Source organism: Jaculus jaculus, chromosome 15, assembly GCF_020740685.1.
Source record: "Jaculus jaculus isolate mJacJac1 chromosome 15, mJacJac1.mat.Y.cur, whole genome shotgun sequence".
NCBI classification, from domain to species: Eukaryota; Metazoa; Chordata; class Mammalia; order Rodentia; family Dipodidae; genus Jaculus; species Jaculus jaculus.
In genome coordinates this window covers 8,493,375-8,637,553 of record NC_059116.1, presented here as the reverse complement: position 1 = coordinate 8,637,553, position 144,179 = coordinate 8,493,375, and the positions used below count along the sequence as shown (strand labels likewise).

The 144,179-nt window shown below is 42.7% G+C and overlaps 2 protein-coding genes across 2 annotated transcripts; both read right to left on the bottom strand.

Annotated features, from left to right (window-relative positions):
- Positions 1-32,895: 32,895 nt before the first annotated feature.
- Positions 32,896-93,727, bottom strand: Serpinb7 (serpin family B member 7). Its single transcript, XM_004654800.2, has 8 exons — positions 93,649-93,727; positions 50,651-50,839; positions 45,281-45,331; positions 44,449-44,565; positions 40,778-40,895; positions 38,710-38,852; positions 35,929-36,075; positions 32,896-33,593 (listed from the first exon to the last, which is right to left on the bottom strand). Exons 2-8 carry the CDS (start codon positions 50,819-50,821, stop codon positions 33,195-33,197), a joined length of 1,146 nt encoding a protein of 381 aa, XP_004654857.2. The 5' UTR covers positions 50,822-50,839; positions 93,649-93,727; the 3' UTR covers positions 32,896-33,194.
- Positions 93,728-103,223: 9,496 nt separating this feature from the next.
- Serpinb11 (serpin family B member 11) lies at positions 103,224-122,569 on the bottom strand. The gene is made up of 8 exons (XM_004654799.2): positions 122,447-122,569; positions 113,233-113,418; positions 111,883-111,942; positions 109,616-109,744; positions 108,868-108,985; positions 107,824-107,966; positions 106,578-106,733; positions 103,224-104,049 (listed from the first exon to the last, which is right to left on the bottom strand). The coding sequence occupies exons 2-8, from the start codon at positions 113,404-113,406 to the stop codon at positions 103,645-103,647; spliced, it is 1,185 nt and encodes a 394-aa protein (XP_004654856.2). The 5' UTR covers positions 113,407-113,418; positions 122,447-122,569; the 3' UTR covers positions 103,224-103,644.
- Positions 122,570-144,179: the final 21,610 nt, after the last annotated feature.

Sequence of the window (144,179 nt, the reverse complement as noted above, 5' to 3'; positions counted from 1 at the left end):
TCAGTTCTGACATGGAATACGGACTCTGAGTCCGCCTCCCCCTGGAGCTCTCCGAAGGTTAGCTCATGTCTGAAACCTTGATCGAAGCCTGTTTTCTCATGCTTCTTCTCTTGAAGGCATTTCCTTTATAAAACACACAAATTGGGGTAGGCTTAGGGTCTGCTTTTTGAGAAAACTCAACCTAAAATAGATGCTCTCCTCCAAAGCGATTCTTAATTTCAAAGGGTGCATGCATTTCTTTCCACTCCCCTCCCCCCATGGTCGGGTCTCACTCTAGCCCAGGCTGACCTGGAATTCACTGTGTAGTCTCAGGGAGGCCTTGAACTCTCAGCAATCCCCCTACCTCTGCCTACCGAGTGCTGCGATAAAAGGCGTGCACCACCAGGCCCAGCTTAATTTCCTAGGGAATGGAAGAAAAGAGGTGTTAGAGCAGAAAACTTCCCATCAAGAGACTGCATGTTTCTGCTTCCCAGACCCAGACCAGCTCCTGGCCTTCAGCAGTTTTGACTGAGGCACTGCTTGGATAATGGAATCCAGTTTCTGCATGCAGTTGACTTAAAGCCTTGCTTGATTTCCTGGTCTTACACAGATTCTGCTTCAGCAATGCAGGTCCTCTTGCTGCTACCCTGCTAAGCCACTCCAGAAATCATTGAGAGGTTGCCCAGTGGCACAAAAATGTCCAACCATCAAACGTCCTTATGTCCTCCTGCTCTTTGTCCGTAAGATCTGTGCCGTCAGCCTTAGCTGCAGGACCCCCAGACCTCTCCTGCTTGCCCTGCCCTCCTGGTCCGGGAAGGAACAGCAGAGCATCTGGCCATTGCCACACCCGCGCAGGGTTCCTGACCCAACGCTCTTCCCTGACACTGTGCTTTCTCATCTCGAGGAAAGACAGGAAGACCCTCCACACGCACAGCCCGCTGCCTGCCTCTGTGCCTGGCCGAACACCACGCAGGGCCGCGCTGTGTGGCGTCAGCCCTGCACACATTCTTTCGCCACAGTTTGGAATGCAGGCCCATCACGCGGGAGTGTGGCATGAAGTGTCATCATTCTAAAGGCAAGGAGTTGACCCAGAGTATTTTGAAGGAAGTGTTCACAGAATCTTACTTATCTTCATTTCCTTAAAATTGTCGCATGGACTAGCAGGGAATGGAAGGGACATTAAATACGTGCATGATCATACTCACATGCACAGAATCCGAAATGACAGAATTATATATGCAGGGCTGGACAGATGGATTCGTGGTTAGGGCATTTGCCTGTGAAGCCGAAGGACCCAGGTTCGATATCCCAGTACCCACATTACACAGGTAGACGCACAAGGTGAACATCTGTCTGGAGTTTGTTTACAGTGGCTGGAGGCCCTGGCATGCCTGTCATCTCTCTCTCTCTTTCTCGCAAATAAATAAATTAAATTAAAGAATTATATATTCAATTGGCAAGGGAACCACACAAATGTAGACTATGAAAAGCTAACTTTTGTTCACGGGACGGTGTTCATGTCTGAAGAGAGGTCTGACAACATCTCATTTTGGCCTTCAAAGGGTGAAATTAGTCACAAAAAGGTGGTTATCTGACACTACTCTCCTATGCACATGTACGGCAAGTTGGTCTCCAGTTTATCTCTGCCTATTATCTCATACTTTTACAACAGATCACGAATCTCCATCAGTGTAAAGATGGAAAGTGATGCTTTCCCATTGCTTATAAGATTCATGTTATGAATGGGGAGGAAAACAACCGCACCATGATTAATTAACAGCATGCTCATCCGCTCTGGTAAGGCTCCTTAGATAATACAAAGTTGAATCAACCTGCAACCTCCAAAGAGAACAATTATAGTTTGATTGCCTTAGCAACACCTGATGCTGCACCTTGACCTTTGTGAGTCTGACACTGGTGTGTGAAATGTTTGTTTTTTTGTTCCACTATGAAGGGATGAATGAGAATTTGGAAGCTTTTGGTAATTTTGCACATTTATTTTCTTCTGAAGACGGAGATTCAGACTTGTTCTGTTCTTTTCTAGATGTTTATGTCCCTGGGTCTCTTTGATACCTGTTCTTCAAGTTTCCATCAAGTAAATCCACTTGAGTTCTACTACAAAGTTCAGTGGAAATGTGTGGCCTGCACTGTACGCTGTCTGGAGAGTTCTGCCAACTAGAAGTAATCAAAAAGAAATTCCAAATTCACTTCCACCTCCTGGAAGAAAATTCCCATGGAAGTAATCTCTGCTTCTCTCCCTTGGGCATTTTATCTTGTGTTTTCATACTCTTTCTCAGATAGATGAATCCTTTTCTCTGTGATTCCTCCTGCCTCTCTCCTTCCTTCTTCATCAGCTTTTCATTATATACCTGTAGTTTTCCTCTGGATTCTTCTAGTTTCCTTTTTGCCATATGAATTTTCCAGCTAATCAATGAAGCAAGAGAACCCCCCTCCACCCCCAGGGGACAGAAAAGAATAAAAGAGCGAGACAGAGGCATGAGGGAGATTATGAACAACCACTCATTAATTATCAATTCATTTGATTTACTCAATTAACTCATAAAAGTCATTAATAATTTTAACTCAATTTAAAGAGGACATTTACATTGCATTAAGATGTCTTATGTTATTGCCATTATTGCCATGAAACCCACCCAGAAGTACAATTAGCTATGCAAAATATTTGCCTTGATCTTTTCTTTGCCCCACCCAATTACTGTCAGTGAGTTTCAACACATTTCTGTTTACTGACTCTTAGTTGCTGGTTCTAAAAACCCTAAGATTTTTAAAAATTCATTTTTCAAAGAAAATTTGTTTGCCTTTTTTTGTGTACACTGAACATTTTCCTTTTATCATACACAATTTAAAGCTATTTATTCATAAGTGCTCATTTGAAATAAAGGGTATGAAATTTTTAGCTGCCGTTTTTGATGGTAAGTATACTCTCAGCTTTTGATTTTCCTTTTTTAAAATCTGAACTTTCTCACTGATTTTGGCACTTTTGAGATTTTTATCCACTTGCATAGGAATTTCTATTCCATACAGATATTAAGTGTATACTGAATAAAATTTCTTTCAGTATTATTCATTAACCTCTTTTTTAAACAATAGTTTATTTTTATTCATTTATTTGTTGGGGGGAGAGAAAGAGAGAGAGGAAGAGGGAGAGGGAGAATGGGCACACCAGAGCCTCCAGCCACTGCAAATGACCTCCAGATGCATATGCCACCACATGCATCTGGCTTATGGGTACTGGGGCATCAGACCTAGGTCCTTAGCCAATTATTAAATTGAAAGCAAATGGTGGCTTACTGGAAGAGAGAATTTCAGGCAAGCATAAATAATGTTCTACTTGCTCAGCTCTCTTTATTAGCTTCTAAATATTCAGGATATTTGACCCAGCTGACCTGGCCATGTCTCACAGCACCTGATAAATATAAAGGAAATGAGAGAGAGGGAGTCAAAGAGAAAATAGAGAGACTGAAGTGAAACATTTAACGATTAACAATGGACTGTCTAAGCATGGTAACACTGTGGATTTTTTTTTAATATTTGTTTTTGTAAAATTCTAAATTTTCCAAATTTTGTAAAATTAATACCTATTTATTTCTATAATGAGAAAGGAAGATGATGTTGTTAATTTGCTATGACTTCCAACACCGGTCCTCACTCAGTAGTGTTGCTCACAATGGGATATATCCTCTTGCCTAATTCTTGTCCGTCCTTACACTCAGCTCCGTGCTGTTCCCCTAAGCCTCTGACCTCAATGCCTGTCCACACTTCCTGGTGCAGACATAGGCTTCTCTCTATGAGCTGCACCCACCTCTAACTATTTATTTGCAATGAGTACTGACCTAGCGTTTCTCTGACAGAAACTGACCTGAGGTGGGGGTGAATCAACTGTGTTAGACTGAATGATATTTAAAACCCTGCCACCCAGCGTGGCCACTGTCTTCCTTTCTCCTAATCCATGTGTACCTCTGTGGTGTGACTGCAGGTTTAGGCCATGGATTAAGGCGGTGTCTCTTATGGGAAGAGAGGAAGCGTGTGGGTCATTGGATGGGGACAGAGCGGGACATGAAGTTCAGAGAGAGTTTATGGGTAAACAGCAGAGAGAATGGCATATCTATCTAGACCCAGAGTTAAAGACATTGAGATGCCTGGATTTGTAATCATGGGCGATAGGTATTAAAAGATCATGGAGGGATGGAGAGATTGCCTAGTAGTTAAGGCACTTGCCTGCAAAGCCTAAGGACCCAGGTTCAATTCCCCAGAACCCATGTAAGACAGATGCTCAAAGCAGTGCATGCACCTGGAGTTCATTTGCAGTGGCCAGTGGCCCTGGCACACCCATTTTTCCCTCCCTCCGTCTGTCCCTCATAAATAAATATTTTAAAATATTTTAAAAATTCGTGGAGAAGGGCCCTAGATGAGCTTTTAAACCCAAGAGATCAACCATATTTTTGTAAGACTTCAACTTTTTGCATGTTTCTTTCAAAGTACATTAATTTTCATTAACCAAGTTCTCATTTGTTCTGCTGTGCCTCAGAGGAAATGGGTAAAAAAAAAAAGACGGTTTGTCAGGAGCAGATACATGATATGAAACCAGAAGGGAGACTAACTGGTGGAAGGCAGGGAGCAGGCAAGAGAGAGGGAAGTGGTGGCAAATGTGAACAGAGGGCAATGATATATGCATAAAAATATCTTAAGGAAACCCATTATTTTGTATGAAAACTATTTTTTTTTAAAGAAAAATAACTACACTTTACTTCCCACCTTGAAGAAGGTTTTGTTTTTGTTAAGGAAGGAAAATTTTCATACTTGGGAAGGTATGATGTATTCCTCTTATTTGAGACCTTAAAATTCTATTATTGAGAGGGAAAGATGGCTCAGCAGCAAAAGCTGCAAAGTCTGATGGCCCAGGTTCGATTCCCCAGTACCCACGTAGAGCCAGATGCACAGGGTGGCGTGTGCATTTGTTTGCAGTGGGAGGAGGCCCTGGCCTGCCCACGCTGGTGCCTGCCCTCTCTCTCCCTGCCTCTTTCTATCTGTCTCTCTCAAATAAATAAATAATAAAATATTTTTAAAATTCCATTGCAATGTTAATTACAATAATAGTCTTATTTTTTTTTAAATTTTCTCTCCTTCTCACACCAGATTGGAAACTGGGGAACAGAGACCACAAATTCCCCTTCTTTCATATCCTCCATGCTTTCTGTACTCTCAGATGACAGTAATAAATGATTCTTCACGTTTTCATGCAGTAGGGTTCTCCACCCCAACACAGCCGACAGGCTGGCTACCTCCTGCTGGGTGGTGGGCAGTGCTTCTGCCTTCCACTCTCCAGACAGAAACCTCCCTACCCAACATCCGAGCATCAAGTGTCTCCACACATCGCCAAATGCTGCCTGAGGTCAAGCTCACGCTTGGTCAAGAAGTGTGATGAAGAACGCTGTGACATTCACTTTGGGCTTTTACATCAAAGATGGTCATTAAAAGTTGAATGAAAGGTGTTCATGTTAACTTTACATCAAAAGAAAAGCACTTCATAATTGCCAGCACATCAACACTGAAGCCTAAACTGACTTCAGAGACACGGAAGTATTCATTAAGGGGCAGGAGAGATAGCTCAGCCATTAAGGCATTTGCCTACAGAGCCTAATGACCTGGGTTTGTCCCCCTGTGCCCACGTAAAGCCACATGCACAAAGTGGCTCATGAATCTGGAGTTCCTCTGCAGCAGCTGGAGACCCTGGCACAACCACTGTCTCTCTCTCCTTCTGTCTCTTGCTCTCTCTGTCTCTGTCTCTCTCTCTCTCTCTCTCTCTGCTTGAAATTAATAAAATATTTTTTTAAAAAAAATCAGTAAGTGGGCTGGAGAGATGGCTTAGCGGTTAAGCACTTGCCTGTGAAGCCTAAGGACCCCGGTTCGAGGCTCGGTTCCCCAGGTCCCACGTTAGCCAGATGCACAAGGGGGCACATGCATCTGGAGTTCGTTTGCAGAGGCTGGAAGCCCTGGCACGCCCATTCTCTCTCTCTCCCTCTATCTGTCTTTCTCTCTGTGTCTGTCGCTCTCAAATAAATAAAAATTTTGAGAAGAAAAAAAAAATCAGTAAGTGTTGTTCTGAGTTATGGTTTTGACATCTTCATAGAGCATACTGGCCATTACACACATATGTATCATGTGTGTGTGTGGTTGTGTGTGTGTGTGTTCGTGTACATGTAGATTATTACATATGCATGCTTGTATTTTTCACTGTGGATTTATTGCTTCTCTGAACATAAAGACTGCTAGGTAAGATGTGTGTACAAATACTTTCTCCCAATTTTTGATTTGCACTTGTGATCAAATTGTTGACAATGTGCATAGTTTATTATGCTTATGTGGTACATTCATTAAGTTGTAAAACAGCCATTTGTAATAAAGGAGATATTGAATGTTTCCCTAGCCCATGTTTTTAGAATTAAGCTCCCACTCTCACCTCAGGCCAGTCTTGGGGTCTTCCTAACTCCAGTGTTCCACAACCTAGTTAGCACTGGCTTTTGCTGGGGGAGGTCTATGCAAATCTCCACCACAAGGGGTCAGGCTTGTTCAAGAAAACAGTACAGTAGGTGAAAAACACCTTCATTCACTCTGAAAAGAAGCGGGAGAGAGGGTAGGATCAATCTAACCTAAACCTTCTACATCTTCCCTCCCTCCCTCCCTCCCTCCCTCCCTCCCTCCCTCCCTCCCTCCCTCCCTCCCTCTCTCTCTCTCTCTCTCTCTCTCTCTCTCCTCTCTAACTCTTGTATATTATATTCTTCTTCATTTTATTAGTGGGCACTGACCTGTGACTCCCAGTACCAGCATGGGGCTATCATCCACAATGAGCTTTCGATCAGAGAAACCTACAAGGTTTCCTAAAAGAATGACAGACTTCTGTCAGAGTACTTGATGACCCACCAAAGGCCAGTGGTAAGACCCTACTGCTGAAGACAGCATATGCAGCTGACATGTAAAATGGAACGGCATGGCTGGAAGCCAGGAGAGAGTCAGTCCCCAGTCACTCAGCGTGTCTAGTGCCAGAAGGTGCTACATGGGCCACTGGAGGAAATAACCAATATCTGACCAAGCAACTCATGGTCTAACCTACTTAGCAACAAATAACCAGTTGTGATGCCCACACAAGTGCAGTAGTGGCACACGGCCATGGTGAGGAACCAACTGCTCTTGATTTGGCTAACTGATCCCCTCAGTGGTATGGAACCCATAGCTGGAGCTGGGAAACAAGTCAGAATCATATCCAAACATAAACCCTCTCTCCAATATCAAGCTACCATTAATCATGGGCTACAAGAAGACCTACACCTATTAAACTCTCTATTAAAAAAAAAGCAAGGGTTATTTCATTTGTCCTGGAACTAACTTACTCTCCATTGGAGAATCTGCTTCTCTTTTTCAGATAGATGCAGATCCTAAGGAGAGAGCCACCCCATCATACCTCAAAAGAGTCCCGGCTGAAACTAAGGAAAATTAGTGAAACAAGCAATGGTGCTCTTTTCCTGATGAACCGGATACCAGCACAAGGGGGAAGGAGACCAACACAGAGAAAAATCACCTCCTACCAAATCAGAGAGCCAGAGCCTCAGAGGCCCCCAACACCCCATCACTGAAGCAGACCAAAAATGAACCCAACATGGCTCAGAAATATTTTGCGAAGAGGGGACAGAAAGAATGTCAGAGCCACATGTTGGGTCATGATATGCAGAGACATTTATCGCACCAATACCCATATACCTCAACAAGGAGGGGCCAGTGGGGAGGGGGTAGGTCATGGATGAGCCTAACAATGCTACCAAACTGCCTGTATTTACTGAATAGAAAACTAATTTTTTTAAAAAAGAAGAAGCCTTGCAGGGCACACACGTGTGCGTGGGAATCTGCATCCAGACCTGACGTGGCTTAGTGATTCTTTTCTATTTCCTCCAAAAGATAAAATAGCTGTTCCCTACCATGAAGATGGTGACTGAACACTTGATAACAGGAAAACCTGGGGCTGGAGAGATGGCTCAGTAGCTAAGGCGCTCGCCTATAAAGCTTGATGACCCTAGTTTGAGTCTCCAGTACCCAAGTAAAGCCACATGCACAAATTGGTGCATGAATCTGGACTTTGCTTTTGGTGGCTACAGGCCTTGGTGTGCCCATTGCCATTCTCTCTCTCTCTTCCTGCCTGCATATATGTATCTAACTACACACATATATATACATACATACACACACACACACACACACACACACACACACACACATATATATATATATGTATATGTATATACTCAAGGTGCATACACCACTTTGTGGATTTGGCTTTATGTGGGTGCTGGTTATTATTATTAACACAAGTTATTAGGCTTTGAGACCAAATGCTATAACTGCTAAACCATCTTTTCAACCTCCAGTTGCTTTTTTTTTTTTTTTTTTTTTTTTTGGTACTTTTATTATTTGAGAGCGACAGAGAGAGAGAGAGAGAGAATGGCCACACCAGGGTTTCCAGCCACAGCAAACAAACTCCAGACGCGTGCGCCCCCTCGTGCATCTGGCTAATGTGGGTCCTGGGGAACTGAGCCAAGTCGGGTCCTCCTGCTCATCCGTACCTCTCAGCCATGGAGCCATGTCCTCAAATTCTCATTACCCACTCTTTGTTGGTTTTTGTGTTTTTAGTTTTTCGAGGTAGGGTCTCACTCTAGCACAGGCTAACCTGGAATTCACTATGTAGTCTTGGGGTGGCCTCGAACTCACAGTGATCCTCCTACCTCTGCCTCCCGAGTGTTGGGATTAAAGGCATGCGCCACCATGCCCGGCTTCCTCATCCACTCTTGATGGAGTTGCATTGGATTGCCTGCTGCAAGATTAACTGTTACATCTCTGTGTGCATTGCACAGGATCGGGCTTGATGAACTCTCAGTGGTCAAATTGGAGACATTTTATACATGAAAAAGAACAGAAGTTAATGGACTTAATACCCTGACCGCATAAGAATGTATGCACGGATGAGAGACAGAAGAACTATTATTTGCTGATGAATGTTTGTTGACTAAACATAGAAAGAATTCAGCAATATGGTTTTATTATTTTTTATCCAAAATCGAGTTGTCTTTCCTTATAGGGATCATCAAGAGATAACACTTCGAGATTGTGGGTAGAGGAACTGTACTGTCTCCAAGCACCCCTGGGAAGACTTACTAACCTGTCTAAACTGCCTGCAGCTTGCAGTTCCTTACCACGGAACTAGGCGCCCACCATACCTGGTTATATTTACTGCACGTGGTTATGATCATGCTGATGCTCTGAGAAGAGACTACACTTCAAGAAACCTAAGTGTGCTGTGATGTAAAGGGAAAATTGCAGAGGAACTCCCAAAGGTGTCTGTCCTTTTTATCTCCAGAACTGAATTCCACCACCTCTCAGAAAGACACAGGCCATTAACCAGGGCTGTAGGTACAGGTGCCTAGGGCTTGTGATATCTCCAAGCAGCACACAGAAACACTAAGAACAAACTATCCGAGCAGCACTCGAAGACATTTACGTGAAAGTCCCCGTGAGAAGCACCAGGGGTATGTCAAATCAAGTGAAGATCAGCCTTGTTTGTGAAGTCTGTTTGGACAGAATGGTGGTGGAATATGCTGTCAAATGAAATGACAGGGCGTGAGTGAAGGAGAGATTAGATCTAAGTGAGGGACATGAAAGAATGATGGCTTCATGTAGATTCAGCTCAACTTTGATGAACATTTGCACAGGCAGATGGCTGCTAAGCACAGCCAAGCACTGACGAGACTCCATGGGCCAAAACCTAAAGATATGAATGTGTAGGGCATGCACAAGACCCGGGTCAAACATGACTGTGTCTGGAAATATATGTGGAAGGCAATGGGGCAGGATGCTGGCTAGCTCCGCTTGTGGGGTTCTTATATCCAATGGTAGTGAAGAGACATTTGATGCAGGAGAGACTCATGCATACTCAAAAATTATTTTAACCTTTCATTGCTGGAAAAAGCAATGTAAGAGGGTTGAAAAGATGGCTCAATAGTTAAGGTGCTTGCCTGTGAAGCATAAGGTCCCAGGTTCCATTCTCCAGGTCCCACTGAAGCCAGATGTACATGGTGGCACATGAATCTGGAGTTTGTTTGTAGTGGTTAGAGGCCCTGGTATGCCCATTCTTCTCTCTGTGTCTCTTTCTCTCTCTGTCTGTTATTCAAATAAATAAATAAAAATAAACCAAACAAAAATTAAAAAGAAAGAAAAAATCTGACCCAGATGATACTCAAAAAATGCAGCTTCTATTATGGAAGCATGTCCCTAAGTCTCATCCCTGCCGTATCAGCTACACCCTGCTTGCACGTTATCTGGTTATTGCAGCCATGGGCAAACTACCTTAAATTCTATCATTTTCTGCTTGTAGTCCCTAAGCTTGTAGCCCAGAAATTTAACCTGCCAATAGTGTAACTAATTCAGGATGATGTCAAATCGCCTATAATACTGTATAAAAGTACTCTGGGACACCAGAACTAGACTATCAGTCTTTCCAAGCTATTCCCCCTGAGTCCATGTCAATATGAATAAATTTTCTGGTTCTCCATCCTTTCTCTGGTCCAGGTTCTGTGTGACTCAGTTTCCAGTAACAATAACATCGCAGTGAAAGGGCATGGCAGAGGAAAACTGTTCACCCATGCCAACAGAAAGCAGAGAGAAAAAGAGTAAGGGGCTAGGTACCGGTTACACTCTTCAAAATTATTCGCCAGTGATCCACTGGAATTACACCCCACCTTCTAGTTTCCATCTTCCCGCAATTGTCATCAAATTGTTAGTATATCAATAAAGTAATCTACTGATGAGGTTCGAGCCCTCATGCCCCAGCCATCGCTGAACAGTGCTGGATGCAGGTCCAAATCTTCAACCCAGAGCCTTTGGGGAGGATGACGCTTCATATCTAAGCCATAACAAGCATGGCCTTGGAAGACTTTGGAAGAGAGAGACCGTGTGGTAATGCCGTGTCTCAGGTCAGCAGCTCTCAGCCCTGGACTCCTGCATGGTGGTGGCTCTCATCTCTGTAGAAAAGGAGAAAGGACAGCAGTGTAACCATTTCTGATGAGCAGGTGACAATGCCCCACAGTCCATTTGGCCTATGGCCGGTCCCTGGCTGTATGCTGAACATACGAACTATCCTGCAAATGGCAGCAGCGAAATGGTTAGATCCCCAGTGCAGTCGGCTTGCCGCACCTCGTTGATCAGAATGACAGAATGAACAAACGAAGAACTGGTCCTTAAAGAGCTTCAAGTAAGCAATGCAACGAAACCAGAAAAAGGTGCACGGCTATGATTGAAATTATTCAAATAAATTTTCAAAAAATTTTTTTTTCCAGTCAACCCATAGGGATGGCTTCAGGTGCAGTGTTGAAATAGCCCATGAAGCTCCTCACTGTGACCCAACAATGTTCTTGGGTCACAACGTGATCAGGAACCCTTAAGGAAGGGGCAGGTAAGTAGGAGCAGGGTGGAGGTGTTCGAAAATTAGTACATCTGCGTGGTTCTGAAGGAAGTATTGTAAGACGAGTGCTTCCCAACTGCTGTCACGGGTAGACTAGCTAAATGTAGGCTCTGAGTAGTATCATCTTGTCACCAAGTTCCTCACTTTAGTCTCACTGGAGCAAGAGATCAGCTCCAGAGGTGCTGGATGGTTGAAGGTTTACCTGAGCTCGCTGGGGAGCGGCCTTAGTGACTAAGGCACTTGCCTGGGAAGGTTAAGGACCCAGGGTTGATGGTGAACTTGGGTATCCATGTCAGCCAGATGCACTAGGGGGCGCATGTGTCTGGAGTTCTTGTCTGGAGGCCTTGGTGTGCCCATTCTTTCTCTCTTTCTCTCTCTCTCTCCCCCTCGTCTCTTAAATAAATAAAATAAAAGAGTTACATGAACAATTTATTTTTACTTGACATATAAATTGCTCAATTTGAATTTTTGTCACTTAGGTAGTCATGTCTTAGATTTTTTTTCCTTACTGGAGTAATATGGAATCTTATGGTTGTTTTAATTTGCATTTCCCTGAGGGTTAGGAATGCTAAAGATTTTCTTTTTTTTTTTTATTTTATTGTTTTTTATTTGAGAGCAACAGACAGAGAGAGAGAGAGAGAGAGACAGAGAGAGAATGGGTGCACCAGGGCCTCCAGCCACTGCAAATGAACTCCAGATGCATGCGTCCCCTTGTGCTTCGGGTTTATGTGGGTCCTGGGGAATCGAGCCTCAAACCGGGGTTCTTAGGCTTCACAGGCAAGCGCTTAACCACTAAGCCATCTCTCCAGCCCTAAAGATTTTCTTAAGTGTGTTATCCATTTGTATTTCTTCCTCTGAGAAGTCCCTATTCAGTTCCCTACCCCATTTTTGGAGTGGGTTGTTTATTGTTTAGTGTTTTTGAGTTCTTTGTAAATTCTAGATATTAAGCCTCTGTCAGTGATATAGCAGGTAAAAATGTTCTCCCATTCTGTGGGTAATTTACTGGCTCTGCTTATGGTATGTTTGTCTATGCCAAAGCTTTTGAGCTTCATGAAATCCCATTGGTTGAGAGATTGTTTGATTTCCTGGGCTACTGGGGAATTGGTCAAGAATTCCTTTCCCATTCCTATATCATAGCCAACGGTGTGAGCAAGCAAATTTCTGACTACTCAGAAGTAACCAGCCTGATGAGGTGTGCAGTGAAGTGGTGGCCCACAGCCTTGGGGGATAACCAATGGCTTCTTTACTGGCTGAGAGACCCACTGAGTGGGAAAGAACCCATATCTGGAACTGGGAAACAGATCAGAATCCTGTGGACAGAGATTATGCTCTCCAGGGCCAAGCTCCCATTCCTCTTTGGCTAAAAGAGGGGTTAAACCATCAAACTCTCCCTAAATGAATAACATCTATCCAATTTAACCTATGCTGACTTTATGCTCCATTGGAGAATCTGTTTTGTTTTGTTTTTTTTTTCAGATGTTAGCAAGACCTGAGGAGATAAACCACCCCTCCCATCTCAGTCAAGACACAGACAAAAAAAAAAAAAAAAAAAAAACCCACAGAGGAAGTGGGGAGACAGCAAGAGCGCTGCTTCCATGGTGAGCCTGACAATCAGCACCAGGGTGAAGGAGACGGACCCTGAGGACACTCAACACCCACCAAAGCAGAGGTCCAGAGGCTCCTAAGAGCTCATCACTGAAGTAGACTTAAAACACACCCACCAATGGCTCAGGGAATTTTGCAGAGGGGCTGAAGGATTGTAAAAGCCACATGTTGGGATGTGGTGCCCAGAGGCACTGCCTCCCATCAGTGACTGACTGCTGCTTCCACAACACATAACCCACACCCCCATGGGGAATACCAGCAACTGCACTGAGGAGGGACCTTCAGAATGAGGGTAGGGGTAAGGGAAAAGATGGTACCAACACATGATGTAGTCATACAAAGTATGTTCTTAATAAAAAAAAAATCGTACTTCATATAGAAACATGTGACTTTCCTGCTCTGATGAATTACTCGTATAAAATGTTCTATATTGGTTTGCCCTTGATCCTTTGGCTGCTGAGGACTTTTCCTATTTGACAGCACCAGGTGGAGTTTGTTTTAAAGGTTCAGTTTAGAGATTGATTTATTATTCTGGCATATTTTATGCCCTTGCTCCTTTTTTTCTGTCAGATTTTAATGTCAAGATCAGAGAGATTAATTCATATTTCATGTCAAATTTTAGTTTTCATCTCATGCCAACGTTTTCTTAAAACAGAGAAACAATGATTCAGCATGCATCTGCTAGCTCAGGGTTTCACAGAGCACAGCCCTAGGGCAGCCTCTCCACATTCCTCCCAGATCGCAGCTCTGCGAGCATTCCAGCCTCCTGAGCAGCGAAGCCCTTTCATTACCACCACTATTGTCTACTCTTTTCATGTGTTTGTTTGTTTTTTGTTTTTTTTTTTTTTTGAGTATTTTTGTTTGGTTTGGTTTTTACTGTTTGGTCTGATTTGGGACAGTCTCCACTGTGTAGCCAAAGCTGGCTTGGAATTCTCCGACCTCCCCACTCAGCCTACCTAGCGCTGGAATGACGGGTGTGCCCACCACACCAGGCTTCTCTTGAGTATTCTATATAGGGTACCTGGTACGTCCAAGGACAAGGAAGCCAGTATGCAGGGTGAGAGGTACAAAGATTTTCTTGTTGTTGTTGCTTTGAGGTAGGGTCTCGCTCTACCCCAGGCTGACCTGGATTCATTTTGTTGTCACAGGCTGGCCTCAAACTCACAGCACTCCCCTCCAAAGTTTTATTTTATTGCTAGCATTTACTTATTGGAGAGAAAAGGCAGCTAGAGAATGGGCATGACAGGTCCTCCGGGCACTGCCCAAGAACTCCAGATGCATACGTCACTTTGTGCATCTGGCTTACGAGGGGACTAGGGAATTGAACCTGGGTCCCTAGGCTTTTTAGTAAAGCACTTTCACTGCTAAGCCACCTCTAAGTTTTATTTATTTATTTAGTTAGTTAGTTAGTTTATCAAGGTAGGGTCTCACTGTAGCCCAGGCTGACCTGGAATTCACCATGTAGTCTCAGGGTAGCCTCTTACTTACAGCAGTCCTCCTACCTCTGCCTCTTGAGTGCTAGGATTAGAGGCATGTGTCACCATGCCTGGCTACGTTTATTTATTTATTTATTTTTTTAATTTTTTTTTTTTAAATTTATTTGAGAGAGACAGACACAGAGAGAAAGACAGATAGAGGGAGAGAGAGAGAATGGGCGCGCCAGGGCTTCCAGCCTCTGCAAACGAACTCCAGACGCGTGCGCCCCCTTGTGCATCTGGCTAACGTGGGTCCTGGGGAACCGAGCCTTGAACCGGGGTCCTTAGGCTTCACAGGCGAGTGCTTAACCGCTAAGCCATCTCTCCAGCCCTAAGTTTATTTTTTTTTATCAAGTATCAAGTAAGATATTTTTAACCAAATATACTAACTGAATGCATTGGGAGTTACATAACTCCGTGGTCACTTGACTGGGTGGCATGTGCTCCACACACATTTAAATTGTTTTCAAATTAATTGATTAATTATTTTTTAATTAAACATGTACATACTTAGTATGTAAACTACATATGTTGGTACCATCCTTTCCCTCATCCTGCCCCTTTTCTGAAGAGGCTTTCCTCACTGGGGATGCAGCTCAACCCCATGGGGATTCTGGGTCATGCACTATGAGGGTGGGAAGGCAATGTCACTGTGCAAAATATTCCAACTTGTGTCTCTAACAATCTTTCTGCGCCTTCTTCCACAAAATTCCCTGAGCCCTGCTGGGAACATTTTAAGTCTACTTCAGTCATGGGTGCTTAGGAACCTCTGGATCTCTGCTTTGGGAGGTGTGGAGGGTCCTCAGTGTTTTGTCTCCTTCTCCCTTGTGCTGATATCAGGTTCACTGAGAAAGCAGCACTCTTGCTCACTTCCCCAACTCCTCTGAGATTTCAGCTGGTGCCAGGATGGAGTGCGCTCAAGTCCTGCTCCTATCTGAAAAAGAGAAGCAGATTCTCCAATGGAGAATGGAGTCAGCACCAGTTAAATGGAATAACCTTTATTAATTTAGAGAGAATTTAAAGGGTGTAGACTCTCTTATAGCCCAAGTGAAATACATATTTTCATTTGAAATAAAGGAAATTTTATTTAATCTATTCTATCTACTAAGTTCATTAATAGTTTAAGCATTTTTAAATCAATATTTTTAGGGTAAATGCGATTATATTTAACTTTCTAATTTCCTTTATTAATTTGCCAGTGGTTGATTTAGGGGTGTATTCCATTGCTTTTTAACAATTATTCTCTCTGTGCATCTCTCTGTGTCCCTCTCTCCTCCTTCTCTTCTTTTTTTAAAAAAAAATATCCATTATTTATTTCTTTATGAGACAGAGCGAGCCTGACCACACCAGGGTTGCTTGTCTCTCTATGCAAACAAAATCAAGATATGCACCCCACTTTGTGCATCTGGCTTTACAGGGGTACTAGTGAATTGAATCAGGCCAAAAGGCTTTGTAAGCAACTGTCTTTATAGCCACCAAGTGATCTCCCCCACCTCCTTTTGATAGCTATGTTGATATATTTGTTCTGTTGGATTTTTCCTTATCTTCATTAGGCAAGTGTAATTCACAAAATTGTGTTGAGGATGGCATCCTTTGGATGCTAAGAAGTGCTGTATTTTTCTGGGTGGTGATTAGGGTATGTGACTGCATGTTCTCAATTCATCATTCTTATCAAGCACAGACTTCAGTCCCTGCCACAGTGCAGGAGACAGGAAACCTTAGGTGGAGGTAACATTTTCTCTTGCACAGTGCCACTGAGTAGTCTTTCTGTGTGAGGGATCTCAGCAAGTGGGCGTTAGAGGAAGCGCATGGGTGTAGATGCGGCTGGGGGAGGTGTGATGGAAGTTCAGAGAGACACAGCAGAGAAATGAAGGCATAAAGTAATGAATTCAAGGACTTAATTAAAGTTTGACCCTAGTCAATCAACATTCAAAACCACATTAGGGGATGGGGTTGGGGAAATAAGGCAAAAGGTTTTTTTTTTTTTGGTTTTTTTTTTTTTTTTTTTTGGTTTTTTGAGGTGGAGTCTTACTCTAGCCCAGGCTGACCTGAAATTCACTACGGAGTCTCAGGGTGGCCTCGAACTCACGGCGATCCTCCTACCTCTGCCTCCCAAGTGCTGGGATTAAAGGCGTGTGCCACCACGCCCAGCTATGACTTGAGTTTTAAAACCAAGGAAAATGCTAAAGCAATGAGGAAACTGACCAGATACCTAGAACATCATCCATCATAGAATTTAGAAAGAAGAAAATGGGTGAATTTACTCAGGGACAAATCTTGGTAAATTTAATTACAAAAGGAATTCACTATCTTTCCAAATACCTCTTCCGTGACTGGATTCAAAAGCACCCCATAAAAAGGTATGGGCTAATTAAGCTTCGTGATTCTACTTGCTGGGAATGGCCAGGGCCAGCGGCTTCATGACCAGCAATCTTCCCTCCATGGGAGGTGGCTGCCACACCCTCCGCAAACATGCACCTGGCAACAGAGCCACCGCGGGAGGGGGAATTGTCGCGCTTCCAGCAAGAGCAGTAGCTCCTGGGAATGTCTGCTGCTTCGTGGGATCCGCCTGAACTAGAGAGGGATGGGTGTCCCAGGTAAAAGGACCGTAATACCCTCGAAATCTTACTTTTGTGGAACATAATTCTCCTAACTACATAAGTCCCTCTTCTCTTAATCACATTTTTCTTTTTTTCCTTTTTTTTTCCTCTCTCTCTCTTTCTTTCCTTTCTTTTTCCTTCTTTTTCCTTTTAATCGTGCTCACCAAATGAGGCACGAGTGAAAAAAAAAAAAATTAAAAGACAAAGGAAAAATAAATCCATCCTTAAACTGAGTAAGTCAACAATCTGAACTACTTTAATATATTACATGCACTATGTAATTATTTCTCTTTACCTCTCCGGCTGGACCAGCATTAATTGTCTTCTCGGGCTTCTTGGGCTACTGCTGGAAGTACTTAATTTGGAAACTGCTGTGAGTCAGACGTTAGCTAAGGCAGTGGAAGGCATTTACAACAAATTCTGGGAATGTGTGAGCAGGGTGCACCTTGTACAACGGGGGCGTGAAGCACTACTGCATGAAAAGCCCTCCAAGCTGCGAGCAAAGGTTATTCACAATATCGCCAATATTTCCTTAGTTATATAGACTACTGATTTCTCTTCAGCTCTGTCAAGATGGGAGTACTGTACCCACTTAAAGCTATTATGAATAAATATAAGGTTTTTTTTTGTTTGTTTGTTTGTTTTTTAAATTTTTATTTATTTACTTATATGAGAGCGACAGACACAGAGAGATTGAATGGGCGCGCCAGGGCTTCCAGCCTCTGCAAACGAACTCCAGATGCGTGCGCCCCCTTGTGCATCTGGCTAACGTGGGACCTGGGGAACCGGGCCTCGAACCGGGGTCCTTAGGCTTCACAGGCAAGCGCTTAACCGCTACGCCATCTCTCCAGCCCTAAATATAAGTTTTAAAATCATGAAGATTAAGAAATAATATCATCACATAGAACAAATATACTTAGGAATGATTTTCGCAGAAAAAGAGACCAATCCCACAAAGTAAAGAAAGTGATTAATATTAAATTTATTGTTCTGGGATATTAAAAGTTGGGTAGGAAAAATGGTTTAATAGATCTGGCCTAAACAGAAGTTGAACTTAAGAAGCTAGATAGTGTCCTTGACTCACTTAAAGTAGGGATACAACTAAAATCTAACATATGTGAACTCAGAACTATTTATTCTGGAATATGCTTTCCAAATAAAACCAGAAATGCAGAATGGCACTAAGATTATATCACAAGCATAAGTAAGAAACTTGCATTAGGGTCTGGAGAGGTGGCTTAGTGGTTAAGCACTTGCCTATGAAGCCTGAGGATCCCAGTTCGAGCTCAATTCCCCAGGACCCACCTTAGCCAGATGCACAAGGGGGTGCACATGTCTAGAGTTCATTTGCTGTGGCTGGGGGCCCTGGCACACCCATTCTCTCCCTCTCTCTCTATCTGCCTCTTTCTCTGTCTGTCGCTCTCAAATAAATAAATTTTTTAAAAAACTGGCATTAAATAATCATATCTACACACAAAGCCATCATAAATTTTTGCTTCCCACAGAGGCAGAGAGCAGAGAGGGGGGAAGGGAGAAACTGACCAAAGGCATCAAAGAAAATTCTTGGGCTCCTTGTTCAATGCTCTACAGGTCTACATCTCGGGAGCATGTCAGTATAAAGTTACCTACCATGCATTATCTTCCTGCTAACTTCTGCTTCTTCCAGCGGCCTTCTAAATAAAGCCAGGGTGTCATTTCCATTTTAGAGATGTCTATACCTTGCCCAAGAGTGTTGACAACTGCATGCGGAGAGTCGGGGTATCAGTTTAGGATAGAACAGCCAGTCAGGTGCTTCCCACCATGCTCCCAGGGGTCCTCTGAAGAGGGACTTCAGTTCGCTTAGAGGCCAGGAGAAAAAGAGAGCTTGAAAATAAAAATGGAGAAAACAATAACTTTTTTATTTATGTCAATTAAACTAAGACAGTGCTCGTAAGTACTCTACACCCACTGGTTCCTTTTTCTAGTGTCAGCACTTTGGCTTCAGATGAGGCCAACAGTTCTTATTTTCATAAGCTTTGTGACCTCACCACGCTAAAAATAATGGGATTTCTCTGGAAAGCAACAATCTCAGTAGTGGCAACATAAGTAAAGTTCTGAATAAACACAAGAAATAAGTGACGTAATTTTTAACCAAATACAGTTAATAGCATGTTATAACTTAAACCAATGAAATTGAGCTAAAGAAAAATGAGGTCATTATTCTACAGGAGATAAGTGAAAAAAAGACAAACATTGCTAACAAGCTTGACCATATCACATTTTTGTTGTGCCTCTACTGAGTGAGTTCTACAAAGTCATTCAATCCAAAAATTCTGAGGAATCAGAAAAACGTCCGAATATAAACTCAAGGGTAGAACATTGACCTTGAGCCCTCTGGCCCATCCCCAAACACCTCCAGCACCAACCTCCTTGTGGATGTCCTTGGAGACCACAGTGCGCCCTCTAGTGGTGACGCTTGGCAAGTTAGTTACCGAGGAGTCAAAAGAAGGGTCATTCCCAAGGCCGATATGCAAGCTAGATCATCTTGGTCCTCATCAAAGCCGATTTGGGGCAGGTTCAGACCCACCAATGTGTCTCTCAAGTGGGATGAACTTAATGCAGTTTTTAAAACACTTTTAAAAAGAGACTCCTTCAGTAATTTATGGATAAGAATGCAAGAACCAACATGGGGATTGTTTTTATTTAGAAAAGAAAATGTAGGGCTGGAGAGATGGCTTAGTGGTTAAGGCGCTGGCCTGCAAAGCCAAAGGACCCAGGTTCAACTCCCTAGGACCCACATAAGCCATATGCACAAGGGGGCACACACATCTGGAGCTCATTTGCAGTGGCTGGAGACCCTGACGCACCCATTCTCTCTCTCTCTCTCTCAAATAAATAAATAAATAATAAAATATTTAAAAAGAAATTGTAGAAGAATGTGAAAAGCCTCAAGGACTGAATATGAGATTATGAACATGATCTACTTCTTTCATTGTAACTTTGGAAACAACCATGGGGAGGAATACTATAATAGGAATAATATTGAACGTTGATAATGATTAACAAATTTTATAGTTTAAATAGATAAGCTCATATATAAACTTATAAGCTCAGCTGCACTTTTTCAAAGAGATAATTTTTTTACATTTTAAAAAAATATTCATTTATTTATTTATATATTGGAGGGAGAGATTAAAAGAGGAAGAGAGAAGAAAGAAAATGGGTGTGCCAGGGCCTCGAGCCACTGCAAATGAACAGACTCATGAACCACTTGTGTATCTAGAATATGTAGGTACTGGGGAATCAAACCTGGGTCCTTAGGCTTCACAGACAAGGGCCTTGACCACTGAGCCATCTCTCCAGTCCCCAAAGAGGTGATGTCAGATTATTTTATGTAAAGTAGATGCTTCTCAATTCTGCCCAACCCATTTCCATCTTTTGTTTCTCTTCAAGCATTTGTCAATCATATTATTTCTGTCTCTGATTATCTGCTGAAAATGTGAGCATGCCAGTCACTATGTGAGTAAATGTTTTCACTTTTCCTTTGTGGTTCTGGTGAGTACAAGCATAGTTTTGAACACCAAACCAGAAACAGGTGGAGAAGCCAGGAAACATCTGTAAGATGTCACTAATACTTAATTGCTGTAAAAAAAAAAAAAAAAAACATAAGAAAAGCATACAGCATCCTACTCTGCATGATTTGTCTTCTATTAAATGGGCTTCTAGTGGCTGCCTAGCCTGGCCCACATGATGAACAAGGATCCTTAACACCAAAGGATGAGGAAAAGCAGGAGAAAGATGAGGCATCCATGGCACGAGGGAAGTGGAGTGAATAGTGCAGAGCTGAAGAGAAGCCTGAGAGGGAACAAGGCAATGAAGACAGGAACTTAAAGAAAACCAGGGAGGACCTGTGATTCTAAATCCAAGAATGCTGACATGGAGGTGAGCCACCACAGGTCCTATACTCACAAGGCAAATTATCAAATCAGGTGGAGCATAAGTATGATTCCTCAAGGCCTACGTCCAGAAATAGCTAAAATAAAACACAGCGGCTCTCTTCATATAATTAAAGGCATTTTTACTTATTCTGCATAGTTATAAAGAGCGAAAAAAGATAACAGATAGTAGAGATGGAGTACCGTCGCTCTGTTACAATAACCACGGTCCCTGGGGAGATGGCTTAGCAGTAAAGAGTGCTTGTCACTTAAGGATGAGGACCCAGAGGGGCCTGAGACTACTTTTGAGTTCAACTCCCTAGAACCCGCATAAAAGCTGGGTGTGGCCATGCACAGCTGAAACCCCAGTCCTGGGGGGTGGGAGGAGATACTGGAGAATCACTAGGACTTGCTGATAGTAAACAGCAATTCTGGGCTTGGAGAGAGAGTGCAAGATCGATGAAGGAGCCACAGAAAAGGGCACCTGAAGTTCTCCTCTGGAGTCCGCACATGTACCCACAGAACGTCTTTGCATACACGTGCAGCCATCACACCTAATTCACCACACCACATACACTTTACACACACACACTTGTGCTACAAGAAATAAATGAATAAATAAATTTATTGTGTTGGAGGTGTTACGGATAGGATAATTACAAAATTACATTGGAACAAAAGTCTGGAAAGTAGATAGAGGGGTCACAGTGCCTCTCCCTTCTCTGCTGTTGATGCGCATGAGTGCCTCAGTCTACAAAAGTCAGGAAGTCTGAATTAAATGGCCCGGTCCTCCTTCCTGTTCTGAAAGGAGAGAGTCATACAAAAACCTCCAGAAGCAAACGTGTGCTTTGATGGTTGGGAGTGAGGATATTAGTAGGAAATTCATAATCCTTGTTTCCAGAAGGTTTATTTTATATTATGTGTTGCCAATACTGAAAGGCCCCACAGTAATTTTCCTAGTCCAAGGGTGTGGTTCCCAGGCTGCAACAAAACAGCTTTAGAAATCCTGACACAGACATGAACCACCTGACAATTTTGCTCGCTGGCTAGTTGACATCTGGAAGGAGGCAGCATGGGGATGACTTGCTTGAAAAAATTTTTACTCTTTTCAGAGGAGCAAAAGCTCCTAAGAGACGATGTTTTCCATTGCCCAACTGTCAAGTGACTAGGATGTCATGGACCTTTGAAGGACTCAAAAGAAAGAGAAAAGCAGAAGTCCAGTGTGTTCCCATTATAAGAAAGAAGGAGTGAATATAAGGACGTCTTCATATTCAGAGAGTTTGTGAGGCAAGGACCCATAGGCCATTACACCAACTCATCTGTTTGGGAAGTTGGTCCCCTATAACTCCACAGTCATTCCGCAATTAAAGTCCATTCTCTGATCACACTGGGTCTTTCCAATTACATCTATAGGCTCCAAACAGTACATTACTTTGACAAAAAATAAAATCCATTGAAATGTTTGACCATGAGTCTTTATAACATCACTTTCATATCAGATAGACTTGAGTTCTAGTTTAAACGTTAGCTTCTTCTATGCAGGCAGTCACTTGTCTTACTTCTCTTAATCTGTATATATGAAGTGGAAACAATAACAGATTCCTTACAATATGATTTTGAGTGATAAACATTCCTCAGCAGAAAGGTTTCTCAGTCATTGAGTCTCAGGGTAGCCTTGAACTCATGGTTCGTGACCCTCCTGGGCTAGAGTGTGGCCCTACCTCAAAAAAGAAAAGAATAAAAGTTTCTCAGCCATGCTTCCCTTCTTCCTCCTGAGAAACATAGACTTAACTCAGTGAAGAGTCACGTATTTGCGAAGGAAGCTATCCATCCCTGAGTTCAATTTGAAGATATCCATCCCTGAGTTCAATTTCATTCTACAAATGAGAAGTTAGCACAGTTACATGATTCACTCAAGTCTGTATTGCTAGAGAACTCCCAACTCAGATTAAAACCCATTTCCCTTATTCACTATCCAGCATCCTGCTTCCTAACTTGCCATATAGGGACCTAAGCTAGAAAAGAAGGTACTCAGATCAGCACAAGTTCTCCGTACTTGTCAGGTGTTTGTAGGCACTCACACACTCATTGTTTAGTTGGCCTTAGTTCTGCCATCTACAAAACATTTACCTTAACCTAGAAGTAAAGACTGGTGATTAAACTCCTCTGTGCAACAGGAGAAACTGTGGCACCAATAAAAGCTCACCCAGCAATCTTAGCGAGAGAGAGAACCAACTGTCTTCTTGTGAGTTTACGCCTCTCGCCCCTGATTCCCACCCCCAGTGCTCCTGGGCCCTTCATCATATTCTCCTTTGGTTGCATCTAAATATTTATTCCTACACATATTGTTGGTTTGAAGGCAAGGTATTACTCTAGCCCAGGCTGGCTTCAAACTCATAGGGACCTTCCTACTTCAGTCACTCGAATAATGAGATTAAAAGCCAAAGCTACAGTGACTGGCTTCTCTCCTAGTCTTTCTGAGGGGTACAACACCATTCGCTCACAAAGCCACGTGAACAAGGTACAACTTAACGTGTGCACGTTCACTTCAGTGCCCTGGCCAGCCTTTTGCTTGGTGAGCCCAGAGCTGTGACCACAGTTCTCGACACAGAAGCACTCAGAACCTGCCTCTTCCAGAAGGTTTATTTTATGTTATGTGTTGCCAATACTGAAAGGCCCCACAGTAATTTTCCTAGTCCAAGGGTGTGGTTCTGTCTGCCAAGAATTGGGATTCGTAAGTTATTTTTTCATAAATTGTGAAGTGATTTAAAAATAGCCATACAAAAAGGTCGTGGCTGAGCTACCTGGCAAGTGAATTACAAGGCACACTTCCCTCAGTCAAACCCAGAGATGTAGAAGAAAAACAAGTGAGTATCAATTGACATGTATTTGTGTAGTTACTTGAATGCTATTTCCATTTTTCCATAGATCTTAAGTAATTTAGTAAATATATCTCCTACATATACAAAATAATTTAGAATTGATTGGTGTTTAGTCACCTTACAGAAAACCTAATCCATGCATAGATTCCTTAAGAACTCTTGAATTTTCATTTTAGTTCTGTAAGTTTAGACTGCTATGTCTTAAACATACTTGCCCTAACAAAAAAGACACAAAAATTTGCATTTACATAAATAATCCCTCTCAAATTATTAGCCAACACTGAGTACAATTAAAATCATACTTAGCCGTGCATGGAGGCACACGCCTTTAATCTCAACACTCAGGAAGCAGAGGGAGGAGGATCACCATGAATTGGAGGCCACCCTGAGACTACATAGTGAATTCCAGGTCAACCTGGACTAGAGTGAGACCCTACCTCAAAAAAAATCATACCTAGGATGTTTTATTAGCTCCTTTTATTAAGTCATGCAGAAGCTAAAGTATATAGTTTGTTTAAAAATGGTGATCAAACTATTCATTTTCAGAGGTAAAAATGTTAACTAGAGGTCAAGGAAAGGAGGAGAACCTTTGTATTTTTATAACTGACTCATGATTTATATTAGTAACAAAGGATAGTCATCAAGAATACTTAAAGAGAGAATTAATTCAATACTATGAGGAAACGAGGGTTGATGTTATATCATCATGCACACCAGAGTGAATGTTCATTTTATGATTTTTCACATGGTACAACTGTGGAAAATGTCCACCCTCTAAGCCAATAAGACAGTATCTGATTTCCTCCTAAGGAGTCAGAAGAAAACAACCTGACGTGATGCTCACACAAGTGTAACAGTGGCACACAGCCATGGTGAGTAACCAACTGCTCTTGGATTGGCTAACAGATATGTTCAGTGGAAAATAAACCATATCTAGAACTGGGAAACAAGTCAGAATCACATCCAGATAATGAGTTTGCTTTCCAATATCAAGATCCCACTAATCTTGGGCTACAAGAGGGTCTATGCCCATTAAATTCTCTCTAAACTCATAACGGTTATCCCATTTAACCTGTGCTGACTTCACTCTCTGTTGGAGAATCTGCTTCTCTCTTCAGATGGAAGCAGGACCTGAGGAGAGAAATGACCCATCACACTTCACCAGGGTCCCAGCTGAAACCACAGAGGAACTGGGGAAATGAGCAAGAGTGCTGCTTTTTTGGTGAACTTGATGTCAGCACAAGAGTGAAGGAGACAGACGCTGAGGACACTCAACATCTACCAAAGCAGACATCCATCCTAAGAGACCATCACTGAAGTAGACTTAAAACACACCCAACAAGGCTCAGGAAATTTTACAGAAGAGAGAAGGAAAGATTGTTAGAACCACAAGTTGAGACATTATGCCCAGAGACTTTGCCTCTCCCCCATAACTGCCTGCTGCCCACACAATGCATGAGCCACAATCCCCATGGGGTTGACCTGCATCCCTAACAAGGAGGGGCTCTTCTGAAGAGGAGCAGGGAGGAGGAAAAGGATGGTTGTAACATGTGCTGTTTACATATTATGTTCATAACTAATAATAAGAATAATAAAAAGAAATGGCACTGAAGGCAGAATCCCATGGACAGGAAGCTCAGACTTCAGAAAGCAGCCCCCATTGCTCTCTGGAGAAGAGTGGGCTTGCAACACCCCCCCCCAAAAAAAAACTCTCAAATAACTTTGCATACCCACTTTAACCTGAGCTGCTATCAGTCTGGAGTTTCTGTTTTATTTTATAGATGGCAGAGAAAACAGAGGAAAGCCAAGGTCCATCAATAAAACAAGAAGATAAGTGACAGTCCACCATGAGATTTGCCACCTCCGCCACATCTGCCAGGCTCCGGAAGACATTCCAGGGGAAGAGGCAACATGAACACTGCTCGTACTGCTAGTCTGCTCCAGGGTTATGGTGACTGACATAGTGATCAATCAAAACCTATCAAAGCAGAAACTCAGAGGCCACAGAGATCCTACCATGAAATCAGACTGCCAACAGGCCTTCCATGGCTCAAGGAACATTGCGGAAGATGAGGAGGAAAGACTGTAAGAGCCACAGAGTTGGTAGGAGTGCCCTTAGACATGGTTCCCCATCACCCCTCGGGCACTGACTGAGGCCTTCATGCCCCACAGTGGATACCGTAATACCACTGAGGAGGGCCCCCAGGGTGGTGGGAGCTAGGGTGAGGGGGGATAAAAGAGTAAACCTGTTATTATGTATAAAATAAAATTTTATAATAGGAAAGATGTCTGATGAGTCTACTGGGCTCTCATATTTTCAGAAACACAGAAACCTTGTCACTTATGATGTTACAGAGGCACCCAGTCTCAACAGCAACACCTCCTTCTAGCTAAAGAACCACCCAAACTAGGGGCAGGAGGCAGGAGTTACCACTGAGGACTTACGTAAGACGATCTCAACCAGAGGGAGGGGTCAACTTCGTCCTGCTCTGGATAAGATTAATTAATAAGTGACTTGAACCCTTCTCCAGACTCTCATAAACACGCAACTTGTATAAAGTCCACCAATTGGGAAAATTCACTTGTCTTATACAATCTTAGGAATGATTGGAGTTCAAGTAAGACGAGGGAAAAGGAATTCTATACTGCAAAAGAGAGCCTCCTAACTTCAAAGAGACTTTGACTCATCAAGAGAAGTGGTTCTTTGGAGCTAGGGAGATGATTCAATCATTAAAGAATTTACCTTGAAAACTTGTAGATTAGAGTTTGATCCCCAGCGCCTGTTTAAAAAGCTAGGCATGGGGCTGGAGAAATGGCTTCATGGTATAGTCGCTTGCCTGTGAAGCCTAAGGACCCATGTTTGACTCTCCAGGTCTCACGTAAGCTAGTTGCGCAAGGTGACCAAAGCCCTCAAGTTCCAACGTGTGCTTAAGGCGGCACATGTCTCCGGAGTTTGAGCACACTGGCTGGAGGTCCTGGCATGCCATTCCCCACCCTCTCTCTTATAAAAGAAAAAAGTACAAAACAAAGCTGGACATGGTGGGCACATTCTTATAATCCCCACAGTGGAAAGGCAGAGATGGGGGAAATCCCTTGGGGCTCCATGGCCAACCAGTCTAGCCTCCTTGGGGAACTCCAGGCTACTGAAAAACAACAACAACAAAACCGTGTATGCCGCCGACCGTGTATGCCGCCGAGAGAAGTCATACTTTCACACACCATTCACATTCACACATGAAAAAGGAGAAGATGAGCTGCCCCCCCCAACACCCCCACAAGCAAGAAACTAGTTTTTCAGAAGTTAAGCACCTATCAGATAGCTGCTCACAGAAACAAGAAATTGTCCGTGAAGACGTGGCTGGGTGTGGTCAATCACGTGCAATTATTACAGGACAACTGTTTTCACAGAGAACATTTTACCAGTTTCTCTTATCTATAGTCTCTATTGCCTGTAAAGGCTGGTTAATAACTAAGAGTGAGGGTATGTATCCTTATCTACCGTCTGGAAGGTTTGAAGACACAGAGCATTGCATACTCTCAACCCATGGCCCTCGTTCCGTAGCAATCACAGCTACCACCGCTGTTTAACTTGCTTCTCCTTGTCCTCTGATGGGGAGCATCCACCAGAATGCCCTCATTTATACACCAACGGATTTTTAGCCTAGGAGATTGTTGCAGTCAGGTTCACATTGCTGGTAGAAATCACCCAACCAAGAGCAGCTTATGGGAAAACAAAAAGGTTTATTTTGGCTTACAGGCTCAAAGGGAAGCTCCACGATGGCAGGGGAAAATGATGGCATGAGCAGAGGGTGAACATCACCCCCTGGCCAACATAAGGTGTACCACAGGAACAGGAGAGGGTGCCAAACACTAGCAAGGGGGAGCTGGCTATGACACCCATAAACCTGCCCCCCAACAATACACTACCTTCAGGAGGGGTTAATTCCCAAATCTCCATCAGCTGGAAACCTAGCATGGAGAATTCCTAAGTTTATGGAGGACACCTGAATCAAACCACCACAGGGATCTATGGGTGGAATTAATAAGATTTTTGAATTTCTTACAAGGATATGAAGAATTCTTATCCTTGTACATCTTTGATACTCTGAAATATGATTCTCAAAGGTGTTGTTTATTTCAAAAATAAAGAATCATTGCAATAAAATCTTCCAGTGGCCTTACATAGATGGCTCTGTGGTCCCATTCTTCCATGTCTCCCAAGTCCACTCCCTCTGCTCTGGCTGATGCTGTCATTGAAAGATCTCTAGCTTGAACCAGGAAAACTATTTCCACTATATCCTCACTGTCAGTCAGCTGCAAACTCCTGACTAGTTGCGCCACTTCCTAAACCTGTCAGCATCATTGTGACCATCTCCCAGACGTGCATTCAAGTCCAGGTCACTGATACTGTCTATCTGGCCTATGTTTATTCTCATAACACTCTATCCCAGCAGTACATACTAGTGATCATAACTTCAAAAAATGCAGAGCTAGAGAGATGGTTTAGCAATTAAGGCACTTGCCTGAGAAGCCTAAGGATCCAGGTTCAACTCTCCAGAATCCATGGAAGCCAGACACACAAGGTGACATATGAGAACAAGGCAGCACGTGCATCTGGAGTTTAACTGCGGCAGCTAGGGACCCTGGCACACCAATCCTCTCTCTCTCCCTCTCTCCCTCTCATAACATAAAAATAAATAAATAAATAAATGCAAACTTGAGAGTGTTACTCCCAGATTAGGGGCCTTCAATGATTTTCCATTAACCTCATGTACTGGTTTGAATCAGATTCCCCCAACTAACCCCGGCACCCATAAACCTACCTGTTCTGAAAACTTGGTCTCCCGATGAGGGCAGTTTAGGAGGTGAAGTCTTGCTACAGGAGGTGTGTTTCAGGAAGCAGGCTTTGAAGTGTTATAGCCCACTACTACAGCTTGCAAGAGCTCAGCTCACTCTCTCGCTGCGATTGTCCACCTGCTGTGGCCCATGGAAAGTCATGCAATGCTCCCTCCTGCCGTCACAAAGCTTCCCCTCAAGACTGTCACCAAAGTAAATCTTTACCTCCCACCAGCTTTTTTCGGTCAGGTGTTTTTCCCTAGCAATGCTAAGGTAACTGCAACACTCAGGACAGAGACAAGCACTAAGGGTGCATAAGGCCCTCCATTTCCAGCTGCCTCCTTCTCCACAGCCCACCTTTTTCTACTCTTCCTTGTTTTGTATTCCACAGACCAACTGAGAGAGAAACTTTCAAGCTCTAACTACTGTCCATTGGGACATTCTATTGCCTCTCCTAGGTTTCCATTCCCCTCTCCTCCTCCCTGTGTCTGCTCACAGCTCCGGGCATAGCCCAACACCTCTCCCTACTGGCTGTCTTCCCAGCCCCTCGGAGTGGGATATGAATGGCTGTTCCACACTTCTATCATTCCTTCACCTTCTTTCATAAAACTAATCACACTGCACAGTGACTGAAGAACTAGAGCCCAAGAACCAGGAGGAAGCAATGACCAGTCTTGTCTGAAGACTTACTTCAGTAATAACTTATACTTTAAAATATGCTTCCAATATGTTTTAAAATATGTATAACGGGGCTGGAGGGATGGCGTAGTGGTTAAGGAGTTTGCCTGAAAACCTAAAGGATCCTGGTTCAACTCTCCAGTACCCACGTTAGCCATAGGCATAAGGGGGCACAAATGTCTGGAGTTTGTTTGCAGTGGCTCAAGGCTCTGGCATGCCCATTCTCTCTCTCTCTCTCTCTCTCTCTCTCCCTTCCTCCCTCTTTCTCTGTCAAATAAATGAATAAAAATAAAATATAAAATATGTATAAGGTGAAGCCTGGGAAAATGGCTCAGACATTAATGACACTTGCTTGCAAAGCCTGTGAGCCCAGCGCTCAATTCTCCAGCACCCATGTAAAGCCAAATATAAATGTGGTGTAAGCATATAGTGACTGAAAGACAAGAAACCCTGGTGAGCATACACAAACACACACACACAACCTTAGGGCTGGAGAGATGGCTCAGTGGTGCTCACCCATGAAACCCAAGCACTGAGGTTTGATTCCCCAGCACCCACACGGTCACACATGCATCTGGAGTTCATTTGCAGTGGCTAGCAATAGGGAATCCAATCCAGGCTGCCAGGCTTTGCAAGTTAGAACCTTTAACCAGCAAGCCATCTTCCAAGCCCCCTTACCAAATTATTCTTGCATTTCAAGTACAATAACTTTTTTTGTTTGGGCTCACAATACTACAGCCAAGGAAAGAGAGTTTTAAAGAAATTGCTCATGACACAATTAATGTAGCCCGTCTGTCACCTGATTTTTGGATTAAGTCTTTATGACATTTTTTTTTTCTTATAAGTGTTGTTGTTATCTAAAGGAAAATGAAGATTTATGCATGCTATTTTAGTCACGGAGTGTTATTTATTCTCTGTTTGATTGTGGGAAGAGAAATGAAATGCCAGTGTCAACAGGTACCTAGTTAATGAAAGACATTCTCCTTGTCTTCCTCTGTTGATGCGTAGAATCTGTCCATTTGTGAAGTAGTATGGAATGTGCTGGAGAAAAATGACAAAGTGAGCAGAAGATAACTGTCCTTCTGTCAGAGGCCTAATACTTAGAAAAGATGATTATTGGAAATTATTATATATAATCTTTCAGAAAGTTCATTATAGTAAGCAATGACTAGTCAAATGAAATCACCAGGCATAAGAACACATAGCCATGTAATTGAGGACTTCTAGAAATTTAGAAGTGCTGGTGCTCCAGGGAAGTGGACACCTGGTCACTCAGTGGGCAGGCCACAGAAGGAATGAAACATGTGGCCCAAGAAAGGGCTCTGGATCAAGCAGAAACACAAGTGAAACTCAGCATGAAGTTAAGACAGAGTTCTGAGAGGAAAGGCACAAGTGTAATGGGAAATAGCCAATCTCTGGTCCGGAGTTGGCTTTTACAATTCAGTGGACAATGGCAACCAAACTACCTTGGGCGACTTTAGCGACACTTGGGGTGCCATCTGCGGAAACACAGAACAAGCGATAACAAGGGGTGACGAGGACAATGAGCAGCGATAAGCGCTTCCCCTGACCCCATCAAGGCCTGCTCACTCCCGATGTGGACAACAGGCTTCTATCATGCAGCCGTGAGAACGCAGAACCGTCTCAAAGAGTGACTGGTGGGGGTGCCTAGGTCACGAGAGCACGAGGGCTCCACCCTCACAAATGGAGTGTTAGTGCCATAATGAAAAAGGGAAAGGGTGTTCTTGTTCCACCCTCTGCCTCTGTCCCGTGAGGACACAGCAGAAAGTTCTGTGTGAGGCAAAGGCCAACTACCAGACCCTGAAGCCAGTGGGGTCTTAACTTTAGACTTCCACACCATCAGAACTATGAGACAGAACTGTGAGAAATAAATCTTCATGGTTGATAAATTTCTCAGACTTGGCTATTATTTATTTATTTATTTGCAAATAGAGAGAGAGAGAGACAGACAGAAAGAGAGAATGTGCAAACCAGGGCCTCTAGCCACAGCAAACTAATTCCAGATGCATGTGCCAGGTTGTTATTTATTGCTTATATACTTAAGTATTGAGCATGATCTACTGATTCTCTATGTTAATTAACTAATTTATTATTTATTTACTAATTTTGGTGTTCAGTCTCTTACATCCATGTCAATATCCTCACTGTACATTGTATGATTATTTTGAAAGATGTTTTCATTAGTAGAAAATGGGTAAAAAGAAGTCATCATTTAGGACTGTTTCTTATATAATTAAATATTGATTTATAATTATCTCCAAAAAGAAATTATACGTATGGTTTACAATTCTAAAAATATTCTGTTTATTTATTTATTTGAGAGGGAGAGAGACAGAGAGAGGAGAGAGGGAGAGAGGGAGTATGCACACCAGGACCACTAGCCATTGCAAATAAAACTCCAGACACATGCACCACCTTGTGCATCAGCTTACACAGGTACTGGGAATCAAACCTGTGTCTTTAGACTTCACAGGCAAGTAAGTGCCTTAACTTCTAAGCCATCTCCCCAGCCCTGGCTTACAATTTTAGCCCATACTACATTATCAGTTAAAACTGTTAAAAATTAATTGTATAGCAAGGCATCTATATGTCATCATTACCTGTATCAGTATTTTCAATTATGGAACAATCTGTTTTCAAATGTATTTAATTTATTTGTAAAATTACTTATGAATTATTATAAATACTAATGCCTATGAATCATTTCCGTTATTACTTTAAGTCCCAATACTTACAATTAGCTCATATACCTATATATCTATGAAAGTAACTTTATGTGTAATAAATAACAATAAAGAAACAAATACATATTATATTACAAAAGCATTCGTTCCCATCTTGGGATAGAAGAAAAGAATTGGCAGTCTTAAGTGACCAGCGTAGAGCAATACCACTACGTAGATGTTATATTTCTTTCCTGTGATAGATATGGAACAGTTTTAAACTTTAATGCATATGAAATAATATGCTGTGAATAACAGTTGCCAAGAGTTGAAAAGTATTTAATATGTGAAAAACTATGTACATAGTAAGTGTTATCAAGGAAAACCCAAAGGAAATTAATTGGAACTTAATTATAATTGATACATTTTGGTTGCTCACTGATCTCAGTCATAATTTTTAGCATATAGATTACACACAGATTTGAAAATCCAATGTATTAGGTAAAGTTTAATGTCTTCTTGGGCAGTAAGAACAAGTTATCCTTCAAACTTGTTTCTAAGAAACACATAGACTTCCTCCCTAGACCTCTTTACAATAGAGCTAGAACATCTGATAACTGAAGAGTTTCAAAAAGGGTCACCAGGGTTTCTTGTATACTTTCATCACCAATAGAGCACATTCCATATTTCCCATAGGCCATGAGAGAGAATAGATAGAAAGAGAAAATGGTAAATTGTTTGGGGCATAACCTCTCTCTAAAACCATTTGTGCACCCAAACTATTTGCAGTGTGGACAGAAAGCCAATGACTTTGGGCGAAATGAAACAAACGGGAGGGGAAATGCTAAGAGTGGGAATCAAGCCTGTCAACCAAGCATCTGTGAAGGTTCAAGTCACCAACATCATCCTTTGAGAAATTTTAGGAGGAAAGGGCGTTCATTCTACGAGATAATTCTATTCACTTGTGGTGTTTCTTTGATGAGGCAGGGCCTACTGAATTAGGGACCCATTGAACTTTCAAGGGCAAGAGACTTTGCCAATAAAGAGGATGACGTCATCCTTCCTGATGACAAACATGAAGGGGTGATCAGCTTTGAACACCGTGGAGTTGGGGAGCTGCTTCTCTACAATGTTGCTCCCCGTGGCAGCGGTCGCCTCAGTGCCGTCCTCTGTGACCTCGATGGAGGATTTGTGCATCAGCTTTGATATGTAGAGACGGCCTCCGGAAGCGATTCCTGACAGATCAGCTCTGGACTCTTCAAAGATATCTTTTGTCCCCAGGGCTTTCAAGTGGTGCTTCATTTCATAATTCTTCTCTATCTTGAATTTTGGAAGGAACACCTCCACATACTGAGATTTCATCCTCCTTGGATTGGTCCAGTCCATTATATTCTTAAAGCTCAGCCTGTCCTTAATCTGTAGGAATAATGAAATGGTAACATACAGACATGTGGTTAAGCAAAAGATGAAACAGGAAAATACAATCAGACATGGTTTTGCACAATGGCCGTCTACCAGACTTTTGTATTTAAATATGTACTTGGGCTGTGGAGGAGTCTGAGAGGGAAGATGACTGAAGTGAATAGCCCAAGGGTGTCTGAAAAAGTAGCACGTTTCCTTTGCTCTGCTGTGACAAGCCAGAACTTGTGGGCACTTTGGGGCATGTCTGAGCTCTGCCCACCTTGGAGTAGCTAAAGATGGTGTGGCTCAGTGGGTAGGATATGGAAAACAGGGGTCATTAGAGGAAAAGTTCAGCATTCATTTACATCAGTATATTCTGATCGTGTTGCAACATGGAAGATTCAGGAAGTTGTCATGTTTGGATAGCTCACAGGAGTGAACCAACGGAAACCTGGGTGACTTCAAACAAAATACCTCAGAGCTCCATTTCCCAGAGTTCAGGTGATAAACCCCCCCAAAAAAAAAAATTCACACACATTCAGATTCACATCAACTCTCCTACTCAGCACTTGAGACAACAGATACTCAACGGACGTAGGGAGATCAACCTGGAGTACAGCAAGCAAACGTCGGTACAGCTAGCCAGACCCAACTCTATCACACCATTGATGCACCCAAATAATTCACAAATTGAATTCGCCAAATTTCAAATAGGAAGAATTTTTTTATGAACAATAGAAATCTTGTATATAGATATTTCTCAATTTCAGGCCCACTGGAATTCTAACACATTTCATATATATATATACATATATATAAAGCTTGATCAGGAACTAAATTTCTTAAATTACTTGAATTTTCCATGCATAAGTTATCCAGTTTACGGGCAATCTATAAAACATCTTTATTCCAAATTAGACTTTTTCCCTCCTTTAGCCTGTCATGGCATTGACACATCTTTATCATTATCTGTTTATGTATGAATAATAAACATTTCAGCTTATGTGTTATGCAAGCTTGTGCTAATCTGCCTCACACATTATTGGGTAGTCTATGATAGAAAACTCAGATGTTTCTGGCAGGAACAAATCTGTCCTTGAGCTAGCTACAGTTTATTTGAACTGGGCTACTTTTACTATTAGTACAGATTATTTTAAGTTAAAATAATTGATGTGTGCTAAAATCTAATTGTTGTGGTGATTATGCAGGGAATTATTCAATTTATGAGCAACAATATTTTACATAGCCATGCTCTGAGTTTCACAATGACAATTTTATAGTATGTCTCTCACTGTTCCTGTCAAAACATCCTATTATATGAAAACCTAATAAAGGAACTTCACTACAATAACTTAGTGTTCTATGTGCAATCTGAATTTCCAAAGTGTCAAAGTTAAAATTTTCAATCATAGGGGAAATATGGTAGAAATGATGACTTTGGATACTGACATTAGTCTTTAATATTACTAATAATTATAATTCTACACTAAAATCCTTATTTTCCAAATCAAAACATAACAAAAAATTGTATTTGTAATATTTTAGTGTAACTGAGATACATGTGGTAATATATATACATTTCAAACAAGTTAAGTTTCATGATAATGTATGTGAAATACAGAACATATGGATAGATGGCATGTCCTGTGTCAGCGCTTAATAAATGGTCGTCACTCTTTCTTTGGGGGAGTGGGGAGACAAGGGAAGGGAGACGAGATCAACCAAAACCTCTGAGATGATAGCTCACAAAATTAAGAGGCCACGTTCAGGAGAACACAGAGGGAGAGAAGTAGAAGCAGACCAGGAGCTGAGATGCAGAAATGAATATAGAGATGATGCCCGGCTGGCACGGGTACCACTGTCTGCCCCGTGCACTGTGCTGGTCTGTTTCTCCAGTGACCTTAGTCACAGTGTAACCTCTAACCACCACTTCACACAGGGGACACAGCACTACAGGCTTTTAGGTCTTGACTCTCAAGAGCTCAAGATTACACATGTCATGCTTACCTGAAGATCCTTAATCCAAATTCTGAAAGCAAAGAGACTATTTTTATGCCAAGCATGAAGAAGATATAAAATCATTCATTTTGGACATCATAACCGAGATTTGAAATGGTCCCAATTTTGTAGCTATACAGCTAGCTACATTTATGCTACCCTGAGATAATTTCCAGTTTCATATGTCTGGCATATTAGTAGATACTCCTTAAATAATTGTTAATAAATAAATTGATGGGTAAATATCTAGTACGTTAATGATGTGAAATCTTAAAGCTGATGGACAAAATAACAGGCAAGAGTATCCTACAGGTCTGATTCCCTAGCACTGGAAAGGACAACAGTAACTTACCTGGGATACGTCATTCTCAGGCAGCAAGATGTACATGCTTATGCCACCATTATATCTGAGTTCAAGGACCTGCATGGGCGGGTCCTGAATTGTAGACAAATTGAACCTCTGTTCTTGATGCATCATGGCCACTCCTTTCCCAGGACACTGGAAGAAAAACCACAAAAATCATTTATAGTCCCACTTCATCTTACTTATTGACCAAGAACTATAAATTATTGGACTTAGTCCATGGATCCTGAAGACCTTTTCTGACATGTTGCCATGGCTAGTTTCATTGATACACATCTTAGTGGTCAAAATACATATAGACTGAGTCATTCCCTGAGTTAAGTGACGGGTTACTTCACATCTCTGTGTCTCACCTATATAAGGGAGATGGCAGTAGCCCCTGACTTTATGGAACTGTGAGAACCATGTGTCAGAATATCTCAGAGTTGAACATTGCCTTCTACTTAGTGTTTCAACTCAAAGTGTGCACATGATAAGTAAACAGAAATCCCTAAATAAATGGCAGCACAGGAAAAATTAATGTGATAGATTTTTCTCTTCCTATGAGAAACAAATTACAGACTAGAACTATCAAAATGAAGTACTTAAAGAATGAGATCTTGGAAAAATTAAAAATTTCTACAAGATATTTGATAATATCGCTTAAATTAACTTGAGGAGGGCGTAGTAATTCATATCTTTAAGGAACCACTTTACATTTAGCAATAGGGTAGAGGTGCAATAAACTGTCTTTTTCTCCCATAAGATGTGAAAAAATTAAATATATCTATAATATCCCATGTTAGGACAAGAGATTTTACATGGGAAGACAGGTAATTCTTGAAACCACAGGTCCAACTCCTTCTGAAAAAGGTGCCCTTTTGTAGAGATAGTATCAGAAAGAACCTATGAGTAACCCCATCTGCCCAGCAAGCGGGAAGAGAGCAGAGCTTTCTGCATTGGGAGCTGGGGTGTCTCATGCACACATGGTGATTTCTGTACCAGGACAGGGAAAGAGTCACATGAGCTAAATGATGTTTGAGCAAGTTTTAGAGAGACGGCACCTACTCGGCATGACATCAGTAATAGAGATTCTAGAGTCTGTCCTAAAACAAAACTGTACTATGGTTCTTTCACACACAAGAGGAATGGGCCAGCAGGAAGGGTGCTTAAATCAGGATATCCTGTGGTAAGACTTTGGAGAGTCAAACTTTCTCCAGAATTTTGAAAAGACACACTCCGGGTGACAGCGCGGTTTCTTGCTGCGTCTCTACCGTAGGTGTTGACGCGACCAGTGGAATCCACCAGGCAGAGAAGTGAAGGGAGAAGACACAGTAACTCGGTCCCCACCTCTGTCCCGGCCACTGAAGGGCTAAGAAGTAAGTCCTATGTAACATCCTTTGTGCTGTGGCTAAAGTATACAACAGACTTAGGTTTCATTAAAATTTATCATATTTTTATTATTCTTCTTTTTTCCATGTATGTATGTGTATGTATGCCCTTATGTATGTATATACACATGCATGCATGTGTTTGGGGGCATAACAGGGTCTCTTCCTGCTACAGTCAAATGACTGTCTGGCTTTAAGTGCACGACCTGAGAATTGAACCCAGGCCCAGCAGGCTTGGTAAATGTCTTTTACTACTGAGCAATTCCCCCCAGACCTCTATCTTATTTTTCATATGCAGGTGTCCTTAATATTTGTGTGTTCATTTCTTTCTCCTCACAAAGACACTTCGATGAGGGCTGGAGGGAGAGTTCAGCTGTTAAGGCATTTGTCTGCAAAGCCAAAGGACCCAGATTCAATTCCCCAGGACCCACATTAGCCAGATGCACAAGGGGGCGCACACATCTGGAGTTAGTTTGCAGTGGCTGGAGGCCCTGGCACACCTGTTCTCTCATTCTGTCTCCCTCTTTCTCTGTAAAATAAATAAATAAATAAAAATAAAAATATTTTTAAAAAGACACGTATGAAAAACGTGCAGGCACTGGCTTTGGGACTTCACGTGTGGACTGAGGCATAGCTGGCCTCAGTTCAGGCAGGCTACAAAAATCTAACAAATATGGCCAGGCCTGCCATGAACCCTTGCCCCTGCCCTTCTCTGTGCCCAAGTGACTTTTCATTCCTCCCAAGGAGTTGCCATGCCTGCAGACCCAGCCTTCTTGGGTTGTCTTTTCTCCTCAGCTTTACCGATCTGTAATTGCTATCAGTTCTCAGTACTTCCATGTCTAAATCTTCTCATGTGAACAATGTATAAATAATATTTCAATAAACTAAAAAGATACCACTTAAGGGCTGGGTAGACAGTTCAGTGGTTAAAGATGTTTGCAAAGCCTTCTAGCCTGGGTTCAAATCCCCAATAGCATATTAAACGTCTAAAGTTCATTTGCAGGAACAAGAGGACCTGGTACACCCATATTCACTCTCTTTCATCACAAATAGTAATATTTTCTAAATACTACTTAAACAAAAGTAAGATATTAATTTCAATCTATTTAACTCTCTTTCTCTGCTTTGACATAAAAAGATGGAGTGACTGAAATGACCTGCAGATATCAAGTAATTGAGTTGCTTTATTTCACATAGGGGCTCCACAGTTCCGAAGTTGCCTGGGACGGCAGGACTTCTACGAAGCAGGCGAGGGATCCTGTCATGGCTGGAACATACAGTATTGGTAATGAAGAAGAAATGGGTAAGTAAATACTGAAGTCACTATTTGCCTAGGCAAATACCACACTTCTCTCTGCAAGGGGTGGGGCTCCTCGGACTTTATTGGAGCGTTCCATACCGTGGGAGATCTGAAGTGACAGCTTAGAGTGTCATTCTTGCTGAAGGCGGAATTCCACTTTCCTTTGAAGTAAACAGCATTGACCAGCACCATGACCGCAGATGAACTTATACTGCCATCATTGAACACCTTCGTTATTTTGCCTTTGGAATATAAGTCGAGGGAAAGAAAATTTAATTCTTAAGGTAAAGAGGGCTTTTTTTATATATTCTCTAAGAACATGAAGTTTTTAATCACATGATAATAGTAATAATGTCTGAACAAATGCAATCTTGGGTGTAACCCTCATAAAGCCTCTATGGTGGTCACTATGATTGTTTCTTTTTCCTTCTGAGAAAATTTAAACACATGAAAGTTAAGTAATTCATGCAATCGCCAAAGAGCAAGGGTGGCCACTGCTCATGCATTCTCTCTGTCGTCGAGCCACTGTGACACTTCTAAAAACCCTCCACCCTAGGCTCTGCCAACACGGCACCCTCTAAGCTCTGTACAGAGGTCTGTCTGATATGAGAGCCTGTGACTAAGTAAAAAGAAAAATCATTGAAGATGTTTCAGCCATGGCTGCACGTTTATCTTTCCAGAACAGAAAGACATCTTGTGTGTCAGAAAAGGTGAATAGCGAATAGACCAAAAGCATATGGCTGCACAAATGCTAAAATCCATCGGATAAAAGCAGTTTAGTGAATGCCTTGAGAGCTACAGTCAACCTACAGGAACCTTCCCAGGTTTTCTGGATTGTATTAGAGACTTCTTAAGAGAAATAAAGCCTGAGGATGTCACTTGTTCAGAATTCTGCTTACAAAATATATTTGTAAGTGACATAAAGTACATCCATAAGACTTCTAGGATGTTGAGGCTGGGGACATGGCTTAGCAGTCACCCTCTTGCCTGTGATGCCTAAGGACCCCTGGTTTGAGGCTCAATTCCCCAGTACTCAGGTAAGCCAGATGCACAACATGGCACACACATCTGGAGTTCAGTTGCAGTGGCTGGAGGCCCAGGTGTGCCCATCCTCTCTCTCTTTCTCTCTCTCTCTCTCTCTCTCTCTCTCAATCTTTCTCTGAAATAAATAAATAAAATGTTTAAAAAAACAGAAAACTGCCAACCAAGATGGAGAAGTCCTAACAATTGCACTAACTGAAAGGTCTCCAGCAACTGTTTCACTGGAAATGAGGACTCCTCTGCTAGAAACCCCTGGAGGCAGTGAGGTGCCCATGGACGCCATTGCCATGGCTTCTTGGAGAACAGAAACCACTGGAGAAGTAAAAGCATGGCTCGCCACAAGTAATCAAGATGAAAGCTTTTGCTGTTCAACTGTCTGGTCACTTTGATTAGAAAAATAAACCAGTTTATTTACTTATCGGTCACTTAAGTAAATTGCATTCGATTTCCTAGATAGGAAAAATATTACTAAAGTAAAATAAATAGAAATATGTGTTTTAAAAAAAAAGCAATGAAAATTTGATTCCTAGGCAGGAAGGTTGTCCCTAGAGCATCCGCCTCCAGAGGCCTGACGGCGCTGTTGAGGGCTCCCTGGTACTGCGTCACTTCAAGCAGAATGTAAGCCCATTCCATGAAGATGGACATTGCATTTCATTTCATCTGAATAAGACGTGTAGCAGTGTTCTCTGAAAAGAAACATTGAACTGAGAGACTCCCTCCTGGAGAGGGGCCCAGGAGGTAAAGAACTCTGGGATAAATGAAACATAAAAGTTAATTAACACAATGGAAGATGGATAGATTTCTTTCTTGTTTTTTTGTACTGAATAAGAACATTGGCTAGAATTCATCTTTTAGTTGTAAAAAGATACTTATACAAAAAAGAGAGTTGTACTTTTTCTGGATGTCCTACCTTTGACAAATATGTTCTTTGGATAAGCATAGGGAAGTTAAAATATTAAGATAACTCAAACCACATCTCAGACAAATACTAAAGCTATTTTAAAGAACAGCAATCATTGCTTATGATTGAGAAGAGCTGGTCTTTTTGTGTTGCCTGGCTTTTGGGCAAACAGTTCTCAATATTTGCTTTAGCAATCAATGTAGAAAAGTAGGGTATTGTACTCACCATGTGTCTCACTTTCAATCCATTTATTTATTTTAAACCTGGTATCTTCCACATGATTTGTAAAGTCAACTCTTTCCACTTTGGCATTATATAAATTTTCAGCATGATCAATGTAGTTCTACAAGTAAGAACACAGTTCTTATATTTATAAAATCACCACCAGCAACAACACAATTAACACAAATATTATTGAAGGACCCATCCCGGCCTCCATAGTACATAGACCTAGAATTAGAGAAATAGGGCTGGAAAGGAATCCACGAGTGAACTCAAAGTTGACTTTGCTGAGCAAATACACTCCACAGACTTAACTTATCTAAATTGGATTCAGAGATTATGAGCATACCACAGTGCTGTGGTTTCACAGTGCTGTCTCATCATAAATGTCCCCACACCGTTCCTCCTAGGATCTCTTTCTGCTCAAACTCCTTCAAGGGCACTAACAGCCCCGAAGGCTGACACACTTGACCCTAGCCTACAAGGCTCTGCTGTGAGCACGCTTTTGCACGTCATTTCTAGTCATTTTTCCCATGGTAACTGCTCTTTGACCACACCTACAGCCTTATAGTTCCTCAAAAATGGTGTCATTTCTCTTATTCAAAGCCTTTGAACAAAAGTCCTCCCCGCTGGAATGCCTTTGAACATTTCTCCCCCCTGGACTGCTCTATATCTCTTATGATTGTCCTACTCCTTTCCACACCTAGTGGCCTCTCTTTGAAAGACATCCTCCTGTCCTCTAGAGAGCCTTCCAACAATCTCTTTTCCTTCATTATTAAGGAGAAAAAGTATTTGTACATATTTACAGCATACATGGTGAAACACATGCATGATGTTCATATCAGGGTACTATCCACCACCATCTCCTCAAAAACTCAGCCATAAATATCATACATCTCACCTGAATTTGAGAAATTTTGTGGCCTTCACAAAATAGAACATTTTGTTTTATGAATACAGGACCACATAAGCTTTTAAAAAAGTTTTGTACTCCTAGCACCTGGGACATTGCCTTGCACTTAATAGATGTTCAAAAGTGGTTGTTATTTTTAAGAAAAAGAAAATGATAGCTAGGTGCCATGGTGCATGCCTTTAATTCCAGCACTCAGGAAAGAAAAGGTAGGCGGGCTTCTGTGAGGTCCAGGCCAGTCTGAGACTGCATAGTGAATTCCACGTCAGTCTGGGCTAGAGTGAGACCCTACCTTGTAATACCAAAAAAAAAAAAAAAACCTAGATAATCTAAAGATTTTCATAATCTGATAAAAATGATTTAATATAACGTGTTGAATTGTATTAACCAGTGGGTAGCCTTATAAGATTTTCACATTTAAAAATCAGGACTGGATAGCAATCCATTGTCTACAAACAGAACAAATTTAGTTGTTTAATATAACTTTGTATATATTTTCCATGGATGGAGTTATTTCATTAAAAATTGATGACTGGGCTGGAGAGATGGCCTAGCGGTTAAGCGCTTGCCTGTGAAGCCTAAGGACCCCGGTTCGAGGCTCGGTTCCCCAGGTCCCACGCTAGCCAGATGCACAAGGGGGCGCACACATCTGGAGTTCGTTTGCAGAGGCTGGAAGCCCTGGCGCGCCCATTCTCTCTCTCTCCCTCTATCTGTCTTTCTCTCTGTGTCTGTCATTCTCAAATAAATAAATAAATAAAAATTTTAAAAAAAATTGATGACTTGTAGGCTAGACAGATGGCTCAGCAGTTAAGGCACTTGCCAGCTAAGCAGAATAACCCAAGTTCAATTCCTCAGCACCCTTAAACCAGATACACAGAAGCACAGAGAGGTTTCATGTGTCTGGAATTCCTTTTCAGTTGCCGGAGGATCTGGTACCCCATTCCCTCGCTCTCTCTCTCTCTCTCTCTTTCTGTCTCTCATATACACACACACCTAGCTCTATCTCTATCTGTCTGCTTGCAAATAAATAAAATAAAATATTTTTTAAATGTATGACTTTGACATTTATGAGAAAAGTAGTTTTTAGAAGAGTTGACTTTTTATTATAAATTCTTGGGAGGAAAAAGGGAGTAACATGACCATTCCAGGTTTTTAATCATGCCTCAGTTCCATGGCATTCTTTTTTCAAATGTATTTTGTTTTTATTTAGCTTATTTGAAAGAGAGAAAGACACAGAGCATGAGCCAGGGCCTCCAGCCACTGCAAATGAACTCCAGATGCATGTGCCACCATGTGCATTTGGTTTTACGTGGGTACTGGGAAATTGAAACTGGGTCCTTCGACATCATAGGCAGGTGCCTTAGCCACTGAGCTATCTCTCCAGCCCCTCTGCAGCATCATTTTTGGTTTTTTTTGGTTTTTTGAGGTAGGGTCTCACTCTAGCCCAGGCTGACCTGGAACTCACTATGGAGTCTCAGGGTGGCCTCGAACTCATGGCAATCCTCCTACCTCTGCCTCCCGAGTGCTGGGATTAAAGGCGCGCACCACCACGCCCGGCTTTGCGGCATCATTTTATATACCATAAGTGCTAGGGGAAAAAAAAAAACAAAGAATGTGAAAATCTACTATAAATAGCAACAGCAACAGTAGTCAAATCAAATTCCCAGTTTAATGGATTTTTTTTTCAGTGTGTGTAGGAATACAGAAAGCCAATGTGAGGAACAGCAGTATGACCCCTTTAAAACATATGTAAAAATATTCTGGGGTGATGGAAAAACTAAAAGTGGCCTAATATTTCATAATTGGCAGGGTACCAAAGGATTTGGGAGTGGTGCTGGGGAGGGGCAAGGAATTTGAGTAGGTGACAGACAGAGGTAATGCCTGGGTGGAACATGCGAGCTGGCAGAGATGCAGGTGATTAGGCCAGCAATGTCACTGAGGAGTTTTATACATAGCTGTCTGAGGAGTGGAGGAGTAAGAGGGACAGAAAACATGACCAGAGAAACATGGGCAGTGTGACTAACACCTCATAGTCCCTCCCAGGTGAGCAGCTTCTGGTAGCCATAGTAACAAGAGCTGCAAAGCCTCGGTTGAGGGCGGTAGCTTGGGAGAGGACATTCTGAGCCTCACTGGTCTTTGCGTAGGCAGGACACAATGATGACGCACTCTAACCAATGCCATGAGAAATACTATTAGTCTGCTGACCTATTTCTAACTCTCTGTTGAGTCTGAGCTTCTCCTCTGCCAGTAGATATAATACCTGGCCTTATTTGGCCATGTTTCCCAAGAAAATCTTATTTTTAAACAATCCATCTGAAAATATAAATAAGTAATAGCTAGAAATAAACAGGTCTGAGGAAAAGAAGGTGATGAGGAGAGACACACGATATAATAGCAGATTATTTTAGCGGGTCAATGGAAACAGAGGTTGATGCTTTTCTTTGGAGGCATAGACTCCTCTAAATGGACAGGCCCCTCCTCACCCCCGCCCACCACTGACATTTTAGTAGCACGTGAATGCTGAAGTTCTACGAAGCTTTGGGCTGCATCAGTCTTACCACTCCGAACATGTGGTCTCAATGGACGAAAAAAGGGGACGTGGGAAAAAGTGATACATTTTAAAGAGCATATTAGTAGCAACAAGGAAAATAATCACCTTTGTGAAGCTCATAGAAAGTCATGAGTCTTTATCCGTAGAGTAGACTGAACAAGATTCAGTTCTAGAGTGGAAATATAAGCTGCCAAGATAAGCCATTTTACCTACCTGACGAAGGTCGAATATCTTTTCTGCAAAAACGCCATTGGCCATGCTCAGTTCATAATCTTTATGGGATGAATTTATATCAGAAAGAACCCTTTTCAGTTGAGATTGCAGTCCTGGCTGTTTTTAAAAAGAAGCATCAAAATTTCATTCTTGTACCACAAGGATATGCATAATCTGATTAACATATGAAGCAATCCACATGTAATATAATATAAAAGAACTGGAAAATGATATTGCTCTTCCTCACCACAGAGGCGAGGTCCAATAAAAGAATTTACTAGGGCTGGAGAGATGGCTTAGTGGTTAAGCGCTTGCCTGTGAAACCTAAGGACCCCGGTTCGAGGCTCGGTTCCCCAGGACCCACGTTAGCCAGATACACAAGGGGACACACACGTCTGGAGTTCTTTTGCAGTGGCTGGAAGCCCTGGTGCACCCACTCTCCTCTCTCTCTCTCTATCTGTTGCTCTTAAATAAATAAATAAATAAAAATAAACAAAAAATTTTAAAAAAAAGAATTTACTAAAATAAGTAGAAAAATCATTTAAAAATAATTACTTTGCCTTATGTGCATATTAACCATTAATTTTTACCAATGCCAGTTGGTAGTAGAGAACAAAGAAAGGAAAATCTGGCAGACAAGGAAAATATTGGTTAAAAATGATTAGTTATCAAAACTTGTATTGGAAATCACCACTATCTGGAGATTTGAAACAGGTTTCTTTGTTTTAATTGGTTAGAAAACATATTAAAATATAGCATACTATTAAAAGATAGTATTTCCTTCAGTTTATTCTTAAATTTTCTTTTTCACTAAGGAACATTTTGTCTTTACCTGGTAATTTGACGAGTTCCCATGTCTTGATGGGGTGTTAAAATAAAGCATCTGTAAATGTGATAAAAAGAAAAACATCAGTGTCAGAGGTTACTACGAGATCAGTGAGCAAGAGATCTCAAGAATTCTATTTATTCTTAATATTGGAAAAGTAAAATATTATTAACTCAGTGTAGCTTAGACCACTCTAGTATTCTTTCTTTCATTCAATCTTTTTTTCAATCATACATTTATTCTTGGTTGAAATTAAATTTTCAGTTACATTAACAAAAATTCTCCATAAGCTTGTCTGAATTGTCGTTTCAATCGAGTGTCCAAAGCAGATGCATCCCATGACTGATTCTTCTCTTGAAAAAGGGAGAACGATGACCTCATTTAATTTTATTACCATCTCACATCATCAGGATTTTTGAAGTTGTGTTAATTTATATATGTGCAATAGTGACATTACTTTCCCTGAACCATCCCTATCTGGAGGTCAGCACATACATGGAAATGGTTGTGTTTTTTATCTGAAAAGTGTTCCCAAAAGCTTTGTTGTCAATGTAGTGGTGTTCAGCGGTGCTCCTTCTGATTGACTGGAGGGCAAGGATGAATTGCCCTAAAAGTCAGCTCACTCGGTTTGCTTTCTTCCTAGCTACCGTGAGGTAAGCTGAGCAGTTTTTTCTCTGCCATGTGGTCCCCTGCCCACACTACCTGCCCCTCATCTGCTCCCCACCACGATGAAATGTAACAGAGTTCCAAAGCGACAGGACCAAATGACCACGGGCTTCATGAAGCTGTGAGCCAAAATGAATCTTTCCTCCTTTTAAGATGATCTTCTCAGTTATTTTGCCACAGCAACAGAAAGTTGACTAAGCCAGAGGTTAAGGCCACGCCGCACATCCTTCCTAACTTGACACTGAATGAGAGAAGCCCATGTGAACCGTTGAACTCCACAGTTTTCAACGCAGTCTAGAAAATGCTCTGGCAATCTCACTATCAACACAACACAACTAAAATACATAGGCTCTTCTGTGACCCATGGAACTTCTAATCCTGTTTTTTGGATGACCCAGCAGAATGAAAACTTGAGCCAATGTGAATTAAACTATCAATTCCTGGGTTCACTAAACTTATTATTATTACTTATTATTTAAATCTAAACTACCAATTCCCCTGCTTGCTTGCTTAGTTTCTTTCTTCCTTCCTTTCTATCTTTCTTTCTTTATACTTTTTTGTTTTGACCAGGTATGCTATTATGTAAGCCCATAATTCATTATTTCCTATCAACTGTTACCTTTAAATTTCTTTAAATTTCATTTTATAAGATAATAGCTTTATTAATTTTATAGTTTTATTTTCTAAAGCACTGCATCACCTGAGCATTGAAGAACTTCCCCTGCCTCTTCCTGCCTCCAGCTGTATAGGGTTCTCAACATGCAGAGGTTCCTCTAATTTTCCAGATATTAATAACAGAAAACTCAAAATTATTTGGATGCATGCCTTATTTCATTCAGTATGTTCCTTTGAGCTCACAAACTCTGGTTTTATCTTGTATTTTTGTCCTATTTTTTTAAACCCACACATTATCTCACACAAGGGAGGAGCTACATACATTTACTTCTGGTAGGCATTTGTGCTTACCACATTTAAAATTATTCTTTATGCATCACACATAATATTTGTTAGGAAATGGGCATTTTAGTCTGGTAGAGGATTTTCTCATGGTGAGTGAGTGTGTGTGTGTGTGTGTGTGTGTAGTAATGGTTATGTGAGTGAGTGTGTGTGTGTGTGTGTGTGTAGTAATGGTTATGTGAGTGAGTGAGTGTGTGTGTGTGTGTGTGTGTGTAGTAATGGTTATGTGAGTGAGTGTGTGTGTGTGTGTGTGTAGTAATGGTTATGTGAGTGAGTGAGTGTGAGTGTGTGTGTGTGTGTGTGTGTGTAGTAATGGTTATGTGAGTGTGTGTGTGTGTAGTGTGTGTGTGTGTGTAGTGTGTGTGTGTGTGTGTGTGTGTGTGTAGTGTGTGTGTGTGTGTGTGCATGCGTGTGTGGTAGAATAATGGTTGTGTCATGCGTTCTCCTCAAAGCTTTGCTGAGGAAACTTCCCCATCCTTGCTGCACTGCCCGCTCTACCATCAGGGTCACTTGTGGTCACATTTCAGTCTTTCTCCCATCTGTTTCTTTAATTCAAGATGATGCGCACACAAGTTCATAAAATCCTAAATGCTTCAAGATTCAAGCCTTCAGCATTGAATTGAGCTTATTGCAAAAAAAAAAAAACTGTGAGATTCATAATAAAAACTGGAAGGCTTAATATATTAAGCTTAGTGAAAAACTTCCTTATTTATGCTATTAAGATTTTAACGCATTCGTATTTGATGATGCACTTTTGATTAGCTTGAATTACCTTTTGTGCTTATGTTGATTTTGTTTTGATTGTCAGTGAGCATAGTATCGGATTCGACATTTTGAACTAGAACCTGAGAGGACTGAGACCCTTAGGCAACTCTGGGTCACCAGCTCATGGGGACATCAACTATTTGCCAAGTGAAACACTTCCTTGCCTTTAAATCTATAGACTTGATAAACTGTCCTTGTGAGATTATAGTCCTCAGGGGTATAAAAAGAGATCAATCCATAAGAAAATAAGCCTTGCTAATTTGCAATATCCCTCTTAGATTACAGAATAATCCAAATCCACAACATGCATTTGGTTATGCTGCACAAGAAAGGATCCAGTGAACGATGGCAAGATAAATTGGGATGATCAATGTATTAATTAGGCTGACTTAACCTATGACATATGCACAGATCAACATATCACACTGTGCCCAGTGAAATGTAAAATGATTCTTTGTAAATTACAATTTTATTTGAAAAACAAACATTGAATTTAGTTTAGAAAAATGGAAGAAAATCCTGGAAAAAATAAAATAAGGAGTTGGGACTTTTTCAGTTTGGGTTTTATATATGTATATATTTGTATATGTATATATTTATATATATATACATATGTACATATATGTACATATATATATACACATATTTGTATATACATGTATATATATACATGTATGTATGTATGTATATATTTGTTTCTTAGTATGCAGAACAGGAAGTTCAAGGACATCCTTGGGGAATCACAGATTGTTCATTGGGAAATGTGCACAAGCTGAAAGCATAATTCAATGGCAATAACCTGGAATGTGTTTTATTGTTTCAGTTTGCACAATCTGGAAGAGTGACTTCATAACTTATGACCTAACCTAGACAAATAATGAAAATGAGAAAATAAAGATGAAAAAAAGATGTGTCTAATCAAGATAGCGCTACTACTTAGGCACCCTAACAAAGATGAGCAGCCAGTCATCGAATATCTAAGACAGCTTTCACATGTATGTGCACTTCATATATGTGTGTATTTGTATGTGAGGGTGAGTGAGTGTACTTGTGTGCATAAGAATGTGTGTATGTGCTTATGTGAAGAAGCCAGAGCTTAACCTTTGGGGGCTTTTCCCTTAATTGTTTTCCACCTTATTTTTTGAAACAGGTCCCCTCACTAAGCCTAGATCTGATTGAGCTACCCTAGATAGCTAATATGTGAGATGGCTCCTGTAATCAGAAGTGAGAGTGTGTGGAGAACATAGGGTAACTGGTTTTAGAACTACTGAGCCAAAGTGAGCTGGGTATGGAAAGACAAGAACCCAGAGGCATCAGAGACTCATTGCACTTCGGTTCCTCCAGCCATACTTAAGAAAGTTCAAATTAACTGCCAGACCATGTTGGACCACTCCTACTACTTAGCCGGTGACTCCTGCATTCTTGGCTGTGTTTTGTTCTTTAAGAAGAACGTGTGCATTCAGCAATGGCACAGGTGTAACTAAGGAGGAATAATGACATTAAGTGTTCCTAAGTGACACGTAGCTTCTACCTGAAGTGCAAGCTTTCATGGTCCTTGATGTTTTCATGTAGGAAACTTGGACTTTCTTTTTCCTTCTGGTAATTTGTCAATGAATTCAGATAATGACAAGAAACTCGTGGGTCTGTACAATTAAGCATTTCACAATATTTGGATTGAGCATTAAAAGAAAGAGAGGGGTTATGAATCAACTTTCCCTCTGGCCTCTACCTTAAGCCAAGAAACAAATATTATAGTGATTATTTTTTTTTAATCCTCTTAGTCCAATAAAACTCAACTATGTCTGAGACAGCTAAAATGTGCACAATTTTTAAATAGTGCTGTAATCCAAATCCAAGACTTAGTTCATGATAGAATTCAGTGAACCTGCTATGTGAGAAGAGAAAGGAACTCCAAGAAAAGATGGTAATAAAGACTACACTTCTGAGTTAGATACAGACAAGGAAAGACAGAAATATCAGAGCAGACTGAAAAATATGAGAATAATACAGGACCTTGTAAATAAATAGAACTTTTGGACTCTTCCTCCAAATGCAAGCAGTCTTCATGCTAATTGAACCATACTGGATGTCAGACATGCCAGTTCTTAGCTTTCATCTGACCAGGGTAGTAAGAGATTACAAGGAAGCAGTACGGAGGAAGGGTGAAAGGATCTATGTGAGGTGGTAAGAGAAAGAGGGAAAATGAAACGAGAGTCAGGGCAATGGAGGAGGAGGGGGAATGGAATCCACTAATATGAACTGTGTTGGAAAATGCCACACGATGCCAAAACTCTCCTTGCTAATTGAAAGGCGGCAGAGATGAAGGCCCTGTGGGCATCCTCCTGCTGTCTGGAATGCACGATTTGGTCTCTCACATCCAGTAGCCAGTGTTTACACTAGGACATGAAGGTGTGCTTGAACACTTGTCCAACAGGTGTGAGGTTCCACACCAAATGCTGCAAACAAAAACAGAACAGAACAGAACCTGCACACCACTGGGACCTCTGTCCAGCTGACCTATCTCGCCCCTACCTATTCAGGTAGTTCTTGTCACACCCTAGGGTAAAAAGTTAGACGGCCTATTAAAGCCCAGATTGCTGGCCCCGCACCCAAGTTACTGATTTGGGGAGGCCTGGGGTGGAGGCCCTAGCATTTGCATTTCTACCAAGTTCTCCTGTGGGGCTGCAGCTCTAGGGAAAACACGCTTGAGAACCACTGCTTGGAGGAGGCAAACACCCTGAGTTCTGAACTCACCCCTGCTGCCTCCCGGCTCCAACACCCAGGACCGGGCCTGAAGCTTGGCTGGACGGCGTGCGCTTGGCACAAGGGGAGCCCTGGCTCGGATCCGAAGTACAAAACATTGAGAGAAAGGGCGGGGGGGGGGAGATGAAAAGAAAAAGTACTGCAAGTTGTATCCATGTGACACAACTTGTGGCCAGTGAGATGGTCTCCGGGACAAAGGCCTTTGCCCCGAAAGCCGAGACTGACCTTATCGATCTGACGTGCGCAGTCGCCGCGAGCGCCCAGGCGGACCAGGGCCAGCGCCGTGAAGATGCTCAGCGAGGAGAAGAACACGTTCGCGTTGCCCTGGCTGCTGCTCTCCATCTCTCCGAACAGGTCGAAGCCGAATTCTGCATTCGCTGCGGCAAGGGAGGCCATCGTGAACGCGAGCGCCGTCTAGAGGTCAACGGGAACAGAGCACGGTTTCCGTGAATGCTTTGTCAGTTCAAAGCTTCGCGTCTTGTCTTTTGAGTGCAACCATCAAATAACTTGGGATAGAAAGAGAAGGTTTGGGGCTGGGGAGGTGGATTAGTGGTTAAGGCGCTTGCCTGTGAAGCCAAAGGACCCCGGTTCGAGGCTCGATTCCCCAGGACCCATGTTGGCCAGATGCACAAGGGGGCGCACGCATCTGGAGTTCTTTTGCAGTGGCTGGGGGCCCTGGCGCGCCCATTCTCTCTCTCTCTCTCTCTCTCTCTCTCTCTCAATCGCTCTCGCTCTCACTCTCTTTCTCTGTCTCCTTGCAAGTAAAATTTTAAGAGAGAGAGAAGGCTTCCTTGGCCCAGTGTCCCCGTTTCTGGCACTTTATCTCTTGGAAAATATACAAGACCTATTTTCCTCACATTGATATTTTTATCAGAACAAACCTACCAGTGCTGTGTATTCCAAGGCAAATTCCCAGTTCTTATGGAAGCGGTGTGTTTACACTCACTAGACCTCTTTTTGAGTCTCACATTCATGGGGCTAATTATTTCTCAGATTGCCAAACGGAAGTAGAGTAAACGTGGCATTTCAAGTCAACATTACAATATTACAGATTCAGCCCATTCAAGATAATATTATAGCTTTCGTTTTCTAAACCATCTGTAGTGTTGTTTTGTTGTTGTTTATTGTTTTATTTTGCACGTGCATGTGTAGCATGTGTGGTGTGGTATGTATGAGGTAGTGTGTTTTCTGTGTGTGTGTGTGTGTGTGCGCGTGTGGTGAATGCACATGAATGTACAAATGTGAGTGTCCCGTGTGCACACATAAGGTCAGGGGAGAGTGCCAGGCGTCCTTCTATTCCTTATCAGCTTATCTCCTTGAACCAATGTCTCTCTGAACATGCAGCTACAGATTTCACAAGCCCCAGAGATTCTCTGCTCTACACTGCCCACAGACCACCACCAGCTGTCTTCAGAGGTGCGGAGAAACCAAACTCGGGTGGTCTCAGGCCCTCTCTTTCCCTCATGCTTGAGGAGCAAGCACTGTTGGCTATTGATCCATCTCCCCAAACCTCTCTCCGTTTCTATCAACTCATTTCCTTACCTTTTCTCCTCACTATGGTCTGCATACACACCACTCATTATAGTTTTACAAGATCATTTTAATTTTAAATGTTATCCTGTGGAGATGAGCTACAGGAATGAACTATGGGAATTAACTGTGGGAATGTTTCCTATGGACCTTACAAATAAATTCTGTGATATTATTGCTGTGAGGTGCTAAATTCCTTACTTTTAACTCGCCCTCGAGTTAATCTTACAACTGCATAACCCACCTGCTTAAAGTAATGGGACGAGGTTTCCTCGGCCCTGGGGAACCTTGGGGTGAACAGCGCAGATGACCAGTGTTGACAATGTTCTGATATAGATGTTGACGGATCTGAAGATATGCCCTGTGCCCCTTTCCTCTGTGACTTTGCTGGACTCTGAACTCAGAACAACCACACATGCATAAGAAGTGCTGATCACAGCGCTGAAGACAGAAAGGTCAGTCACTGTGGGCCGACGGATGTGTCGACGGCGTCAAGTGGGCTTAACATGGTATCTCTTATGATGTGTGCATGTGGTGTGTTCCGTCATACTCCTAAATCCCTTCCTTTAGCAAATGTTCAAGGATTATCCAGTGTCGAAAGTCCTTTACCCTTTGCTCGTGCAATGCACCAGTTGTTCATATATTGCTGGTTTTCCACTGCGTGTTAAATAAAAGTGCCAGTGAGTGCCTGTACACAGAGGCAGCCAGGGCCACAGGAACATCCGAGCAGCAAGTACAGCAGGCTCACTAACGGCTTAGCCGCCTTCTCTTCAGGTTCCTTCCACCCCACCCCGTGACACCCTCCTTCCCCCACACACCCCACCCCCCAGCTGCTGCCGGAGCAGCCAGACCACTCCTGGGCTGGGTACGCCAGGAGTTCTCTCTCTCAGCACCCAGGCTCTGCTTCTAAAGGCAGTTTGGCCATTTCTAGACAGAAAAGTTCAAGGAGATGGTCTTCACTAATTCAAATAGGGCACTAATGCAAATAGGGCACTATCCATCTTTGTTCTCATGAATGAATCATTTCTTTCAAAGACCACTACTTCCTGATTTTAATTGAAAAGGTAATTATCATTAGATGTGTTGTGAACATTCCCAGCACTTTTTTTCAACACACAAGATTAATTTTTGTTAGAAAAGCTGGGCTAGAGTAACAAATTAGGATCAACAAGGAAAATTTTCGTGGAATTCTCAATAGCATTCTTTCTGACACACAGAGGTGATATCACTATGAAATTCCTCAAGGGTCCACTGTTTGTGGTCGTTATTGTTTCATTGTTTCAAGGCGGGACCTCAGTCTTGCCCAAGCTGACCCAGAACTCACTATGTAGCCCAGGTTGGCCCCAAACTTACTATAATCTTCCTACTTCAGCCTCCACAATGCTGGGAATATAGGTGTGTACCACCACACCTGACCATAATGAGTTTTTTTTTTTCAGAGTTAAATTCAGCTTTTTGCAATTCAATGTCTCATTCCTCAGTCACATTAAAGGAACATAGGGTAAGAAAATCTTACTCAATACAGCCTTTATTCCAAGACAGAACATCTTTGTTCTTTGAAATATTATCCCAGAGCTGAGCATATGTGGCTCAGTGGCAGAGTGCCTGCCTAGAACGTGCGAGGCCCTACATTCTCTAGTAATCACCCAAATAAAATAAGTTATCTGGAGAGGTATTAAGTTGATTTTACATCTAATCCACGAATCCAAGACAAGGAGTGCTCACAGCTACCATAACTGCTGCCAGGAAAAGTAAAAGCTTGGAGCAACGAGAGGAAAGGAGAAAATTGGGGGCTGGGGCTGGGGCCAGCTTCATGCACCAGGAAGGTCCCCAAACGTTTCAGGAACTGAAATCATATTTTAGACTCAGGGGGAAAAAAAATGAGCATTACTTCTCAAACATGAAAAAGATGATCCAAGTTAGCAAATACACAAGTAATGTATGAAAAGGAACTGCACATGGATTGTTAAATTAATTCTAGTGGTCATAAAAATTTCGTTACTTTTACCCGGAACTGGTGTGGGAGACTCTGTCCCTTTAGAAGACTTGACATGACTTCTCATTGGTTGTCGAACATCATAGGTGTTGCGGCATGAAATGAATAACTCTTAGGAAGTGACTTCAAAGGCAAAAGTGTAATAATCCTTTCCAAAAGTTTATGTAAAAATTATACTTAGCACAGGGTTGTGGACCTATTTCAACACATTGAAGTGATTTAGGCTACCACCATTAAACTAAGATCCTGTTTCGGGAGCTGAATCCATTGCTCAATGCAGCCTGCAATCTGCCGGGTAATATAACGTCCCTGTTTGCAGAAATATACTTTAGTCGTGCATTTTTCTTTGCACAAAACTTTTAATTCTTTCTTGTTGCTTTACCAATCGTGCCTTACTCCTTTATTCATTTGGGCTTAAAAAGAAGAGAACAATTTTCAATTTGTCAACATTTTTTTTTTTAACAAATCCTCATTGCCCAGACTTTTTTTTTTTTTCATTGCGGTAACTTTCCACAAAGCTGTCATCAATTCCCAGCAGCACCGCGCAAGGGTTTGTTCATTGGAAACACAGGGTCACACTGGAGGGCTGGCTCAGTGATCAAGAGCTCAGTGAGGGGGGCACGTGCTAGCCTGAGGGCCTGAAAGACCCATTGAGTTCCGTGTCCCAGCAACCCATGTAAACAGCTGAGCTTGACCACACACATGTCCCGTGGGAAGCAGACACCTGAGAACTTCTGGGGCTCACAAGACCCTGAGAGCTCCTGAATCAATGAAGAGACTATCGGAAGGAAGCAAACAGATGAACAATGAAGGAAGAAAGACACATGACATTCTCCTTTGACCACTGCTGAACACACACACACACACACACACACACACACACACACCACCACCACCACCACATCATACCTGCTACACACACCACAGAACAGGGCACATAATTTTGTTAACAGAGCTATCATATTAGATTTTTTAAAAAACTATATAAAAAAAACACAGGCCAAGACATTCCTAAACAACTAAAATTCTCAGGAAATAATTAATATCATAATCTTAACTGCCCTTGTACTAAAAGGTTCACGCCTGTTGAAAATAAATTCCATTTCCTATGATGGTTTTGTTCACTCTCTGTATGCAGGTGTACTGCAGTCTCATGAAGTGAAGATGAGATTCTTAGACTCTCCTCTTATAAGAAGTTCAAATCCCACTGGCAAATAGGCAATTTTGTTTAAAGCTGAGTTAATAATGTTATGCCCCAAAATTTCATTGAGATAAGAATGAAAATAAGTATATATGAAAGGATCTTTCTTTCTCCTGTAAAACATTCATAAGAACTTAGAAGATAAATAAACATCAACAAAATAAACTTAATTTTAAAAAGCCACTGATAAGTGCCAAATGAGCTAATACTTAGTTACGTAACTACAAAAATTGATTTAAAAAAGATGTGAAGAATGTTGTTGTGATATTACTCAACAGGACATTGTTCAGATATAGCAATAAAGAAAATTCTTTTTTATCATAAAAGAACATGGTTACAGCAGGTACATTTTTATTATACTATAAAACAACAAAAACCCCACAATATTCTTGTATTTCTTGTAGAGAAGTTTGAATTTAATCCAAAATAGGTGACTCTGATAGTATTAAAGTTAGTACAGTTAACAAATGTTCTTTCTTAAATCCAGCACTTCAGACTTGAGAACCTAAAACTCCAGGAGCCTGACATCTATGTGATTGCCTATAATATATTTAAAACAAGAGAATTTATACACTTTGCCTTCAATTTTCAATATACTAATATACTCTGTCAAAGAAACAACAACAACAAAAGATTTCTCCAAAGCTTTGTTTTAAATGTCTTTTAAAAAAGAAGAAAAAGACTTAAATTAAGCACAAAAACATCCCAGGCACAAATTGCATATAATAAAACATGAAATTAGGATAGTATTTCATGGCCCTATACTTATATGTAGTTGATAAATTATGTGTCACTAGTGCTTGATAAAAATATGTCTAATCTTTGACTTTGAAAATAGAAGGAAAATTAATGGTGAATTCGTAAAGAATGGTTTCTATATTTACTGAATTAAAATGACATATTAAAACATGATGAATAAGTAAATAATTATTGAATGTGCTTGTTTTTATTCTCATTCTTAATTTTGCTTATTAATAAGGCAGGTATAGTGTTATAAGATAGTTATTGGTCTACCAATGCAGAAACATTTTAAAATCTCTTTATTTTAAAACAAAGTAGTTCCAGGCTTTGATAAATCACTAAACAAATGGCTTCCTCTATGATTAAAAGTATTCAGTTCTATTTTTAAAAAATCAGTATATTCCAACATATATAGTGAGTTAAATAAGAGCACTGGGAACAAGATCTAGATCTGTATGTAATTTCCTATTTTCCTGTTCAAAGATGGAAGAGAAAGTTTTCTACTGAGAGTTGATGAGTTGATCTTCAGCACCATGGTGTATGCCATTCTCCATGACGCCGAGATCAGTCAACCATCAGCAAGCCATGGCGTGAACAGGGTAAAACAATTTTGGTAGTTGGATGTGTTTAACATCTCAAATGCCCAGAAGACTCAATTATATTCTCCCTCCTCATTCTCCCACCGTCCCTCCCTCCCTGTCACTGTAAACACAGGAAGCATTTACCTTACTGTCTTCATAGAGGAAGTTGCAGCTGGTTGGGTGAGTCTGAAAGAGTTCCCTGCATTACTCTGAAATATAAAGCCTCTGACTTGGACACTCCCTGTTTCCGTTTGTAATGACCATGATCATTTAAAATAACTCCACTGAAATGATATTTTCAGTTTCTTTTTAAAAAAGCGAATTAGAAGAAATTTGTAGAGTGTCACCTAAGGCTCCAATTCAAAATCGTCAAAATATACCATTTTATTGAATCAAATTTTAGCATGGAAATGTATTTATTCAGTATTAGTATCACACCATACTTTTCAAAAATACACCCCTACCTACATCATGGCATAAAAATAGCACCTTTACAAATGGAAATTCAATCACTGATTTGCTATGGCTATTGGTTTCATATCTCCCCTTCAAAAGTTAGTATAGACCAAGAAACATGGAAGAGCTCCTCTTTCTAGCAACTGTAAATTCAGTATTATAAAGGGCTATCACGCACACACACACACACACACATGAGCATGTTGGGAATACTACATTTGAGGAAAGCAGGTGACCCGACTCTTAAGGAGAAGGTTATCTATTATTTAATGTTTCTACCTTTACCTTACACATTATTCCTATGCTGTTCCTACACTGTCTTCATTTTAGTTGCTTGACTTGTTTCTACAATTGAACATCTTTTTTTTTAACTTTTTGTTCATTTTTTATTTATTTATTTGAGAGTGACAGAGAGAGAAAGAGGCAGAAAGAGAGAGAGAGAGAGAGAGAATGGGCGTGCCAGGGCCTCCAGCCACTGCAAACGAACTCCAGACACATGCGCCCCCTTGTGCATCTGGCTAATGTGGGTCCTGGGGAATCGAGCCTTTAACAGGGGTCTTTAGGCTTCACAGGCAAGCGCTTAACCACTAAGCACCTCTCCAGCCCTATTGTTTTTTGTTTGTTTGTTTGTTTGTTTGTTTTTAAGTAGGGTCTTCCTCTCACCAAGGCTGAGCTGAAATTCTCTTTTTAGTCTTAGGCTGGCCTTGAACTCACTATGATTCTCCTACTTCAGCCTCCACAGTACTGGGATCAATGGTGTGCAGCAATACACCCAGCTGAATTATTTTTAACAGATTATACACCTCTTTTATTCCCTCTCCCTTGTTCTCATTTCCCTGGGGCCTGTTCTATGGGGTTGTGGGATTCACTGTTGGGTCACTGAGACCTCAGTCAGTCCCAATGGGATAGAGGGCTGACTGTGCCTCAGGGTATTCCCACCCTCTGTGTGGCTCTTATGATCTTCCTGGCCCTCTTCTGCAATGCTCTCTGAGCCATGGCAGGCCTACTGGCAATCTGATTTAGTATTGAGTTCTTTGCTGCCTCTGAATTGAAGTTTTTTTTTTATTTAAACATATTTTATTTTAGTTATTTGAGAGAGGGAAAGAGGCAGAATGAAAGGAGAGAGAGAGAATGGGTGCTCCAGGGCTTCCAGCCACTGCAAATGAACTCCAGATGCGTGTGCTTCACAGACCAGCGCTTTTCCACTAAGCCATCTCTCCAGCCCCAACTGAACATCTTAATCATTTGAAACTCTCTAAAATGAATATCCTTTCAGACCACTAAGTATGTTTTAATATACTGAACATGTGGAGAGCAATATGTTCCTCCATCAGAAGAGGAATAAATTAGTGGTAGGAAAATAAAACAGACACACACACACACACACACACACACACACACACACACATCAGACACAGTGTGATCATTGCTAATTTCAAGGAAAGCAAAGATCGTACTATGAAATGGATATCATAGTACACTTTATAGATTAGCCATGGGTAAAATTACAGTTGTGATAGTAAAAATTTGAAAATGTGCTTACACAGAAGTGGAGGGCAACAGAGCTCTCAAGTAATCCATTACTGCGGCATGATAGGAAGTCTGTACATAGTCATCAAAAGCAAAAGTCAAAACTGAGCGGCATCAGCATGCGATTTAGACGTCTGGAGAAAGGTGCCAGAAATAGAAATCAAGGCAGCTGAGTGTCGGGGCTTGTATTCAGTGGGCATCAGAGTGAGGGGTGGAAGGCAAGCGGATATGGATTGGTCACATGACAAGCTCGGGGGTCTCTCAAGTGGACTCCTCACTACTCGGATAACATGTTACCCAGAAGGAAAATGAATGACAAGTTATCAGATCGAGGGTTAAATCTCAGCTTGGCAACTCTTCTAGCTCTATGACCTTAAACAAGCAACCTAATTTCACTGGGCCTCCATTCTCTCATCCATGATATAAGAATTCAGATGAACTTTAACATCGCATAAACAGCATGACACTTACAGCGTGCTCAATAATCTTAATTCTGCTGTTGTATCTTCTCTATATACCACTGCCATAAAACTCTTGGTCATTTCTCTTTTTCTTCTTTAAAAGAGTTTCTTTCTTTATTTTTAAAAATATTTTCTTTATTTACTTGGGAGAGAGAGAGAATGGACACACCAGGGTCTCTAGCCACTGCAAGGAAACTCCAGACACATGCGCTACCTTGTGCATCTGGTTTTACATGGGTGCAGAGGAATCAAGCCTGGGCCCCTAGGTTTCACAGGCAAGTACCTTGTTTACTAAGCCACCTCTCCAGCCCTCTGTCTTTCTTTCCCTCTTTCGTTCTTTCTTGAGAGAGAAAGAGAAGCAGACAGAGTGGGTATGGCAGGACCAGGGCCACCTGCACTGCAAATGAACTGCAGAAGCTTGTGCCACTTTCTGCATCTGGCTTTATGTGGGTACTGAGGAAGCAAACCCAAGCTGTCAGGATTTGCCAACAAGTGTCTTGAACCACTTAGTGGTCCCTCCGGCCCTGCCAGTGCTTTCTCATATAGTGCCTTCTGCCACTAATATTCCTCTGGTGGAAAGCTCTGTGTCTCCCCCAAAATAATGCAGAACTTCTACATAAGGTTTAGGCATTGAGAGTGAAAGTTCAGAATAGACAGAAGGGAGGAGAGGTGGGTGGGATGAGTGATGGATGATGTGTGGAGGGTGAGGGTCACCAATGTGTCCCCATGTGTCTGGGGCTCTCTGGCTTCAAGATGCTAGAACTTCCTTGGTTCTTCTTAGACGTTCATGAAAACCCATCTACTTCCTCAAAGTACATTTCCTCTCACAGGGCCTTTGCTTGCCTAGTGTACCCTCCAACTAGCTCCAGATGAGACATACCTACCTTCTACCAGAAGATATTCCACACCCTCTCCCAAATATGCCATCCTTGACAGGAGACATGAGCTCCCATGCCAGAGATAGAATCAAAGTTTAGAAACCAAGTATCAGATACACAAGAATGCATAATATGATGCCAATTTTTAAAAAAAATCAAGCCAAGCAAACATGTGTGGCTAAGGATACCGAGATGGTTGCCCTAGTTCCTGGTAGTGGGAGGAGAGGTCTCCTTAGGTAAGAGTGAGGAGAGGAGAGGAGCCGTAAGGGCCTTGAATGTTCTCTCTGATGCCTTCTATACATATCCTGAATGCAACTTTGTGTTTGCAAGTAAAATTTCACGTTTTGTTTTCTAGTCAAGAAGAAGTTTTAAAAATCCAAACACCTCAGAGATAGTGGCCCAGCACATTGCAGATAGTTGATTATGGGACTAATCCCTCGAGCAACTTTTGTCCGAGGGTGAGCTGGGATTCTGGGCCAAGGAAACACAGTCATGAGCAGCGTGCTCAGGAAGGCTGGGAAGAGGGTCAGCGTGGCCTGCAGTAGTGGCCAGGAGTCAATGCGCTATTTCCTGCAGTCCCCTAACCCCTGCAAAGGTGCTGATGGAGACATATGTGGCCTCACCAGGAGGGGATCCCTACAAGAAAGCAATCTGGAAGGTTCTGAGGCCTCTGCACATGACCTCTGGCCAACTACACTGGGCTTGATATGCAGTGGAAACTTACCTGTAACCTACATGAGCAGACAAAGGGGTTTTAAAGCCAGCATCCTGACACACAGAAGCAGGGCTGAGAATCATACTCACAGACAAAACGTTCTCAGAGCATTCTGCACTACTCAGCCCTGAATATTGTCCACACGCGCTCATGAAGGTCCCAGAGAAAGGCTGAGATGAGCGCCTCACCAACCCAAATCAAGCATTTCTTGTTTTTTAATGTTTTACTTTTATTTATTTATTTATTTGGCAGAGAAAGAGAGAGAGAGAATGGGCATGCCAGGACCTCTAGCCACTGTGAACGAACTCCAGACACTTGTGGCCCCTTGTGTGTCTGGCTAACGTGGGTCCTGGGTAATCGAACTTGGGTCCTTTGATTTTGCAGGCAAACACCTTAACCACTAAGCCAACTCTCCATCCCCTAAATTAAGCATTTCTAAACAAACCAAAAAAAAAATTGTTCTAAAAGCATTAGAGGGGCTGGATAGGTAGCTGTTAAAGCACTTGCCTACAAAGCCTAAGGACCTGGGTTCAATTCCCCAGTGTACATGTAAAGCCAGATGCACAAGTTGGCCCGTGTGTCTGGAGTTTGTTTGTGTTGCTGAGCCCCTGGCACGCTCATTTATTCATTCTCTCTCTCTCCCTCTCTCTCACATAAATAAATAACTAAATAAAAATTTAAAAATAAGAAAAAGCCTTAGAATTAGGCCTTAACACTAAGAATACTTAAAATACACCAAAGCCAAAATCCAGAACATGCTGAGAGTTCAACACGAAGGGAGACCTTAAACCACACCCAGCACGGCTCAGGGAATTTTGCGGAAGAAGGGTCCAGCAAGACTGTAAGAGCCGCGCAGTGGAAGGGCATATCCAGAGGCACTGCCCCCCCGCCAGCCTTTTACGATGACTGACCACTGCTCTCACATCTCATGACCCCCAACCCCACGATGAGCACCAGCAATCCCACTGAGGAGGGCCCTCCAGAGAATGGGACCAGGGAGGAGGGAAAGGATGCGACTGACATATGATGTGTCCATACAAGTCTCCACTTAATAAAAACAAAGAAATAAATAAAATTATTGAGAACGTAAACCACAAAGAATGAGGTCTCAGCATCTCTCCATCTTGATAGTCTGCCCAAGCACTCGCTGCTTGACGCTTAGATCTCACTTCTGGGGCGGTTCTTTGTGACTCAGAGAACAGCACTGTCCCTATAGAAGTTTACAAGCATTTAGCTTTCACGAGGTTTCAAAAGAGCATCTGACTAAGGCGATCGTTATGTGGTTCTTCAGTTTGGATGCGAGTCAGATTTGAGGAGGTGATTTTCCCAGCTCGGCTCTTTGGTGAAATGGTTCCAGTGTAACCATGCAAACAGACTGAGAATTGGCAGCACTTATCACCCTGCCCGGGCGCGTTCCCTCTATAAGCAGTACCCCCATCAGTGGACTAAAGCGCTGTGATTTCGAGTTCAACATCCAATTTCCTGACAATCTGTCATTGGACTCACATGGCCCGATACCTCGTCACCCATCTTGTGTAAACTTGATTGAGCTGACAACCCCAATCCCGTCTTAGCACGAGGGCTCCTGTCACTCATCAGGCTCCTCGTGGACTCCTGGCTTCTCTTCTCCTTGTGTCATCTTCCTTCTTCCCAGCGGCTTGGAATTTTCCAGACATGCATCTGTTGGGTTCCTAAGCTCACTTGGCCTCTCTGAGCACTAGGCAGCTTCAGATAGCCTGAAACTGGGGGCGTTATTTCATACTTGTCACCATGCCAAAATTGGCTCCACCCCTCTAATTGGAAATGGGAAGCGACATCTGCACCACCCAGATTCGCCTTGCCGTAGCATGGGCCAGGGTTTACTGAGAGGCATCTGCCCCTTCAAAAGTAGCCAGGTATGAGAGAAGGGCACATTGGGACCCATCAGTTGCTCCTATCTTTACCCTCAGAATGTGCCAGACGCAAGGGCTGAGGCGCCTTCAGGAGGCATTGTCAAACACCCAGCTGCATGTTGTGTCCACCTGACCTGCTCAGCACAGAAGGGCTCTAAATTCTGGCTCTTGCAGTTGACCGTTTTCCAAAGTACAGCCAGTGCTTACCAACATGACTAGACCTCTAGTGGAACAGGCTCTTGGGACTAGGCAGTGCCATCAATTTATAGATGTTGACTCTTCATTTTGTTTACTTTTCTTCCTTCACAGAAAGCCATCTTGCTAATCCAAAATCAAATAGCTGGGGGGGGAGGATGACCCAGGGGTTAAAGGTGCTTGTTTGCAAAGACTGCTAGCCCTAGTTTGATGCCCCAGGACTCCTGTAAGTCCGATGCCCCAGGTGGCACATACACCTGGAGTCCATTTGCAGTGGCAAGAGGCCCTGGCACACACATTCTCCCTCTCTCTTTCTCTCTGTGTTTAATTAATTATTAATTAAAATATCGTAAAAGGGGAAAATCAAGTAGCTATTGTGCATCTCTATATTGTGTTATGAGTAATGTAAAAGTACAGAAAAAAGTAAAATAACAGCCCCTGAAACTAATTTGATTTCACAGTTGTGGTAGTCTTCCTGATGAAGAGAGTTGTTGTTCATATGGGAAATAGATACCTACGAATGGATTTTCTCTCTTCTGTATTCTAGTTGCAGTAATCATTGACTACAGTGAGCACAGGTCCTTTTAAGCCGATATCCTTCTTATTCCCAATCCAGTGTAGAGATAAAGTGCTTTCAGAGGCTAAAATGGCTGGCAGGCTAAAGGCAAGGAACCCATGTGACACACCAATCAGAAAATCCTCCTGGAGTTACAAATCCACTTTAATTAAAGATCTCTTCACTATTGTTTTTGTCTCCACTTAACTCAGAAATCCCTCCCACTACCAGGGCTGCAACAGTTTATTTACAGCTAACCAATTCCAAAGTGACACAAGTCCAAGAAGGAGACTCTGGCATGGGAACTGACATGCCATGTCATATCATGTAAATTTCTCTCCCTTGCCAGACAAGGATAACCCAAATTCCCACAAGTCCTTTCCAGGTCACAAGTACAGATCCGGTCACATGAGTTGTAACGACCTAGACTTTACAGTCTCCTATTCCTACTTACCCAGGGCCGAAAGCTACTGTGATATGTGAGTCCACCAAGGAGTTTGCCCTGCAGCCACGCCCATGCCCACCATAGGGCTTCTCCATGTGTCTCTGGTCGGGCTCTCCACCTGTGCTTTCTTTCAGTTTCCAGACAACACCTGTGTCTCTACTTAGAGTATGACTGCTGCCCCTCGGAGATGCCTGATGGCTGCCTTCAGCACCATTAATACACACCACTAGGAAGTGCGAACAGTGATTCCCAATCTTATTGTACTTTCTTCCTAAACTGCAGCCTCTAGCAAGGATGTTCATTGTGCCTGCGCCTTCTAAAATTTGTTGTTATTGAAACAATTCCTTTGGATGACACTGTTCTTTCAGACCAGCTAAATGACTGATATTCTTCTGTGTCTTTTTATCCATCCAATACACCCGCAGTTAGCCATGTGTAAACCAGCCCCATCTCCTGATGTCAGATAAAAGGACTGCCTTCTCATAGTCACCCAAGGCTAACACTCCAAGAAAAGTGATGTTTTCTCTACAAACAGAAAACAGTTTTTATTTACAGTAGTTCTTCAAATACTTAATTGAGATTTAAAATTTTTTCAACATTAAGAAAAAAATAACTCACATTCACACATAGATGTCTATCTCGATGAACCCATATTCTAGGGACTGAAGAACAAACGCATTCAGGCCCAAAACCAAGACTTATGTTTTTGTTTCCTCCTTCATGTATACTAGAGTGTCGAATGCTAAATTTAAACTTAATCAAAGGTATTTAACTAGTCAAATGACCCAGGGTGAAATGAAATTATTATTATCCCCGAAAGCTAAGCAAATGGAATCACTGAGGAAGATGCATTTAATTAAAGTTAGGAATGCTTGGCTGGAGAGATGGCTTAGTGGCTAAGTCTAAGTGAAGCCTAAGGATGCAGGTTCAATTCCCCACTATCCATGTAAGCCAGATGCAGAAGGTGGGGCATGTGTCTCGAATTCATGTGCAGTGGCCTGAGGCCCTGGCATGCCCATTCTTTCTCTCTCTCTATCTGCCTCTCTTACTAACTCTCAAATAAATAAATAAACTTAAAAACAAGAAAAATGTGAATCCTAAGTAGGACTTACCAATGAGACCATATTTGATGTGATTCTTGGGAAATAAAGGTGAGAAGTATTTTAGGGAGAGGAAATAGCATGAGTAAAAGCCCACTGTGGTGAATGAACATGTGTTCTGGGAATACACAGCACATTTTAATGTTGAGGGGTGTGTTGGCAGTGTGACTGATCATGTCATTAACAGAGTAAGAAAAACTTCAGAAATAGGCATGACACAGGGAGGATATGAACACACTGAAGTTTGCATGCATTAAGTTTAAGATGGACATGGCACTGCTTGAAAAATTATCTATGTATACAAGAAACAATTGGGACTGGGAAGATGGCACAGTGGTTAATGGCACCTGCTTATAAAACCTGATGGCTCAGATTCAATTCTTCAGTACTCACTTAAAGCCAGATGCAAAAAGTGGCACATGAATCTGGAGTTCATTTTCAGTGGCAGAAAGGCCAAGTGTGCAAATTCTGTCTATTCTCTCTATCTCTCTCTCTCTCATATAAATACATATGTGTGTGTGTGTGTGTGCTTATGAGAGATATATGTATATATATGTATATGTACATATATATGTATATGTGTATATATACATATATATACACATATATACATATATATACATACATATATATATATATATATATATATATATATATATATATATTTCTTTTTTAATGAGAAGTTGGGGAATAATGGCACAGCTTGAATCTCAGCACTTGGAGGCAAAGGTAGGAGGATCCCTGTGAGTTTGAGGCCAGCCTATGACTACACAGGGAATTTCAGGTCAGCCTGGGCTAGAGTGAGACCCTACCTCAAAACTAGAGAGACTGTAAAGATTGCTCAATGGTTAAGGCACTTGACTGCAAAGCCTAACAATCTGGGTTGATTCCCAGTACTACCCATGTAAAGCCAGATGCACAAAGTGGCACATGAATCTGGAATCCGTTTGCAGCAGCACCTCCTTTCTGTCTGTCTGTCTGTCTCTCTCTCTCTCTCTCTCTGCTTACAAATAAATAAATTACAGTGTTTAGGGGCTTTCAGTGGTTAAGGCACTTGCCTGCAAAGCCTAAGGACCTAGATTCAGTTTTCCAGCACCCAAGTAACGCCAAATGCACAAGGTGGTGCATGCATCTGGAGTTCATTGGCAGTGGCTAGAGGCCCTGGCATAGCCATTATCTCTCTCTCTCTCTCTCTCTCTTTCTCCCTCCCTCCTTCCTTCCATTTTTCTCTCTCTCAAATAAGTAAATAATTTTTTTAAAAAAATTTAGAAATGAATAATTGGTGTTAGTGATGCTAATTTGGGAGTCTTTGACAGATGCATTGACATTAGTTACAACCATGGTTGAGTCTCTTTCAGAAAAGATTATAGAATAAACAGAAGAAAAACATTGAAGGAGCCCTTGGGAGACTGCAACCTTAAAAGGATCAACACAATAGGACTAAATTTTCCAAGGGGACCTATAATGGCTAGATAGCCAACTTCTGGACAGTAAAAACTTTCAGAACCAAAATCACATAATGTGATTTTTCCCCATTTAACTCGCAGCTGAAAATCAAACACCAAGACGAGGAACATGAGCAGGTAACTGTGAGTGTGAGGTGATTTTCTAGGGTTTACTGTTCACGGGGGTGCAATGAAAATTAATGTTCAAATTAAACACAGCACAGAAAAGAGAAGTTACTCTCCTCGGTATTTCCCCAACAGTGTGTCAGGACAAGGGACATCAGGCCATGTGGCTTACCCCTTTTGACTCCTCTTAGGAAGGAGCCTTTGTAGAAAAGAATATGATTGATAGGCTGTATCATGCTGGGCATGGTTGTAATGGAAGACAAGCTATTAAGTACATTTAAGGGGAATGTGGACCACCCAAAAGTCAGTAGTAAGTGACTGGAGGTAGAGTCAGAGGTTGGAAAACAACAAGGCTAGACAGAAGGTTGTCACCCAATTTTAATATCAAAGACAGGAATGGACAAGAGGAAAAATCTGGGGCTTCCAGTCAAGATGGTGTCCTCCTAACCACAGGTCAGCTCCTGAGGTACAAGACCTGTGGGTATTCAGTGTGAGGAGGTCTTAACAGACCTCCGGTGGTTGGGCACGGAGGGGCACACTTGGGAATCTGCTGATTCCTATGCTCTCAGGTCACCCACTAGACCCTCAGGTGCCCCACCTGTCCTAGCCACAAGCCACTCCTAACCAGGTTCTCCTCTGGGCTTCCTGCCAGTTCCTCCAACAGTGGCAATGCACCATCTAAGTCTCTCCCAGGACATCCCCTCACTCCTGTGCCATCCCTTCTCCAGGGACATCCCCTCTCTCCTGGGACATACCCTTTCTCCAATGCCATCCCCTGTCTTCTGCACCATCCCCTCTCCCACGACTTCCCCCTCTCTCCCTAGCCATCCCCTCTCTTCCCTGCCATCCCTTCCCACCTGAGCTGGCTGGCCAGCACTCTCCCTTTCTGCTGGAGGCCACCCCACTGCATCTGTCAGTGAACCACTCGAACTTTCCTGGCTCCCAGAGCCATCCTCCACTATACCTGCCGACACACACTCCCCTGTCTCCCAGAGCCCACCCCCGCTATGGCCAGCCACCACCCACGTGTGCTCTCATCTCTGCCACACTCCCCTGTCTTCCATCCTTGGAGGACTGGCCCCCAGGCTGCCTCCTCTAGCTTGCAGACCCTCCACACCCCGGGCTGCCTATAGGCACCTTTGAGTGCACCCCTCCACCAATGCCCCTGTCACTCTGATCTGGCCTGGTGTATGGAACTCAGTAGTCCCCACCATTTCGCCAATGCCCCAGTCCCAGTGACATCACCGGGCATTGCATCAGCCCCAGAAGGGAAACACAGGCAAACCAGGTATTCAGGTACCTGGGGGAACCAGTGAGTCCTTCATGACCTGCCCATCTAAGTTCAATAGGAGAGCAAAGGCAAGTGCTGAGGCACCAGAGCCACATAAAGACACAGCTGAGATCAGGCCAAGGCAATCCCAGACCTCCAATCCCACCCTTGGTAGTCAGCACCAGCCCAGACAACCTGCACATCCTTGAAATACTAAGCCATCAGTAGCCCTTTCTAGCCAAACATAAAAGGAACAACCACTGAAGACACTATAAGGGAAAGCTCTCACTCCCTTCTCAATTAAATTAGATTCCCACACCATGATAGGCAGACCACAACACAAAAGCAACATGAAATATCAAATGGAAGGAATCCCCAACAAGGTTGCCTAGTCCCACAATAGAAGTCTCCAGTGAAAACATAGAAGAGACAACAGGTGTAGAACCCCAAAATGAAGACACAAAAACTCCAAACAGACTGGAACAAAGAAGAAACTCTCCAAGACACATCACAATTAAAGCTCTAAACAATGAAAACAGAGTGCTAAAAGCAACAAGAGGGAAACAATACATTACATACAAAGGCAAGTCAATCACAATTACCTCGGGTTTCTCAATAGAAACCCTGAAAGCCAGAAGGGCCTGGCATGGAACACTAAGTCTAAGAACCCAAACTACTGTACCTAGTGAAAGTATTCCTCATAATAGATTGTAAAAGAAATTTTTTTACACAAGAAAAGCCAGCTCTGTGTTTATATGAACACAAAGCCAAAACTACAGAGAATATTTCTTGGAATTCTCCAAAAAGAAGAGTCACACAACCAACTTCAAGAGCCTACAAGAATCAGACCACAATAACCAAAACTAGAGAAGGCTCAGTAAAGTATAAAGTCCAAGAAAACAACAGACTCCATAAAGTACCCCACCATGTCAAGGATTAAATCAAACCCCACAGTTATTACCTTAAACATTATGGTCTTAATTCACCCACCAGAAGATGTAAGTTAACAGGATGGATTGGAAATATGGACCCTTTGATTTGCTGTCTTCAAGAGACCCACCTCACCACGGAAGACAGACACCTTCTCAGGGTGAAAGGATATAAAATGATCTTCCAGGCAAATGGAAATAAGAAACAAGCAGGTGTTGCTATACTAATATCTGATAAAATGGACTTCAAGCCAAAAGTAATCAAAAAGGACAAAGAAGGCCATTTCTTACTCTCCTCTATAATTATCAAACAAGAGGAAATCACAATCACAAATCTATATGCTCCAAACACAGGTGCACCACAGTTTATAAAACAAAACCTACCTACTTGATTAAAAAAAAAAAAACAGAAATAAACACCAACACCATCATAGTTTGGGACTTTAATACTCCACTATCATCCATAGACAAATCGTCCAAACAGAAAATCAACAGGGAAGTTAGTGAGCTCAATAGCACCATGGATCAACTACACTGAATGGACATCTACAGAATCATTTACCAGAAATCTACAGCATACACATTCTTCTCAGCAGCCCACGGACTATCTCCAAAATAGATCATATGTTAGGCAATAAATCCTGCCTCCATAAATTCTGGAAAATTGACATGATTTCTGACATAATATCAGATCACAATGCTATATAGATAGAAATTACAACAATAGTTGCTTCAGGATTTCCACCAGCTCTTGGATACTGAACAATACACATTTAAACATAAGTGATTCATGGAAGAAATCAAAAGGGAAATTGTAAAATTTCTAGAATTGAATGACAATGAGAGGACAATTTACCAAATCTTATGGGACACAATGACAGTGGTTCTAAGGGGAAAATTTTAGCACTGAATGCATTCATAACAAAGACCTCATTATAAGACCTAAAAATCTTCTCCTAATAGAAGAAAAAAGAGGAGCAACTCTCCATGATACAGCAGTGAGAAAAGACTTCCTGAACAAAACCCCAATAGCCCAGGAACTTAAACAATCACTCAATCAATGAGATCTCATGAAGCTAAAAAGCTTTTGTACAGACAAACATACCATAAGCAGAGCCAATAGATTACCCACAGACTGGAAGAAAATTTTTGCCAGCTATACCATGGACAGAGGCCTAATACCAAGAATCTACAAAGATCTCAAAAAAAAACAATAAAAATCTCAACACCCCATTCCAAAATGTGGCAGAGAATTGAATAGGGAGTTCTCAGAGGAAGAAGTACAAATGGCTCACATACACTTAAGAAAATGTTCAGGGCTGGAGAGATGGCTTATCGGTTAAGCGCTTGCCTGTGAAGCCTAAGGACCCCTGTTCAAGGCTCGGTTCCCCAGGTCCCACGTTAGCCAGATGCACAAGGGGGCGCACACATCTGGAGTTCGTTTGCAGAGGCTGGAAGCCCTGGCACGTCCATTCTCTCTCTCTCCCTCTATCTGTCTTTCTCTCTGTGTCTGTCGCTCTCAAATAAATAAATAATTTTTTGAAAAAAAGAAAATGTTCAATCTTCTTAACCATCAGGGAAATGCAAATTAAAACAGCTATGAGATTCCACCTTACTCCAGTAAGGATGGCAAACATTCAAACATCAAATGACAACAAATGTTGGTGAGGATGTGGAGAAATAGGAACCCTCATTCACTCTTGGTGGGATTATAAACTTGTATAACCACTATGGAAAACAATGTGGAGATTCCTGAAAAGGATGAATATGGAGGTACCAATAGACCCAGTTATTCCCTTACTGAGCATTTATCCTAAATACTGCATGCATCACTACAGAGATATTTGCTCAACCATGTTTATAGCTGCTCAATTCATTATAGATAAGAACTGGAATCAAGCTAGGTACCCATAATTGGATGAATGGATAGTGAAGTTGTGGTACATTTACAAAATGGAATTCTACTCAGTAGTAAGACAAAATGGCACAAGTAAATTTGTAGAAAAATGGATGGATATGGAACAGATCATGCACAGTGAACTCACAAAATCACAGAAAGACAATCACTGCATGGTCTCACTCATCTGCAGTTCCTAGCCTGGATTAGTTTGAGTTGCTGACCTGACAGGCAACCAGAGTCCCAGGCAATAGGGAAGAGCTTGGGGGGGGGGTAAGAAAAGGGGGAAATAATAAAAAACTGAACCCCAAATGAACTGGTACAATAGAAACCTTTATCCTTGAAGATAGACTAAAAGTTTGAACCGTCAACAGAAGCATGGGGAGGAGCACCTGAAAAGAAGGGCCCTAGAGAAGGAGGGATGAAGCCTAACCTTACATTTTATTTTTATTTTATATTATGTTTATGGGGTTTTTTGGCTCTGGCTTATAACTCCCAATACCAGAATGCAGATACCACCCACAATAAGCTGTTGATCAGAGAGACCTACAAGGTCACCAAAACAAGACAGCCTTCTGTCAAAGCTCTCATTGCACACCTGAAATAAATGGTTAGACCCTACTGCTGACGACATCATATGCTGGTGGCATGGGACATGGAGAGACCTGGCTGGAATCCAGAGGAGAGCCAGACCCCAGACAGCCCAGCTAGTCCTGGGGAAAGTGGCCAACAACAGTCTGAGCAACCAGATGTCTAAGGTACTCAAGAGCAAACACTCTAAAAAGATGTACACACAAGTGCAATGGTGGCACACTGCTTTGTTGGGTAACCAATAGCTTTCTGATTGGCTATGAGATCTGCTCAGTGGAAAGGAACTCATATCTGGAGTTGGGAACCAGGTCAGAATCCTATAGAGATAAAGATTGTGCTCTCCAATGTCAAGCTCCCACTAGTCTTTGCCTAGAAGAGGGGCTACATCCATCAAAATCTTCCCTAGATTAATTATGCTTATCCAATTTAACCTGTGCTGACTTCACTCTGCATTGGAGAATCTGCTTTTCTTTTTCAGACAGTCGCAAGACCCGAGGAGATAACCTACCTCTCATACTTCAGCCAGCCCCAGCTGAAGCCACAGAAGAATTGGGGAGATGAGCAAGAATGCAGCTTCCATGGTGAGCCTGACAATCAGTGCCAGGGTGAAGGAGACAGATACTGAGGACACTCACCACCTACCAAAGCAGAGATCCAGAGGCTCCTAAGAGCTCATCACTGAAATAGACTTAAAACACTCCCAGCACGGCTCAGGTAATTTTGTGGAAGAAGGGACTGAAACATTGTTAGAGCCACAGGTGGGACACCATGCCCAGAGGCACTGCCCCTCCCAATAACTGACTGGGCTCCCACAAGTCAACCCCATGGGGAATATCTGTAATCCCACTGAGGAGGGCCTCCCGTGGAATGAGGCAGGGATGAGGGAAAGGATGATACCAATACACAATGTATCCATACTTAGTATGTCTGATATATCAAAAGATTTAATCCTCAAGAGTTCTGAGGCAATAGCTTAGAATTTTCAGGTGAGTGTGACCAACTTGAAATAAAGGACAGATAACAAGAGCTTCAAAGAAAGGAGGAGTCATTAAAGAAAGTTTATAGTTTTGTACCACCAGCAAAAGAGTAAAGAAGAAAAACAGAGAGAGAGAGCTATAGTTAAATTGAAAATATAAAATTCTCTGATGATGAGACACTAATGCAAAGAACATGGTAATACATTCTAGAGTTGGAGAAAGGCTCTGAAAATCTGAAAAGGGTAATGATCTGGGTATAACAATTTTTCCAAACCAAAATAACTTCCCAGTGCATCCTAAATTATACCAACCTTTAGTCTAGAAGATGAAGTCATTTGTGTTTCATTTTGTTGGATTGACACATTGCTTGTTCCAAATTCCAGGCTTTGATATTTTTATATAAACTGTATTTACTCTCCCTGAGCCTTCTAATTTATCTAAGTTATTTATTTGAATAAAATCTTGTAGTAGCAAGTTCCCAGGCTTAATTGCACGTTGTACGAGGGTGAATTCATCTTAAGTGATTGCATGTTAAATCTATTTTTACTTCTTGGCAGATGTTTTGCTGCTGTACTGTAAAGAGGTCGCACAAGAATTCAAGTAGTCTTCATCTTTTGCTTATGTATAAATATTTACAGTGTCTTCTCTTCAGTACTTCTTCCAACTTCTAACTATCTTCTACTAATGAAACAAATAATCTTAGCTTTCGCTTGATAATAATAACACCATGGAGTATCTTTGTCAGACATTTAAATGAACGCAATCATTGAGAGTTGCTCTAATCTCTGCTCATCAGAATTCTGAACACTGAATTTCTGGCTATTTACATGTGGTATGTCATGTTGTCATGGTGGCAGCCATACTAAATAGTAATGAACAATGAATGGATAATTCTCCAATAATTAAGTCATACTTACCTATTAACTGCCTTGTCTATTTGAACTGTTTAGTTCCAGTGACATTTATGAACAGATTGACACAGAGAGATTTCCCAAATGAAATACAACTCTAATGCCTTGAGAAGCACATTACAGTTTACTTCTCACCTCAGAATTTCAACGTTCCAAAGAAATGCATGATTGATCCCATGTGATATGCTGGATCAATTTATCATTCAATCTTCAATATGATTATCTGAAGAGTATTCTAAATATGTGTATTTACTAAGAACTACCCTTGATCAGTTCCAGAGGAATAGCAGAACAGCACTGAAGACTTTGTTAAGTAAATTTATATTAAAACAAGAGCCTGACAGGTGTGGTGGTACTCGCCTTTAATCCCAGCACTCTGAAGGCAGAGGTAGGATGATCACTGTGAGTTCGAGGCCAGCTGAGAATTCTAGGTCAGCCTGGGCCAGAGTGAGACCCTGCCTTGAAAAAAAAATAATAATAATTAATAATAATAATTAACCCAGAGCACACCAATGTTCACCAGATGTATATTCTTTTCGTAAATGTTTTTACTGCCTACTTAAGGAAAACAGATTTACCCCTGCACTAGAATCTCACCAAATAATGCCCAAAACATATGTACTGCAAAACATATCATACCAAAATCCAGGAATATGCCAACTCCCATCATTAAATGAATCAACAGATAACCTTACCAAGACAAGACACATGTTGGACTTATCTGACAAAGACTGTAAAGCAGCTTTCGAAATGTTCTGAAAAGCAATTTAAGACACTCTGGTAGGAAATGAGAAAAAGATACCACTATAATATTTAGAAACAAAAATCATACAAGTTAAAGTAAAAATCCATTGAAAGATAGAAACAACAGAGGAAAAAGTTAACAACCAAGATATCAATAGATATTTTCTAAATTAAACAAATGAGAAAAGTTGAATTTTTTTCAAAGAGCCCCTGAAGGACTTGTGGGATAACAATAAAATGCTAACAGTCATATCACTAAACTTTTACAAAGAGATGAGAAAGAATAAGAGATTTTTAAAAATCAAATAGTCTGTCATCCAATGTCTAGAAAGTTCATACACTTCATCAGTTATGAAGGGAATATTAAAGAAAACTCTTATCACAAAGAAGGAAGGATAGCTGTATTTAAGCCATTATAAATTTATATTCTCCTTGAAATGACAAAATATTGATGTTGATAAATTCAGTATGTATGATACTGATAAGCCCATGGGCACCACTAAAAACATAACATAACAAACACTCAAAAATAAAGTAAGGCCTGGAGAGATAGCTCAGCAGGTAAGGCACTTACTTGCCTGCAAAGCCTAAGGAAGGACCCAGGGTCTATTCACCAGTATCCACATAAAGCCAGATGCACAACGTGATGAATGAGTCTGGAGTTCATTTGCAGTGCCTTGGGGCACTGGTGCACCCATTCTTTCTCTCTCTCTCTCTCTCTTTTTCTCTCTCATCTTTCTCTCACTGTCTCAAATAATAAATAAATATTTTTAAAATTAAAAATAACATAAATATAACATTGTAATGACAAAATCATAGTAAAAATTAGAAGACAACATCTCTCATGCATACAAAGAAAAGATGCCTCTCTCTCTCTTTCCCTCTCCCTCCCTCAAGTAAATAAATAAAATACATAGAAAAATAACAACACACAAAAACCAAGAAAAATCGTGTCAGCACTACAAATCTGTTTCAGTGGCAGGATATTAGCCAGTGTAAACCATTGCAGTACTGATCCAAAGTAAAGTGGCTGGAGTAGGCAGAGCTCTCCCTTTACTTGGCACAGACTCAACTGTAAGACCCGGAGGGATACGGAGACAGATGCCTGAAAATATTAAAGTGTAAATCACAACAGATTGGCCAGGGAGACCTGAATTGTAAGTACATCAAAGACTCTGGAAATTACTTTTTCCCCTTTGTTAGTATCATCTTGAAATTAGAAACCTTTAGCTAAGCACTGTGGAGCAGAAAGAGTGAAACCCAAGAGAAACTGGATTAGGTAACAGAAAAGAGAAATCCAAAACAATCACTGAGGAAAATCTCTATGGAATTTTCCCTCTGTCTTCTCACATCTCAGTCCCCTATGGAAGTGGTCATAGCAACAAGTTCAAGGCATGGCATATAGTAAGTTAAATTTAGAGATGACCTGATTATTCATTGATTATAAAATCCTTCAGGAATCTATCAAATTCGATAAGATTGCAGGATACAAGATCCACAACCAAAAAAATAAAAATAAAAATCAATTCTATTTCTATCAAGCATAATAAATGAATGGAAATTTTAAATAAACAATTTTAATAAGAAATAATCAGGTAAAGATTTAATCAAATATACATGAGACCTATTTGCTAAAACTACAATCTATTGAAAAAGAACCCGTAGTAGTAGTAGTGTGTGTGTGTGTGTGTGTGTGTGTGTGCAGTGTTTGTGGTGGTGTCTACACATATGTTATCTGTACTTCATTGAGAGTGACAGACAGACACAGGGAGAAAGACAGATAGAGGGGGAGAGAGAGAATGGGTGCGCCAGGGCTTCCAGCCACTGCAAACGAACTCCAGATGCATGCGCCCCCTTGTGCATCTGGCTAACGTGGGACCTGGGGAACCGAGCCTCGAACCGGGGTCCTTAGGCTTCACAGGCAAGCACTTAACTGCTAAGCCATCTCTCCAGCCCTCACTTGCATTTTTTAAATTTAATTTACTTTGACATAGAAAGAAGGAGAGAGAGAGAGAGAGAATGGGGGTGACAGGCCTCTAGCCACTGCAAATGAACTCCTGGTACATGTGCCCCCTTGGGCATCTGGCTAACGTGGGCTCTGTGGAATCGAACCTGGGTCCTTTGGCTTTGCAGGCAAATGCCTTAACTGCTAAGCCATCCCCCCAGCCCTCTCACTTGCAGTTTTATAGAGACGGTGTCTCCCACTGCCCTCTGAGCTGCTGTGTTTTGGTCAGACAGGCCAGCAAGCCTCACAGACTCTCTGGTGTCAGTCCCCACAGGTCTGTGATTACATGTGTATGGCAGTACCCAGCGTTTTAATTGGGTGCTGGGGAATCAAACTCAGACCAGTTTGGGTCTCCTCAGGCTCTATGCTTGTGCAGAGTGTCAAAACCCACTGAGCTACTTCCTCAACCCCAGAATCCAACACATTCTAATTAAATAGAATGACATTTGTAAATTGGAAAAACCAGCATATTAACGATGTAAATTCTTCTCAAATTTCTCTGAGTTTTAGTGTAAATATAGGGAAAATCCCAGCAGGTTTTACTTCTCATGGATCAAGATAAATATACATTTATATAAAGTAGAATAAACAACCAGAATGTATAACATGATTTTTGATAACAGATTGTGAGGAATCACAACAGGCAAGTTTAAGATCCACTAACCAAGACAGAACCTAAATCACTTAAACAGACTCAAGCCTGAAAAAGAATCCACTCAAACATGTTCAACCTGTTTTGAAAGAATGTGCAAGAACAATTTAGTGCAGCAAGGATTGCCTTTCCAACTAATGGTCTTAAAATAATTAGCTATGCATGAGGGGAATGAATTTCAAATGGTATACAAAAGTACATTAAAAACTCATCTTATATCTAAGCCTATCATATAAGGCACAAAATTGTAATAATTTTGGAATAAGAAAAAGCAGAATGTTTTCATAATATATCCATATCTATATCTGAATTTTAAAACATGATACCAAACATATGGTTGATAAAAGGAAAAAATAAGACACAGTGGACCTCATGAAAATTAAAATTTCAAATGGTTGCCCTATGAGAGACACTGATAAGACAATGGAGACTATATGTCTAAATACTAGCACTTGCCTAAAGAAGAAACACTGATGCCAAATAAGCATGTAAATTGCTCAACACCTTTTATCATGAATGAAACACTAGTCAAAGCCATAATGAGGTGTCCCCACACACCCACCTGAAATACTACTGAAAATGACAAGTGCTGGTGAGGACTGGAGCAGCAGCCTATGGAAACTTACAATGGGATGACGACTTCGTCCCCGATCAATGATCTAATACAGATCAATAAATTACTGGGACCAGAGATGAGACATTTGGGAAACAAATGTTAAATTACAATGTTGGGAAGATCGCTTAGTGGTATTGTGGTCGTCATACAGTCATGAAGACCTGAGTTTGGGCCCCCAGAACTCATGTAAAATGCCAGGAGCAGTGTGGAGTGATGGTATTTGCCCATAATCACAGGGGGGAGTCCCTCAGGCTCATAAGCTAGCAAGTCTAGACAAATCTAGGTTTAGCAAAAGATCCTGTCTCAAAGAATAAGGTGGAGAGTGACTGTGAAATCCGCCCGATGTCAACCTGTTACCTACACAGAGACAGACAGACACACACACACACTAACACACACACATGCAATTGCACACATGTGCGCTCACACATATAGGATCGTGTGATGATGGATACAGAGGTCTAAACCTCCTTCAAAGAGAATGTCGCTGTACACAAGACAAGAGGGGTTAGTGACAGCACTGGTATCCTCAAATACACAAAACTAAAGAACGATTAAACGCAGGCAAGAGGGCTGGAGAGATGACTTAGCGGTTAAGCGCTTGCCTGTGAAGCCTAAGGACCCCAGTTTGAGGCTCTATTCTCCTGGACCCACATTAGCCAGATGCACAAGGGGGTGCACACATCTGGAGTTTGTTTGCAGTGGCTGGAGGCCCTGCGCGCCCATTCTCTCTCTCTATCTGCCTCTTTCTCTGTCTGTCACACTCAAATAAATAAGTAAAAATGATAAACAAAAAAAAATTTTTTAATTAAAAAAAAAGCATAGGCAAGGAAGATTTCTCCAAGAGGAGTTTGAGGAAAAATAAGAAAAGGGAAAAAAAAAAGCAAGTTCAATTTTTTTTTAATATTTATTAGCATTTTCCATGTTTATAAAAAAATATCCCATGGTAATTCCCTCCCTCACCCCCCCATGTTCAATATTTTTATTAATCATTTATGTTCCCTTCTTCTTTTGGTTTTCCCTAGAGAATTTAGCACTTAGATATTAATTTATGCTAATTCTGGTTTTTATTGTTTTTTCAAGGTGGGTTCTCAGCCTAGCCCAGGCTAACCTGGAGCGGTGTAGCCCAAGGCTGGCCTCTAACTCACGGTCATCTTCAGCCTCCTGAGTGCTGCCATTAAGGTGTGTGTCACCATGTCCAGCCTAATTTATGCTAATTGTTTACAATATTCTGGGGGAAAAAAATCCTCTGTATTCACTGTAAAGAAATTTTTCAGTGTATTGTCTGGTGGTGATTTCTCCAGGATATAGTAAAGTGTTTTTAAATTTATTTTATTTTATTTATTTGAGAGAGAGAAGAAATGAGCGAGAGAGATAATGGGCACACCAGGGCTTCTATCCCACTGCAACTGAACTCCAGATGCATGCATCACCTTGTATATCTGGCTTATATGGATACTGGAGAATCAAACCTGGGTCCTTAGGCAAGCACTTTAACCACTAAACCATCTCTCCAGCCACACAGGATATAATTTTTATGTAAGTAATTAAATATGTATGATTTCTTCAATATCTCTTGTATTTAGAATGCTCTTGCCTGCTCTGTGGGAAAAAATGCTTAACTACTCATTTATTTCTTCACTTTGTTATGTTTTTTTCTTCTGTAATTATTTAGTATAAAGGGTTGACATATATTTAATAATAATAATAGTTCATCAATTATCCCACCAGTTTTTCTCCAAACTCACTCCTCTAGTGCTGTTTGATGTTCATTTACCATAAGCTAAATTTATTTGTGTAGTGGGGAGCAGTGTATACGCATACTCAGTGTGTGTGTGCAGGTGTGGTTAAATGGACACATATTGCCCATCAGAATGTCCTCTAAACATAGGTGCTTACCCTTTTATTAATGCTCTTCTCAGTTTCGGTTAGGAAAACTTTTTTTTAAATTTTTATTTATTTATTTGAGAATGACAGACAGAGAGAGAAAGAGGCAGATAGAGGGGGGGGGAAATGGGCTCACCAGGGCTTCCAGCCACTGCAAACAAACTCCAGATGTGTGCTCCCCCTTGTGCATCTGGCTAACGTGGGTCCTGGGGAATGGAACCTCGAACCAGGGTCCTTAGGCTTCACAGGCAAGCGCTTAACCGCTAAGCTATCTTTCCAGCCCAGGAAACCTTTTTTTTTTTTAATTGTTTATTTTAATTTTAATTTTTTATTGACAACTTCCATAATTGTAAACAATATCCTTTGGTAATTCTCTCCCTCTCCCACTTTCCCCTTTGAAACTCCACTCTCCATCCTATCCCTCTCCCTCTCAATCAGTCACTCTTTTATTTTGATGTCATGATCTTTCCCTCCTACTTTGATGGTCTTGTGTAGGTAGTGTCAGGCACTGTGAGGTCATGGATGTGCAGGCCATTTTGGGTCTGGAGGAGCACATTACAAGGAATCCTACCCTATCTTTGGCTCTTACATTCTTTCCACCACCTCTTACACAATGGGCCTTTTTATAGATGGCAGTGGATTCTCAGAAGACCCAAGACTCATCCACATGATTAGAAGAGAAAGTCAACTGCTTATCCCTGGACACATCTCTACCACAGCCACCAGGGCTCAGGTGGCCTGCAGAGGAGGTGGCAGGGGGCTATGAGCGCTGCTCTCACTGCTGGCCGGAGAAGCTTCTCGGTGGAGCGGGAGGTAGACACTGAAGAGATTCAAAACTCATCAAAGCAGAAAATAAGAGACCGAGGAGAGCTCAACACTAAATGAAACACCTCTACCTTGCCCTCCAAGGCTCAGGGACATATTGGAAGAGGAGACAGAAAGAATGCAAGAGTCACCGCTGGGAAGGGCCCTCTCCTCTCAACATGAATTAACTGGAGCACTCACGACTTCACGATGGTGGCCAGCACCCTCACAAGACCTGTCCAGCTCAGAGCTCACCAACGTTTTGAAATGGAGGACACAGAAAGCCAGGAGGAATGAGACACAAAAGCAGAGGAAAAAAAACTATTTGGAAAGAGGCTACGGAACAGGAATACAATCAAACTATAGCATGTTCATGCATTAAAGATGTAATACAGGAAGGATAAAAGGAAAGAAAGGAAAGAAGGAAGGAAAGAAAGAAGGAAGGAAGGAAGGAAAAAAGAAAGAAAGAGGGAGGGAAGAATCCTGCTCCAAAGTGTGACAGAGACTGGTGGTTTGAATCGGATGTCCCCCATAACCTCATGTGTGTGAGTCCTTGGTCTCTGGCTGATGTGTTGCTGGTGCCGCGCGCGGTCTTACGTCATCTTCTCTTTACCGAGTCCAGCTGCTTCCCGGGCTGCGTCTCCTCCTGCTGTGACAGAGTGACGTCCAGCCTCTGCTCATGCCACTTTTGTCTTTTCTTGCCATCACAAAGCTTCCCCTCAAAATTGTAAGCCAAAATAATTCCTTTCCTCCCATTCAGCTGCTTCTGGTTGAGGGGATTTTTTTTTTGTTTTATTTTGTTGTTGTTTGTTTTGTTTTGTTTTTTGTCTCAGTGACTCAAAGGCAACTGCAACAGAGGCTGATGCAAATCAGGGGTTGTTTTATTTTTAACTTTTTGGAAGACGTGAAGAAATACAATGCAAATGCTGACGTGAATGCAATTCACTTCAATACATGGATTTTGCAGGGATCACAAGTATAAAAGAATTCTTCTTTTTTTGTTTTGTTTTGCTTTGCTTTGCTTTGTTTTGTTTGTTTTGTTTTTTGAAGTAGGGTCTTACTCTAGCCCAGGCTGACCTGGAATTCACTCTGTAGTCTCAGGGTGGCCTCGAACTCACGGTGATCCTCCTACCTCTGCCTCCCAAGTGCTGGGATTAAAGGTGTGCACCACCAAGCCCAGCCAAGGAATTCTTGTTATCTAGACATTCTGCATCATTAATTCCAGGCTGTTTTACAGGTCCTGTTACTTACACTTGGTGTAGCTCAGGAAACAAGCTAAGTAGTAGGAATGAATAAAATAAATAAAATAGGTGGATTTAATTATATAGCAGTTTATCCTCTTGAGCAATTAACTTACAAATCATATTCCAATCCTTTTTAAGACTTTTGTAAATTATATACTCTCTCCATATATATGTACATGTGCATATTTGCACATGCATACAACATACATACACACACACATGCATGCAACCATACAGAGAAATACTTCCTTGGATATTGTTCCAGTGCGCCTTCACATAACTAGAAAGAGAATCCTACAGGAGACCAAACTCTGAACCTCTCTCTCTCTTTTTCTTTCTCCCATAAATATAATAAAAATTAAAACTGATAAAAATAAAAAATAAAAATAATGCACTGTGAGGGGATGCAGATATAGCTCATGAAACTAAATGTGGGACCATGAGAGGAAACAAGAGGTTTTCAGTGAGGGAGATGGGGGAGAGGAAACAGAACGAGGGAATGCGCATGCCCTGAAGGCGGGATGAAAGTGGCTGGGGAAGGAGGGAAGCAAGCATGCGCAGGACGCACGGGAGACGAAGTGGGCAAGATGGGGAGGAGGAGCAGCAGGGTGTGTGTGAGAACCCACTGATGTTGCACGCTATGAAACAAAGCTGGTTGTGGGGCTGGAGAGATGCTCTGCAGTTAAGGAACTTGCCTGCAGAGCCTAAACAACCCAGGCTCTATTCCTCAGTGTCCACAGAGAAACAGATGTACAAAGTAGCGCATGTGTCTCAACTTCATTTGCAATGGCTAGAGGACCTAGAATGCCCATTCTGTGTGTATGTGTGCTTCTCTCTCTCTCTCTCTCTCTCTCCCCTTGCAAATAAATGAGACACTTTTAAAATAATTGGTGATAAATAAATAAATATTAAAAAATAAAATGTGGGGCTGGAGGGATTGCTTAGCATTTAAGGCATCTGCCTGCAAAGCCAAAGGACCCAGGTTGAATTCCCCAGGACCCACATTAGCTAGAGGCACAAGGGGGCGCATGCATCTGGAGTTCATCTGCAGTGCCTAGAAGGCCGGGTGTGCCTATTCTCTCTCTCTTTCTCTTTCAAATAAATAAATAAGAAAATATTTTAAAAATAAATAAAATGTGGTTATGACACTTTGCAGCTTAGAAAACAAGGAAAGAAAGGAAAAGAAGAAAAGAAAAGGAAGTGGCAAATCATGTAGTCAGTTTGCTTAACAAGGCAACAGTGAGGAAACAAATGTCTCTCTGAAACCCTCAGACACAGGCACCCGGGCAAGGGCTGCCTCGGAATAGAGAGCGCAGCATCTTCCCCCTTCAACGCCAGTCATCTCAACGTTAATCTACCTCAGGTATCAGGGACTAAGGCTGGGACTGACTGAGGAAGTCAATCCCATTCACCAGGCTCCAGCTCTTGGGAGATCTCATTTCTTCCCCTCGAAACATGGCTGAGCCTCATGCTGGTACCTGTCTTCCCTTCAGCTCATGCCTCACAAATGGCACGGTGAGTTTCTGCTTTCATAACTTGGGAAATGCGGCACAATGGTAATTGCACTGCCCTGCAGGTCTTGGGAATGACCCATTTAAGAGCACAGGCCAGACTTGTTTTTCCCTGGGCTCTCTGTCCTAGAGCATGTGCCCCAAGTCATGGAATTCTCAGAGCACGACATGGTCAGGTGTCAGGATTAAAAGAAAAAAATTAGCCTTTTGTTTATGGCACAGACTGAATAAAATATATAATCAGAACAGCAAAGAGCAAATCCTTGACTTCACGTACTAGCTCACCTATAGTCAAAGGACATGACTTTAAAACAATTATTTCATTTTATTTATTTATGTATTAGAGAGAGAGGGAGGGAGAGAATAGGCACACCAGGGCCTCTAACCATTGCAATTGAACTCCAGACACATAAGCCACCTTGTGCTTCTGGCTTACATGAGCTCTGGAGAACCAAACCTAGGTCCTTAGGCTTCACAGGCAGCTGCCTTAACCACTGAACCATCTCTCCATCCCTGGTCATGACTTTTAAGGAAAGAAATTAGCTATATCCTATTCTCCTCCTATTAACCTGTAGTGTCTATTTCACTGAACCCAAACCAGAGGCCACCCTGAAAGCCATGACGCTGGAAATGTACGGCCCACGTACTCCTTCTCTGGCTGTCTATGATTTTCAGTACTTGTCATGCATGTTTTATTTTCCCATAGCACCTTATTACCAACCATTTACACTTTTTAAAAAAAATATTTTTGTTCATTTTTATTTATTTGAGGGTGACAGAGAGAGAGAGAGAGACAGATAGAGAGAGAACGGGCACACCAGGGCTTCCAGCCACTGCAAACGAACTCCAGACGTGTGCGCCCCCTTGTGCATCTGGCTAACGTGGGACCTGGGGAACCGAGCCTCGAACCGGGGTCCTTAGGCTTCACAGGCAAGCGCTTAACCGCTAAGCCATCTCTCCAGCCCCACTTAAACTTTTGACTACAGTTCCTCCATTAGGGAAAGCACCTGGTGAATTTGCACACTACCACATATAGCTTGTGGTTATGACTCCGTCGAGATGATCTGAAAGGTTTTTATTTTGTGTGTGTGTACGGGTGGGTGCACTTGTGTGCATGTGGAGCCCAAAGGACAACTTCAACTGTTGTTACTCTCACGTGCCACCCACGTTTCTTGGAGACATAGTCTCTCGTTGGCCTGGAGCTCAACAGTTAGAGGAGACTGGCTGACCAGCGCACCACGGGATGCTCCTGTTCTTACCTGCCGTCACTGGGGTGATAAGTGCGTGTCGCTGCACCTAGCATTTTTGCATAGGTGCTGGGGCTCAAACTCAGGTCCTTAGATGCTGTGGCTTCCACGTGGAATGTGAGCTTTACAGACGGAGCTAACTCACCAGCCCTCCCAGGAGCATGTGTTGGAATGCTGGTCCCCAGTCAGGGACACTGTGTGAGAAGCTTCAGTGCCTCAAGGCGGAGGAGCGCTGATGGGGGAGGGGGTCGGCGGGGGCAGGCCTGGAGGCTCACCGTCCCATCCCACTTCCTGCTCATTCTCCGCTCCCTGGCGGACAGGACATGCAACCAGCAAGCCTGTCATTCCTTCCCCATGGCAGCGGCCGGCATCTTCTCCAAACATGAGCTGAAAGAAGCCCTTGCCTTTCCTACTTTACTTCTGGTCAGGTATTTGTTCACAACAACGAGACGGTAATTCACAGAGAATGTACTTTATACCGAATGGGCCATCTCTCCACAGCCCTCGTCAAGATGGATTTTAAAGTAAAATGAACCAACTTTTAAATCTTCGTATAAGTTTAAATTATTTAGCAGCTTAAAAATATTTAGACCAGGGCTGGAGAGATGGCTTAGCGGTTAAGCGCTTGCCTGTGAAGCCTAAGGACCCCGGTTCGAGGCTCAATTCCCCAGAACCCACTTTAGCCAGATGCACAAGGGGGCGCACACGTCTGGAGTTCGTTTGCAGTGGCTGGAAGCCCTGGCATGCCCATTCTCAATCTCTCTTTCTCTCTGTCTCTTTCTCTCTCTCTCTCTCTGTCACTCTCAAATAAATAAATAAATAAATAAGTTTTAAAAAAAAATTAGACCAAAGACGATATCATGTTAGGTTGAACATTTTTAAATATTAGAGGAGCTAACGACAGGAACAAACACTGTGCGTGGTGACTCACACCTGTAATCCCAACACTCTGGAGGGTGAGACAGGAGAGTTATCACAAGTTACAGACCAGCATAGGCTATAGAGTGGGTTCCAGGCCAGCCTGAGTTACAGAGTGAGACCCTTTCTCAATGTCCCCCCACCCCAGGAAAGCAAATACAGAAGCAATGAAGAATGGTTCATGCTGGTGGAAACATGCAGTGAGTGCTCCTTCGAGAACATGGTAGTAGGAAGTTTTGAAAACACACTAAACCAGTAGAGCAGAAAGTTCTTTCTTTTTCTCATGAATCCAACAAGTAGAGATGACCCAACCTCAAAAACAAAACTTATCTATGTCTTCATGCACAATTATCTGCTAAAATCATAGGCATGGGAGCAATTAAATTGACTGCTTGATTTAAAATATTCTGTTACATTTATGTAAGTCTGATGTTACGCTTAAGCGGGTGGTGATCGAGAAACAAGAATGAATCCAGAATAGATTGCTGAATAAAGCAAAATGGGTCATCATAAATTAATCATTAAATGCTTCTTGCCTTATAAACAAGTGTATTTTTCTAAAAATAGTAACAGTATTCAAAGCACCTGTTGGTAGGGATGGTAAACGCCCGAAGCCACCCAACAAGCATGTCAAAGGTAAGGACAGAGCTCAAGCCATCTCTTGCGCTCACCAGTTTTTCTGCTGAGGCACATGAAGATTGAGGGGAGACTCTGCCATGCCCCTTGATGACTCCTCCTTTACGTTTCACACTCCAAATGCCCATCCCTCTCCTCTTGTGACACTCTCGATCTCACGCACCAGCATACCTTCCGAGAACCTCCCACAGAGGACATTCTTCCCACCTAACCTCTCCCTGGGCTCTTGTATCCAGTACCTGCTTGCCAGCTCCAAAAGCAGGTGATAAGAAGAAAGTTTTTATTCTGCCTTACAGCCTCAAGGGGAAGCCTCATGATGGCAGCGGGGAAGCATGGCATGGACAGAGGCTGGACATCACCTGTGCCCCAGCAGGTGAAAACGCAGCAGGAGAGAGAGCTGAGCTCTGATAGAGGGGGGACCTGGTTATAACACACCTAAGCCCACCCACAGCAACACACCTTCTCCAGCAAGTGTCCATCTCCCTAAATGCCACCAGCTGGGGACCAAGCATTCAGAACACATGAGTTAATTGGGGAGCGGGCATGTTATTCAAAACACCACATGTCACCTAAGAGCTTTCATGTGTTTGCCCATGTTCTTTATGCCACCTACTGTCTACCTCTGCCCAGACACTGCCATCCTCACTCCCTGAGCTGGGTTATGTCACCGAAGAAGTATTCAATTCACAACCCCCAATAACTGTAAACAAATGGGGCCTTAATTTGGAAAGAAAGTCTCTGCAAAGCTGACTAAATGATGATCTGGATGTAAGATCATCTTGAGATGAATCAAATCCAGTAGAGGATTTGAATTTGGGGCGGGAGAGTGAGTTCCACGGCTTGTCCACAAACAGGCAAGGGTGCAGTCACCAGGAGCCACAAGAGGTAACCAGTGCAGCCAGGATTCTCCTCACAGCCTTTCAGAGCATTAGCCATGCTGACTCCTTCATTTTAATCTTCTTGACCCCCAGAAGGGTAGGACGACAGATGTGTATTGTTGTAAGCCACAGATGAGGTCACTGGTTACGTCATGTCCAATTACATTACATTACATTACTTCATTTTAGGGCATGAACGTACATTGTGACATCACATTGCATTACACCACATCACATCACATTACGTTGGGCCTAAGAAATGAAGAGTCTCGTGAAGCTTCGACTCGGCTGCTTTTGAAACTTCTCAAAAGTGCCAAGCTCTGTTTGTTCTTAACGTGCTCACAAGTTCCGCACAGCAGGGGCCTTGCCCTTTGTCCTCAGTGAGTTTCAGTGCCACGAGTAGGCTAATGGAGAAGTGGGGCGTTCTGCCCCTTACAACCCTCACTGATTTTGTTCTTCTGGGTGAGTATGAAGTGCTGGGGAGAGGACGGGCCTCCGCAGCTGTCATGAGACACTAGAGAGCGGGTCTCTTTCACTACAGACTGACCCCGGAGACTACCTCGAGAGCTTGCTCTTCATCTTCATGTACGCCAGAGACCCAGACCATATGAGGAGTTGGTGCCTGGAGGACCTGAAGAGCCGCTGGCCCATCACTGTCCTGGAAGAACCTTCTATAGTCAAACTGCCTCCCCAGGAGCCAGATGCAGAAGACCTGGGACTGGCTGTGAGCAGGCTCATCACTGCTCTGCAGACTGAGAGTGTCTACACCTGAGGACCCGGTGTCTGAGTGCCATGGAGAAGTTGTCAGTGTCTCAAGAAAGGAGCTTGTGGCTTGTTTTTTTTTTTTTTTTAATTTTATTTATTTATTTGAGAGCGACAGACACAGAGAGAAAGACAGATAGAGGGAGAGAGAGAGAATGGGCGCGCCAGGGCTTCCAGCCTCTGCAAGCGAACTCCAGACGCGTGCACCTCCTTGTGCATCTGGCTTACGTGGGACCTGGGGAACCAAGCCTCGAACCGGGGTCCTTAGGCTTCACAGGCAAGTGCTTAACCACTAAGCCATCTCTCCAGCCCCCTTTTTTTTTTTCATTTTTCTGTGAGCTGATCTGTTCTAGATGATAAGAATTTGGTCCTGATGCAGGCTGTAAGGATAGCTTAGCACTTAAGGTGTTTGCCTGCAAAGCCAAAGGACCGAGGTTCGATTCCCCAGGACCCATGTTAGCCAGATGCACAAGGTGGTGCATGCATGTGGAGTGGAGTTCGTTTGCAGTGGCTGGAGGCCCTGGTGTGCCCATTCTCACTCTCTCCTCTCTCTCTCTTTCTCTCTTCCTCTTTCTCTCTGTCAAATAAATAAATAAAAATAAAATATTTTTTAAAAGAATTTGGTCATATCTGACAGAAAGCTGGAAGAAGCCATTCTACATATAGGTCAATGGCAGAAAGAAATACCACCAGTGAAGATACTCAACAGTGGACACTGCATGCCTTGCAATTGGCCAGCCAGGCCAAATGAGCCAACGGGTGCAATAGTGGCACATCTCTCATGGTGGAAACCAGCTGCCCTCCAGTTGGACTGGAGGCCTGCTCCATGGGGGGGGGAACAAATTCCAGATACTGAAAACTTAAAACAGGGGTAGTCATGAGCCCTAGGGGTGTAATATCTGCTGATGTCGGAAAAAATGTATATACTATGCTTATCAAACTGCTGAGTAAGAACTGCTCTTAATATTTATACCCTTATATTAACACTACTCTCACTTCAGGTAGAGAATCTTCCCTTTTCAGATGGCGGTGACCTTGGGATGACTCAGAAGGTATCATAGTGCTGGAAAGAAGTGACTGGAGTACTGAGTAAACATCTCGATCACACCTTCCAAGGCTCAGGGTCTAATGCGGAAGAGGTGGCGGAAAGAATATAAGAGCCAAAGGAAGGGTAGGACTCCTTACAATATGCTCCAGACATAAAATGGCCTAGATATCCATGACCTCATAGTGCCTGACACTACCTACACAAGACCATCATAAGAAGAGGAAAAGATCATGACATCAAAATAAAAGACTGATTGAGATGGGGAGGGGATATTATGGAGAATGGAATTTCAAAAGGGAAGGTGGGGTGGGGTGGGGTGGGGAGGGTATTACCATGGGATATTTTTTATAATCATGGAAAATGTTAATAAAAATTGAGAAAAAAAAAAGAATTCGGACATGATGCAATTCGCCTCCTATGCGACACTTTTCACCTGTCAGGAAGTACACAAATATCTGAGAAAAAGAGATAATTGCTCAGGGTGTTGTTTAGCTGTGGTATTGGTTTTGGGGTTGGGATCAGTCATTATCATAACCTCAAAAAAATGTTCTGGAGTGTTGCATTTGAATATTTTCAAGTGGTACAGCTCAGCATGTGATGTTTCCAACGTGGGCCACTGCTGGCAACAGCATCAATACTGTGTGTATGTGTTCGTGCCTATGTGTGTATGAATAACAGATACACAAACAGAGAAGAAGCAGATACCAGGAGAAGATGGCTATGTGACAGTATATCATGTGTGAATAAATGCTTATTAAAATACAAGGACAGGGGGCTGGAGAGATGGCTCAGCAGTTAAAGGCACTTGCTTGCAAAGCCTGACTGCTCAGGTTAGATTTCCCAGTACCCCCACGTAAAGCAAAATAGTACATGCATCTGGAGTTTGTTTGTAACTGAGAGAGACCTTAGTGTGCTCGCTCACTCTCTCTCTCTCTCTGTCTCTCTCTCTCCCTCTCTCTCTCTCTCTCTCTCTCTCTCTCTCTCTCTCCTGCCCCCTTTAAAACAAACAAAATTACAAAATATCATAAGGACAGCATACCCTTTTGACGAGGCAACTCATAGCTGAGGGAATAGGCTGGGGATGAGCATACAAACAGAGAACTAAACTTGAACTATCCCTTGAGGACTAAACTTACCATGACAGCAAACTAGACGATGAACTTGAAGACAGACTCCTGTGTGATGTGTTTCATGTTAGTACTCAGTGTGTACAGTTTAGTAAAAGCTTAACCAAAGGTTGTCACTGCTGATTGAATGTGTTTCACCAGGAATTCTTGCAAGGTTGTCCCTATTTTAAGGACCACACAGTCATTTGTCACATGTCAAGTTTTCAGTTCTAACATGTAAGAAGACAGAATATAAACAAACAAATAAAACAAGATCGGGTTCCATTAAAACTGTACTTACCAAAACAAGATGTCAAGAGAAGGTTGAATTAGTTTTCCAGCACTAGCCCTAAAGCCTTGAAGGTTTTTCTATTTTTTTCTCAGAAAATAAGGAAGGGGCAGGAAACTAACCCTACTTTCCTGGAAACAACTAGAAAACCTGAATGTAGAGCAGGTATTTGGAAAGGAGTGTCAGGCCTACCTGGCCCAGAAAATTCTTTGAACATAAAAACTCAAATAATGTACTTTTCTCTAAGTTCTCAAGACATACAGCACACAGGAAGGAAGATACGCCCTTAACCTTCACAGTAATTTCTATGGCGGGGGGGGGGTGGAGTGCTGGTCTACAAAGCCATGGAGAAGCAAATGGTCACATGGCTTTGAATGGCCTTTCACAGGAGACCAGGCTGGACTCACTGTTTCCCCCAGAACCCTCTGCTGCATCCTGCAGGTAAGTATGAGAACTAACTGCCTTACAAACCTGTGTTATGTGTCCCGTGGACAGAACCAACAAGTCGCTGTGTGACATGCAGGAAAGTCCATTTCAAACCAGTTTGTCTGAGCATTTCACACACCTCCACAATGTAATGATTGCGTAGGACCCGGTACACAGTAGAACTCACGATTCGACACGAATACAAGCAACAGCATGTGGGAGGAAACAGTTTTGGTGCCCGCTTTGTACCCCCTTAGGCATGTCTTGTTATGTAACAGCTGAGCACAGGAACAAGCACCCTACTTTTAAACTGCAGAAGTTCATTAACGTGAGACCCTCAATAAGTAGCTATCCCTCAGAATTTATGGGGTGTGGGTTTCAGGGCCCTTGAAGATACTCAAGGCCCTGATGCAAAGTAATTTAACATTTGCATGTAGTGTACACTGGTCCTCTCAAAAACTTTTAATAATTCCTTGATCATTCATAGTTCCTAATATAATATATACACTTTGTAAAGAGTTATTATGTTATACTGTTGAGGGAATAATAATACAGGAAAAAATTGGTTCACATTTGTAGTATAGTCAATTTTTTTGTCTGAATAGTTTGATTTGCTGTTGGTCAAATCTTTGGGTATGGAGACTACGGGTACAGACGGATAACTTGGTATGTGGACATTTTATGACAGGTAATAACACATTTGTTAATGACTTGCTATAATGGCCTTACCAAAAGAACAGAGTACTTTCTGTTTATAAAGTAATATAGTTGTTGTCAAGAGTTGAGCAGGGGGCTGGAGAGATGGCTCAGCGATTAAGCGCTTGCCTGTGAAGCCTAAGGAACCCGGTTCGAGGCTCAGTTCCCCAGGTCCCACGTTAGCCAGATGCACAAGGGGGCGCACGTGTCTGGAGTTCGTTTGCAGAGGCTGGAAGCCCTGGCACGCCCATTCTCTCTCTCTCCCTCTATCTGTCTTTCTCTTTGTGTCTGTCGCTTTCAAATAAATTTAAAAAAAAAAAAGAAGTTGAGCAGATATTTTACATGCCCTTCAAATTGTAGCATGATTAAGAATACGCTTGTCGGGGGCTGGAGAGATGGCTTAGAGGTTAAGCGCTTGCCTGTGAAGCCTAAGGACCCCGGTTCGAGGCTCGGTTCTCCAGGTCCCACGTTAGCCAGATGCACAAGGGGGCGCACGCATCTGGAGTTCGTTTGCAGAGGCTGGAAGCCCTGGTGCGCCCATTCTCTCTCTCCCCCTCTATCTGTCTTTCTCTCTGTGTCTGTCTCTCTCAAATAAATAAATAAAAAAAAAAAAGAATACTTTTGTCCAGGCTGGAGAGATGGCTTAGTGGTTAAGGTGCTTGTCTGTGAAGCCTAAAGACCCAAGTTCAATTTTGTAGTACTCACATAAGTCAGATGAATATGATGGTGTATGCACCTGTAGTTTGTTGCAGAGATGCCCATTCTCTCCCTCTCTCTCTCTCTCTCTCTCTATCTATCTATTTTTCTTTCTCTGCCTTTCTCTCTCTCTCAAATAAATTTAAAAATATTTTTAGAAAAGAACACTATTGCCTAATAACTTACCATCTAAAATGATGTTTTTTGCCAGTGAATTTTGCTCAGCTAATCCATAATCTCTATCATCATTGAAAATAAGATAATGGTATAGCAAGGAAACCATCAGGAAGAAATTAGGACATGTCTCACCTTTCTCTTAAATTTTTGTCCTTATTCACACCTCCCGAAACCCACATGTCTCTGTTAATTTCTCATAAGCAACAGACACTTTCATGGGGCTGGGGAGATGTTTTGCTGGTAAAGAGCTTTCTGCTTAAGCGTTCAGACCCTGGGCATGATGGCCTACCTACACTTCCAAGGCTCAAGGGGCAAAGGCAGGGGATTCCCCAGGGCAAAGTGGTTAGCTAGAGTAGCTGAATTTGTAAACTCTGGGTTCAGGTGAGACACCGTGTTCCAATAACTAAAGTGGGGAGTAATCAAAGAAGGCCTCCAATGTTCAATGTCTGGATTACACATGTGTACCAATGCATACATAAACACACCAGACACTCACATAAACATGTCAAAGAAAAGTGTTTGTCACTGTTTCAGAAGAAAGAGGAATGTCCAAAACTCCTATGGTCTGAGATTAAATGTTTCTAAAAGTTAAAAATCTTCCACTGAAGCTACCACTAGGCAGTAAGAAGTGGGTAAGCCATTATCCCCCCTGCCTCACCCTAGTGTTGCGGGGCACAGAAGGAAACTTGAAGACTGGAAGACATCCTCGGAAACATGGTGACAAGAGTGTTTGTGAAGTGCTTGGGGAGTCAGCGCAGTTGAGAAAGGCTTTTGCATAGAAACGATGCTCACCCCCCCCCCCCCCCCCCCCCCCCCGTGGCAGGCGTAAAGAAGCCCCGGGGGCTAGGGCGGTGGAAGGGCCTGCCTGCTCATCACTCCTGCCTCACTCTGCGCTGCTCTGACGGCCAGAATTAGCCCACCTCCTCCTAAAACACAGAGTATCTAGTCCCTCCACCTACTAAGTGTTATGCAGGAGGCTTTTAGCTTTTGATGGGTGTTCTACTTGACTTCTCTGGTGGCAACACAACAAAGATCAGACAGGAAAACATAACATTTAATCTGTGCGAGCCCTAACTCACTGAGTAGGAATGAAACTGTACACTCTCTTGGTGTGGAATTTATTTCTTCCTATATCCACCATCTGTCAGTCTCAAAAGCACTCCAGACAAGTGGGAGAAAAGACACTTGCTGTCAAGAATAATTGCCTGACAATTTGAACAGATTCCTCTGGAGGAATCAATGTGATTTTATTCACAAACATAAACGTGAAGTTCTCCCCTCATTCATGATCATTAATAACTCTGTCACAAGCCATGCATGGTGGCGCACACCTTTACTCCCAGCACTTGGGAGGCAGAGGTAGGAGGATCACTGTGAGTTCAAGGCTACCCTGAGACTACAAATTTCAGGTCAGCCTGGGCTAGAGTGAGACCCTACCTCAAAAAGCCAAAATAAACAAAAAAAAAAAAAAAACTCTGCCATAGACTTTGCATCAAAATCTTTAGACACAATTCTGAATGAATGAGAGATTTTCCTGTTATTGACATCCCTATCTTAGCCACCACAGGCTTTAGGACCTCACATATATCAACAGTATTCCCCCTCTATAAGAAGATTCTCAGGTTGCCAAAAACATTAGCAGAGACTTCAAAGCTATAAGTCATTGTAGAAAAATACACTTGTAGCTCAGAAATCTCCTAACATACAGCAATACTAGCTTTGGGCTTGTGGAGAAATCACAAATCACACCCATTGCAATTTTTAAAAATCCAAGCTTCTAACTCTTTTAACAAAAGTTTTTCAAATAGTGATAATATTTATAATAAGGAAATATTCAACAAGGAGTGTCTAACACATAACAGACCATTTGGGGAGTTCTTATTATTGTTTTATGAGCTTTAGACCTGAAATTGGCATGTAACTTGTCACCTTGGTATTGAATAATTTGCTTTAGAGAAAGAAGTAGAAAAAGGTAGCCCATAGATAATCTTCAACATATCCATGAATATGTTCAGTATTGGCTGAGGCTGCCAAAGATAGAAAGCCCAGGCATTGATCTTTGGACATCCATCATACTAAGTGTATGGGTGGGTTCTCTTGATGAACTTCAGGAGCTATCAGCAATAATGGGCTTTTGTTCTCGTAATGTGAAAAATAAAGTTTCCTATATCCAATATACTTGCATGTAGATATTGCCCTTCACTGTCATTGTAATCTTGAAGCTCACTCCACCACAACCCTGTAGAAAACAGTGATGAGAGTTCAGGACACCTTTAGAACACTGCAGGGGGCCATTGTTCACCAAGGAATGGGGTGTCTGAATGCTAGGTCTTAAGAGATGTGTGTGGCTGTCACTTGGGCAGCAGATGAATGCTCACAACGCGTAGAGCCTTGGACACCCCATCTGAGCTCACATACAAGCCTAAAATAAGCCAGCGTGCGTAAGAATGCCACTCACCTCCTCCCACCGCAGTGCTGGGGCCTCTGCTGCTGGGCTCCAGGTCCTCCTGCCTCCTTCCTCCTAAGTCTCTGTGCTCCTCCCAGTGGACTCTGCCAGGGCTCAGGAAGGTTCCCCAGACTTCCCATTGGCTCAACTCCCAAGGGAGAGGTTGGCAACAAGAACAGCAGCAGTGATAGCAGTGAATGAAGAGTCCCTCCTCCCTCCCAGACCAGAGGGAAAGCTGCTCAAGGAAGAGACACTAGGAAGGGATTCCAAGTGGGCTTTCCTGCACTGGTGGGCAGAAAGCTTCCAGCAGAGAAGGATGTGACATTATGCTTCCTTGCCCTTCCCGTGGGGACTTACACCCAAAAGTTTGCAAAATAGCAAAATCTTCTAAAGGCCCTCCTTCCACATGCCCCTCTGAGCTATGTATGCCCAGGTGTAGGGAGCAGGTTAGTCGGAGACAGGAGCCAGCAGAGCAGCATGGAAGGGGACAAGCGCCAGGTGTACGGTTGACACAAGCTGGTCCTCCACCCAGAACCGAGGCTGGATGACTGGGTTTTATCCATGTCCAGGGCAGTCATTATCTAGAGTTCAAATGGTGTCCCTGAAAGATGAAGTGACTCAAGTCCCAGATATCATGATAAGCTTGCAACATATGCCTGGTTTTTGCCAATAACAAGTGGCAATGGGAAGCTCAGAAGACACACTGTCAGCCCACCTCCACAGAGAAGACTGTGCATTCTGAGCCCTGTGGTAGTACATGGCTCTGGGAAAGGGTGCTTTTTTTTGTTTGTTTGTCTGTTTGGTTTTTCAGGAAGGGCCTCACTCTGGTCCAGGCTGACCTAGAATTAACTCTGTAGTCTCAGGGTGGCCCTGAAGTCATGGCGATCCTCCTACCTCTGCCTCCGAGTGCTGGGATTACATGTGTGCACCACCACACCATGGCCAGCTGAAAGGGTATTTTTAAAATTTTTTTGTTCATTTTTATTTATTTATTTTGAGAGTGACAGACAGAGAGAGAAAGGCAGATAGAGAGAGGGAATGGGCACGCCAGGGCCTCCAGCCACTGCAAACAAACTCCAGATGCGTGCATCCCCTTGTGTGTCTGGCTAACGTGGGTGCTGGGGAATCAGGCCTCAAACCGGGGTCCTTAGGCTTCATAGGCAAGCACTTAACTGCTAAGCCATCTCTCCAGCCCTGAAAGGGTGCTTTTAATGGAGGAATACATGAGCCATGCTAGAATACCAAAAACACTGGAGCCACACAAATCTAGAATCAGATTAAAGTTCCTCACTTTGAACAGAATTTCAACACATTCCATGATAGTAGAGCTTCTTTACTCATTTTAAAAGATGGGGGAATTTTAGAAACTTTACCGTTGAAGGGATTATAATCAACAAGTACTTGGTATGTGATGGTGAACACTTAATGCTCGTAGCTATTATTTTAATAGTAGCTTGAAACCGTCCTGGAAAATCCAGGATGTATATGGATTCAACCTGTAATAAGCCTTCAGTTATTTACTTACTTATTACTCAAGAGCTACCTCCAGTATCACAATTTCCATCATATTCCGTACATTGTTACTCCATACTGACCTCTTTTTCTTCACAATATGCTTGGGTTATAATTTTACTCAAGTGTCCCTCTAATCATATGTAATTTTCCACAGTCATTCCTAAATCTCTTCTATGAGATTTTTCCCTGAGCATAGAAAACAAGTCATACTGCTTAAAAATCTCTATTGTATGGTACACATAACCCAGTTAAATACAGAATTTAATTTGGAAGGAGGAGTAAGTTCTGTTGTTCTTCTGTACAGTAAGTTGGCCACAGTTAACAAAGCATCATATATCCTATCTCCAAACTGTCAAAGGGTAGATGGAGAGATGGCTCAGTATTTAGGCCACAGCTTACAAAACATAATGACTGGAGTTCAATTCCCCAGTATCCATGTAAGGCCAGATGCACAAAATGGCATATATGCCTGGGGTTTGTTTTCAGCAGATGGAGGCTCTAGTATGCTCACTTGCTCTCGCTCTCTCTCCTTTTCTCCCCCCCCCCCGCCCTTGATAATAAATAAATTTTTAAATGTCAAAGGGGAAAATATTTTAATGTTCTCATCTCAAAGAAATGATAGATGTTTAGGGCTATGGATAGGCCAATCACCCTGATTGGATCATTACACAATGTTACACACACCAAAACATCCCATTGTCAATATCCACAACTGCCTAAAAAAAAAAAAAAAACCTGTAAGATTACAATTCTTCAAAAAAAAAAAAAAGAGTTTTTAAAATAGAGTGCTTGGAATATAAAAAGTGGAGATGAAATGAAAATTCAAATTTGGGAATGAAATGAAAACTCAAATACTCTAAACCAGATACTGTTTCCGGGGCTGTCATGAAGGAGACAGCCAGATTCCTTATTGCCTAGACTCCTTTAACAGATTTGGTATACACTGGAAAATAAGGGGTAAAACTTAAAAGATTAAATAGAGGTCAAAATTCTAGATTGAAATTGCACATACAAGAACTAGAATTCAAGAACTCAAGATAAGCTTGACAAATACTGTCCCAACCCCACTGCCCCCTTCCCTCTTGCGATCACATCTGACACCTGGTGGTGCATCTGAGAACTGCCGTCCATTGCTATTACATTGGGCAAAATCTATGGATGTGAACTGACACTGTAATCCCAGTAGTAGGGGGCTGGTCATACAAACTCCCTTGGGCTCACTTGAAAGATAGTCTAGAAAAATCAGCGAGTTCTAGCTTCAATGATAGATCCTGTCTTAAAAAGTAAGGCAGAAGAGTGATTGAGGAAGGCATCCAACATTAACCTCTGGCCTCCATATGCACATGCCCTATGTACATGCGTACACACACGCACGCACACTCAAATATTTGTGATAATCAATGTAATAGTGCTGAGATGTCAACAAAACCCAGTGTGTGGCTTAACTGACCTCACTTCAGGGAAGCACTGTAGCCTGACGGTGAGGCGCTTGAGCTTTGGAATCAAGAGGAATGTAGTTTTTATTTTCCAAAGATGATCAAAACAAAAGTCCATTTTACATGGTCTTGAACCTATCTGAGTCTCGTCCAGGTGAGTATGAGCAGGCTTGGGGTTGACTGGCAACCAAGAGAACGTGCAGGGACTGCATCTGCATGGCTTCGAAGCCAAGGTCATGCATGGCTTTGAAACCTGTATCTTGTCAGCTGAACCTCCTGTTCTCGGGCAGGAAGTCCCATGACCTGATGAAAATGCCCAAAAGATCCCATGTGGGGATCCCAAAAAGGGGAGTCCTTCCTGAGCCCCGTGCGGAACAGCTCTAGTCCTCGTTCTCCCAACTCCCGGACCACCGGCCGCACCTGTGTAAATGACTGCAGGCGGCCCCGCCCAAACCAGGCCCTTCACGGAAAGCCTGCCAGAAATTGTACAGAAATGTTGTTATTTAAGATAACTTGACAGTGATGTCTAAACTTATATCTTCTGCGTGCCCTGAGATAGATTGTTTAATCATCCCAAACTCACATTTTTTTTCCCCTCACCTTGAAAATGCAGTCGATCACGCTACTTACTTCCCTGGGTTACTTTGCAGAACAGGTGATGCTAAAGCAGTGCAAACCAGGCAGAGTAGGACCTCAATAACTAACAACATTGTGATGATTAACACTTACATTATCTGATTCTCCCAGGATAGCCCTGGGGAGATTTCAATGCGGTGTTGACTATTAAGGTTAGAGGCTGTTTTCTTTGCTTTCTTCAACCCTTGGAAGAGTCACACATGCTTAAGCAATGAGTTTTCAATGGACTTCCCGTGATCACCTGAGTGGTGGGCATGCCTCTGGCAATTGCTGTCACTTTCTCGGGTGTCTTTCTATCTTGCTTCCAGCCCAGCTACTTCTGAAACCACCTGCTGGCCCTGGAGCTGAGGGTGCTTCTGTCGTCCCGGGCCGCTGCCATGGCCCGGCCACGTTCTTCTTACCCATAGTCTCTCCTGGGTCCCTTCTGGAGCTGCCACCTAATAAAAGAGATAATGGATCTTCAAGTGGGCCACCACGTCTGACTTGGTATTGATGAACAAAAGTCTGGCACACATTATAGGCCTTCTCAATGGTTGTTTAAACCTTATTTTCCACCTTACTTTCATGCCAAGCCCGTTTTAGATCTACCCCCAGATAATTCCAACTTCATCCTGTAGTAATATATGTGCACAGTGAGGTTAAAGAAGACTCCTTCCACCACAGAGCTGATATAAATGTTTAATTCAGACATGCATCCAGCATTCTGGACAGAGGAGAGTTTAATGATCCATTCAGGAAAAGCCAAAGGTCTCTGCCAGGTGAACCTGAGCTCAAAGCCCATGTCCAAGGACTAAAGAGGTTGCGAAGTGTTTGACAGAATGGGAGTCTCTCTGAAGGACAAAGGAAGGAGGCCTCTTCTCTCCACACATGCCAAAAGAATGGGGTGAATTTCCCATAACATAAGCTATCATCAGACCAAGAGATCCTGGATTTTTTTGGTCTGCTGAGGAAAAATTTAGTCGCAGAAGCACAGACCACAAGGGGTCATTATTATTATGATAGAAAGCAAGAATGTGACCCCAAGATCCATACATAACCCAGGAAGTGGTCAGCAGTAAGAGAACAGGCCACTGGTGGTTTGGGGAGAGTTTGGCTTTTTAAATGTATTTGTACAAGGTGGGTAGCACATTCCCTGGAGTGGTGACCTTATTCCAATCTCAAATCAGGATGGACCAGAACACCCTTTTAGGGTATTCCTTTCCATAATCCTCTGGGAAACATATAAGAAGGAATCAAAACCCTAATTTAAATGGTGTTATAATGAAGTCAGGGTCCTTAAAGGTTGTAATTCATTCATTAGTGTGCATGTATGGCAATTTTTAAAAACATGTTTCTGGAAGGAGAGAGAGAATGAGTGTGCCAGATGCATGTACCAGTTAGAGCATCTGGGACTCAAACCTGAGCCATTAGGTTTGCAAGCAAGTCCTTTAACACCTGAGCCATCTTTCCAGCCTGTGTGTGGCAATGTTTTAAAGTCCCCTGGCACCCCAGATCCTGATACAGTGTGGAGAATCTAATTACAGCTTCAAGGGTGTTTAACCTCAAATGTGGCATTTTCACCATCAGAAGATGCAGTTTCTAAGACAGAGATGTCCTCCCTTGGTTGCCTCATACCCAACTCTCCAGCCAGCCGGCTATTTGGAGGAGAACCTGTATTTGGAGGAGAAGCAAAGCCCTCATGGAGAAACAGTGTTGGCCACGAGGAGAAACTGCAATCTCTGTGGGAACTGGATGTCTGCAAGAGGACAGAAATCTCAGCCCGGGGAAAACAAGGAGTCCAAAAGATCAATCAGAGAAGACTTCCCAGATCAAAGACTAGAGGGCACCGGAGGACATGGACACTGAGACAGAGGGAAAGGAAGCATCCATGTGGTCGACCAACCAAAGCCTAATAGGTTCGTACCATAAAATTTACCATCAACAAACAAGAAATAGTAATGGGACTAGTTGGAGGGAGGTTCCGAGGAAGATGTGTGGGAGTTGAGAAAAGACAGAGGGAGTGGTCTATGATCAAAACACATTTTGTATTGATACAAAAATTGTCAGGCTGGGGAGATGGGTTAGTGGTTCAGACGGTTGCCTGCAAAGCCAAAGGATCCAGGTTTGATTCCCCAGGACCCACATAAGCCAAATGCACAAGGTGTTATATGCATCTGGAGTTCATTTGCAGAGGCTGGAGGCCCTGGCACGCCCATTCTCCCCCCACCCCGCCCCTCTCTCTCCCTGCCTGTTTCTAAATATCTCTCTCTGTGTGTCTCAAATAAATAAATAAAATTGTTTAAAAATTGTCAATAAAGGGGCATGAGAGATTGCTCAGTGGTTAAGGTGCTTACCTCTAAAGCCTAAAGACCTGGGTTCAGTTCCCCAGTAAATACATAAAGCCAGATACACAAAGTGGCACATGCATTTAGAGTTCACTTGCAATGGCTGGAGGCCCTTGTGTGCCCATATTCATGCTCGCTCTCTCTCTCCCTCTCTCTCTCTCTCTCTCTCTCTCCCTCTCCCTCTCTTCTCTCTCTCTCTCTCTCTCTCTGTGTGTGTGTGTGGGTGTGTGTGTGCTCTGTCTCTCTCTGCTTGCAAATAAATTATATATTTAAATTTGACTATTTCTTAGGCTTGGAGATGACAAGTGCCTGTAGGAAAACTACTTGTGTGCTACGACCATATTCCACTCCACGCTGGATCCTGTAAGAAAAGCCTCCTGAAACAGTTCTTTTTAACTTCTGCACACGTCTCTGAAGAATGCTGGGTGGGGAATGACGCTTTGCTTGGAATGGTGGGAAGGGACGTCACTGACAGACAGGGAGCCTCTGGCCGCTGTAGTCTCCACTGGGCAAGTGTCCACCCACAACAAGTCCAGGGGACCGGACAGGAACAGCAGCTCCAGCCAGAAGACATGACCTGTGGCACCAACAGATGGCGCTACCTTCACGGGTACTCAAGATGGAGCCAGCTCACAGAGGAGAAAAGTGGTGAATCCCAGAGAGCGGTCAGGAGCATGAGAGACCTGAGGAGTGAAATTCTGAAGGTTCCACAATTATCTGTGACATCTAATCCAGAAACAAGCTATTAGTTGTGGTCTGTAAAAAAAAAAATAAAAGTCATATGAGGTCATGCAAAGAATATAATTAAGGCAGTGTTTACATAAATAAACCAGTGACTTACATATAGAATCTAGAAGCCCAGTCATATCCCAGTCTAATTAATGTCAGCTCAATGTCCTTAGTACTGCATTAACAAGGCAACTTGAAAAAAAAATATTTTATTTATTTATGAGAGACAACGGGCATGCCAGGGCCTCTGGCCACTGCAAATGACCTCCAGATGCATGGGCCACCTTGTGTATCTGGCTTTACATGGGTCCTGGAGAACTGAACAAGGGTTCTTAGGCTTTGCAGGCAAGCACCTTAGCCACTGAGCCATCTCTCCAGTCCCAACAAGGGAACTTCTTAAGCATGATGGCCAAAGATGCTTGGGCAACAGAGTGGGAAATTCTTGACATGGTCAGTCATGAATGTTGTGGTGACTCTGATTCATAACCACATTGCTAGAAAATTCCATCATTCAATTAAGCTCCAAAAGGCACCTGTCACTGCGACACCCATACTGTCTGAGATGTTATCTGCATATCACCAAACAAAGTCACGAGCTGGTTTATTATCCTTGCCTTAAGACTTTTCATTCTGCCAGATGAGTCCATCCTTCCTGAGCAGGCATATCAGGATTACACATTGAGAAAACCCCTGTGTTTTTCTCAAAGACCCTGGCTAATAGTGCCCTATAATGTATTCCCTCCACACTGAAAGAGGTCCTTGAGCCAGACCCCAGTACCTTACAACCCTCCTTCACCAGCATCCTACCGCCTCGGCTCTCCAGGTTTGTTGAACCATCTCACCAAGTTTCACCTCATGGCCAGGCATCTGCGCTAGTGTTTCTGAAAGCTCTCCACAGGAATTTCCAGCTCTGACTCTTTTGACCCTTTTTGCACACCATCCAGGGACCCACTCTGAGACTCTTCAACTGTGGGAGAAATCACAGTGTCATGGAGCTCTGAAATTGTCCCCTCTATGGGCCTGGTTGTGTCAGTCAGCATTCCATACTTGTGACAAAACAGCTGAGAACAAGACTTTACAGAGATTGGCTCACAGTGTCAGGTTTCAGATCATGGTGGCTCAGCTCCATCGCCGTTAGGTCTGTGGCAAAAACAGAACAGTGAAGAGGACAAGGCAGAGACCGCCACACTTCCTGGGTGGTAAGGAAGACGGAGAGAGGCGGGGAGGGGCTGGGGTCCCAGTATTCCTCCGAGGGCATCTTACCAATGGCGGAATTTCCTCCCACTAGTCCTCACCCTCACCTTCTGTATGTCCCACTAACTCCCAACAGCACCATTAGAGAGAACCAACGCCTTCCATGATACATTAGCCTTTGGGGGACATAAAGAACCCAAAACTTCACTGTGTTCTACACGAGACCTCTGGGCTCCTGCCCAGCCAGGGTCAGGTGCCAGCTAGGAGGACACAGCATTCCCTGGGCAGACTTCATGGTGTCCTCCACAAGATGTTTAAGGTTAAAAAAAAAAAAAAAAAAGCAGGTGCCAAGAAGCACCTTGCCCATCGTACATCCATCATGACTGTTCCACCTCTCTCCGCATCAGCCCCACAAAACCCAGGAACTGCAGCGTGGCTGGGATTGGGTCGCGGCTCTCCCACATTGCCATATGGAAGTATTCTCTAAACTAGCAAATATACATTTGCTCTTCTACGCTGGTACGTTTCTGCTGCCTGTGGGTGGGGTGTGTGACGTGGGTGGCGGATGCATAGGGACGTGCTCGGCCTAACTCCCCACTCTGGTCTGCAGGCAGCAGCCACGGGGGCATCTCAGGTGTCCCTCTCTCTTGCTCTTTCTCCACCCTTACATGGAGTTGCAGCACTGACTCACCGAGTCCATGCTCCAATGACTCTTTGGTCTCTGGGACTATTGGGAAGGGTGGCCACGTCCAGCTCTCTATGTGGTCCTGGGTCCAGCCGTCTCTCTGACCTCCTCAGGCCTTCACACGTGCACAGCAAGCGCTCTTGACCGCTGAGCCATTGCTCCAACCTGATGTTTTTGAAGAGGAAAACAATACGTTATTCAATTTTTAAAATAACTTGATTTATTACTCATTGATTGGCCTTACGTGTGCATGCACATGTGTGAGAGTGTTGGGCGTGTGTGTGTGGGCGCTGGCACACTTATGCCGTGGCAGCTACGTAGGGGTCATAAGACAAGTGTTGAGTGGGTCCTCACCTCAGCTTGGTGCGCGGTTTCACTCTGCATCTCTCTCCACCGTCGTCGTTTGCATTCGACACAAACTTCTGGGGAATTCTCCTGTCTCCCGTCTGGCTGCCAGCATGCGGGGATTCCAGAAGCTACCACAGCACCCAGCTCTTTATGTGGGCTCCGGGGATTCAAACTCAGGTACCCTGGCTTGAGCGGCTTTATCCACCGAAACCTCTTCCCCAACCCCTACAGAATACAATTTGGTACCGAAAAGACATTTGACCAGGACTGGGAAGATTGCTCAGTTGGTAAAGCGCTTGCCCTGCAAACACAGGAACCTGAGTGTGAGTCCCGGTATATGGGAAAGCCTGGCGCAGCGGCTTGTGATCCCAGCAATGCAGAGGCAGAGAGGGGCAGATCCCTGGCGCCTGCTGGCCACGCACTCTATCCAGCTACTCTAGCCTAGCCGGTAACCTCCAGGCCAAGAGACCCTGTCTCAAAAGAGGTGGATATATGTGGATGACATCTGAGGCTATCCTCTGACCCCCACTTACACCCCACATGCTCCCAAACATATATGAACATGCATATGAAATACACAGACACACACACACTCACACACAAAAGATTTAACCAAAAATTTCAATGAAATTTTCTACTGAAATAGAGGTGTCCCTATTGAAAGAAAAAAAAGAAACTCCCTTTATAGGTTATTTAAATGCACTAGAAATCTGCAAAGACTTTATGACATCGTATGCATTTATTATGGTCAATACAGATATCTGAGCTAAAATCCATACAATTATATTTGAACAAGGCAAGAAAGCCAAAGGAGATTCCCTTCATCTGGTTTGCTGAAGGCGTGTGCTTCCTGATTCACAAGCTAGCTGCTCAACAGAGCCAAATCAAAAGAATGAAATCCTTTAATTCTTTTCCCCCTTATTTGCTTAGTTGTGTCACACAGACAACACTCAAATGAGGCCTCTAAAGTAAGGCAGCCAGGAAAGCTTTTGTAGAAACGTGTCTTTCCCCCATGGCTGCCACCGTCTTAGGTCCGCTAGCTCATGGGACAAGCTCAGGAGGGTCACGGATCAATTTTGAGAATAAGCAACTGGAGTCCCCGTGAGTTCCCAGGTGACTCTGAACTCTGCGGCTCCGCTGCTCATGGGGAGGCAAACTTGCCGGCGAAGAGAATTGTGTCGGTGCACACATGCCTGATGAAGAACAAGAAGGGGTGATTCGCCACGAACTGATCCCGGAAGGGGAGTCTTTTGACAGCAACGTTCTCCCCGGTGGCTGCGGCGGCCTCGGTGCCGTGTTCATTCACATCCACGTAGGACTTGTGAATGACCTTGGATAGATACAGGCCATTGTCTGGTGACATTCCAGAGAAGTCAGCTTCGGCCAAGTTAAAGATATCCGTCATCCCTAAGGACTTTAACAGGGTGTTTAGATCGTACTTGATTTGCAGTTTGAGTTTGGGGATGTGAACCTCCACTTCCCTTTGCACCATGTTGGAAGAGCTGGTCCACTCTTTCAGCGTCCTCGCGGTCAGCTGCTTTTCTATCTGAGAGTCAAAACAAGATAAGCACGCGTGAGTCAAACGCCCAGCCTCGGGGTGAGATGGATTTGTTCCTGTAATTCTCAGCGGGAATGGCCCAATTTCATCGCTGCCTTTTCTCCCCTGACCCACGTCTGTTCTGCCTGTCGGGCAGGTAGCCACGCATTTCTTTTCTGTCGTCTTCTTCTACTCTCTACTTCCCCGTTAACGTGCCCAGCATGCATTCTTTTGTCCTTAAGTGTGCGTGGTGTGTACACACGTGGACACGCATGTGCATCTGTGAGTCGGCACATGCGTGGGGATGCCAGAGTTCAAGGTCACGTCTCTTCCTGCAGTTGTTGAGAAAAGTTCTCACACCAAAGCTCAAGTGCACTGATGTGGCTAGGTAAGCTATCCTGGAAGGCCTAAGCGTCCACCTGACTCTGCCTCTCCCGCTGGGGTTACAGCCCCCACCACTGAGTCAGCCATTTTATGTGGAAGCCAGGAATTGGGGCGCAGGTCCCTGTGCTTGCAGGGAAAGTACTTTTCCCACTGAGTCCTTTCCTCTGTCCCTCATCGTGCCTCTTGACGTCCCAGCATGTTGGGGTGTGCCTGAACTTTTCTGTTTATGGCCTCCAAAGTCCCTGCGTGCATGTTTCCTGGGTGGATCCACCCACGGCTAGTTGATCCTCAACTCCGCACATGAACTCACACCTTCTTTATGAACCTGGTATTCTCATGGTTCCTAAGACTCCAGATCTCCATATTCTGCTCTTGATAGCATTTATCACCCAACAACTTTCTTTGTTTTCTCTAATGCTGCTCTAGATATCAAACCTCCAGGTGCTTGCTCAATGATTTTAATACTCTGCCTGGCATTTCAGCTCCCACATCTAGGCTGAGATTTCCCAGAGTGGCTCCTGATTTCTCATTGTAAATCAAGCTTCGTCTTTTTTTTTTGTCAATCCCTCAAACACCTCCCCGTGGCCACTGCCTCGACTCCTCAAAACACCAAACATTTATCAGTCTCATCATTCTAGTTTTGGGGTTTAAGACATTTCCATCACCTTCTATAACAATTGTTTCATAAAACAACACAGAAAACTTCCAAAGTATCCATTCTCATTGTTTTTTCCTTTGCTGCCCTAACACAAATCACCATGACCTCATGATACAAACCCATGTTGATTGTCTCACATTGTTAATATATTTACACGTGGTCTTTACTCTGCCTGAAACACCAGGGTCCCCTCTCTTCACTCTATCCCTCTTCTACTCACGGAGAGTTCCTCGCGGAGCTAACCCTCCAGCAAACTTGTGCTGAGATCCTCTCTAATTTAGACATTTTGTATTTGTATAAGACTTTATGCAGAGTCCAAACTGCTGTCTGGATCCAAACTTCTACCACTCTGGCAGCCCCCAGGCCCCCAGGGCTGATTGTCCTCTGAGCTGGCCACAGCTGGACTCCTGCTTGTTCCCACAGTCACAGCTACGCTTCTCCTAGGGCAGCTCTCTCTCCACTGATCCTCCCCCCTCTCCTTAATCCGTGTGTACACAGCCCTGCCCAACTCTTCCAGGAAGTCCTCTCTAGCCTTCCCCACGCATCGGTGCTAATTCTTTATGCCTAAAGCCAGCACTGGTTGACCTGGCCACGAGTTGACTCAGTAACTCTGAAGGTGGCCGTCCTACTGTGCATGAGTAATCCAGCTAGCTCAGTGGTGGAGGTGTGGCCGCTCGTAGGTGTGTCTGTCCTAAGGAGCTCTGGCTGCATCCAGGGAGAGGGGATTGGACCCAAACTCCAGCCACCACCATGATCTCTTCATGCTGTGGTCTTCATGTCCCCCACAAAAGCAGGATGTTAATGGATAACCACAGAAACATGGTATGATCAAAACAGAAACACTGCCCCTCAGAAAACTATGCCTTAATTAGATGTCTAAGGATTGGGAGTTCAGCCTGTGTCATAATTTAATTACTATGGAAAGAAGCCTACTAGATGTCAAAGGACCAGTGCACATGTGCATTTTAAGGCATGGCACGCTGGCTCTGTATGACTTTTATTGTGCTGTGTGTGTGAGAGAGAGAGTGTGTGTGTGTAGGAGGAGTGTGGCATATGTGTGTGGTGTGTTTACACACGTGTAGGTGCCCGTGCGGTGCCCCATGCACTCGCCTGTGGTGACCAGAGTAGAACACTGGATATTCCACTCCGCAGCACGTCAGCCCATTCTCATCTGAGTTAGAGTCTCTTACTTATCCCCGCGTTCACTGTTTATTCACAAAGTCTGGCAATAGTAGGGTATCTGCTTCCCACAAGACTAAAGTCACAGACGTGCATGGCCACACGCGGCTGCCTGCGTGGGTCCTAGGGATCAAACGGGAGGGCCCACCCAGGCCCCTCACATCCTCGTGCTTACGCAGGAAGGGCTCTTATCCACTGAGCCACCTTTCTAGCCTCTTCACGACGTGTTTTTTAAAGGATGAGTTGGTTCTCCTACCTACATACATGGTTCTGAAGGGTGGCACTCATGGGTTTCACCTAGGGCTCCTGGTCTTACCTGCTCTAGATTACCTCTGCCCGCTGGAAGCAGAATAATCATGCTTAATTTGTTGTTGACGTACGGCAGCTCAAGAACTTGCATCTGTGGTTGCTTGATGAAGGCCAATTTAAATACTCCACTCTGATACATCATTTCTACCGGTACGCTTTTACCCTGTTAACAGAAAAGATTACAAACTGATGGCAAAGTCATGTATGTGGGTGTACATTGTATGTGTGCTGACTTTTTATAACATAAACGCCTGTGTTAGCACTCGAAGGTAAGGGCAAACTGCCCAGGGTACTCGCTTATTATCTTCCTTTGCACAGGGTATCAAGTTTTTTAAGGCAAAATAAGCCAAAAGTAGAGGTGATATGATATAGTCATAACAATATGTGGATGGTTTGAGTCTATCAAAATAAAGGTCAAGGGCTGGAGAGATGGCTTAGCAATTAAGGCACTTGCCTGTTAAGCCTAAGAACCCAGGTTTAATTCCCCAGTACTCCCATAAGTCAGATGCATAAGGTGGCACACTCATCTGGAGTTCCTTTGCAGGGGCTGGAGGCCCTGTCATGCCCATTCTCTCTCTCTCTCTCTCTCTCTCTCTCTCTCTCTCTCTCTCTCTCAATTCACAAATAAATAAATATTTTAAAAAACAAAGCCAAAATTTTTTAGCTAAAAACATGAAAACAAAATAATGAGATCAGGGCTAGAGAGATGGCCTATCGGTTAAACGCTTGCCTATGCAGCCTAAGGACCCCGGTTCGAGGCTCGGTTCCCCAGGTCCCACGTTAGCTAGATGCACAAGGGGGCGCACGCGTCTGGAGTTCGTTTGCAGAGGCTGGAAGCCCTGGCGCGCCCATTCTCTCTCTCTCCCTCTATCTGTCTTTCTCTCTGTGTCTGTCGCTCTCAAATAAATAAATAAATAAATAATTTTTAAAAAATAATGAGATCATTATCTTTTTAATTCTAATTGAAGTCTATGGGATACAAATAACAGTGGTATTGGCTGTTAGGGATGCAAGTGCCTGTGTAAATGGGAAGAATGCATAAAAGGAAGAGGTTTCCTCTCGGTCAGGGCCCTTCACTGGGCAGAGGTCCTACCATCATGTCCCATGAGGAAGGGCAGTGTCTGTTTCTCAACAAGGAGAAGAGAAAATCTTTTGCAACCTGGAGCTATGTTTTCACTGCTTCTCCTACATTGTCCTTAAATGATGGTTGCATTCTCCAGAACTTTTTACCAGTCTGAAAATGACATACTCACCACACTCAACTGAAAGGGGGTCTTCACCGTCTCTTGTTCATCAAATTTATTTTGCCATTGTCCTTTGAAATATATGGCACTCACTAGGACCATGACTGAGGATGGGTCTATGGTGCCCTCACCAAAGAGGTTGGTGACTTTTCCTTGAGGTGAAACAAACAAAAGAAAATTTTACTCGGATATTCACTTATTGTTAATAGAGAATTGACTTGGAGTAAGAAATTCAGATCAACTTTTTTTTCATACTAAATATGAGATTCTCCCCAAAGAAGGTTTTGTTCAAACTGCATGGACTGTTTGGCTATTTCTAATCAGAAGATAATGCCTAGGGCATGGTATATTAGTAGTGACTCAACTTACCTTATTCATAGTTACTTCCAATATATTACTATACATTGTTGCTTTATTTAATAAATTCTTTAAGGGCTGGCAAAATGGTTCCACAGTTAAAAACACTTGCTTGTAAAGCATGATGGAAGATAGAATTTTAGTAAAATTTTAGTAAATTTTAAAATCAAGACTTACAATTTTTTGTTCATTTTTTAATTTTTTTATTTGAGAATGACAGAAAGAGAGAAGGAGGCAGATAAACAGAGAGAGAGAGAATGGGCGTGCCAGGGCTTCCAGCCACTACAAACAAACTCCAGAAGCATAGGCCCCCTTGTGCATCTGGCTAACGTGGGTCCTGGGGAATGGAGCCTTGAACTGGTGTCCTTAGGCTTCCCAGGCAAGCACTTAACCACTAAGCCATCTCTCCAGCCCCAGACTTTCAGTTTTTTAAATTAAAATAGTATTCATTCTCAGAGTCACGTGGCATAGATTTTTTAGGACAAATAATTTGTAAGGGATGGTCTAAGATATGCCCCTAATTTCTTCCTTGTTGATCTAACTCTATCAGCTGTTATACTGCATTATCAGCACTTCATAGTCCTTAATGGTTCATGGAATGGACTCGGGGCACTTCTCTACACCACACAAATAAACTTAGCACACACATGCACGCACACATGCACACACACACACACACAGGGAGCTTATCCTTACCATTAGTTTTACTTTCAACCCAAGCATTGATACTTTTTCTCGTCTCTTCCGTAGACAGTTCAAAATCAACAGCTTGCAGCCTGGCTTGGTACAGTTTCTCAGAACACCTTAAATATTGCTATTTTTAGGAAAGGACGATTGAAAAGCAACACAAAATTACACTGCAGTGTAAAGAACACACACACAAAAAAAAAAACTTACATGTGAACATGTTCTAAAGCCCTTACACAGAGACAAAAGGACTTCATGTCTACAAGTTTGGAAGGAAGAAAAATCCATACATATTTGTTTATATAAAACAAAATTAACAAGATCCAAATCCTTTATCCTCTCCCCACCAAAAAACAAAACAAAAAATGTTCAAAAATGTTTGGTTGTTCACCCATCATCTCATTGACATTATTAGTTCCAAAATATTCAAAGCAAAATGACAAACTGGGGGCTGGAGACGGCTCAGCCGACAAGGTCCTTGCTTGCAGAGCTGAACAACCCGAGTTCAATTCTCCAAAACCCACCTAAAGCTAGATGCACAAAGTGGTGCGTGCATTTGGAGCTCATTTTCAGCAGCCAGAAGTCCTGACGAGCCCATTTTCATTCCCTCTGCTTCTCCCTCCCTCCTTCCCTCTCTTATCTCTGTCTCTGCTTGCAAATAAATACATAATTTTTTTTAAACGACAGACTGCATGCAAGGATTACTTTATCACCCGTCACTGTTTTCTCCTTCAACACAAGAGCAAGCAGTGCCTACCCGGTGGAAGGTCATGGCCTTTTTCCCGTACAGTCGGTTGGCGATGCTGAGCGTGTAATCGGAGTTCCGCGGGTTGATCTGGGAGAGCAGGACCGCAAACTCTGAGTGTATCCCTCGGGCTTGGCTGCACTGGCAGCAGGAAGCAAAAGTAGGAGAGAAGACACGTCTGAGCTCTCGTTACTGGAGAGTCAGAAACAATCATGGAAACGGCATCTGGAGTGATGGGTTTCCTTTACATGGACTAGCAACGAGCGCAAGGAGTTCAGAGCTCTCAAAGCTTCCTCTTGCACAATCGTGTCACCAGCCCACGGCTCTGGTCGCCGGCTGTGTGGGAAATCCTATGTTCTTCCTCGCCCTGTGACTGTTGTTCAAAAGCTGAAGGCCTTGTGAGCAGAGCTTCTAGAAGGGGATCCAGGACCCACATCCAAGTTTTGTAACTGCCTATACTGTATTTTCAATATCTCAGCTTTCTTGTTCTTTCTACTATTTCAATGTGTTTTTTTTTTAGCATGAAGCCACATAATAATCCTTGCTTTTTATTATTTAAAACATCTTCTTATTAATTTAGCTTTCTGACCCTGTGCTTGTGCCTGCAATGCCTTTGTGACAATTTTCTGCTCCTCAGGAAGGACAGCTCGCTTGATGCTGTCACAGGCCCGGCTGACATGTTTTTGTTTCGTTTGTTTGTTTTGGACACGCTCACAAGGCCTTTAAGGTCTCACAGCACAGACCCCTGAAGCCGGCCTGGGCACACGCCACACGCTGACTCCGGTGCTTTCCCGACCTTCCTGGTGTACATGTGAACAATTCTATTACCAGGGCTTTGGACAGCCTGGTTCTGTTAGAGGCTGTATTGTGGGAAAGCCTACAGCGGTATGTCGATGCTGGACCATTCTGTGTACCTTGAAACACTGGCCCATAAGAGGAAAAAGAAGGGGTGTACCCTATTTCAATTTTTTAACGTCTGGCAATCGTGTACCCTGCTAACCCCTTTTGTCCTCCTAACCTCGTGGTCTTACTGTGTGACCCTGGATGGCCTAGAACTTCCTCTGTAGAATCGGCTGGCCTTGAATTTGCAGCCATTCTCCTCCCCCTGCTTTCTAAGTGCTACAGGCATGAGCCACCATACCTGGCCAAATGCTTCAGGTTTTTTAGGTAACTATTTAATCAAACATGTCAGCTTTCACTAGAACTATTCACCTCTCCTTCATGGTAATAATTCTGCTAAGCTTGCAAATGTGATAGACCGCCCCCCCACCCCGCAAAAAATGGTTAAGAACTGATAGGCACAGGGCTGGAGAGAGGCTCAGCAGTTAAGGCACTTGCCTGCAAAGCCTAACAAACTGAGTTCAATTTCCCAGTATCCACGTAAAACCAGATGCGCAAGTGACACATGCATGTGGAGCTCATTTGCAGGAGGCCCTGGCGCACCCATACTCTCTGTCCCTGTGCTGGGTGTGGTGGTGCACGCCTATGATCCCAGAACTTAGGAGGCAGAGGTAGGAGGAACTCAGAGAGTTCAGCCGGAGACTACATAGCGAACTTTAGGTCAGCCTGGGCTAGTATGAGACCCTACCTAGAAAAACTAAAAAAAAAAAAAAAAAAAAAAAAGACTTGATGGACAATGTATGGGTCATACCTATGTTCCCTAAAGCAATGATTCTCAAACTACAGACAGTATATAGGCCATATCTATATTCCCTAAAGCAACAGTTCTCATACTGTGGGATCTGATCTCCTAATAATAAGTTGGGTTCTGGGAAGCCAGTTTTCTTTGAGCATAAGCATGAATGCATAGCGTCCAGCACTGCAGACTAGTTTCCTGTGGAACCCTATATGACTGAATGCTCATCCTGGGAAGAAGGGGGCACCACTGCCGCAGAACATGTGGGCAGGGATACAGCACCCAGCATACAATTGTCTGGCACATCATCAGGAGCCCCTCTCATTCACTGCAGTCACTCTCAGTAAACTGAAAAAAAAAAGAAAAAAAGACTAACAATTTGTAAGTGAGCCTGGCCAACTCTACATGAGGCCGAGAACAGAAAAGGTCGGATAAAGATGACCACGATCGAGTCCACGGATGAAGTCATATCTTGCTATGGTGATTATCACAGTTGAAACCCCATAGGCTGCTCTGCTTGTCAGGAAGCTACAAGGAGAGCTCAGGGGAGACAAACTTGCTAGTGGGCCAAATAAAGGGTCAGGTTTTCTCAATGGCCCGATGTTAAAGCTCATCTCCGAGTGCAGCAAAGACATCATCCTACCTCAGCCGGCCCCTTCAGCTCTGGTTTTGAGAATCCTGAGAACTGATTGTAGTGGAGCACCTAGAAGATGAAAAAGCAACCAATTGGCCTCAAAAATAAAATAGAGCCTATAAAAATGTAGAGCTGCTTTTACTTTTTCATTTCAGACCAAGGCCAATACAACAATATCACATTCCAAGTCCTAAATTGTGCAGTGACAATATTTCACCCTCCCAATAACTTCAGAAGTAGACAGAATTACTTGCATTTTATGTTAGGGAAACTGAGTTCAAACAGATCAGCCGGTGTGGTGGAGCATATGTTTAATCCCAGGAATTGGGAGGTAGAGACAAGAGATCATCATGAGTTCAAGGCCACCCTCAAGCTGCATAGTGAATTCAAGTCAGCCTGAGCTAGAGTGAGACCCTACCTGGAAAGAAAAAAAAAAAAGACCCTTCCCCCACACCATGGTTCATCAGGCTCTGAGGGCTAAGCTCTTGGCTAGTACATGTTGATGTATTCTTCCTACCCTTTCTAGGCCTTTAACTAGGGAAATGACCAGCCAGAGCTCGGTAAAACATTACACAATACAAGCAGTGATAAGACATGTGGGTATCTTAAGAGTTGTCAAGTGATTTCCTTGAAGACTTTAATAAACAACAATAAAAACAGATAGAAAATCACCATTCTTGGCCCCTTTAATCTGAAATATTATCATTTCTCATTAAATCTCAGTTTTCCCCATCTGTAAAATGGAAATGACAGTCCAGCTTCCTATGCAATGTTGTCATGGAGCCTTGTTAAGAAAGCTTAATAGGACTGGAGTAATGGTTCAGTGGTTAAAGGTACTGGCTGGCAAAGCCCAACGGGCAGGGTTCAATTCCCCAGTGCCCATAAAAAGCCAGATGCCCAAAGTGACGCATACCTCCAGAGTTTGATTGCATAAGAGGCCCTGGGGTGCCCACTTCCCCGCCCCCAGCCATTTCTTTCTCTGTGTCCACTGCCCCTGCCTGAAGATAAATAAAAATATTTTAAGCACTTCATAACTTCTGAAATGTTAGGGTTCATTATAAGTGTAATCTTTTAGGTAGCAAAAAGCATGGTACCATACATATGTTCTTTATGCACTTAAGTTACAGAAAAGAGGAAATCTAAAAGGAAATGGCAAACGTGTTGGGACTAGAATGGCAGAGGCGAAACGTGGTAGGTGTCACATTATTTGCGGTGAACTCTGTTCTGTGACTTGCCAAACATGCCCTCTGTCATGCGCAAGATGGCCGTTTTCTTGTTAGGATGACCAGTGGAGTCTGGCAGGCAGTACGGGGTGCTCGGCTGCTCCGGGTCTGAGGGCATCTCGCCTCCGGTCCTCACCTTCTCGATTTGCCCTGCGCTCTTCCCTCTGGCGCCAAGGAGGATCATACTGAGAGCGTAAAACAGGCTCAGTGGGGAGAAGAAGAGGTTCTCGCTGGTGTTGTTGCTGTTCAGCTGTTTGAACACATCGAGACAGAACTCGGTGTTCGCGGCGCTGAGGGCGCTCATCTTCATGCCAAACACGGCCTGCGAACAGAAGGGGGTGGGATCTGTGGTGATCGCTCGATAAATCCGCAGTTTAATGATCATATTTAATGGATTTCAACGTGCCAGCATACCGTTTCATGAAAAACCTCATGCACTGTCACAGTTTCTTTCAAATTAGTAAATACCACAGGATGAAAGAAATTATAATTGTAGATTCGAATGAGTGGAAGGTTTGCTGCCCTTCAATCTAATAGCTCAAGGCCTTCTCTCCATAACTTACGAACATTACAGGCTGATTCGTAATTGCTATGAAGCAAAGCAGAAGGAATTCTGCCTTCATCTGCTTGACTTCTGTGAGTTAAGACACCAACTCGGAAAAACGAGTTATTTTCTCACTAGACCGCCCCCATCACAGTCTCACAGACAGAGACCATCACCATGTGCATCACTATTGAACAAAAAAATTTTTAAAAGCCAGACAAGGAATTACACTTGGGCAAAGTTTTTGGCATCTTTTAGCTCCTTGGCAGGACTTCATTCCTGGTACCCCTGTCAGAAGACAAGGCATAGCTAACAAGTAACTCCTGTCACATGCACGTAAAGAAAGTCCTTTAATCTCATTCACAGCCTTGCCATGAATGAACACTGAGGAATGGAAGTGGGAGATCTGAGGGAAGAAAAGAAGACACTGGGATATGTGTTATCTTTGAAGGCGTGTTATCAGTCCCACAAACTTTGAACACCAATAAATGTAGGGAGCTCTCAAGGAGGATGCATTCTTCAAGGGGCTGATTGCCCCACAAATAACTTCCTTGCCTTGACTTCCAGATGCCCAGGATCTCTTGGCTCACAGCTGCCTCCTGGGCGAGGCTTCAGCCATGTCTTTCCCACTGTCAACCTCCATTCATCACGATACCTCCGAATTCAGATCTAAGCCCCTCGTGGATGCACACAAGTACCCCAGATGATTTCATCCCACCTCTTCCCTCAAATGACCCTGATACGCTGGTGGTCCCTTGTCACAGTTTGAATATGAAATGTTCCCTCCAGGCTCACATAATGAGCAACTGGTCCCAAACTGGGAACACTATTTAGGGAAGTTCTGGAAATGTTAGGAAGTAGAGCCTGGCTGGAAAAAGTAATTCACCTTGTGCTAGCTCCTTCCTTTTCTCTCTCTTTCTCTCTCTCATTCTCTTTCTCTTTCCTCCTCTCTCTCTCTCTCATCCTCTTTCTCCTCGCCCTTTCTTTCTCTTTTCCATAACCATTTCTCTCTTCCATTCTCTCCTTCCTGGCCACCATGATAGGAGCAGGTCCACACCCCCTCCCCGTGAATGTGAACCTTTTGAAACTATGCATGGAAATAAACCTTTCCCTTGAAGCTTGTCTTCTCAGATACTTGGTCACTGCAACAATTTCACTGACTCCTGAAATTATCCTTTTCCTGAATTCCAGACCCATATATAGAATTGCATACTCATATTCAAAATCTCCACCTGGATAAATAGATACCTCAGTCTTAGCCTGAAAAGCAAATAGTTGGTTTCATTACTCCGTTCTCTAGCTGACATGCCCCCTCACAGATTTCTTCAGCTCAGGAAACGGCAGATTCATTTTTCCATTTTATTCAAATTAAAGAAATGAAGAGAGCTGGAGAGATGGCTTAGTGGTTAATGCGTTTGTCTGCAAAGCCAAACAATCCTGGTTTGATTCTCCAGAGCCCACATAAACCAGATGCACAAGGGGCCGCATGTGTCTGGAGTTCATTTGCAGTGGCTGGAGGCCCTGGTGCACCCATTATCTCTCCCTCCCTCTCTGTCTCTCTCTCTCAAAATGGATAAATAAATTTTTTTAAAAAAATGAAGAGGGAGAGAATCTCAATCTGATAATCCAACAATCTGCAGGTGTGCAGAGAATACTATGCACACCGCCTTGAATACTTCCTCATTCTTATTCGCCTTCAAGCTATCAGAATTGTTCTCCCTGTAGTCTCTTTTCACCCTCTCTGGTATTTCCACTGGAGTCAAAGCTACCACCCTCCCTCCCTAGAATATGGAACTGTTCTCCTCACTCAGAGACTTGTTTCCGTTTTCACTTCCTCCATGACATTTTCTTAAGAAGTGGTTATATACTTCTTGGAGATGCCAGAGGCGTCTCCTTCTCTCGGGGCAGCCATAACCATTACCATGGCCAGCAGGCCACAGCCTGGCCCTGGACATCTTAGAATCCATATTCTACCAATGTCCTGCTGGGTTACTCGACTGTGGTCGTGTCTCATTTCATTCCTTCACTATGACAAGGACGCCCCACGCTGCCTATTTGTCTTCGGGAAGCTCTCCCTAGCCATGCGTGTCTTAGGCCAGCAGTTCATTCCGTTCTCTGTTCTCTGTTCTCACTAATAGGGCTTCCCCCTGACTAGTCCACTTGAAACTCACCCCATCCTTCCACCCCACTCCCCTCGTCATTTTCTACCTCCCCCACACCCCTGACTCAGCACACATGCGTTTATAATGTGAGTACTGCCTTCTTCACAGCAAGGACTTTGTGTTTCTCTTTGTTTGATTGTTTTGCTTTATTCTGTCCTTGAACATAGAGGACCCACTTAGTAAGTGCCTATGAAAGAAATCAAGGGTGGATCTCAATCCAATAAGTAGAACACAGTAGTAGATATGTAGATGTGTGGCAGAATGTTGGAGAGACACTTATCCAAAGTGAGACAGTCCAAATACACTTTCTGCAGGAAATTAGGTCAGGAATTTGCATGCAGAGGAATATTCGTGACAGAAATAATGGCATGAAATCAAATATCTGGAAAAAAAAACATTTCTAATACAAGAATGAGAAGTGAGAAGCTAAAAGTAGGGGACGGCAGGGACAGAGACAGTGTCTTGGCAAGACTTGCATGGCCCTTTCAGAGGTCAGAAAACCCCAAATATCTCATGATGGAATTGAGTCTCCAGGTCGCCCTGTCAGTCCACATGATCTTCATTGTTCTCCCTCCCTCAGCATCTTTCTGAATTTCCGAGTTGATTTCCCTTGATTCTCGGGCTGATGATCCCCTCCCACTCTGAGAGCACCCTGCGATCCCTAAGTTCCCCCCACAATCCCTTCCTTGAACCATGTCTTCTCTGTGCTGATACCTTCAAACTCCCCATAGTCTCTTCTTGATGCCAATGGCCCACCATGCTGCAATGTTCTTCCCTTCTTCTCTGCTAAGAGAATGTGTAGTCATGTCCTTGAGAGAAGGCTCCTCCCTTCCCAGGCCCCAGAAACAAGGCCCCATTGCCTAAGCTGTGTGAGATCTTTCTTTCAACTGAGTCAGTGACTAGCTTAGGACACAGCAAATGCATAAACCTTGCTAAGGAAATTCTTGCTTTAGAAAAGACTTCCTTCTGATAAGAAGAGACACCCCCCCCCACCCACCACAGGAAGAAACTGGGCACTCCTCCTCTCAGAGTTTTGTCATCTGTAGGTGACTGCCATTACAGCAACTGTTTTGAGACCTCAAGGTAGGTGATGGAAAAGTAAAACCAGTTGGGCGTTGTGGCACACGCCTTTAATCCCAGAGGCCACCCTGAAATGACATGGTGAATTCCCGGTCAGCTTTGGCTAGAGCGAGACCCTACCTTGAAAAATCAAAAATCAAAAATAAATAAATAAATGAAAGAAAGAAAGAAAGAAAGAAAGAAAGAAAGAAAGAAAGAAAGAAAGAAAGAAAGAAAAAGAAAGTAAAACCAGCTTGTCAGAGAGAAAGATTGGGAAAACTGAGTCCTGGTTGACATACCATGGAATAGGTGGATTGCCCGCCCTGGATCTGCCCTATACTGGGATTACTGGTCATGTCAGATGAACACTTTTCTTTAGCATTTTAATTTATTTATTTATTTTTATTTTTATTATTTTGGATTTTCGAGGTAGGGTATCATTCTAGTTCAGGCTGACCTGGAGTTCACTGTGTAATCTCAGGGTGGCCTCAAACTCACAGTGATCCTCCTACCTCTGCCTCCTGAGTGCTGGGATTAAAGGTGTGTGCCACCACGCCCAGTTTTTCCTTAGCATTTAAATAGGACATTTAAATTGTGTCCTATGTCACTTGCAGCTAAAAGCATGCCAAGTTACTTTAGGAAGGTTTTTTGTTATTGTTGTTGCTGTTTTCATATACCATTGTCCACTGAGACCAGTCAGCCCGCTCGCTCTGGCAAAGGGAAGCTGGCTACAACACTCCAAAGCCAACAACACACCTCTCTCAGCTAGGCACTACCTCTGAAGTTGCCTTCAACTGGAGACCAAGTACCCAAAATTCATAAATTTATGGGGGAGCATCTGATTCACACATTCTGAGTATAGTGATATCATTTACTTAGTCTCCCCTCCCCCCACGATCTGCAAATATTTCACCTTTCATGTATAATCTAATAAATTACTGTTTTGAACTCTTGTTAGAATCCCAGTCCAAGCCTATGTTCCCTAAGACGTTGTGGCAGATGAAGAGTAACCCTCCCCTCCGCTGCTCATGCGGTCTACCTACCGGCTGATGCCACTCTCAGCCAGCGCCTGTTTGAGCTGAGCTCGCTGAAGGTGCATTCCCTGGGGTGTGACTTTGTGTGTCACTAATTCAAGCATCTATGGCGTGATCCTCAGAAAAAACATAGTGCTTTGTGCCTTAATAGTCATAAAGAGCTAAGATAACATGGACCTCAGACCCAAGAGAGGGAATGCATCCAGTGTCACGTAGCAGCGATCATAAAGAAATGTGTCACTTATGGGCTTTCAAAATCATGACACAGGGCATTTTTATGGTGAAGATAATGATCATACCTCCCTCCAATTAAAACTAGTGGCTCTAAAATTATCATTAAGAAGAAGATTCTGGGGCTGGAGAGATGGCTTAGCGGTTAAGCGCTTGCCTGTGAAGCCTAAGGACCCCGGTTCGAGGCTCGGTTCCCCAGGTCCCACGTTAGCCAGATGCACAAGGAGGCGCACGCGTCTGGAGTTCGTTTGCAGTGGCTGGAAGCCCTGGCGCGCCCATTCTCTCTCTCTCCCTCTACCTGTCTTTCTCTCTGTGTCTGTCACTCTCAAATAAATAAATAAATAAATAAAAATTTAAAAAAAAAAAAAAGAAGAAGATTCTGTGCATTCTAGTGGTCAGACCACCTAGCACAACATACCAGGACCAAGCAGTTATACTGGAACAAGTCTGATCACAATAATTTTGTTTTCAATGGTCTGTTTTAAAAAATATATAACACAGTGGTTTGCTAATATTTCACTAAAACATAAGCCTAAGTTATTAGCAGGTTATTGTCCTTCAAGTTGATTTTAACCTAGCTCTCTATAACACATGTAATAATTGGTATCCTTGAAAATACCATTTTAGTGACTGATAATAAAAGTTGACCCAATAATTAAGTGTGTCCAAGCAACCCATTCTCCATACCATATTCTGCATACAGTTTTGCTAACTAGTGGAATCAGGTACAGGGAAGTAAATTCAGGTTCACAAGTAAACATAATTTTGTTTTGTTTTAGCTTTTGAGGTAGGGTCTGTCTTTATGTCACAAAATATAAAGTAGACTGCCTTCATATAGTTTTTGGAGCCTTACAATTGCTGAGAATCCCAAGAAACAACTTTAAAACATACAGTGAGGCCACTTTGTTGCATGAGTTTAACACATTATTCAGCCTATTTCTTCCTTTTAACCACATGTATAAAGATTGAAATAATAACATTTCTAGGTTACTGGTACAAGTTGTCATTGGACTATGCAGGCCATTTTTTACTTATTGCTTTGGACCTAATTCTCCCCCCATCCATCCCCTTAGACGACACTCAATGTATTTAAAGCATATTCTTTTATTTGTGTGTTCTTATAAAAGTATCAATTTTTATATACTTTTTGCATTTTCATAAAAGGGCTTTTGTTAAGTAGTATTTTGGTTTTTTGTTTGTTTTTTGGGTTTTTTTGCACTTAGTACTGCAGTTTTAGGATTCATCCATGTTGCTCTGGAAACACATGTTGTCTCTGACTACCAAATTCTAGTGTTTCCACATTTTTGTCTGTCTGCTCCCCAGAGACTGACACCCAGAGGGCAAGTGTCATGGGCAGGGCTGTGATGGACAACCTCCTATGCCCACTTACACACCCACCTGAGAAAGTCTTTGTGGAGGAAGTGCCTGAATCACGGGTCCACATGCATGCCACACACCGCACTGCGCTATTTGGAACCTTTAGCCTCGCAGGATGGGTCATGGTGTTTCAAATGTTCTCCAGAGGAAACAGGGAGGTCTTGGGAGAACACGCATTGTAAGTTGAGGTTGTAAAGGGAGTCCACTTCTTCTGAACCCTCTGCTTCCCCACCCACCATGGCCACATGCTATTAGACAAGCTGTTATTTGAGAGAAAGTGATTGTATCTTATCAAATTATACCTATTACCTATTACCCCTATTTATTATGATAGTGTCTTGGAAAGTTTATCCAAGACACAAGGCCCTCGCAGGCTTAATTTCATAGTTAAAAGTTAATAAATAGGGCTGGAAAGATGGTTAAGCCATTAAGGTGCTTGCCTACAAAACAAAAGGACCCAGGTTTGACTCTCCAGGACCCATGTAAAACAGATGCACAAGGGGGCACATTCATCTGGAGTTTGTTTGCAGTGGCTGGAGGCCCTGGTGCACCCATTCTCTCTCTCTCTCTCTCTCTCTCTCTTTCTGTATGTCTCTCAAATAAATAAATAAAAATAATTTTTAATAAAAGTTAATAAATATAGCTTAACATGGTGGCACATGACTTTCATTCTAGGACTAGAGAGGCAGAGGTAGGAGGATCACTGTAAGTTTGAGGTCACCCTGAGACTACATAGTGAATTCCAGATGAGCCTGGGCTAGAGTGAGACCCTAGCTCAAAATAAATAAATAAATAAATAAATATAGTATTGTTTGCCTCACTCCAAAGTTGGACCATATAGCCCTTCAATAATTCAGTTCACAGCACAAACATGGAATGCTTTAAGTCCATATTTTATTCATTGGTTCATGTGACGTAGTGACCGGCAGGCTTGTTGGGAGGAAGGCATTGCTGTAGCATGTGAATGCAGTAGTGAAGAGCTACTGCCTCCACTCACTCCCCGAGTGCTACTTTCCCAGCTATTAGCAGAAGTCTTTCACAACAAAGGTCGGATGCTAATTTTACATATAATCAATTTGATGCAATAGCTTCTACTGACAATTCCCACCACATTTTGTTGTTTGTCTTTATGTACAAAGGAATGTGGATGAATTTCCAGTTGCTTGACTCACTGAATATATTATTAGTCTTTCTCAATAGACTGAGCATTCCTTGAAAGAAGAAAAATATACCTGGGAAACTATCAATGTCTTTCTTTTTGGCCCAGGAGCCCGGATGTATTAAAAAAATAAACATTATAAATATTTTACCCCTTCTAGACTAACTCAGATTTTCCAGTTTGTTTCTGAGAAAAGGAACCCACATAAGACAGAAGTCTCAAAGAACAAGGAATCTTATTAAAGATGCAAAGATTCCAAGACAGTCCACCAAATGGGAAAGAAAAGCTGTAAGTGCCCCAGAATTAGAAGCTCTCCAAATTAAATCCCTAAAAAGAAGGAATTACATAGAAAACTTCCTTGAAAATACATTTATGAAGCCAGGCATGGTAGCTCACTCCTCTAATCCCAGTATGCAGGAAGCTGAGGTAGGAAAAAAAATCACAATAACTTTGAAGTCAGTCTGGGGTACAGAATGAATTCTAGGTTAGCTTGGGCTGCAGTAAGGTTCTGCCTCAAAAAAAAAAAAAAAAAAAATTAAAAATACAAATCAGGGCTGGAGAGATGGCTTACCAGTTAAGGCATTTGCCTGCAAAGCCAAAGGAGGCAGGTTCAATTGCCCAGGACCAATGTAAGCCATATGCACAGGTGGCCCCTGCATCTGGAGTTTGCTTGCAATGGCTAAAGTTCCTGGTCCCCCCATTCTCATTCTCTCTCTCTCTCCCTCTCTCTCTTTCCCTCCTTCCCTTTTTCTCTCTCTCTCAAATAAATAAAATAAAAATAAATATTAAAAAATACAAATCAAATGAAAAATGTACATTTCTATCTATGTTACAGTAAGAAACATAATTGCCAAGCCAATGGGATGGGTCATATGAAGGTTACAATGGTCAAATGGAAAGAAAAGTCAGATCTCTCGGGCCATAGCTCTGTCTAGCTTAAGAAAAAAGGAGTTCAGCTCTCTATTCAGGAAATGTAAAGAAGGGGGGCATTTTTTTCAGAAATAGATACTGACACTGGGGGAGGGCATAATGTGGAAGCCAACTCTTCCGGGGGCCCCACAGGACTAAGGTAGCAGCTCAGAAGCACCTAGACACAGTCTGGGAAGATTCTTCCTGTCCCATGACAGCCTAGCGCGGGCATCCTCTTCTAAGCCAGAACGTTCTTTTATCCTCACACTCTGGGCCTCAGACTCTCTGTAAACTTCATACACACTCATTCCTAGAAATACAGAAAACTCAGAATGCTCTCTTTAACACCTGAACATAAAACATGACACTTGACACCCATCCCCAAGAATACCAATGCTATGCAAGAGTCTAATTTTAAAGCCATGAGAAAAGAAATATGCCGAGAGCCAGTACAATAGAGAAATCCTTTCCAACACATACTAGTTAATAATGCCAGAGGGGTGGAATTTGAATCTTCAAAGGAGCTGAGAGAAATCACACAGAAAACAGAGCCAATTCTTTTGAGAGAGGATTATTAGGGAGTAAATACAAAGTATCAGACTAACTCCTTTACTAAGTAAACCAAATATATGGAATCAAGTGAGCCCAACTTCAAGAATTTAAAATGCATGTTAGCAATAACATTCCAACATGGTCACTGACCCATCAATGTGCAGCCAAAGGCCACATTCGGTTCATAGTGAGCTACCTCTGAGTTGCCTCATTCCACATCGTCCGAATGTCTTATTTTGCTCTTATTTGTACCCTCCTCCCCCACCCCACCCCCACAACAACAACTCAGCCTGGTTGTAAAGCACGGAAATATTTCTCCTTACTTTAGCTGCTTTCAGGTGTTGACGAGGGCAAGGTGGCAGGTTAGACTGAAGCTGCTGTCCTTCAAAAGGAAATATAAGCCTTCACTTCTGCCCCTCCCTTTCCATTTGTACCCTCAGTGATTCAGCTCTTCACCTGCTGGGCGGAAAGAACAGCCCGGAGGAGGAAGTCCTTCCCGCGGCTCTCAGAAACGCCCTGGAAGAACCCAAGGATGGTTAATGCTCTCTGGACACACCACGCTCTCCCTCCTTCTGCTTTCCTCGTGAGGAAGGGCACACAAGCCTACCCTTTAGGCAAGGGTTGTTAGTTGTCTTTCTGGGGAGAATCAGACCAGAGCATCACGTTGGCAGGGCCACAATCAAAATTCCAGGGGTGACCAGAGTCAGAAGCTACTCAACAGGCAAGACTCCAGTTGTGACAGAGGCTTCCTGGCCTGAGGCACGTTGATCCCAGTATCTGGCCTTTCTGTGTGGGGACATGTGTTGATGTGGAGTTTCAACAATTTGCTGGTAGGTCCCATAAACAGACTATAAGAGTACGCCTGAGCAGGAGTTTATTATGTGGCTTCCATTTGAAAGCCTGTTGGGAGCAACAAGTCACCACTAATGACGAGGAGTCAGGCTGAGACTGATTTCTGAGGACATGAAGATCAGAAGTGGGATGAAACTAGAAAATATTTAGGGTATGTCATAGCCTGGGTGGGCACTCGGAGAAGTCTTTACAGGCTTCCCAAAAGACCAGATTTTTCCATCCCATACACAGCCCAGCGCCCCGTGATGCCTCTGGCAGGAGCACTCTGTTAAAGAGCACTCCGAGTTTGTGGCAGAAGGTACACTCCCGGCCAGGCTTCTCTCCACACTCAGTATGCGCTACGTCTTCCCTCCATCAAAATCAAGACATTCTTCAAGATGCAAAACCTAAAAACCTTGAATCTAAACTTACAGTCCTAATACCCAAGTGATTTCCATAAAAATAATTTTACAGAATCAACCACACAAAACGACAAGGAGTGTCCTATCATCCAGTGCCTCTGTGTTTGGACCAAGTGTTTCCTGGCATGAGCCCAGTCCAGATGGAGTCTTCCACGGTTTGCATAGCTTCTGTGCACCATTAGAGCCGATCCACTTCCGTTTTGTTTTGCTTCCATCTCTCTGGAGAGCCATAGGAGTTGAATTTCTTACCTTTCTTTTTTATTACTATTGAGAACTTGAATACATAAACATACAGCAAGCTGATGCTGTTCCCATCCCTTCAACCTTTCATTTTTAGTAAGAGCATACTTTCTATGGATACATCACACGTTGGTACCATCTTTTCCCTCCTCCTCGCCCCCATGCCTCTAACGGCCCTCCTCAGTGAGGTTGCTGGTATTCCCCATGGGGTTGTGAGTTATGGGTTATAAGAGCAGCAGTCAGTTATTGGAAGGGAGCAATGCTTCAGAGTGCAACATCCCAACCTTTGGCTCTTACAGTCTTTCGGCCCCTCTTCTGCAAAAACTCACTGCGCAGTGGTGGGTGTGTTGTAAGCCTACTCCAGCAATAAGTTCTCAGGAGCCTCTGGATCTGTGCTTTGGTATGTATTATGTGTCCTCAGCGTCTGACTCCTTCACACTGGCGCTGGTTGTCAGGCTCACCATGGAAGCAGCTCTCCGGCTCATCTCCTCACTTCCTCTGTGGTTTCACCTGGGCCTAGGCTGGACAGCAAAGGGCGATTTATCTCCTTGGGCCTCGCTACCTTATGGAAAAAGAAAAAATACAATAAAACAGATTCTTCAACACACAGTGATGTCAGCGTAGCTTAAATGGGATGAGCATTGTTAATTTAAGAAGACTAATAGGTGTAACCCCTCTTTTAGCCACAGACTAGTTGTTGGGGGGGGGGAGGCTTGTCATTGGAGACCATAATCTTTGTCTCCATAGGATTCTAACCTAGATCCCAGTTCCAGTTATGGATTCCTTTCCACTGAGCAGACTAACCAATCAGAAAGTCACTGGTTACCCTCCAAGACTGTTGTGCCATAATTGCACTGGTGTGTACATCTTATCAGGCTGGTTGCTCACACCATTGTTGGTCACTTTCCTCCAGTATCACATGCAGCACTTTAAAGCACTAGATGGACTGACTCTTTATCCTTTTTGTCCCCTCTCCCCACCCCTCCATCCCAGGAGGATGCTGGTCTTTCAAGGTAGTCCTTCCTCTGTTTTATTGTCTCATTTTTTGGCCTCCTCCATCATCTATGAAAAAATGGTGATGGATTCAGAACAGTGAGGGTCTTGAGGGGGTCTCAGTGTCCTCTGTGGGGTCATGAATGCACAGGTTCGTTCATTTTAGGAGTACGGCACTCTAAAGCTTCTTACCATTCTTGATGTCTATGGATTAGAGTTGTCAAAGAGAGTCTATTCATATTTCTCATCTAGTCTATTCTCCCTACTATTTTCTCTATTAGAGAAGAAGTGACAGGTTTTGTGTTTTCTAGGTAGAAGGATTTCTACTAGCAGAACACGATTTGTCTCTCTTGCCCTCATATTTACTCCTCTTGCTCCAGTACCTTAACTGGGATTCTCTGAAAACAGAGACAAAGTTCCACATGTAGGTAGTTTATTTGGGATATGAGCATAGTGTCTGGGTATAGAAGAGAAACAGAAGTGGAATAGGAGAAAAAGTAAAACTTCCTCAGTCATTACTCGTGAGTGGACCACAGGTTCCCAGTGCTTTGGACCTGCAGCAGAATCTTACAAAAAGTATCTCAGGTGCTGGAGAGGTGACTCAGTGGTTAAGGTGCTTGCCAGCAAAGCCTGAGGACCCAGGTTCAACTCCCCAGTACCCACATAAAACCAGATGCACAAAGGGGTTCATGAATCTGGAGTTCATTTGCAATGGCTAGAGGCTCTGGTGTGCCAGTTCTCTCTCTCTCTCCTTTCCCATCTCTCTCTCTCTCTCTCTCTCTCTCTCTCTCTCGTAAACAAATAAATGAAATACTTTTTTCAAAAGCATCTCAAACTGGTCTGCCCTGAGGGGAAAAGTTGAGAAAACATTCATATATTGTCTTGTTGGTCAAGGAGCGCTCCGCATTGCTCAGTAACGTTGCGCTGTGTGAGTGACAGAGATACGCGTGCTTCTGCAGAGCATCAAAACACCTCCAAGGCTCAAAGGAAGGTGTGCAGGGAGATACGGTCAGGGTGCAAAGCACAGACTTGCTGAAGGCCAGTGAGGAGCCAGCTAGGGGCCTCAGTTACAGCTGCATTAAAAAGTAGGGTGACAGAACCCGATTCTCCCCGCAGGGTGTCTACACTCCCATCTGTGACATAGCTTGTTTGGGGAGAAGTTTTCCTCCAGTATCTTTTCGTGGTAACCCGGTATCACAGTAAGTTTGCATTCTTTTTTTTTTTAATATTATTTATTTATTTGAGAGAGACAGACACAGAGAGAAAGACAGATAGAGGGAGAGAGAGAGAATGGGCCGCCAGGGCTTCCAGCCTCTTCAAACGAACTCCAGATGCGTGCGCCCCCTTGTGCATCTGGCTAACGTGGGACCTGGGGAACCGAGCCTCGAACCGGGGTCCTTAGGCTTCACAGGCAAGCGCTTAACTGCTAAGCCATCTCTCCAGCCCAAGTTTGCATTCTTATCTATGTTTCTTGCCCCATGACTTGATGCCAGTAATCCCTGTGACCAGGTAGTATAGCAATCTAATTCTGATGATCGTGAACAGAAAGCGCATGGCAGACTCATGCCTAATTTGCATTCTTCAACCTATATTATCTTTCACTGATAGTCTGATCTATCAATGTAAATTCTTGAATTTTCTCTCTTCTTGTCTCTGACAGGACGCTGCCTGTCATGCGCGGTCCTTGTCTGAAGGGAGAGGAGGAAGACTTCCAGAAAGGATCTACAGACAAGCAGGAGGGACAACTGTCTCAGCGGACGTCTCTTCAGTGGTGCGCTGAGAGAAGATCTGGGGCTGCAGTGGGCTGCAGAGACCTGCCTTCCCCAGAACGTGCAAGGGAAGACAAAGCTGAAGGATGATTGGTCAGTGCAGGCAAGGGAAGACAAAGCTGAAGGATGATTGGTCTGTGCAGGCAAGGGAAGACAAAGCTGAAGGATGATTGGTCTGTGCAGGCAAGGGAAGACAAAGCTGAAGGATGATTGGTCTGTGCAGGCAAGGGAAGACAAAGCTGAAGGATGATTGGTCAGTGCAGGCAAGGGAAGACAAAGCTGAAGGATGATTGGTCAGTGCAGGCAAGGGAAGACAAAACTGAAGTGTGATTGGTCGGTGCAGGCAAGGGAAGACAAAACTGAAGGGTGATTGGTCGGTGCAGGCAAGGGAAGACAAACATGAAGGGTGATTGGTCAGTGCAGGCAAGGGAAGACAAACCTGAAGGATGATTGGTCAGTGCAGGCAAGGAAAGACAAAGCTGAAGGGTGATTGGTCAGAGCAGCGTCACACTGTTCCGACAGGAGCAGACAATTTCCCTAAAGGTGCTTATTCAAGACTGTGGTTTCAGCGAAGTTAAAGGGTGAAGAAAAGTTGTTAATGTGAAAAAGAAAAGTTTTTAAAACTTACCATGAAATTGAAAGAAACTGGGGGGATTTCTTTTAAGTATACAAGCATATCCCAGAGATTGTATAGGAGTAAAAACAAAATTAATTTTTTTGTAAGAGATTGAAATATCATTGGCTGTAATATATCTTGTCTAGGGACAAGGGAAAGGGCTCAGTCAGTTAAGTGCTTGCCACCCAAGCATACAAACCTGAGTTCAGTTCCTTAACACACACTTAAAAACTGGGCACACACACACAAAACTAAAACCAGGGCTAGAGAAATGGCGTAGTTGTTAAGGTGCCTACCTGTGAAACCTAAGGACCCAGGTTTGAGTCCCCAGAACCCATGTAAAACAGATGCACAAGATGGCACATGCTGCTGGAGTTCATTTCCAGTGGCTTGAGGCCTTGGTGCTCCCAAGACAATTTGTGTGTGTGTGTGTGTGTGTGTGTGTGTGTGTGTGTGTGTGTGTGTGTATTTATTTATTTATTTAAAAATAAGCCAGCTGCTGGGAATGGTGATACACATTTTTAGTCCCAAAACAGGATTGCAGTGAGTTTGAGGCTATTCTGAAACTACACAGTGAATTCAAAAGTCAGCCTGGACTAAAGCAAGATCCTACTTCTAAAAACCAAAATTAAATAAATATATAAACCAGACATAGTGGTGCATGCCTTTAATCCCAGCACTCAGGAGGCAGAGATAGCAGGATTACTGTGTTTCAAGGCCAGCCTGAAACTACATAATGAATTCCAGGCCAGCCTGGTCTAGAGCAAGACCCTACCTCAAAAAAAACAAAACAAAACAAAAAAACTGGGTATGGTAGCTTGAGCCTATAATTCCATTACTTGGGAGGCAGAGACTTAGAGCTTATTGGTTAGCTAGTCTTCCTGAACTGGCAAGCTACAATTGCAGTGAGAAATGCTACCTCAAAAAATAAAATAGCAAGTGAGGAAGACACTCTGTATTGACCACTGGCCTCTACGTACATGAGCACACACATACTACACACAAACAAAAATAAATAAACAATAAGTAGAACAATGTATCTTGTCTAAAAGAATTATTACTCACCTTTTGATGTTGTCTTGTACAAATACAGGGAATAGTTATGCTTAATGATCTTTCTTTATGCCAGATATGGAATTAGAAAGAGCCATAGGTGTCAATGTTAATCTAGATGCTAAACTTATGTGCTGTAGGGGAAAAAACAAATGCAGTTGAAAGAGAACAATTGATGAGGAAAAAGATACCCAAAAGATGTGAGGCTGCAAGACAGTAGACAACTGGAACAAGAGATAAGAAACTGCCCTCACCCGCCAAACACATGAGGAGAATCAGTAGGATGATTTATCATCAAGTAACTGTGCATGAAATGCTGTTAGAAATTTTGCCTCAAGTGGTAATTCTTCGTGGACAGGGACCAGGATTTTGCTAAGTGTCTGATATTTAGCAAACACTCAACAACCATTTTCCAAATCACGCTGATCATCAGGGTGGAGAAGGTACACACATTCAAGGTTATGGAGAGGATTTAGATGAGCAATTTAGAAAAATGGAGGTGACAACACAAAAGGCTTCTTTGTTAATTGGCAGTCATTGGTGATATTAAGGGACAAGGACATGCCAGGCACCGCACTTGAGAAGGTTGGCAAAGTCCATACCTTTCAGACATCCCAGATTTTTGGAATACAATCCTCCTGACCAGTCTCCGTTTTCTTATATAAGTTTCACTATTTTCTTACAAAATGTTTTTTTAATATTTTATTTATTTATTTATTTATGAGAAAGAGACAGATAGGGAGAAAGAGAGAATGGTCACACCAGGGCCTCTAGCCACTGCATACGAACTCCAGACACATGTGCCCCCTTGTGCATCTGGCTTAGGTGGGTCCTGGGGAATTGAACCTGGGTCCTTAGGCTTCGCAGGCAAATGCCATAACTGCTAAGCCATTTCCCCAGTCCCCCACAATGTTTTTTTAAAACACTTTTTTTGCAACTCTTAACTCTCTGATGCCTACAACAATTATTTTCAAAGAAGACATGTCATATGAAACCAAGAATTTTTGCACGAGCCCCAGAGCACTTTCCACTTAGGAAACTGGCCTGGACAAAGACTATAGATGAAAAGGAAAAAGAAAAAAAAAAGAAAGTGTGCAAGGTCAGGTCCAAGAAAAATAAAAATTCCATTGTTTAACTTTCCAGGAGGTAGAGACAGAATCTTTCAACCCTAATGAGCCCTTGTTACTCACTGGAGAGGTGTATGTGTCAGGCCTTGCATGGCCTAATTACTTTTGTCTATATGCTTGGAAAATCTTCCTCAGGGAAATCAAGAGGAATCGAAACACAAACTCAAAGAGAAATAGCCTTGTAAAAATATTTTGTAAAACTCATCAGCAGATACTCTTGCAAAACTAAACAAGCCACAGACTGAAAGGAGATACTCACAACACAGACTAGAGAGACATCTGAACACAGAATATGTCCAATTACAACTCAAAAGCTAAAAACTACATAGATGGACAGCATGTGCATACCAACACCTCACTCAAGAAAATGTACAAATAGCTAATAAGTACACAGCAAAGTGCTCAACACCATTCACCAGCGTGAATGAAAAGCACATCAACATACTACAGCACACCCATTACAATGAGTACATAAGAAAGATCTACTACACCCAATTGACAAGGATATTCTCCTATAGTGCTCAAGTCCTTTGGAAAGCTGCTAGATTCTTTCAAAGCAAACATGCATGGACCCTCTGACCCAATAGTTCCTTCAATGTATTTATTCAAGACAAATAAAAGCATGCCAATTATAATGGCATATTGTGAAAATAATGGACAGTAGTTTCTTTTCTGAGACAGGGTTTCCCTATATATCTAGCCCCTGAGAATAGCTTCAAAAACTAAGGGCAAATCACTGGCAGTCCATAGAAAGAAAATGTCATGAACACACTGCATTCTAGTCTCCTGGGCGAGCACTGTTCAGCAGATGAACAGAACAAGCTTCTAGCTCAATACAGAGATCATTGTGTAGAAATTTATGCTCTATCACTCGGAAGAAGAACCCAGGAGGGTTGGGTAGATGGCATGGCTGTTCAAGGCACTTGTTTGCAAAGCCTGCCTGCCTTTTCAATTCCCCAGTACCCACATAAAGCCAGATGCATAAAGTGGTGCTCTCATCTGGAGTTCATTTGCAGTGGCAAGAAAAGAACCAAGCAAACAAAGAATGGATTTGGTGCTAGAGAGATGGCTTAGCAGTTAAGGTGCTTGCCTGTGAAACCTAAGGACACAGGTTTGATTCCCCAGTACCCACATAAGCCAGATGTGCAAGGTGGCACATGTGTCTGGAGTTTGTTTGCAGTGGCTAAAGGCCCTGGAGCACCCATTCTCAGCCCCTCTCTCTCTCTCTCTCTCTCTCTCTCTCTCTCTCTCTCTCTCTCAAATAAATAAATAAAATACTTTTTTAAAAAAGAATGGATTTTTATGACCCAGCTATAGCACTCCTAGGCATATATCCTAAGGACTCATCTCATTTCCTTAGAAGTATGTGCTCACCATGTTTATTGCTGCTCAATTTATAATAGCTGGGAAATGGAACCAGCCTAGATGTCCCTCAACTGATGAGTGGATAATGAAGATGTGGCACATTTATACAATGGAGTTCTACTCAGCAGTAAAGAAAAATGAAGTTATGAAATTTGCAGATAAATGGATGGATCTGGAAAGGATTATACTAAGTGAGGTAACCCAGGCCCAGAAAGCCAAGCACCACATGTTCTCCCTCATATGTGGATCCTAGCTACAGATGATTGGGCTTCTGCTTGAGAAGGAAAATACTTAGTAGCAGAGGTCAGTAAGTTAAAAAGGAGACATAAAGGGAAGAGAAAGGAAGGGAGGAGGGTACTTAATAGGTTGATATTGTATATATGTAAGTACAATGATTGAGATGGGGAGGTAATATGATGGAAGAATGAAATGTCAAAGGGGAAAGTGGGGGGGGGGCAAGGGAGGGTATTACCATGGGATTTTTTTATAATCATGGAAAATGTTAATAAAAATTAAATAAACAATATGTAAAATTTAAAAAAAAAAGAATGGACTTTATCACAAAACCTGAGAGGGAGAATATTGAGAATCAGAAAAGAGTTAATAGGATAGGTGAGAAGCATGAAGGAATGGAAAATTACACAGAGAAAAAACCAAAGAACAGACAGATCTATGGCTCCAGCTCCCCAGAGGGCATGAGAAACCCACGCAATAACCACAAGGCAAACCATGCATAAATACATAGTGCTTTCAATCCTTAGACCCCCTGAGCAGATTGGCAAATTTGGAGTGACAGTGACTCCTACTACCTGGCAAGCTAACACTGGTAAAGAGAACTATGTCTGTTGTATTAATTTGAGTCATTGAAGAAACCAAAACTTAAAATTTTAAAACCCTGAAAGCAAAATACAGTGAAAATATAAGCTACTAGAATCTCTGTGATACAAGTGTGGTTCTAGAAGGAAAATTTATAACTATAAATGCTCACATTTAAAAAAAAAATCAGTGAGAGCTTCATAACTTAGTGACATCTCACAGTCTTTGAAAACTAAAATTAAGGCAAACTCAAATGTATACTGGAAAGAAATAATAAAAGGCAGGCCAGAAATTAATGAAATGGAATATAAAGCAGAGTTTAAAAGAACTGGTGAAACAAAGAGTTGGATTTTTTGAAAACATTAACAAGTTCAGCCCTCCTGGGTTCTTCTCCTTCAGAGTGATAGAGCCGAAGTTTCTACACAATGATCTCTGTCTTGAGCTGGAAGCTTTTTCTGTTCACCTGCTGAACAGTGTTCGCCCAGGAGACTCGAATGCAGTATGTTCATGACATTTTCTCTCTATGGACAGCCAGTGATTTGCCCTTAGTTTTTGAAGCTATTCTCAGGGGCTGGATTTGGTGACACCACATGCCTACATTCCAAGCATCTGAGACACAAAGGACAAAGGACTGTGACTTTGTACAGGGAAAGCTTGTCTCAGAAAAGAGACGACTGCCCATATTTTCACAATATGCCATTATAACAGAAAAGAAGACCCAAATTAATAGATTAGAGATGAAAGAGGGACATTATGACAGATGCCAGTGAAATACAGAGGATCGTCAAGGAATGTTTTGAAAATTTGTACTTCAATAAATTGGAAAATCTAAAAGAAATGAATAAATTCCTAGACCCATATCACTTACCAAAAATAAGCCAAGTATACAGACAACCTAAGCAGATGTGTAACAAACAATGCAGTTGAAGCAATAATAAAGAGTCTCCCTGTAATCCCAGGGCTTGGGAAGTAGGCTTGACGGCCAGCTAGTCTAGTTGAATCAATAAGCTCCAGGTTCAATGTTAGTAGAGATAATTTGCTTTCTGAGCTAATGACCATCCCTCCACCCTATCCAGACACCATCCTAATTCCACACCCTTTAATGATCACATTCCTTGAGGTTAGTGACATGAGACGCAGAGTTGAACTTCTGAAAGAAGGGCTTAACTTATGTCCCTGTCACCCCATGTACCTAGGAATGCTGAAAGCAAGAATTAATGAGCAATACACTTCTGTTATTTGAGGTTGGCTGGAGAAAAGAGGCAAAGGGAACAAAAGGAGAAAGAAACAAGGGAGGGAGGAAAGGAAAGGGAAGAAAGGAGGGCAGAGGAAGGTCTGAAGCCAGGAAAAAAATAAACTCCTTTAATGGGCATCATTAAGCCATAGCAAATGACACAGAGGCATGCTGGAATACAATTAATGTATCCTGGGTTTAGAAATATACCTATAAACTAGCATATCCAACTAAAAATTTTAAAAAATCAAAACAGAGGACTTGATTTTATAGTAACAAAGACACTGGTCATTTTTATACAATCTCAAAGGAAGAAGACTGGGAGCCATTACAGTCAACGTGGAGAGAGCGTAATAGAGAAGTAAAAAGGTGGTGGGCTATGAGGGGACAGAAAAAGGACAAACCGAGAGGAAGTGAAAGCACAGAACTGGAAAGAAAGAGAAGCCTTCGGCAACTGGCTCCAGCAGAGTTCTGGAAAGTGGAACCATGTCTCTCAGCAAGACCACTAGCTCTGTTTCCCAGGCAATGATGGGAAAATCTTCCAGGCTCCATTCTCTTCAGTGGCAAATCAAAGCGGATGTATCAAACAACTCTTCTGGAATCCCTTTCCCTGATCCTTAGCTGGGACCTGAAGCTGGCCACATGCTCAGCAGAACTTGGAGAGTGAACCTCGGCTACTGTTTGCATTATCACATCATTCCTTCATGGGTATGTTCTCTCACTTCAAGTATATTCTGTAATTGACTTTATGTTTGCTGCTCATTTTGCCTTACATGTCCAAGAGTCTGGGCTGGAGAGATGGCTCAGCAGTTAAAGAACTTACTCAGGAAAGCCTAAGGACCAGAGTTTGATTCCCCAGTACCCACATAAGCCAGATGCACAAGGTGGCACATGGGTCAGGAGTTCATTTGCATTGGCTACCTGCCTCTCTCTGTCTCTCTAATTAATAAATAAATATATAAACAAATAAAATTCAAAGGTCCAAGAGTCTCTTATTCTAAAACCAATTCTACTTGATGAGCTACCTCAAGGATCCTTCCAAAGCCTGTAGGAGATGAGATTGGCACTATGCACTAAGCCAAGGTCTGTAAAGAGTTAACTCCCAAGGTTCTGTAATGTCCCAAGTGCAATGCCAGAAGACAGGCCTGTTGCCTAACTGATTGCCTTACTCACAGGGAAAAGACAAACTTGAAATTCTTCTTCTGGTTACACAGCACTATGAGCACAGGCAAGATGACAGCCTTGTAGTTTGTGTTCACTTAAGGGATTGAGAACAAAAGCTAAGAGTAATTGGAGCTTGCTCTCGGAAGCCAAACCAGGCAGAGCACCAAGGCTTGGGATTACAGTGTTTAAACAATGGTCCCAGCTTCCCTGGCAACTTCAACTAGAAGCCATGTGATTATCTTGCTCATTGAATCCAAATGCATCTCATGTCTTTGTCCCTCAAGTTGCTTATATTTACATTGTTTAATGTGTATTTATTGCCAAAGGATAGGTTGAGCAACTCGAGGAAGGCATCTGTCTCATCTTACTCGTTACCTTGTACAGAATGCAGTATAGCACCAGGTAGGTGTGGAAAACATAACTAATAAGCAACAATGGGCCAAATGAACAAATGATAAAATTGTAGTGCAAAAGGAGGTGCACCTGGACTGGTCTTTCTGTCCTGTCTTCCTAAAGTCTTGATTGCCTTAATGAAAGAAAGAAATTTCTAGAAGAAACCAGGTACATTTACTGAAGTGTGAAAAGGATGCATTTCAGCCGAAAGATGGGAGAGCTGAAAGATGCCCACATTTCCTCTGCTTGTCTTACAGAGGTTGTAAAAGAAGGTTATAGATGAACGAACCAAATACGTTGGTTAGGGGCCAAGATGGATGGGAGCCAGATAGAGCTGAGTGTTCATCGCACTGTCTGGATCTCTCCGCCTTGAATCTGAACCTTACATGTCTAGATCTAGCCAAACAAGCCCTGTAAGGAAATGCTAAGGAGGTGCTTTCTCATTTAAACCATTAATATGCTAAACACAGTGGTACAACAGACTTAAGTCAAGGAGAGACTACAGTTCTACAGTAGTCATTTATCATCATCATCATTTACGTCATCATCCTCACTATTGTTTAGATCCTGATACTTCTTTGAAATGTTTTTCTTTCCCCGATGGGGTTATTACTCTAATCCAACATTCCAGCAAGCATATTGATGAACAGGGCTCAAGTTTCCTGTAGCTTTTCAGTTCTTTTTCAGAGTTTGAGTGAATTATCACAGTTAATTGAAAAGGCTATAAATATCCTCCTTCAATTTCACCACATTGCTGTGTAAGGCCTGCTTTTCTTCAACATTTTCAACCAAAACAACATACTGTAAACAAAAGAACATATATAAGTCTAGCCAGACATTCTACTATAACACATTAAAAATAACTTGCAAAAATGTAAGTCACTGCCCTTTTTTTTTTAACTACAAATGTTTTTTGGTTTTGGCAAACAAGTTTAAAAATGATAACTTACTGTATTAAATATTTTTGTAATAACATTTTGTATTGGAATGTAATCGCTGCATTATCTTAATGTTTTGGTATTATTTGAGAGGCAGAGAGATGATTGAGTCACTGGTGTGCTTACCTTGTGAGCATGAGGACCTGGCTTGGGTCCCCAGTACTCAGGTGGTCTCCCAAGCCTGTAAGAACAGGAGAATCTCTTCAGCTTCCTGCCAGCCAATCTAGCCTAACTGGTGAGCTCCTGGCCAATGAGAGACCCTATCTCAGACAAGGTTAATAACATGCAAGGTTGTCCACTGGCCTACACACACACACACACACACACACAAACTTAAAATATTATTTTATCCTGGTATGGTGGCACACACTTGTCATTCTACCACTTAGGAGACTGGGTAAGGTATTTTAAATGTAAAATGGTCTCCATAGTGTTCAGTGTTTGAATGGGTGATGTTTAGGAAGATTATGGAGCCTTTGAGGGGGGTGAAGTCTTACCAGAGGAAGTGTGTCACTGGAAGCAAATCTTGTATTGTTACAACGTAGCCTCATTAGCAGCACTTAGCTCGCTCTTGCTACTTCCCCCCAATTGATGTGACGGGATGCTCTGCTGTCTGCTCCTCCCATATTCTCCCCACCATGTTGAGACTTCTCCAGTAAAAACAGTAAACCAGAATAACAAAAAAAAAAAAAAAAACTACCTTTTCCTGTGATAATCTGCTTCCAGTTGGATGTTTTGTCTCAGCAACAAGAACATAAAAGCTACAATATGGCCTGTCAATTTAAGGCCACCCTGGGTTACATAGCAAGGTAAAGGCTAACCTGGGCTACATGAGACCCTTTCTCAAAAACAATGCATTATTTTATATATGTTAAAATATCCATAGCTAAGGAGGTTTTGCTTAAATTCTCAGTATAGTGGCCATCATGAGAGACTTGCACATAAACAATTCCTTTTGAGGTCCTTAATTTTGAAAGGTCTAAACAGTCCTGAGCACATCATCTTTGGACATCATCACCCTGCTGAACTGATGGCTCTCTGTTCTCCTCCCCAGCATAGTGCAGCAATTTTTCCTCTTTCCATCACATGATTTTTTTTTTTCCTGGTTTCTATTTCATGCTCTCTTCTTATTGCATTTCCTATTCCCTCCACTGCTCACATTATTTTAACTTAGATTTTTATCTGAGACATAACTACTTCACCAGACTCTATATGGGTAAAACTATCCATCAAAACCTTTGGTAATTCTTTAAAAAGTTCTCAAAGCAGGTGTGTAATTATTAGCATCATTAAATCCTGCCACCCAAGTCAGAAATTTATGAATCATCTGAACCCCTCTTCTGCTCTTCCAGCCACCCTTGCTGATGGCCAAGCCTTGGTATTTTTCCTTTTGTTTGCTCCTGGAACTTCTTGTCACAACTATTTATTCTAAATTTCTTGCTTCCATTATTGCAGACTTTCTTAATGGACTCCTTGCTGCTAGTCCTTCGATCCTCAAAAATAATTCACTTCTCGGAAATAATTCATGCTTATGATTCCAAAATACAATTCCATTCAGTTCATCCACGTGGTTAAAACAGCTCTCCAAAGCCTACGGAAACGACTCGCCCCCTCCCCCCCATGGTACATGAGACCTGCATCGCTGGGCGATTTTTCACTCCCACTGTCAGCTCCCACCTGAGCGTCCCTTCTGCAATTTTAGCAAAATGAAATTATGTGTTCTTCTCTCAACACAATATGCTTCACTTTTCCCTCTACTATATGACCTTCCAAGACTCATTCACTTGTTCAGCTGTTGTTCATTCCAATTGTGAACCAATGTTCTCTCTTCCTTCTCTAAAAAGCCTTTTGGATTGTCCTAGTGTCCATTCCTGGTTTTCTTAGTTATGCAATATTAGTGATGGAAGAAGCTGATAGAAGAGTACACAAAGCCTCCTTGTACTTTTTCTGGTAACTTCTATCAATCTATACCTCAAAGTTTTAAAAACATGTCTCATGTGTACTGCCAGTTTCATTATACTAAATATTAAAAGATGTACAGCTGAGTTGAGTTTTGAGGAAATCCACAACTTTTTATGCTCCACCAGGAGCAGTTGGAAGTGGAAATGAACATTTCATGTACTGTGTCTGTGGTTAAGATCCATGACTCAGGCCAGAAAGATTGCTTAGCAGTTAGGGCACTTGCCTGCAAAGCCTGAGGACCCATGTTTGACTCTCCAGGTCTCTTGTAAGCCAGATGCACAAGGTGATGCAAGCTTACAAGGTCACACATGTGCACAAGGTGGTGCACACATCTGGGTTTCGATTACAATGGCTGGAGGCTCTAGCATGCCAATTCTCTCTCCCCCCCCCCCACCTCTCTCTCTCTCTCTTATATTAAGAAAAAAGAAGTAGCAGGTTGAGTAAAGGAAAGGTGGAGGGAGGACTGATCAACATCTAAGAGGATATAAATAAATCATATGGAATCCTCCGGGTATTGTCAATGGAACACTCTGGAGCTGTAGATCATTGCTAGAAAATTTTCAGTGCCGGTGAGTTGTTGGCCAGGGAAGTCTCTGATGCCCCCAAAACATTATAGGCCATTCCTGAGGCCCTTGGTTTACCACCAGGAATAGACGGTAAGACCCTATTCCCAAAGATTCAACATACTTGGGCTACAAGGCCACTGAGAAATCCTGCTAGAACTGAGCTGATAACCTCCTCCATGTAGACCAGATGACAGAAAACTGGAAGAAGCCATTCTACATGCAGTTCAATGGGACAAAGAGATACCACCAGTGAAGATACTCAACAGTGGACAAGACTTTTAATTGGCCAGCCAGGTCAAAGGAGCCAATGGGTGCAACAGTGGCACGTCTGTCATGGTGGAAATCAACTGCCCTGCAGTTGGACTGGAAGCTTGCTCCATGGGAGGGAATACATCCCTGATACTGAAAACTTAAAACATGGGTAGTCATGAGCCCTTGGGGTGTAACATCTGCTGATGTCTGGATAAGTGTATATACTATGCTTATCAAATTTCCCAGTAAGCACGTCTCTTAATATTCTTACCTTTATATTAATGCTATTCTCATTTTGGGTAGAAAATCTTCTCTTTTCAGATGGCAGTGACCTTCAGACAACTCAGAAGGTATCATGGTGCTGGAAAGAAGTGACTAGAGTACCGAGTAACATCTCGATCACACCTTCCAAGGCTCAGGGTCTAATGTGGAAGAGGTGGCGGAAAGAATGTCAGAGCCAAAGGAAGGGTAAGACTCCTTACAACATGCTCCCTGTAGATGCAAAATGGCCTGGATATCCATGGCCTCACAGTGCCTGACACTACCTACACAAGACCATCATAAGAGGAGAGAAAGATCATGACATCAAAATAAAAGAGAGACTTATTGAGATGGGGAGAGGATATGATGGAGAATGGAATTTCAAAGGGGAAAAGGGGGGAGGATATTACCATGGGATATTTTTTATAATCACGGAAAATGTTTTAAAAAATTGAGAAAAAATAAATTAAATTTAAAAAAAGAAAAAGAAAAAAAAGTCAGTTTGTTGGGCTTGCCTCAAAAAAAAAGAAAAAGAAGAAGAACAAAAGAAAAAAAGAAAAAGAAAAACATCCATGCTCCTGGTTCAGCTTGCAGCCAGCACTCAGCTTCATCATAGAAGTTCAGGAGATCTACCCACCTCTTCCACATCAACACAAACCACGGTGCAGTCAGAGGACAAACAAAATGTTAGCCCTGCTATGAAGCTGTTTTGACCTTGTGGTCACAGGCACTCCATGGTGAACTTGAGCAATAACAACAACAAAAAGTCCCATTAAATGTTTTAGAAAAAAAAACTTAGATTGCAAGGGAGAAGACATATTGTGTCTAGACTATCCACATAAACAAATTTTATGTGAAAATGCCATAATGAAGCATAATACTCTATACACTAAATAAAAATAACAAATAAAACAAATTTGAATAAGGGAATATATTGTAATTAAATAGTTATAATAAATATAAGTTGATCATTTGGTTGGTTGGTTGTTGGTTGATCAGTTTGTAAATTGATCAGTTGGTCAGCTGATTGTTCTACTTGAAAACTGGGGAATCTTGCCACTGATTTCCACAAGGGCACCATTAGAGATGAAGAGATTTTTAAGAAAAGGGTTATAACTTTTGGAGCATGCATCCTGAAAAATTGGAATTTTGACCACACCAAAAAAAAAAAAAACAGGAACAAAAAGAAAATGAAGCACCAAAGCACCAAGTCTTTAGTTTAGAAGATGATAAGGATTCTTTCTTTGGATTTTTTGTTTAATTTTTTGTTATTTTTTTGAGATAGAACGTCAGCCCAGGATGGCCTTGAAACAACCTGGCCAAGAATGACGCTGAGTTTCTGATCCTTCAGCCACCTCCCTCCAGAGCTAGGATTATGGGATTACAAACCTGGTTTTGTAGAGTTCTGGGGATTTAACCCAGAGCTTGAGGCATATTAGGCAAACACAAGCTAAAATACACCCCTATGCTTAAAGAGGATGAAAACTCAAAAAGTTCTAAGTAAACATATTAGTTTTACTTAACTAGGCAACAGGGACATCAGTTACAGCAATAAAGTGATGATATGAGTGGAAAATTTGAGAGAGCAAAGAAAGTTTATAGAAATTTTGGGGTGAATGCAAGAAAGAATCAACCCAAGTTAAAATATTTGGAAACACCTCTGGGAGAATAGCTGAAAATCATCCTTCAGTAGGTATAAAGGAGGCTCACATTCTCCCTCACAGACAGAAGGAATGACAACCCTTCCCATCCTTTCAATGGGCCATGTTATTCTCTCTCCCAGGAGCCTCTTCTCTTAAGAATGGCAGGTGTTGGGCTGGAGAGATGGCTTAGCGGGTAAGCGCTTGCCTGTGAAGCCTAAGGACCCCGGTTCGAGGCTCGGTTCCCCAGGTCCCACGTTAGCCAGATGCACAAGGGGGCGCACGCGTCTGGAGTTCGTTTGCAGAGGCTGAAGCCCTGGCGCACCCATTCTCTCTCTCTCCCCCTCTATCTGTCTTTCTCTCTGTGTCTGTCGCTCTCAAATAAATAAATAAAAAATTTTAAAAAAAAAGAATGGCAGGTGTGTCCACAGTATGGGTGGGGGGCAGATAGTCAGCCTTAATCTTGACTTAAAGAGAAAAAAAATCAGAAATTTACTTAGTTTCCAGAAGTCTTGCGACGCTAAGTTTCAGTCGTAGCCACAGCAGTATAGGGTCAAAATCCATGTTCCAGCAGCGTGTGACAATGAAAAGATCTCAGCATCACCAAGCAGAAGGCTGGCACTGGACACCTACAACTTTGTGAAGGACGCCTACAACGTCATACATATGAGGCGGCAAGGCCAGGAGGAGCAGATGGTCTGCAGAGTTTGGTTCAGGAAATGCGGCTTAACAAGTCTCCTCTGACCCGAAAGCAGAGAGACTTTGGTGGAAACATGGAGCTACCCAAGCTACAGCTCTGACATCACGTCCTGCCTCCCCGTCTCCCACCCTCCCTGCAAGGGTCCCCGCTTTTCTCGTGGAGTCTGTGTGGATTCATCTACTCTGGGTTCCTCATTCAAGGGGATTTATGCAAAAATTTGCCCTTTGTTACCCAGCTTATTTTGATTAGCAAAATATGTTCAGGGCTCATTCCTGGTTTTCACACCTGAAATTGTACCCCATTTTAAGGATGACTGTCACTCTCCTGCTTGTATGTGTGTGTGTGATAGCTTGTTTACCCGCTCATCAGATATTCATAAACATGTTTTTACCCTCGGGTTATTTTGACTTGTGCTGCTATGAACATTGGTGTTGTGGTCAGGTTTGCATTGCTGGCAGAAATCACCCAATCAAGAACAGCTTTCAGGAAAAAAAGGGTTAATTTTGGCTTAGAGACTTGAGGAGAAGCTTCATGATGGGGGGGAAACGATGGCATGAGCAGAGGGTGGACATCAGCTCCTTGCCAACATTGGGTGGACAATAACAAGAGTGTGCCAAACACTGGCAAGGGGAAACTGGCTATAACACCCATAAGCCCGCCCCCAACAATACACTGCCTCCAGGAGGCGGTAATTCTCAATCTTTGTCAGCTGGGAACCTAGCATTTAGAACACCTAAGTTTATAGGAGACTCCAGAATCGAACCACCATAATTGGTGTCAAGTTTCTGCTAGAAATTCCTTTGTATTTAAGTCCAGAAGCATAATTTCTTTATTGCATGGTGATGGTGGGTTTAATTTTTTTAAAGCTACACTATGGATTTTTGTAGCTGCTGCACTAATGTACTTTCCCAGAAGTAGCATATGTGGGTTCCGATTTCTTCATGCCTTTACCTCCGCACATCAACGTCTGATATTTCTATAATATCTTTATATCTTAATGGATGTCAGTGGTCCTCATTGTGGAGTTTTACAAGTCAATATTACATGTTTTTTAGATTATTACATCAACAATTTATTCAGTTTGTAACTGATACCTAACATTTGTGCGAGTTGTATTTATCGGGGCGGCATCCTGCAATGTTGGACACATGTGCACGGTGTGTGATGTCCAAATCAGGCTTGCGTGTGTTAGATGTACATGGGATGTGCGGTGTGAGGGCAGGTGAACGTGTGCCATACTGCACGTGTGAAGATCAGAGAAGAGCTTCCAGGTGACAGTCCGCACCTTCCACCTCTTTTGAGTCCGGATCTCACGCTGTATGCCGCTGAGTCCACCAAGACGCTGCCCCAAGCTTCCCACTTCCATGTGGGTTCTGGGGACCTAATCCCAGCTACTCATGGTTTCACAACAAGCTCTTTATCCACTGAGCCATTTTCCCAGCTCCTTTATTCTGTTTTTATAGTAAAATCTTTCAAAATCCTTCCTTCTATCTTTTAAATATTCAGTATATTACTTTTTTTTCTATAGTCGCCATGTTGTACAATCATCTCTCACAACTTCTTGCTCCTGCATAACTGTAGCACAGTACTTTTATTTTTGAGATAGGGTCCCACTCTAGCCCAAACTGACCTGGACTTCACTACGTAGTTTCAGGGTGTCCTCAAACTCATGGTGATCCTCCTACCTCTGCCTCCCGAGTGCTGGGATTAAAGGTATGTGCCACCCTGCCTGCCCAGCTTGACATAGTACCTATTGATCAACCTTTTCCTGTCTTTCCTCCACAGCCCAGTTTACTCTTAACTTCCATGAGGCCTTTTTTTTTTTTTTTTTTTTTTTTTGGTTTTTCAAGGTAGGGTCTCACTCTGGCCCAGGCTGGCCTTGAACTCACAGCAATCCTCCTATCTCTGCCTCCTGAGTGCAGGGATTAAAGGCATGCACCACCACGCCTGGCCCCATGAGGGCAATTTTTAAAAATATATTTTATTTATTTGAGAGAGAAAATAGAGGCATACCAGGGCCTCTTGCCACTGCAAACAAACCCCAGATGTATGCATCACTTAGTGCATCTGCCTTTATGTGGGTACTAGGGAATCAAATCCAGGCCAGCAGGCTTTGTGAGTATGCACCTTTAACCACTGAGCCATGTCTTAGTGAGATGCCCAGTGAGCTCAGTTTTCTAGGCTCCGCAGAAGAATGAGAGATCCCACAGTTCTTGGCCGTGTATGCGCGACTTCACTGAGCGTGATTTCCAGGCCCGCCCATATTGTTGCAAATAACAGTTCTTAATTCTTTCTACGGGTGAGCAGCACTGTACTGTGTGCACAGACCACAAGTAGGTGCATTCCAAGTTGCAATTATGCTGTAGTAAGCAACCAAGCGCAGTAGTCTCTCCATCATACTGATTTCATTTCCTCTGGATATGTACCTAGGAGTGGGAGTCCTGCATTATACAGAAGTAATATTTCGAGTTTTGAGGAAACCCCACACAGACATAATACTCCATACATTCATAATACTTACAGGCATATATATATATACGGTAGCTAAACTAATTTACAGTCTTACTAGTCTATATGAGTGCGTCCCCTTCTACCACCACCAGCAGCCCCCTGCCCCAGCATCTATTATTTCTTACCATCTTGGCAACAACCATTGTAACTGTGCTGATGCTGTTTCTCATTGTGACCTTGGTTTGCATTTACTTAACAATAAGTGAGCATTCTCTTAGAAACACGGTAACCCTTCTTACATGGCATTTTTAGACATGTCAGGTTATCTATCTTTTTGTTTTTTCCTCCCCTAGGTTGGGTCTTGCTCCAGTCCAGGCTGACTTGGAATTCACTATGTGGTCCTCAGTGAGGCTTCAAACTCTCAAGGATCCTCCTACCTCTGCCTGTAGAGTGCCTCAGGAGTGCTGGGATTAAAGGTGTGTACAGCTGATCTATTATTTTTTTCTAAAGAGCTGGGCATGGTGGTGCATGCCTTTTATTTTTATTTATTTATTTGAGAGTGACAAAGAGAGAGAAAGGCAGATAGAGAGATAGAAAGAGAGTGAATGGGCGCGCCAGGGCTTCCAGCCACTGCAAACAAACTCCAGACACGTGCACCCCCTTGTGCATCTGGCTAACGTGGGTCCTGGGGAATTGAGCCTCGAACCAGGGTCCTTAGGCAAGCGCTTAACCACTAAGCCATCTCTCCAGCCTTGATCTATTATTTTTAATCAGGTTATTTGTTAAGTTCCTTTTGAGTAGAGTTTCTTTGACCTTCTGAATAATGATCCATTGTCAGTTGAGTGAACAGTTTGAATATTTTCTCCCATTCTACACAGTCTCTCTCCATTTTGTCAGGTGTTTCTTTTACTGAGAAAAAGCTTCTGTGTTTGACGTCATCTCATGAGCCAAGTATCTCTTGTTTGTTTCCTATGCTTTTGTTCTCTCTCTCTCTTTTTTTTAATTGGCACCCCAGGGCCCTCCAGGCATTGTAATCAACCTCCAGACACATGTGCCACTTTGAGCATATATGTGTCCTGGCAAATGTGTCACTTTGTGTGTCTGGCTTACATGGGATCTGGGGAGTCTAACATGGGTCCTTAGCCTTCCCAGGCAAGCTCTTTAACTGCTAAGCCATTTCTCCTGCTATCCTGTGCTTTTAGAGTTAGAGCCATAAACTTCTTTGCCCAGACCAATGTCTTGACTGGTTTCTCCCATGTTTTC

Bases quoted from the DNA above. Each gene is read 5' to 3' on its own strand.
- Serpinb7 (XM_004654800.2), bottom strand. From the start codon at position 50,821: ATGGCCTCCCTTGCCGCAGCGAATGCAGAATTCGGCTTCGACCTGTTC. The intron at 38,853-40,777 runs GTGAGTACAATA...TATATTCCAAAG, and splicing joins GATTGAAAGTGAGACACATG to GCAAAATAACGAAGGTGTTC. The intron at 36,076-38,709 runs GTATGGAACGCT...TTTTTCTTCCAG, and splicing joins GTCACTTCAGATCTCCCACG to TGTCCTGGGAAAGGAGTGGC.
- Serpinb11 (XM_004654799.2), bottom strand. From the start codon at position 113,406: ATGAAGATGAGCGCCCTCAGCGCCGCGAACACCGAGTTCTGTCTCGAT. The intron at 109,745-111,882 runs GTAGGATGATGT...TCCTGCTGCCAG, and splicing joins AGCTGAAGGGGCCGGCTGAG to TGCAGCCAAGCCCGAGGGAT. The intron at 106,734-107,823 runs GTGAGTATGTCA...TTCTGTTAACAG, and splicing joins CCCCCTTTCAGTTGAGTGTG to GGTAAAAGCGTACCGGTAGA.